Source organism: Artibeus jamaicensis, unplaced genomic scaffold, assembly GCF_021234435.1.
Source record: "Artibeus jamaicensis isolate MK-2021 breed Jamaican fruit bat unplaced genomic scaffold, CSHL_Jam_final contig_452, whole genome shotgun sequence".
Classification (NCBI taxonomy): domain Eukaryota; kingdom Metazoa; phylum Chordata; class Mammalia; order Chiroptera; family Phyllostomidae; genus Artibeus; species Artibeus jamaicensis.
The window spans coordinates 15,782,101-15,917,195 of NW_026521837.1; the positions used below are offsets into that span (position 1 = coordinate 15,782,101).

A 135,095-nucleotide genomic window follows, 5' to 3' on the forward strand; every position below is an offset into this window, starting at 1 on the left:
AGGAACTGCTTTGGACACTACAAGTTTTCTTCTGCCAACTCAACCCCTTTTTGCAGCCAGAAGTTATGGAGACTTTTCTTTCTGGCTTTGGAACCCTAGCTTGAGGGGACTGGTATGAGGCTGGGACTACTTGCTCCTAAGATATCCCTCCTGAATTTTTATCCACCACATGTGGATGTGGGACCAGCCCATTCCATGTCTCTGTCACTTTTACAGGTCTGGATGGATGTGGTTTCTTTAATTCTATAGTTAGACTTCCATGCCATTCGATTTCTGATAGTTCTGAGTAATGGTTATTCTATATTTTAGTTGTAATTTTGATGTGGTTGTGCAAGGAGGTGAGCCATGTTTACCTATGCCACCATCATTACCAAAAGTCTCTATCAACTAATATTTATGTGTCAGTTTTTAATATGGCTTTAAAGGGAAGTGTCATATTTTTAATATTTTAAAAGCCGATGTATTTATGTGTAAAATGGGTGTGCCAGGTTTTTCCTAATGATGATTCCACATGCATATTGGGAATTTGAGACCAATAGAAATTTTGTTATTCATACCTATAATTTAATCAAAGCCTTGAGGACATTAATGTGCATTTAGTGCTTTATAATTTAATAAGAACAATATATCACTGCTCAGAATTTTAAACAGCTTGTTATATAATCTGGTTATTTAAAAAATTAAAGTATATTGCAGAAAAGGCACTCTGGCAACATAGTAGAGGAAATATAACTTGTAGATAGGTTTTAGTAAGACATGCTAATTCCATTGCATTTCTGTAATAAAAATCATTATTAGAGATATAATTTACCATATCCATCATCTAATGAACACATGGATATTGTATATAAGTACAGGGTTATGTTTTATGTGGTTCGTGGCTGACATGAGCTCATTTGTGTGAGCCGACTGTTCTGTTCTATATATGTACATATATATACATACACACATATAAGCATACATAAGTATGTACTTTGTTTATATTAATGATAAAATCCACTTTCTAGTAGAATTAAAATACATACATTCTAAAATGAAAAAATTTGCATCAGTGTCAACCCCAGCCTCAAAACAGGTCAGGTAATTTTCAAAACATCGATACCTACCTGTAGATCAAGCAATAGCTCTGCCTATAAATTACCATATGATTTAAATTTTTTTTAAGTTTATTGTACTCTACATTAGTAAAATAAACCAGTATACATAAAATATTATTTTGTAAATTATCCTTCCCTAATTAATGAAATTCTTACTCAGTGCCAGCCCTCATTCTGGGCACTAGAGACAAAATAGCAAACGAACAAGAGAGACACAGTGCCTGCTCTCACAAGACACATTACAGAAGAAAGTTGGAGGGTGGTGACAATAAACAGTGATTATTTATCATACATTCATATGGTGCTTTACTAAGTGCTTTCAAAGGCACTAACTCATTCCATCTTCATAACAATCCCAACACTTCATAACAATGTTTTACCAATGAGGAAACAAAAGCTCAATGATTTTAAGTGCCTTGAACAAGACAGAGGTAGGAGTCAGACACATGGAGCGGTTTTCTGACTCCCAGCCTGTTTTTATACCATGATGTTTATCAAGTATGAGGATATGACAGACCAAGAAAAGTGCTAGTCCTTGTCAGAAAATTCCATTATTCGATTTTATTTTTAAAATAACAAATTAGGCAGAAGTATAAGAATCCTGTGGTAGCACTGATTGTAAAAGCAAAATACAGAAAACAAAGTAAATGCCTACCAGCATGGTAAACATATATTGTGGTATATTCAGAGAATAGAACACTATATGGTAGAGAACATAAACAAACCAGAGCTGGTAGTGTCAACAAGAATTAAGTCCACAGTCAAAATGAAGAATGATGAATGTAAGATGAATACTATCCATAATACAATGTCATTATAAAGTTTGAAGATATTCATAGGAATGATAAACACCAGCTTCAGGATAATGACTCTTCCACAGGACAGAAAGAAGGGGGACATGATCAGAGAAGAGTACACCAAGGACTTCAACTATATTGGTAATATTCCATTTCCTAAGATGTGTTGTAGGTATAGGATTCTGGACTATCTGAATTATATATATCTGGATTATTCTGAAAAGATGCTCAACATCACTAGTCGTCAGATAAATGCAAATTAACCCACAATGATATCATCTCGCACCTGTCAGAATGGCTATCATCAATAAAGCAACAAACAAGTTCTGGCAAGGATATGGAGAAAGCGGAATCCTTCTGCAGTGTTGATGAGAATGCAGATTGGTGCAGCCACTGTGGAAAGCAGTATGAGATACCTCAAAAAATTAAAAATGGATCTGCCTTTTGACCCCGTGATCCCACTTCTGGGAAAATATCTGGAGGACCCCAAAACACTAATTTGAAAGAACATCAGCACCCCTAATTTCATTGCAGCATATTTAGTATACCATTGCCAAGATATGGAAGTAGCCCAAGAGTCCATCAATAGATGAGTGGATAAAACAAATAGGGGACATTTATACAATGGAACAGTACATACCAATAAAAAAGAAGGAATACTTTTTAAAAATATTTTTTATTGATTATGCTATTACAGTTGTCCCATTCCTTCCTTCATTTCCCTCCACCCTAAACACCCCCTCCCACCCACATTCCCCACCTTTAGTTCATGTCCATGTGTCATAAGTTCTTTAGCTTCTACATTTCCCACACTACTCTTGCCCTCCCCTTCTCTATTTTCTCCCCACCATCTATGCTACTTATTCTCTGAACCTTTTCCCCCTCTCTCCTCCTCCCACTCCCCTTTTGATAACCCTCCATGTGATCTTCATTTCTATGGTTCTGCTCCTGATCTAGCTGTCCTCTTAGTTTGCTTTTGTTTTAGGTGTGGTTCTTAATAACTGTGAGCTTGCTGTCCTTTCACTGTTCATATTTTTTATCTTCTTTTTCTTAGATAAGTCCCTTTAACATTTCATATAGTAAGGGCTTGGTGATGATGAACTCCTTCAACTTGACCTTATCTGAGAAGCACTTTATCTGCCCTTCCATTCTAAATGAAAGCTTTGTTGGATAGAGCAATCTTGGATGTAGGTATTTGGATTTCATGACTTGAAATACTTCTTTCCAGCCCCTTCTTGCCTGCAAGGTCTCTTTTGAGAAATCAGCTGACAGTCTGATGGGAACTCCTTTGTAGGTGACTGTCCTCTTATCTCTTCCTGCTTCTAGGATTCTCTCCTTCATTTTAATGTTAGGTAATTTAATTATGATGTGCCTTGGTGTGTTCCTTCTTGGGTCCAACTTCTTTGGGACTCTCTGAGCTTCCTGGACTTCCTAGAAGTCTATTGCCTTTGCCAGATTGAGGAAGTTCTCCTTTATTATTTGTAAAATAAGTTTTCCACTTGTTGCTCTTCTTCTTCCCCTTGTGATACCCCTATAATTCAGATGTTGGAACGTTTAAAGATATCCTGGGGGTTCCTAAGCCTCTCCTAATTTTTTTTTGAATTCTTGTTTCTTCATTCTTTTCTGTTTGTTTCTTTCTTTCTTCTGGTGCACTCCATTGATTTGAGTCCCAGTTTTCTTCCTATCACTATTGGTTCCCTGTGCATTTTCCTTCATTTCACTTAGTGTATCTTTCATTTTTTCATCTAATTTGTGACCAAAATCAACCAGTTCTGTGAGCATCCTGATCACCAGGGCTTTGAACTGTGTATTTGATAGCTTGGCTATCTCTTGGTTGCTTAAAAGTATTGGCTCTGGGACTTTGATCTCTTCTTTGGTTTGAGCCATTTTTGGGGGAGGGGGTCTGGTTGTACCTGTTACTTAGTGAGGGGCAGAGCCTTGGGTGTTCACCAGGGTGGGGCAACCCAGTTGGTGGGTAGTGACACTATGTGGGGGTGGGGTCAGAGAGGGAACAATGGTGCTTGTTTTGCTCTCTCTGGGATTTCAGTCCCCTCTGCCACTTCCCACAAGCAAATTGGGCCCTTCTGGTGCTGGTTCCCGGGTGGTGGTCTTGTGTACATTTTAGGACCCTTTGGGTTGCTCCAATAAGCTCTCCTGAAGCTGGTAGGTGAGGCTGGGAGTCTGTCCTGACACCTTTTCAATTGGTGCTTTTAAGCTTTATTTCCTGTCGCTGGGGCATGGTCTGTCTCTTTGCCCGTTTTTGCCTAGTTTAACTGCTCCCGACTGTGTGACCACAGTCAGCCCTGCACTGCCTGCACTCCAGGGTCTGGCAGCCACCTCCTTTTCATGCCTCAACCCCTCTCCCTCTCCGCTGGCTGTGGACTCTGCCCCTCTTACCAGTCTTGTTGAATGGTTGTCGGACTTCTGTACAGTTCAATTTTCTGTGTGTTCTGGTTGTGTTTTTGTTTCTAAGTCCTTGCTTTCCTTAATTTTGTTTGTGCGAGGAGGCACAGTATTTCCACCTACACCTCCATCTTGGCTGGAAGTCCCTGTGAAAGAGTTATTCATCTTTTCTTACAATCCTTTGTATTTCTTTGATGTCAGTTGTTATTTCTCCTCTTTCATTTTTTATTTTAGTTATTGGGCCCTCACTCTTTTTTCTTGATGATTCTGGTTAAAATATTTTCAATTTTGTGTATTTTTTCCAAAGAACCAGTTCTTGGACTCATTGATTTTGTATCTTAGACTCTATTTCATTTATTTCTCCTCTGATCTTTATTATTTTCTTCCTTCTCCTTACATTAGGTTTTGTTTGTTGTTCTGTTTCAGTTAGATTGTTTATGTGAGGTTTTCTGTTTGTTTTGTGTGTGTGTGTGTGTGTGTGTGTGTGTGTGTGTGGTAGGCCTGTAAATCTATAAATTTCACTGTTAGGATTGCTTTCCCCATGTCCTACAGATTTACATTCTTGGGTCCTCATTTTCATTTTTCTCAAGGTATCTTTTAATTTCTCCCTGACCCATTCATTGTTTAATAATACGTTATTTAGCTTCCAAGTCTTTGTGTGTTTTTTAGTGTTATTATGATTCATTTCTAGTTTCATAGCATTGAGGTCAGAGAAGATTCTTGATATGATTTCAGTCTTTTAAAATTTATTGAGACTTGTTTTGTGTCCTAACATGTGGTCTATCCTAGAAGTCATTCCATGTGCACTTGAAAAGTATGTATATTCTGCTGCTTTGGGGTGAAATGCTCTGAAGATATCAGTTAAATTCATTTGACCCAGTGTGTCAAGGCCACTGTCTCCTTGTTGCTTTTTCTCTGGAAGATCTATCCTTGAAGTCAATGACATGTTAAAATCTCCAACTATGACTGTATTTCTAGCTCCCCCTTTATGTCCATCAAGATGTGCTTCACATATCTAGGTGCTCCTTGTTGGGTGCGTAGATATTTACTAGGGTTATATCCTCTTGTGGATTGTTCTCTTTATCATTATGTAGGGTCCTTTGTCTCTTATTGTAGCATTGGTTGTAAAGTCTATTTTGTCAGATATAAGTACTGTTACCCCAGCTTTTTTCCCCCTTTCTATTTGCATGAAATATCTTTTCCCATCCCTTTGAGTCTATGTGTAGCTTCCACTTACACCTCTGCCATCTTGGGTCTGTCTAATTTTCTTTCTTTGTTGTGTCTTTACCAGGTTTGAGAAAAAGGATAATACTGGTGTTGTAAAAAGAGTTTGGAAGTCTTTCTTTTTCTTGGATTTTTTGGAATAATTTGAGAAGGATATGTGTTAGTTCTTTTTTGAATGACTAGTAAAATTCTCCTGAGAAGCTATTTGGTCCAGGACTTTTGTTTGATGGTACTTTTTGATTACTGCTTCAATTTCACAAGTTGTTATCCATCTATTCACAGTTCCTGGTTCAGTTTTGGAAGATTGTATGTTTCTGGAAATTTATCCATTGCACTCATGTTGCCCACTTTCTTGGCAAATAGTTGTTCATTGTAATTTCTTACAATTCTTTGCATTTGTATGGTATCAGGTGTTACCTCTTCTCTTTCATTTCTGATTTTATTTATTTGGATCCTGTCACTTTTTTTCTTGATGAGTCTCATTAAAGATTCATTAATTTTGTTTATTTTTTCAATGAATCAGTTCCTGGTGTTACTGATTTTTTTATTTTATTTTTTAGTGTCTGTGTCATTTAATTCTGCTGTGATATTATTTATTTCCTTCCTTCCACTCATTTTTGGTTTTGTTATTTTACTAGTTCTTTTAGGTGTAGGGTTAGGTTGTTTATTTGAGATTTTTGTGCCTTCTTTAGGTAGGCCTGTAATGCTATGAACTTCCATCTCAGGACTTCTTTGCTATGTCCCATAGGTTTTGGGTTGTTGTGTGTTCATTTGCAATTGTTTCCAGGCACTTTTTGATTTCTTCCTTGATCTCATTGTTTTTTTAAATATTTATTTATTTTTAGAGAGAGGGGAAGGGCGGAGAAAGAGTAGGAGAGAAAGATCAATGTGTGGTTTCCTGCAACCCAGGCATGTGCCCTGACTGGGAGTCGAACCACGATTCTTTGATTCGCAGGCCTGTGCTCAATACACTGAGCCACACCAGCCAGGGCTTGATCTCATTGTTAACCCATTCATTATTTAATAACATGTTCTTTGCCTCCATACATTTCAATTCTTTTGAGGGTTCTTTTTTTCCCCCCTGGGGGTTGATTTTTATTTTCAAGCTATTGTGACCTGAGAAAATACTTGATATGACTTCAATTTTCTTGAATTTGTTAAGACTTATTTAGTCTTAACAAAATGTCCTACCATGTGGTCTATTTTTGAGAATGATCCATATGCCCTTGAGAAGAATGTGTATTCTGTTGTTTTGGGATGAACATTCTGCAAATGTTCATTAAATCCACTTAGTATGTCTTTATAGGTAGCTGTTTCCTTGTTGATTTTTTTGTGGAAGATCTATGCATTGGCAACAGTGTTAAAATCTGCTACAATGACTGTATTGCCATTGATTTCTTCCAATTAAATTTCTCTGAGATTTTCTTTATATGTGTAGGTACTCCTATATTGGGTGCATATATGTTTATGAGTACTATCCTCATTCGATTTATCCCTTAATACCATGTAGTGACCTTATTTGTCACTTTTTATGGCCCTTTTTGAAGTCTATTTTGTCAGATAGAAGTATTCCTACCCCAGCTTTTTTTTCTTCTCCACTTGTATGGACTATTTTTTCCTCAGCCCTTCACTTTCAGCCTGTGTAAGTCTTTTGTTCTGAGGTGGGTCTATTATAGACAACATATATACAGTTATGTGTTCTTATCCACTTACCTACTCTATGTCTTTTGATTGGAGTATTTAACCCATATACATTGAAGGTTATTATTGATAGGTTCTATTCTTTGCCATTTTTTCCTTTGTACCTGTGTTATTTTCTCTCTCTATTTATTCTTCTAAAGCATTCCCTTTAGCATCTCTTGCAGTGCTGGTTTCATGAAAATGTACTTCTTTAAACTTTTTTTATGGTATAGGAAGCTCTTTATTTCACTTTCCATTTTAAATGAAAGCCATATTGGATAGAGTAGTCTTATTTGCAGGTCCTCACTTTACATTGCTTGATACACTTTATACCAATCCCTTCTGGCCTATAGTGTTTCTGTTAAGAAATCTGCTGACAGCCTTATTGTAGTTCCCTTGTAGGTATATAACTGTTTCTGTCTTGCTGCCTTTAAGATTCTGTCTCTGTCTTTGAACTTTGCCATTTTAATTGTGATGTGTCTTGGTGTGGGTCTCTTTGAGTTCTTCTTGATTGTGACTCTCTGTGCCTCCTGAACTTATGTGACTTTTTCCTTTACTTGGTTAGGGAAGTTTTCTGTCCTCATTTCTTTGAACAGGTTTTCCATTCCTTTATCCCTTTCTTTTCCTTCTGGTATCCCTATGATGTAATATTGCTATGTTTCATGTTGTCCCAAAGCTCCCTTAAACTATCCTCATTCTTTTTCAGTCTCTTTTCATGTTGTTGCTCTGTGTTTTTTTCTTACCTTGACTTCTAAATCACTGATTTGATTTTCTGCTTCATCTAGTGTGCTTTTAATTCTTTCTATTTTATTATTCATTTCAGACATTGCATTCTTTATTTCCAGGTGGTTCTTATTCATATATCTATATACTTTTTCATGCTAATGTAGTTCTCCTTAAGTTCCTTGAGCATACTTATAACTATTACTTTGAACTCCATGTCTGATATTGCTTGTCTCAATTTCATTTAGCTCTTTTTCTGGGGATTCCTCCTTTCTTTTGTCTTCCCATTTTAGCTGACTCTTTTTGTTTCTTTCTATGTGTTAGATAGATTTGCTTTGACTCCTGTCTTTGTGGGTTGCCTTATGTGGTAGAGTCCTGTGGAACCTGCTGATGCAGTCTCCTGGATCTCCTGAGCTGGGTGCTCTAGGAATGTCCTTTGTGTCATTATGTGGGTTATCCGACTCTGTTATATTTGGGTCCTAATAGCTGTTGGCCTGTTTGTCTGTCAGTGGGATCTCTCCTCTAGCTGGTTGACTAAGAGGCTCAATCCCCCACCACATCTTTTGTGATGTTGTACAGGTGCTGACAGAACAAAGCAAAACAACACAAAAAGCAAACCAAGACAAGCAAAAAACCTCCCAACAGCAACAGCAAAATCAATGACCAAAGAAAAAGAATAGGACTTCCGCCAAGATGGAGAAGTAGGTGGAGGATCCACCTCACCTCTGTGCACAACCAAATCTAAGAACAACTATTTTTAACAGCAGTCACAACCAAGCCACACGGAAAATCGACAATACGGAGTCCAAAGGACAACTAGATACTCGGCTGGACCGGTACGAGGAGCGAGGCCAGCAGCGGAGCAGGTTAGCAAGAAAAAATTCCTGGGGCGGTGCGCGGTGCGTGCAGGCAACCGAGGGCGCTGATCGCCAGCGAGCTGGCTGCCGGAGCGCATAGGGAAGAGGCGCGGTGGGTCGGTCGGTCGCGCGCATTTACGTGCGGAGAAACCAGTGAGAAGGGAAACCCGTGCGGTGCAGCAGGCCCGCACAATTAGGATCGGATAAGCAAGCCCGAGGCGTGTGAGTGACTGGATGCGCTGGGCTACCGGAGAGGAACGCCATTGCTCCCTCTCTGACCCCGCCCCCACACACAGCGTCACAAACCAGCGACCTGGGTCGCCCCGTCCTGGTAAACAACTAAGGCTTCGCTCCGCTCACTTAACAGCACGAATAGACCAAAAATGGCTCTAGGACAACTCAGAGCCCCAGAACCGATAGACCTAAGCGATGAAGAAATAGCCAGTCTTTCAGATGTACAGTTCAAAACACTGGTTATAAAGATCCTTACAGAACTGGTGGATTTTAGTCACAAATTAGAGAAACATATGGAAGCTAAATTAATTGAAATGAATGCTGATACAAAAGATACCAATAGTAATGGAAAGAAAATTGGGACTCAAATCAAGGGAGAGGACCAGACAGAAGAAAAAAATGATCAAACAGAAAGGAATGAAGAAATAAGAATTCAGAAAAATGAGGAGAAGCTTAGGAACCTCCAGGACATCTTTCAACATTCCAACATCCGAATTATAGGGGTACCCGAAGGGGGAAAGGCACAACCACCAGTTAAAAAATTATTTGAACAAATAATAAAGGAGAATTTCCCCAAGATGGCAAAGGAAATAGACTTCCGAGAAATCCAGGAAGCTCAGAGAGTCCCAAAGAAGTTGGACCCAAGAAGGAACACACCAAGGCACATCATAATTACATTAGCCAAGATTAAAATGAAGGAGAGAATCCTTGAAGCAGCAAGAGCTAAGGGGACAGTCACCTACAAAGGAGTCCCCATCAGACTGTCAGCTGATTTCTCAAAAGACACCTTACAGGCAAGAAGGGGCTGGAAAGAGGTATTCCAAGTCATGAAAACCAAAGATCTACAACCAAGATTGCTCTACCCAGCAAAACTTTCATTTAGAATGGAAGGACAGATAAAGTGCTTCTCAGATAAGACCAAATTCAAGGAGTTCATCATCACCAAGCCCTTACTATATGAAATGTTAAAGGGACTTACCTAAGAAAAAGAAGATAAAAAAGATGAACAGTGAAAGGACAGCAAACTCACAGTTATTAAGAACCACACCTAAAACAAAAGCAAACTAAGAGGATAGCTAGATCAGGAGCAGAACCATAGAAATGAAGATCTCATGGAGGGTTACCAACAGGGGAGTGGGAGGAGGGGAAGGGGGGAGAAGGTACAGAAAATAAGTAGCATAGACAGTAGATAGAAAATAGATAGGGGGGAGGGTAAGAATAGTAGGGGAAATACAGAATCTAAAGAATTTGAGACACATGTTCATGAACTAAAGGGGGAAATGGTGGGGGAGGGGTATGCAGGGTGGAGGGGAAGGGAGGGGGGAATAGAGCAAATGTAATGGCATAATCAATAAAAATAAATTAAAAAAAAGAAAGCCAAAGGAAAAAAGTTATGAGAGAAGAAAAGAGAGAATTAATATGAGTAATGAATAGAAAGAGGAAAATGAGAAAAACAGACAAAGAAAGAGAAAAAATAACAAAAATAAGAAAAGGAAAGAAGAAGGGAACAATGAGTAATCAAAGATAAGAGTAAAATAAGGGATGTGAAAGGAAAAGTAGAGCATCAAAAATAAATTGATAAAAAGTCTGTGAAAAAGAAAAATAACAAAAAAATGAAAAAGAATGAAGTGGAATTCCTCTCAGCAGAGTTTAGTGTTTATCTTCTGAGTTTTCCCTTTGGATATGGCTTTGATGCTGTCTGAGGCTAGAGTAAGCCAATGTCAGGTGCTATCCACATGTAGCCCTCAGCAACCTGTTTGAAGCTACAAGTGATCCACAGTTTGTGGCTGATTCCTCTGGCCTTGGCTGCACCCAGGGTGGACCAAGCTGCTCTGCAAAGCTGGCTTTTATCTGCACTGTGTCCAGGGGTGGGTCAGCAAACATCCCAAGGCACTGCAGAATCCACCACTCCCTGTCTCTGGCTGCCGGCCTGCTGTCAGTCTTAGACTAGTTGCAGACCTGACTGTTCCTAAGAGGGATTCTGGTGGAACTGGGGAGATAGGACTCCTGGATCTCCAATGGGAAGTGCCCTTAAGACTTCAGAGAAGATGGTGGGTGTGCTCCCCTGCCCTCGAGCTACTAGTCTGAATCTGTCTTAGATTATTTCCCTGAATTTGACAGAGGAGGGCTCCCAGTAGACTAGTGGGTGGGGCCTCCAGGGCCTAGATTTAGGGTCTGTGGTAAACCAGAAGTGTTTCTTTGGCTTTCCCTTGAGGGAAGGCACCAGTATGGTTCCTGGGAAAGTGTATGGAATGATTACTAGTGCAGCCAGTCTCTGACCCCCCCTGTCTGTCTATATTGCTGTCTCTTCAGCAGGGTAAGTTAAGATGCAGGATGGGAGAACAGAAAGAAGAAAAAAAACCCAACAAACACAACAAACAAAGACAAAAACAATGTAGGGTGGGACAGGTGAGATTCCAGAGGTGGGGTGAGCAGTATCCCACAGGGTAAGGTAATTGCTTTTCCCCTGCGAGGGGTTTGCTCTTCTTAAGGAACATGGCTGCTGCAGTGTCCAGGTATCCCAGCTCTGGAATCCCTACAGCCACTCCTGTACATCTTGCCCCAAGGCCTCCCAATCCACACTCTCCTGTGCAACTCGAGTCCATGCTGCCTTCCCTTCTCTGGAGCCTAAGGTGAGTGGCTATAAACACAAGACCTGTGCTTTGGCCCCTTTAAGAAAACAAGAAAGTAAATAATGGCTTTCTCTCCAGAGGTTCGGTCTTTTTCCAGCAGACAAAAAACCCTGGGCCTTTCACTGATGGATTCAGTGTGGTCAGCTGATCCCAGAACTGGCCCTGTGTGCTTGAGAGTCCTGTCTGTGCGCCTGGCTTCTCTTCTGTCAAGGGTAAGCTCGCATAGCCGTGCTGCAGCCTCAGCCCACTGCCCATAGGAATGGGGCTGGCCCTTTTCTGATCCCTTCCTACCAGTCTCCCAGTGGTCTTTGCTCATCCTTGGCTAAAAGTCTCTTTTTCACATAGTCCTCAGTTTATTGTGGATGATTGTTCTCTTTAGTTTTATTTCCAGTTTTTTTATTACTTTAATTGTTGTTCAAGTACAGTTTTCTACCTTTTACCCCCATCCCAGTCCTCCCCAACCCTCCCCACCCTTGTCCTGTTTCCGCCCACCACCTTGTTATTTTCTATGTGTCCTTTATAATTGTTCCTGCAAACCCTTCCCCTTTTCCCCTGAAATTCCCTCTCCTCTCCCCTCTGGTCACTGTCTGCCTGGTCTCTATTTCAGTGTCTTTATTTATATTTTGCATATTTGCCTTGTTGATTAGGTTCCTGTTAAAGGTTAGATCACACGGTATTTGTCTTTCACTGTATGGCTTATTTCACTCAGCATAATGCTTTCCAGTTCCATCCAGGCTATTGCAAAGGGTAGGAGCTCATTCTTTCTTTCTGCTGCATAGAATTCCATTGTGTAAATGTACCATAATTTTTTGACCTATTCATTTACTGATGGGCAACTAGGTTGCTTCCAGCACTTGGCTATTGTAAATTGTGCTGCTATGAACATTGATGTGTATAGGTTCTGTTGGATTGGTATTTCAGGGTTCTTAGGATATAGTCCTAGCAGTGGAATTGCTGGGTCAAAAGGCAGATCCATTTTTAGTTTTCTAAGAAAACTCCCTACTGTTTTCCATAGTAGTTGTACCAGTCTGCAATCCCACCAACAGTGCACTAGGGTCCCCTTTTCTCCACAACCTCTCCAACACTTGTTGTTTGTTGCTTTGTTTATGATGGCCATTCTGATCAGTGAAGTGGTATTTCATTTTCAAGTCTCTGATAGCTAGCAGTACTGAGCATCTTTTCATGTGTCCCTAGATCCTCTGTATGACCTCCTTGGAGAAGTGTCTGTTCAAGGCCTTTGCCTATTTTTAATTGGGTTGCTTGTCTTAGAGTGAAGTCATGTGAGTTCTTTATATATTTTGGAGATTGAACCCTTGTCTGAGGTATCATTGGCAAATATATTTTCCTATACAGTTGGTTCTCTTTTTATTTTAATACTGTTTTCTTTAGCTGTACAGAAGCTTTTTATTTTGATGAGATCCCATTTGTTTATTCTTTCCTTTATTTCTCTTGCTGTAGGGGACATATTATTTCCAGTTTGATTCTGGGAAGAGGTACACAAAATATTCTCCTACTCTGCCACCAACTTGCAACTCTCATTCTACTGTGTCCTTTCTATGGTCTCCATCATTTTTGAGCTGTACCTTATGCTCTGGTACAGTGAAATTCTCCAGATGTATCTTGTACTTTTCCTTCTCTGGCAGTGAAATGAACTAATCCTCTAAAGAGCTCTGATTCCTTTTAGTAGAGAATGGTATTTAGAAACCAAGATCTGGAGATTAGGTGTGCTCACTGCCATTAGGCCCTCTTAGTAGTCAGAGCTTTACACGAGCACGCACACACACACACACACACACATGCACATCTATATTACCTATTTATCTATCTAAACCTTAAGTTTACATCAATACTTCAAATTCCAATACAATTCTACATAATTAATTCCAGCCTTCATCCTTTCCATACTTGTATATTCTTTCCCAGAAAGAGAAAAACTTGGTTTTCATTATCCTTAATATAGGTACTTACTTGTTCATTTGCCCTTTACCATGCCTGTGATCTTTTTAACTTTTTCTTTAGTTTTGACCCTGTATCTCACAGATCCTCTTAACCCTGACTAATAACTTAAGCCTGATTGCTTGTTTCCAAGTGCTTAGGCTCTGGCCACCTCTTTGTTCTTGGCTCCATCTTTGCAGGCCCTGCATTAGTGAAGGGTTTTAAGCAGGGAAAGGCATAATCAGATTTGTCTCTTAGAAAATCAGCTTGATGTCAGGGTAGATTCAGTGGATTAGAAGCAGTTAAGTGGCTATAGTAATAGTCCAAGCAAGGCTTAAAATGGCCTAAAGTAAAGCTGCAGCCATGTGAAAAGAGAGAACACATAAAAATATTTAGAAGATCAGATCTATAGGACCAATTAATTTTATGGGGGACAATAAGGAAGAGGTAGTAGACTAATTTTGAACTAGGGAAACAAGAGTAGACAGAAAGTATCACTAAGAAAGATAGGAAATTCAGGAGAAAAAGCAGATTTTAAAGAGCGTGGCAAAAGTGAGTGAATATAAGATAGTTGTTCCTTTTTGGTCATGTTGAATTTGAACTAGTCAATGGGTACTAGCAGTATAGTGGGTGGTTGGATAGATAGCTTTGGGTATGTGCTCACTATCTCCAAAGTGCTTTTCCCTATGTAAAAAGTCTTCCCAGGGAAACAAGTGTCTTCAGGTCAAAGGACTCTTTAGAAATTCCAAATTCTCATCTGAGACATTGAAGTCCATTCTTCCTCCTAGAAGTGGGTTGGCTGAACTTTGCCTACAGGAATGAAAATAGTGACTAGATGTCCAATGGGGACTTTGACTTAAAGTCTCAGGAGAATAAAATAGGGACTATTACATAATTTATAAAATCCCTTATGTTTTGTCACTTTTTTATACTTAAACAAAAAAAATGTGGATGATTTTCATAACAGTCAAAAAGGTGGTCTTAGGAAGTTTATCTTACTCATCAGTTTGTCATGTGGGAGTAAAGAGGACCCAAAGAAGGAGAAGCTGCTGGCAAGGCTAACTAATAATATTACTTACTGGGCTCTTAAGCACTACACAAATTCTATCCAATTTGAGTACAAGAAAACTCTATGAGGTAGGTACTCTAATCTGTATTTTTCAGATATGGAAAATGAGGTTAAACAATTTGCCCATGGAAACATGACTAAGGGAGCAGGATTGAAAGCAGAGAGGTTTACCTATTTTCATGCAGCATCTGTGCTCTTAACTGCCCCAGAGCACCACTTTCCTAAAGATGTGAGGAAGAGCAGCCCCAAGAGGCAGACTGCCAGGAGGGGCAAGACCATCTCCAGTCTCCTTGTGCCCAGCAGGGTCTTTTGGACCAGAGTTTTCAGAAATTCTTATTCCTCTATTTTATTAGCACAGTACTGAACAGAACTCATCAGGGGTCAACAAACTGTAATTCCTTCAGAGTAAGTGAAGATGAATTTCAAGGGATCTAAATGTGCTATATAACCCTGGCCGGTGTGGCTCAGTTGATTGAAATGTCATCCAGTACAACAAAAGGTCATGTATTTGATTCCCTGTTAGGGCACATGCCTAGATTGTGGGTTGGGTCTTTAGTCAGGGTGCATATGAGAGGCAATCAATATTTCTCTCACATTGATGTTTTTATTTCCTTTCTCTCTAAAAGTCAATAAAAATTTAAAAAATCATAAAACATGCTTTATGATGCACCATAAAGTATGACAGTTAATCTCAAATACATAAAGAGCTACCATATAGAAAAGGAATAGGATTTATTACTTCTAAATCTAAGAATAACCCATGGTATAATCTTATGTGAATATATACAATAAAAATTTAGATCAAGAAATGCAAAAATATAAACATTGAATATGCCTGTGGTCAAGAACTAAAGGTAACAAGGGTGAATGAAACATTGATGTATTCAGTTGATGGAACTGTAGCCAATTTGTCTTGGCTTTAAAAAAATTTTTAGTATTTCTCTGCAAAAAAAATTCAACAAATAAAAGCAAACCCATAAAAGAAGAAATATAGCATTTACCGGTGTGGCTCAATTGGTTGCATCACCGCCACATAACCAAATGGTTGTGGGTTCAATTCCCAGTCAAGGCACATACTTAGGTTGTATCTTGGTCAGGTGTGTATTAGAGGCTTCTCTCTCTCCCTTCCTCTCTAAGAGTAATGAAAAGAAAAGTCCTCAGTTAAGGATTAAAAAAAATACAAATGCTAATAATAAGAGAAAAATGCCATCTTGTTATAATTTAATAAAAAAAAACAAAACACCATTTTCATTAATCAGAATTACAAGCATTAAAAATAAATAGTAACTGGCAATAGTAGTCTCAGGAAATAAGAACTCTAGTGCAGTTCTGACCAGAGTGTAACTATGTATACACTTTATGAAGAAAACTTTGGCCCTGGCTAGTATGGCTCAATGGATTGAGCACTGGCCTGTAAACCAAAGTGTCTCTGGTTCAATTCCCAGTCAGGGCACATGCCTGGGTTGCGGGCCAGGTCCCTGGTTAGGGACGCATGAGAGGCAACCACACATTGATGTTTCTCTTCCTCCCTTTCTCTTCCTCTTCATGTCTACCTAAAAATAAATAAATAAATAAAACATTTTAAAATAAAAAATTAAAAAGAAAACTTTGACAACCTGTATAAGAAACAATAAACAGTGACAGCCCTTTGATGCATTAGTTTCACTCTTAAGAATATATCCTAAGTAAATCAGGATGTATGCAGCTCTCTTTGGTCTTGGCCACAGAAGCCAGATGACGGTGGAACATCTTTTGGCAAGTGCTGCAACATGATGTATGTGCTGAGCTGGACACACTGAGCTGTGATGCTGTTGCTCCAGGGCCTACCACCTTCAGAAGTCCACCTGCAGAAAGTGCAGCCGGCTACCTGGCCAAGCTCAATTGGAAGCGTAACTAGGGGAGACCCAAGGCTAAAGGACAAAACATCACCGGGATTGGTGTATACCGTGAGGCACCTAAAAGTTGTATACTGTGGATTCAGGCATGGATTCTGTGAAGGACCAATACCTAAACCCAAGAGGGCAGCTGTTGCAGCATCCAATTCATCTTAAGGATTTCAGTGGTTAATCAAGCAATAAATAGTCTGGTTTTAAAATAAATAAATACATAAATAAGGATGCATGCAGAGTTCTAGCTAATAGGGTATTCACTGAAGCTTTCTTTGTAATATATAACAATTAAAAATAACCTAAATGTCTATAGTGAGTTTGGTTCAGTAAATTATTATTGTAATAGAATGATATGCCCACAGCAAAATCATGTGGTGAAAGTATATTTAATGACAAGAAAAGAAGTTCACAATAATAGAAGAAAGTAGTTTACTAAACACTCTGCATGTTATGTTTTATGTACATATATTCACATATAAATTATATATATACATATATCTGGTGGTTGATGTCTTTTTGCTTATGTGTGTATAACATTCAAAATTTTATTACATTATTTGTACTGCTTACATTGCAGAACAGTTATTTAAAATAAAAGTGAGCTGTTAATATGAATTTTATTAACCAATAAATTTTAGTTCCTCTCTCTTCCCCAGTAACAAGAGGTATTCAAGCACAAGTCAGTAGTAAATGGCAGATGTGGGATATAGTTGAAAGGATTTAGGCAACAGATTTGCATCAGATGACCTCCAACCCTCCTTGCAACTCTATTTCATGATTAATACAATTCTCCCCTATTTATGTCTTCAAGTACCCAGGCTAATACAAAAACATTATATATAGAATATAACTAAATTTTGTACTTAATATTTAGTAGCTGCTATCTTAACTAGTACTAGCATTGTAGATTGCGAATGGAGGGAGTTAGGTTGGAAAAAATATCCACGCGAAGGAGGGCGGTTGCAAATCCCAGCCCACCTCTCATACACAACTGTCTGGCTCAAATTTATCCATCTATCTATCATCTATCTATCTATCTATCTATCTATCTATCTATCTATCTATCTATCTATCTATCTATCTATCTATCTATCTATCTATCATCTAATCTATCGTGAGTGAGCGGTGGTCTTTCGACCTCAGAGAAGTCAGTGAGAAATAGAACTTTAAGAAAGGGCATTCTTTTCCTTTTCTAAGGAGCTGCCAGATGGGCTATTGCATAGGAGTGGAGCGCACTTTCCAAACGCCTAGGAGCGTGGGGGACATTCAGGTCCTTGGGATTCAGTCAGTAAGGGACGACTTGGAATGTGTGTGGCCAAGGAGAGACCGCGAGGTACGTGGGCCTATTCTCGCGGGCCTCACCTGGCCTCCACCGCAAGGCGCTAGGCGGACGCGCTCCCAGAGGGCGGAGACGGAGGTTACCCGCCAGCCGGGGTAGCTCTCAGCCAGAGTCTTTCGAGTCTCCCACGTGCGCGCTGGCGGCCGAGGGGGCGGAGCGAAGGCATTGGGCCGGATGCCACCTACGCGCAGGGAAGGGGTGGGACGCGCCGCGTAGTGGGGGCCGACCGGGCCCTAGTCTTCCTTCCGTCTGAAGGCCTGGCGGGCCCAGCTCCGCCTCTGGCTCAGCCTCCCTCTCCTCTCCGGCCCTCCCCCCACCCAGCCGTTCCTCCCTCCTTCCTCCTCCTTTTCCTCGGTGAGGCGCTCTTCCAGCAGCCAGGCAGCATGGCGGCCGTGGAGACCCGGGTGTGTGAGACGGACGGCTGTAGCAGCGAGGCCAAGCTCCAGTGTCCCACCTGCATCAAGCTCGGCATCCAGGGCTCGTACTTCTGCTCGCAGGTAGATGCCCGCTCGAGCCTCCGTGGGGCCCCTGCCAGCGGCGGCGGACCTTCTCCCCTTTCCTCTTTGCCAGCCCTTGCGGCGGGTCAGGGCGCGCTCCTCCTCCTCCCCGGGCTGGCGCGCCTGCTGCTCTTCCTCCTCTCCCAGTTTCGCTGCGCCGCTCTTCCTCCCGCAGCCGGCGATCCTGGGCCTTGCCGGACTGGGGGCTCTTGCGGGGGTGGGGGCGCGGTCGGTCGAGGTCGGTCGCGGCCGTGTGGGGTGGAAGCGGAAGCGGACTTGCCCGGGGTCACCGGGCCGCCCTGGGGACCTGCATTTAGGGATCGGTTCTGCCACGCGTATTCTGCTGGGGCAGGGGCTCCCAGGTGTGCGGGCTATGGGACAGGTGGGGACGCCTCGAGAAGGGGTCGGCCCTAGCCCAGCGCGTTACCGCTGCCGCAGCTCCCGGCAGAGCTCCTGTGTTGGGTCGCCCGGGGCTTCGCGGCCGGTAGTCACTCTGGTCGCGGCGGGATTGGGGTCGGAATAGACCCTTTAGGCTTTGAGGAGTGGTTGCCTGAGGTTGGCGGCAGTCGCAGGGAGGAGGAATACTGGTTCCAGCTCCACATCCGTCCTCGTGTTTTAACTATCTGGCTTTGACACTTAAGCAACTTTGGGGGTGATGATGGAGAGAGGTCTGTGTAATTCACTATTTTCCTTTGTCATCCTAAGTTATTAATTTAGAAAGCCATAAGTTAACTGTATGAGTCACCTTTGCATTCATTGAACTTCCCACTGAAAAAGACAGTGTCCTTAAGGGTTATACTTTAAGGCTGTAGTGTATTTTAATAAGTTTTGTGCAGTGGAGCAAACCTAGAATTGAATGGGGTCCTGACTGAAATGTGTGCTCGTGAAAAGTAGTAGTGTTCCGGCTGCATTTCGACACTCGGGATTTTGGCAGAGCCGCAGTGGCGAGGCTTTGTTGAAGATAGACATATGAATATTCACGTATTAAATTGGTAGTGTCCTGGGGGGAGCAGAGCATGAACGGAGAGTCTGAAGACCAGGTCCTTGAAATTACTGTGTGATCTTGAACTAGTCAAGTTACCTAACCTTTCAGAGCTCCAATTTCACCATTGTACAGAGGGGAAAATATTTTACTTACATATTTGATAAGGTAGTTCTGAACACCAAATTATCCAGTGAATATGAAATGCTGGTAAAATCTAACACGTATTTTTAAAGGCTGCTAGTACGATATAATAGTGCCATATGTAAAAATATCAATGAATGGAATGAAAAATACTTAAGAGCAATAAATACAAATATATTTTAAATATATATACATAAAGATGCATACAAAATAAACATATAAATAAAATCCACAAGTCAAAACACTTGTTGATAAGCCATTGTAAGAGAGCCTAGCTGTCTGTGTTGTATAGGTCTTGTTTTTAGATAGGATATGATCCTTGGCTTTGTTAGAATCATTTAGAAAAAGTTGAGAAGTTTTGTTCACTCTAAAAATAGCAGTGGGACTACTCAACATACTAAACCTGGTATGAGTCCTTTTGTTTCTTTAAAATAATTTTCAAATTCTCAATGGTTGAGGCCTATACAGGACCTGGACTTAAAACAAGAAAACCCCAGTTTCCTCTTGGAAATTTTGAATAGAATAATGTGGTTTACGTTATGTTTCAGTAGAATAATGTGGTGGGAATTGTAATGCTATATGATATAATATGTACAGACACTTACATGTTGATTTTAAAATGATACTATGAAACCATATTCATCAAGCACAGGTAATACTCTCTTAGGCATGATAGTATTCAGTACAAAGAACACTGGCTCATGGCGGTTTGTTGAAAAATTCCAACTTGTTTGTGAAAACATGCAGGGTTTATTCAGTATTATAGGGTTGGAGTTATGTTGGGTTCTGCAGGTATATTTCTGATACCATTGCTACATCTGTAGTCAAACATATCCAAGTTGCTTTTACACTATCTCTCTTCTTTCTTACTGTTACCCTCCTAGGGTCAGTTTTTAAAATTTTTCACCAAGTCGGTTGTAGTGGTCTCTTAATGTGTTTCCCTACTCTAGTTCCCCACTGTGCAAACACACAACCACCAAACCAAACCTTTTCTATAACAGTTACTTTTCTCTAGCATATCACAGTCTGATTATGCTTACCATTCACCCATACAGATAGTTATGCCATTGTTTGCAGGGTGATAGTCCCATAATCAGGGCACCTGTTCTGAGTTCAGCTTTATTCTCTTGCTGGACTTACGGTCTTTCCTTCACCCCAAAGGCAGCCTGCCTTCTGAAATCATAGCTATTCTTTCGGTCCCAGCTTGAGACCTTGGTCAAGTCACTAACTTTTTCTAAGCCAGTTTCAGTGATGAAACTAGGGATTCTCCTTGCCACTGTTCTGATCATCTTCACTAGGAGTGGTCTGTTTTTCCTCTACTTCTTGATCCTCCTCTGGTCCCCAGCCAGGCTGCCTAGACGTCTTGTCTTTGGGAACAAACTGAAAACAAAACTGCAAACCAGCATCATGGAAGGAGGACCCTTCCCAGTTATTCTGTCACACCCCTTTTTCATTTCCTTTAGAATTTATACAGTCTAAATATCTTGTTTTCTTCTTTGTTTTTCAACTTCTGATTGAGGTGAGCTTCATGAATAAAGTTAACTTGTTCACTGCCCTATTGTCATTTTTCAACAGTGTTTTGTTAAAAACAGGTAGTCAGTAAATTTTTTTAGTGTGTGTTAATAGGTACATCTGTTGAAAACAACTGAAGGCTATGTATCAAAAACATTATCAATGTCACTATTTTGGCTTAGGAATTTAAATTCCAGCAAAATGAAGAAACTCTCAGAGATAAGCACAGACTCATTGCCATAAGACTGATGATATACCTTCTGTAGGGTGCCTGACAAGTTGACAGGTTGATCTTTTCATGATGTCAAGAAGTGACACAGTATAACTGAGTCTGGAAATGCGGCTGAAGGCCAGTTCATATTACCACTGACATGGGATCTTTCCTTAGTTTCTTTTCTTTTTCTTTAAAAAAACCCAGGATAGTGAAATTTATATTTTGGTAAAGTTTTTGAAAGCTGATTTTTCTTTAAATTAAAAATATTTTTATTAATATTTTTGGTATTTGCTTTACAGTAAACTGAGAGAAGGCTACAGAAATTTCTCATATTCCTTGCCCCCAAACATGGGTAACCTCTTCTATTATTAATATCACTCACCACATTGGTACACTTTTTACCAAGGATGAACCTACATTGACACATCATAATCACTCCAGATCTGTAGTGTGCCATAGGGTTCATTCCTTTTTTTAAAAATTTTTTTTTATTGACTTAAGTGAGAGACAGAGGAAGTGTGAGAGGAACATTGAATTGTTGCCCCACTTATTACATGTATTTGTTGGTTGATTCTTATATGTGCCCTGACTAGGGATTGAACCCACAACATTAGTGTGTGAGGACAATGTTCCAACCAACTGAGTCACCTGGCCAGGGTTAGGCTTCATTTTTTTTTTTAAATAGATATTTTATTTATTTATTTTTAGAAAGAAGGGAAGGGAGGGAGAGAGGGAGAGAAACGCCAATGTGTGGTTGCCTCTTATGCACCCTCTACCAGGGACCTGGCCCACAATCCACACATGTGTCCTTGACTGGGAGTCTAATTGGTGACCCTTTGGTTTGCAGGCCAGCACTCAGTCCACTGAGCCACACCAGCCAGGGCTAGTGTTCATTCTTAATGCTGTATAATATGAAGGCTTGGACACATGAATAATGATATATCCATCATAATGTCATGCATAGTATTTTCACTGCCCTAAAAATCCTCTGGGCTCTGCTGGTTCATTCTTTCACCCTCCCATCCCTACCAGCCCCTGGCAACCACTGATTTTTTTTAGAGTCTCCATAGTTTTGATTTTCCAGGATGTCTTATAGTTGGAATTACAGAGTATATAGCCTCCTTAGATTGCTTTCATTCACTTAGCAATATGCATTTAAGATTCCTCCCTGACTTTTCATGTCTTGATAGCTCATTTCTTTTAAGTGCTAAATAATATTCCACTGCGTGGGTATATCACAGTTTATTTATGCATTCACCTATTGTAGGACATCTTAGTTGTCTCCAAGTTTTGGAAATTATGATAAAGCTGCTATAAACATTTGTGTGCAGGTTTTTGTGTGACCATACAGTTTTCAACTCCTTTGGGTAAATACCAAGTAGCACGAATGCTGAATTATATTACAAGAGTGTATTTAGTTTTATAAGCAAACACACCGTAACATTTTGCATTCCCATGGCAACAAATGGGAGTATCAGTTGCTCCACATCCTTACCTGAATTTGGTCTTGTCGGTGTTCCAGATTTTGGCCATCGTTTCAGGTGTGTAGTGGTATCTCATTGTTTTAGTTTGCATTTCCCTGCTCAGGAATGACATGAGGCATCTTTTCTATGCTTATTTGCCATCCATATATCTTGTTTGGTGAGATCTTTATTAAGTTCCTTGACACATTTTTAAAAATTGAGAATAAGTGCTTGAATGAATGAATAACTATATCAAAACAGAGAAGTAGACTGCTGCATTTGAATCATGATGCCATCATTTAGTACCTTGTGGGCAAATAAATTAACCTCTCTGTTTTCTGTTACATACTTTTAAAATGGGGCCATTAATAGTATTACCTCAGGGTTTTCTTTGGTGAAGACTAAATACTAAGTGTATGTAAAACGTAGTATCAGTAAATTTAATCAATATAAGCTCTTTTTATTGTTACACTGTGTTTTATGTTTAAGAAGGTAGAAATATTTTTATCTAAGATGCTTAATCTTAATAAAAGTTTGGTCCTTTAAATGAGTAAAACGCACTTTATTTGAAATTTTAGCTTTTTAGGGGTTCCTGAATTTTTTATGATCTTTTTATGGAAGTGTTTATCCTTATTTAATAGTTTACCTTAAATAGTTTATCCTTAGTTTACTAGTTTTAGTAATAGTTTAGTAGTTTATTCCTAGTCTCTAGGAGTTTATAACAGTTTTTTGAGGATGGAGGCTGTGTTTCATTCATTTTTGTATTTCTTTAAGTGCCTTGCACACACTAGGCAAGGCACTTAGTTCGTGAAATGAAAGAAAAGAAGTCGATGGGCCCGAGAAGGAAATAATGGAGCATTAATACATGAAGAAACCTTCAGTTTACAGCCCACAGCAGATGCTACAGTGTCTTGAGTTAAAGGATCAGCTGGGAAGAACCTGAGTAATAAGGCATGAGAACGGAAAGGGTAGTAACATAGTGTAAGAAGGAGACCGGGTTAGGAGTCTGACCTGGGTTTCACTCTTTGCTTCTATGTCCATGGGTAGTTTGTGTCCTAATTTTGTGATAGAGGGCTAATGGTGCACTCTCTCCATGGGGTTGAGAGGAAGGTGAGAAAGAGCATGCAAAGTACCTAGCACAATGTTCAGTAAATGGTTTTTAATGCGTATAGCTTCATGTCTGATGCTGTCACAGTTACTTATAAGGAAGGGTTAAAAGTGCTTAAGAAGTATTATTTATTATGAACATTTTGAACAAATTCTTGCAATAGACTCTTTCAAAGAAGCAGTGGCATGGTAAGGTGATTAGGTGTGCAGGGAGAAAGCAAGTGGCTGGGCATCTTGTAGGAGGAATTGCCCTTGTAATATGTAGTATCTGCAATGCAACCCTACCCTGTGAAACTTTAAAAAAATTCTTATTTTTTTTAGCATTTATATTTAGAGAGAGGTAGAGAAACATTGATGTGAGAGAGAAACATTGATCAGTTGCCTTTTGTATGCACCCTGGCCAGGGACCGAACCTACAACCCAGGCTTGTGTCCTGACCGGAAATTGAACAGGTGACCTTTCAGTTTGTGGGGCACACTGGTTAGGGCTGAAACTCTTTTTTTCCTTCAGGAACAAAGTTTCTGACAATGTAGAGTGTTTCTGAAACTCATCTTTATCATCCTTGGAGATATTAACCATGTTATGCTTTTTTATTATGGGGACTTTCTTTAAATTTCTCATGTTACTCACCATCCTTAGATATTGCTGTAAGTTAAATGATTGGGTACAACTGTTGTAGCTTCTTTAAGCAAAAGGTAGAATGAAGGTATAAAGGTAATTTTTAAACAAAAATAACTAGTAATATGTTTATTATAGAAAAATTAGAAAATACAGGTGAAAAGTTACCCAGTGATAATTTCTGTGAAATTTTTGAAGTGTATTTCTGTCTTTATATATTTTACATACATTAATGTGCATATACTTGTATATATTTTAACAAAAGTGACACCATAATGTACATAATCCTAGGGTATTTAGTCACTCCTCTGTCTTAACCAATATATTAAGAATGTCTGTTATAGCTACATTTACATTATTCTTTGTAATCGCTGAATCGTAAACTGTGTTGTATATGTAGTTCTCTAATTACCTGTGGTTGAATTTAGTTTTTCACTTTTTTTTACCTGCTCTTTAACTGCTCTTCAATAAATGTGTAAAATTTAAAGCATTTTTATTTACTCAGAGACAGAATAAAGGTAGGACTGGTACCTAGGTTTGAATCATCCCTAGCTGCTAGTAGTTCTCACAGTGTAGTCATTGGATTTTTGTTGGTTTAAGGACGTCCGGTGGTCAATGGAGAGCTCTTTTTATTGACATGTACATAATGTAGATACTTATATTGGAGGTTTCTCAATGAAATATGCCTTCATTGCACTTGAACTTGTAAAAAGCAAGAAGCATCATTTGGTTGTCAGGTAATTAAAAGTTGAACAAGTCTTTAACTGAGTTACTTTTTTAGACATTGAAGGGCCATTGGAAGTAGTTATGATCTGATGTGGTTCATAAACTTTGTGGATGGAACTTTTAGCCCCCCCCCCCCTTTTTGTAAGCCCTTTTCAGGTTTGACATTTTTGCAGAAATTTCAGCTTGGTCTTGGTAAATTTGGTGGGGGTGACTCCTGTGACACAGGTAGGTGTTAGAAAGGAGAAGCAGTAGTGTGGGTAACTCCTGTGTTAATGAGGAATTGACTTTGGTATTAATAGCAAACCTATTTAGTAGATGTATAGAGGCTGGTACTTTACACAAGAACCATTGGTATTCTCTCCATTTAAAATTTTTAATGAAGTAGAAATATAATTATATTCTTTCTCCCTACCTCACAATTTTAACATGAAGCACTGACTTATTCCTGTTTGGGCAGGTAGTGCTTCCAGCTCAACAATTGTAAGTCTTTTTATTTTTATTTCTTTGATTGGTATCAGTTTAGTGTCTGGCTTTGAATAAAGAACAGTTCAATATAACACTGCCAGTTAGGCCTGCTTTACTCAACATGTGTGTTTGGCAGCTATAGTTGAACCCAGGAGAAGGACTTTGGGAAACTTTCCCCAAATTACACATAGTAAGTTCTCTCTTCACCCCACTGTACATAATAGCCAAGTTTTGGAAACAACCTAGTGCCTGTGGACAGATGAATGGATAAACCAAATGTGGAATAAAGTTACAATGGAATACCACTCAGCCTTTAAAAAGGAAATTCTGCGGTATGCCACAACATGGATGAAACTTTATGACATTATACTAGTGCAACAAGCTAGTCACAGAAAACAAATACTACATGATTCCGGTTACCTGAAGTATCTAAAATGGTCATATTTATAAACCAGAGAGGGGAATGGTGGTTGCCTGGTGCTGAGTAACGGGATCCGGGGAGTTACTGATCAACAACGTGAGGTTTTGGTCATGCAAGGTGAATAAGCTCTAGATGTCTGCTATTCAATATTGTACCAAGAATGATGGAAATTGTATTGACACTTAAATTTGTTAATAAGTTACGTCTTATGTTAAAGTCTTGTCTTATGTTAAAGTGTTCATTAAGAAAAGGTCTCAAGATGGAGGTGTAGGCAAATACAACTCACCTCCTTATATAACCACACCAAAATTAAAACTAAATGATGGAACAGCCATCACTCAGAACCATCGAAGATCAAGGTGAATGGAGGTCAGACAACTGCGGAATGAAATAAACCACATATCCATCCAGGCTGGCAGGAGGAGAGGAAACATGGAGACGCAGAACAGGCTGGTTCTACACCCATGTGTGGTGGATAAAAATTTGGGTGGGATATCTCAGGAGCGAGGAATACCAGGCAACCCAGCCTGGGGTTTCAGTGCCAGAAAGATAAATCCCCATAACTTCTGTCTGCAAAAAACAGCAGGGGTTGAGCCCTGGCTGCTGTAGCTCAGTGGACTGAGCGCAGGCCTGCGAACCAAAGGATTGAGGTTCGATTCCCAGTCAGGTCACATGCCTGGGTTGCAGGCCAGTTCCCAGCAGGGGACACACAAGAGGCAACCATACATTGATATTTCTCTGCCTCTCTCCTTCCCTTACCCTCTAAAGATAAGTAAATAAAATCTTTAAAAATTAAGATAAATAAATAAATAAATATACAAACAAACAAATACACAGCAGGGATTGAGTCAGTGGAATAAACTTCGGTAGTCCCAAGCAGTTCTTCTTAAAGATCTCGCACATGGACTTGCTCAGCCTCATGCCCTCTGAGCTCCAGCACTGGGGTAGCAGCCTGAAAGGCACCACTGGCATACAGGGAGGAACTGAAGTGTCTGGCATCAAGGCGAGAGCTGGGGCACCGATTTCTCCCAGACAGAAAGATGGACAGAGGCCATGGTTCCTTTTCTGAACCATCTCCCAACAGAGCCACAGAGCCAGCAGGTGGGTGCTGTATCTGAGACTTCACCAACCTGGCTAACACTGTTTCCCTACCCTGGAGATCCCCTGAGGCTCTACCCCACCCAGTTTTCCTGTTGGCTGTAACAGCTTGGCCCACTCAAGCTGTTGACAGTGGCTTTTCCATATGAAGGGCTGCTTGGTCTTGGCTCACGCTTCACAACTTCCTAAATCCTCTCAAACAGCAGGCCTCAGCCAGCCCTCAGCCCCCATACCTGTTGCTAAGTGGCCCAGGCCAGGCATTAGCAGCATCCAGCCCAGGTTCACAGCTTGGCTTCACCTGGGAACCTCCAAGCCCAGCACAGGTAGCAGCCATGCACAGATTGCTTTGTAGCTCAAGCAGGGTGGCCCTAGGCAGAACACAGATTGCAGCTAACATTGGCTTGCACAAACCAGAAAACCCCAGAGCTTGCACACTTAGTGGACAGCTACAGACCACATTGGAGCACTACCACCCCTGTCCCCCATAGCTAATCCGCCATGGAGAGTGGAGGTTGGTGGTCAGTGGTAGATGGGGGAATGTTGAAGAGGTGAGGGGATTAAGAAATACAAATAGGTAGTTACAGAATAGCAATGGGCACGTAAAGTACAGTACAGGAAATGAAGTAGCCAGAGAACTTAAATGCATAACCTATGGACATGAATGATGGTGGGGGGATTGCTGGAGGGAGCTGGGGTTGCTGGGTGGAGGTGGCAGTGGAAGAAAAATTGAGGCAACCGTAATAGCATAATCAATGAAATACAAGTTTTAAGAAAGTTCTCTCCCCTTTTTGTCTTCAGAAACTTACTCGTTTGTTGCCAGGCTCAGTAGGGACTTCTCCAAAACACACCAGACCTGTGCCACGCCTGTGGGATAGTATTCCTAAGAACCCTGTCAGCTGGGGTCTGCTAGTGTGTGGCATTTTCCTGGGTCATAAGCCCATGTCTTTGAAGAGTGGGTAGGGTATAAATGATAAGTGAAGTTACAACTTTAGCAATTTCCTTATCATCTAAAGTGGGAGGCAACAGAGATTTCTCCATATTGTGAAACTGAATTTAATAATTCTGTCTTGATAAAGGGGCAAAAGGGTACCCCTTTGCATCAGATTTTGAAGATTAAGCCTATCTTAATTCATCAAGTTATAAGCACAAAAAAAAAGTTATAAGCACAAATCACTCAGTAAAATAGATAAACATAAGGTTTTCAGCGTGGCAGAATGTTTTTTCCCCTTGAATATTGTGTGACTTTTTTTCCCAAATGGATTATTCCTGTTTATTTCACTAATTGATGTTAGCGATGGGTTTGACTGTTTCAGTACTGAATTGAGATTTTAAGTACCTTAAAGTCAGGATTTATACGTAATTTTTTAAATTAAATTATTTTTATTAAATATTGATTAAGAATAAAAAACTAATAACATATCATCCATAATGATACAGTAGATACATAATACAGTAAATGCCTGTACTTACCACTCAACTTATTAAAAATAATATGACTAATAAAACAGTAAAACAGAAGGCCTTATGTGTCCCACACCCTGGGGTACTTACTCCCTTATTGTGAATTTTGTGTTTATCATACATTTGTTTTTCCATAGGTTTAGTTTCCCAGATAGTTCATTGTTTAGTCTTGATGTTTTTGAAATATTTATAAATGAAGTCACTGGAAGTATTCTTCAGCAACTTCTTTTCTTTGTTTAACATTATGTTCTTGAGATTCATCCACATTGCCGAAAGCTCTAGTTCATTCATTTTTACTGCTGTGTGGTATTCCAATGAATTTATCCATCCCTTTGTTAATATAGATTTGGGTTCAGATTTTTTGCTATTATAAACAATGCTGTCCTGAACATTGTTTTGCCCAACTCCTGGTGTCTGCATGCGAGAGTTTCTCTCAGGTATACATACCTCTAGGAGAAAAATTTTAGGTCATAGGATATAGGTGTTCAGCTTTCTTTTGTTGATGCCAGATTGCTTTCCAGTGTGATCGTACTTATACTCCCATCATCAGAAACTTTTTACTGTTCCATATCCCACATTAGCAGAAATACTGATTTTTGCCAGCCTCGTCTTCTGTGTTACTTTTAAATAACATTCACTGGGCTATTTTCATATCTGTAAACTTATAAAAATGTAACTGTTCTTAAGGGGCTTATCGTTTCTTGTACTGACAGGAAGTATTTTAAAAAGATAAATGACAAGGAGGTGCTAAGTTAAAGTTACAGAAAAGGCATTTTTTTCCCTTTGATTATTTTACAACTTTATTGAGTTTCCCTAGATATTTATTGTGAAAAATTATAAACAGAAAAGTTTAAAGAAGATTATTACAACTAATCACAGTATACCTATCACCTAAGTTAACATTGCTCTGTTGGCTTTGTTTATGTGTACTTGTGTGTCTTGTATGTGCGTACGTGTTTATTGGAACATTTGAGAATAAGGCACAGTCACCACGATAACCACACCTCTTAAATATTCAACATGCACTTTTTAATGAAAAAGACATTCTTCTTAACCAATACCATGATTACATTTAAGAAAATTAATCTAATGGTCCTATTCAACTTTTTTTAATCATTTGCCAAGTATCTTTAATAGCTATATTATTGTTTGGAGGGTTTGGGGTTTGTTTGTTTGCTTGCTTGCTTGTTTGTTATTTTTTGGAGTCAAGATTCTACCACAGATCACAAGTAGTATTTGGTTGTTGTGTCTTCATCTCTCTTAAATCATCTTAGGCTCTCTTAAATTTTAACAGTCCTCTCATTTTTATTTTCATGATGCTCATGTTTTGAAGAGACTAGTCAGTCATCTTGTATAATGACACACATTTTCAATTATTATTTCCTCAGTTTCTCTTTAAAAAATATTTTATTTGTTTGTGTTTAGAGAGAGGGAAACGGAGGGAGAAAGAGAGGGAGGTTTACATCGCTGTGAGAGAAAACATCAATTGGTCCCCTGTTGCACACGCCCCGACTGGCAACGTAATTTGCAACCCAGGTGTGTTCCCTGACTAGGAACTGAACTGGTGATGATTTTATCTGTGCTGCAATGCCCAGCCGAGTCACACAGGTCAGGGCTCCTCATGATGTCTTTAAGTTGTTCTTTCATCCTCTGTATTTTCCGTAAGCCAGAAATTAGATCCAAAGACCTAACTAGATTTCAGTCAGGATTCACTCGATAAGAAGATTCCTATATGATGCCGAGTGTTCCATATTATATCACCTTAGGAGGCACAGAATGCCTGGGTGTCCAGTGGTACCAAACTTGACCACAGGAGGTGCTGCCAGATCACTTTTGTAAACATCTGTGTTTCATTTTACAATTACAGCGTAATCTGTGGGATGATACTTTGGCATTATGAGAATACGCATTTCCCCAAGAATCTTTCTCCTAGTGGTATCCATGGTGATCTTTGCTTGATAATTATTTCAGTGTAGGTTACCAAAGTTGTTTTCTCACTTTTCTGTTTAGGAACCTTTGCACGTTTTTCCTTCATTAAATATTAAAATCAGTTACAGTCCTATTCTTTTTGATGTTGTTTATCATTAACCATAGTGGGTTCTTCATAGTGGCTTCTGTATCCTTTTGACCCTCCTCTGTTACTCTCTCATTGCTTTCCGGCGCAAGACTAATTAGGTTTACCTTGCAATTTCTATATTTTAAATTTGGAATCAGTCCTGTTTCCAAGGAGCCCTGTTTCTGGTAGGAATGTCTTTACAAATCTAGATCTGGATGCTCAGTATGCTCCATGCGACTGGAGTGTCCTTGCTCTGGGAGAAGGGCAGTGACTTCTTCAAGGAACTTCGCCGATGTCTCTGGAGGACAGAATAAAACCACTAAAGCACAGCTTTTCAAAGCAGCATACAAAATTGGTGAAAATGGTGTAAAAGATAAAAAGGTCTGCATCAGGGTGAAGGGGAGGACAAGCTGTCCACAGAAAGGGTGTGTTCATGGCGATAGCAAGCCGAGGCATGTGTGTTACAGGAGTTAGGTTAGCTTTACTGTAGTGAAGAGTGCAAGTACAGGCACACCGTATAAGGAAATAAAATGGTTGTAGGGACAGAGACCCTGCTGTCCAACTGAGGTTTTTTTTCCAAAATGTAAATATTTTCTTTTGTTTTTCTTATAAAAAGTGGTGCATGGTCTTTATGTAAATGTAAGAAACAAGCATATAAAGTGAAAGCTCCATCATGATCATATCTTAAGAGAATGTTAGTAGTTTGGCTTATTATCTTTCCATACTTTTATGTACATATTATATCGAGGTTAAAAGCATACATACCATCTGAAGAAGGCCTGTATTTAAAACCTGGTATTGCTGTTAATTAGCTGTGTGTTTTGGAGGCATGCTAATTAATCTGTCTGAGGTCTTAGCTTTCTCATCTGTAAAGTGAGATAGTAATAATAGTACCTACCTCTTAAAGTAGTTGTGAGGAATAGCATTGTTAATACATAGCAAGTGCCTAAGTCATGTGTTTGGCGTGATAGTAGTACACAAGTAATAGTAGTGCATGCTTAAATGTTGGCTGTCGTTTTTATTTTTCAAAACAAAAATGGTATCATTGTGGTACATTTTATACAGTTCAGTTTTTTTAATATGTATGTCAATTTTATTTTTCAATTTCATGTTACATTCAGTATCATAATTGTGTTAGTTTCAGGTATAGCTATACAATTTGTAACTTACATTTTTATTTTATTTTTAATTTTTAAGTATTTTTCATTGATTATGCTATTACGGTTTTCCCAACTGTTCCCCCTTCATCCCCCTTTCACCCTGTCCCCCCAACCCTTCAGCACTCCCCCCTTAGTTCATGTCAGTGAGCTGTACTTATAAGTTCTTTGAGTCCTCCATTTCCCATACCATTTTCTATCTCTCCCCATCTACTTTATGACTATTAATTATGCTTCTTCTTCCTTGTACCTTCCCCCCATTCTTCCTTTCCTCCTCCCCACTGAAATCCCTCCATGTGATGTCCATTTCTCTGATTCTGTTCCTGTTCTAGTTGTTTGCTTAGTTTTTGTTTTCATTGTTTGTCTTTTCTTTTAGGTTCATTTGTTGATAGTTGTGAGTTTGTTGTCATTTTACTGTTTGTATTTTTTATCTCTTTCTTAGATAAGTCCCTTTAATATTCCATATAATAATGGCTTGGTGATGATGAACTCTTTTAACTTGACCTTATCTGGAAAACACTTTATCTGCCCTTCCATTTTAAATGAAAGCTTTGCTGGGTAGAGTAATCTTGAATACAGGTCCTTGCCTTTCATGACTTGGAATACTTCTTTCCAGCCCCTTCTTGCCTGGAAGGTTTCTTTTGAGAAATCAGCTGACTTATGGGAACTCCTTTGTGGGTAATTCTCTGCTTTTCTCTTGCTGCTTTTAAGATTCTCTCCTTCTCTTTAATCTTGGGTAATGTAATTATGATGTGCCTTGGTGTGTTCCTCTTTGGGTGCAACTTCCTTGGGACTCTCTGGGCTTCCTGGACTTCCTGGAAGTCTGTTTCCTTCACCAGATTGGGGAAGTTTTCTTTCATTATTTTTTCCAATAAGTTTCCAATTTCTTGCTCTTCCTTCTCTCCTCTGACACCCCTGTAGTTCAGATATTGGAATGTTTCAGGTTGGTCCAGAAGTATATAAGTCTCTCTTCACTTCTCTGAATTCTTGTTTTTTCATTCTGTTCCAATTGGATGTTTATTTTTTCCTTTTGTTCCAAATCATTGCTTTGAGTCCTGGTTTCCTTACTGTCACTGTTGCTTCTCTGAATATTTTGCTTCATTTCATTTCGGGTATCTTTCATTTGTTTTTTTTGTTTGTTTCATTTTTTGACCAAGCTCAATCAGATCTGTGAGCATTTTGATTACTAGGGCATTAAATTCTCCATCAGATAGGTTGGCTGTCTCTTAATCGCTTAGTTCTCTTTCTGAGGGTTTCCCTGTCCTTTCATTTGGGCCGTGTTTCTTTGTCCCTGACACGTTGTAAGGGGGCGGGGCATTAGATATTCTACACCCCCCCCCCCATGGCAACCCTCCTTGCTGGGTTATGGTGCTGCCTGTGGGGGAGGGGCCAGAGAGGGAACAGTACAGCTCACCTGCTCCTCTCTAGTGCACTTTCCAACAGACTCTTCTGTGAGGCTGGGAGATTCTCCCACCTGAGCAACTGCTGTAGTCCGCAGTCAGCTCTGAGTCTCAATTTCCCCTTATGCCAGCCCCGCCCGCGCAGCCCATCACCTGGTTGTACTCAGCCCGATATGCCTGGTCTGCAGTCTCACCAGTTTGGTTGTTCTCATTGATTTTTCTTTGATTCCTTGGTTGTCTGAGTTCCATGCACTTTGATTTTTCTGGTGCTTCTGGTTGCTTATTGATTTTAGATTGGTTGCTATCCTTTTGGTTGTGCAAGGAAGTAAAGGGTTTCTGCCTACACCTTGATCTTGGCCAGAACCCTGCAACTTACATTTTTTATTTTTTTGTGTTGTAAAAAATACACATGTAAACTTTACTGTGTTAACTGATTGTAAGTGTACACTTCAACAACGTCAAGTATACTTTGTTGTGGAATAGTTCTCTAGGACTTTTCCATCCTGCAGAACTGGAACTCTATACTCATTAAACAATGTTCCTTTGCTTCCTCTTGCCAGCCCTACAGACTATAGTCACTATTCCACTTTGTGTTATCTATGAATTCGACTATTTTAGATCTGTCACAAAAGTGGAATCACAGTAGTTATTCTTTTGTGACTGACTTATTTTACATAATGTCCTCATGGTTCATCCATGGTGTAGTGTTTGACAGGATTTCCTTCATATTTAAGGCTGAAGATTATTCCATAGTGTGTATATACAATTTTTCAGACTATAAGACATACCTCCCTAATTTGGGAGGAATAATAGTTGTTAATGCTGCTGTTGAGTTCTGTTTACATTTACATTGGTGAAATATTATGTTATTTATGTTATTAAATATTTTACCACATTTTTTGCTTCAAAAAGTTTTTCCTTATTTTCCTCTAAAACCTAGGTGCGTCTTATGGTCTGAAAAAATATGGGTATGCCACATATTGTTTATCTCTTCATCCTTCGGTTCACTGTTGGCTTGCTTCCACCTACTGGCTACTGTGAACAGTGCTGCTGTGAACATGGCTGTGCCACATCTCTTTGACATTGCTTTTACTTTTGGATAAATATACAGAAGTGGAGTTCCTGGGTCATTTAGTAGTTATATTTTTCGTTTTTTGAGGAACCATTATACTGTTTTTTGTAGCGTTGCTCCATCCCAGTACAGTTTACATGGTGGTTTACAATCCCACCAATCCCACCAACAATGCACAAGGGTTACAATTTCTCCAGATCCCCACGAGTACTTGTTGTTTCCAGAGTTGCTTTTTTTTATAGTAGATATCTTAGTGGGTATGATACAATATCTCATTATGGTTTTGATTTGTATTTCTCTGATGATCAGTGATGTTGAGGACCTTTCATATGCTTGTTGGCCGTTTGTGTATCATTTTTGGAGAAATGTCTGTTCAATTCCTTAGCTCATATTTAGTCAGGTTATTTGATTTTTTTTTTCTTACTCAGTTGTAGGAACCTTTGTATGTTCTGGATATTGACCCCTTTTCAGATACATGATTTGCAAAGTTTTTTTCATTCCACAGGTTGCCATTTCCCTGTTGATTGTGTCCTTTGATGAACAAAAGTCTTAAAGTTTAATGTGGTACCACCTACTTACTTCTGCATTTGTTCCCAGTTCTTTTTGTGTCATATACTAGAAATCATTGCCATATCCAATGTCATGAAACTTATCCCCTGTTTTCTTCCAGGAGTTTTATACTTTGGTGTATGGTATTTAGGTCTTAGTTCATTTAATTTTTTTGTAAGATAAGGGTCTAATGTTATTTTTTCACATGTGGATATCAGTTTTTGGAGCACTGCTTGGAGCACTTTCCTTATTGAGTGGTCTTGACACCCTTGTCAAAGATCATTTGAATATATGTGAGGGTTTATGTCTGGGCTCCATTCTGTTTCATTATTCTATATATGTCTTTATGGTAGCACCACACTGTTTTCATTATTGTTGCTTAGGATATGTTTTGAAATCAAGAAGTGTCAGTCTTCCAACTTTGTTATTTTCAAAATTGTTTTGGTGGTTTGAAGTCCATTAAGATTCCGTATGAATTTTAGGATAATTTTTTTTCGAAGTCTGCAAAAAAATGTCTTTAGGATTTTGATAAGGATTGTGTTGAATCTGTAGGTTGCTTTAAGTAGTATTGACTACTTCATAATATTTAGTCTGTCAATTGATAAACATGGGACAGCTTTCCATTTATTTGTGCCTTTTAATTTTTTTAAAGAATGTTTTGTAATTTTAAGTGTACAAGTCTCACCTCCTTTGTTAGATTTATTTCTAAGTGTTTTATTTTTCTTGGTGCTATTGTTATTAGAATTGTTTTCCTAATTTTCTTTTTCATTGTTTAGGTACAGAAGAAACAATCCATTTTTGTGTGTTCATTTTGTGTCCTGCAACTTCACTGATTTTGTTGATTCTAGCAGTTTTTTACTTTGGAATCTTTAGAAGTTTCCTACATATAAGATCATGTCATTTGTGAACAAGGAAAATTCTACTTTTCCTTTTAATTTTTTTTGCCTAATTGCTTCGGGTAAGACTTCCAATGACATGTTGAATAGAAGTGATGAGAGCAGGCATCCTTTCCTAGTTCCTGGTCTTAAAAGGAAAAGCTTTCACTCTTGTACAGTTGACTGTGGTGTTAGCTGTCAGCTTTCCATATATGGCTTTTATTATGCTGAGATAGTTTCTTCTATTGCTACTTTGCTTTATTATCACTAAAGAGTGCTAGTTTGAGATTTAGTTTATTCTTTTTCTATGACCTCAAGGTATAAAGTTAGGTTTTTGAAAGGTATTCTTAGACTCCGCCGAGGAAGAAATGCCAATCAGCCACAGAGTTAGGCAGTATAGAGCTTTATTGGGATTTGCACACCTAGGCAAGGTTCTCTGGTCTGCAGAGTGGGCCCAGGGAAGTCACGCCCAAGCAGGGAACACGGCAGGCTTTTTTATTTTATTTTGGTTGGCTCTCTTCGTGGGAGCTGGGGATTGGTCCCCAATTGAACAAAGTGGCAATATATCATTGGTGGCTCAGGTTGCTATGGATACCCATTTTCGAAAAGCCCGCCCTTTCGGCTCTCTGGTTCGATGTGAGTCGTCTTTTCCGAGTCTTAGTTCAGCCGTCATTTTGTCCTACCCTGCCCATCCTGACAGTTTTTAATTTGAGATCTTTTTTAATGTAGGTGTTTATAGCTATAAACTTTTCTCTAGCATTCTTTTTGCTGCATTCTGTAAATTTTGGTATTTGTGTAGTACGTTTCGTATTTTGTTTTCATTTGCCTCTATGTCTTTTCTAATTTCCATTGTATCTTTGTCTTTGACCCCATTGGTTATGTTTTAGAGTACATTGTTTGATTTCCATGTTATTTAGATTTTCCAGTTTTCCTCTTAATTTGCCTTTCTAAAATCTAAACCATTGAAGATTTTCTATATCCATATGTAAGGTTAATTCTATTACTTTTAATGGCTATAAAATTCACTTATGTGGTTGAATCATAATTTATCTAAGCCATTTGATGGATATTGATGGATATCTAAATTCTCTTTAATTTTTCACAATTCTAACTGCTGCAGTGAACATTAAATTTGCATACAGCTTTGCTCATTTGTCAGGTTATTTCTTTGGTTAAATTTCTGAAAGTGGAGTTACTGGGTCAAAGTCTGTTTTTGAGTGTGAGTATACAGGGTAGGGCAAGAGGTTTACAGTTACGAGTACACAAAACACAGTTTACTCTTGTATTATTATTAATTAATTATTGTATTATTTGTGAACAATTGCAAACCTACTTTTGCCGCACCCTGTATATGTTTTTATGGATTCCGTATTTACATGCATGCTGTATTTTGATGCCCTGTAGCCTTTTCAGTACCAGCCGACCATTCAGCATACTCATTAACATTGCGTGTTGTACCCATTTCCTCATACCCTCATCAACGTAAATTTATTTTAGGTTTGAGGTGATGGAAAAGGGAAAATAATAGATTCTTAAGGGGATAAGCGTGGGTAGGTGGTCATGTTATGAAAACCATTTAACATTAATTCTGGTAACTACTTATAGGATGGTTGGAATAGGAAAAGATTAGGGAGAGAAGAGGGTGGAGGTAAGGAAGTCAGTTGGGAAGTTGTGTTGATAGTTTGGCAAGTCATTGGGGCCTCAAATAGAGTGGGAAATGACTTGTTCTGGCGGTGAAATGAAAATACAGATCTCTCAACTCTGGTGGTACTTTTTCTTTTTTTTTTTTTTAAATTTATTTATTTTATTGATTATGCCATTACATTTGCTCTATTCCCGCCTCCCTTCCCCTCCACCCTGCATACCCTTCCCCCACCATTTCCCCCTTTAGTTCATGAACATGTGTCTCAAATTCTTTAGATTCTGTATTTCCCCTACTATTCTTACCCTCCCCCCTATGTATTTTCTATCTACTGTCTATGCTACTTATTTTCTGTACCTTCTCCCCCCTTCCCCTCCTCCCACTCCCCTGCTGCTAACCCTCCCTGAGATCTTCATTTCTCTGGTTCTGCTCCTGATCTAGCTATCCTCTTAGTTTGCTTTTGTTTTAGGTGTGGTTCTTAATAACTGTGAGTTTGCTGTCCTTTCACTGTTCATCTTTTTTATCTTCTTTTTCTTAGGTAAGTCCCTTTAACATTTCATATAATAAGGGCTTGGTGATGATGAACTCCTTGAATTTGGTCTTATCTGAGAAGCACTTTATCTGTCCTTCCATTCTAAATGAAAGTTTTGCTGGGTAGAGCAATCTTGGTTGTAGATCTTTGGTTTTCATGACTTGGAATACCTCTTTCCAGCCCCTTCTTGCCTGTAAGGTCTCTTTTGAGAAATCAGCTGACAGTCTGATGGGAACTCCTTTGTAGGTGACAGTCCCCTTAGCTCTTGCTGCTTCTAGGATTCTCTCCTTCATTTTAATCTTGGCTAATGTAATTATGATGTGCCTTGGTGTGTTCCTTCTTGAGTCCAACTTCTTTGGAACTCTCTGAGCTTCCTGGATTTCTCGGAAGTCTATTTCCTTTGCCATCTTGGGGAAATTCTCCTTTATTATTTGTTCAAATAATTTTTCAACTGGTGGTTGTGCCTTTCCCCCTTCTGGCACCCCTATAATTCGGATGTTGGAACGTTTAAAGATGTCCTGGAGGTTGCTAAGCTTCTCCTCATTTTTCTGAATTCTTATTTCTTCATTCCTTTCTATTTGATCCTTTTTTTCTTCCTTCTGGTTCTCTCCCTTGATTTGAGTCCCAATTTTCTTTCCATTACTATTGGAATCTTTTGTATCCCCATTCATTTCAATTAATTTAGCTTCCATATGTTTCTCTAATTTGTGACTAAAGTCAACCAGTTCTGTAAGGATCCTTATAACCAGTGTTTTGAACTGTGCATCTGAAAGACTGGCTATTTCTTCATCACTTAGGTCTATCGGTTCTGGGGCTCTGAGTTGTCCTAGAGCCATTTTTGGTCTATTCGTGCTGTTAAGTGAGCGGAGCGAAGCCTTAGTTGTTTACCAGGACGGGGCGACCCAGGTCGCTGGTTTGTGACGCTGTGTGTGGGGGCGTGGTCAGAGAGGGAGCAATGGCGGTCCTCTCCGCTAGCCCAGCGCTTCTAGTCACTCCGCACGCCTGGGGTTTATCCGATCGGAATTGCGCGAGCCTGCTGCCCCACGCCGGCTTCCCTTCTCACTGGCTTCTCCGCACGTAAAGCGCGACTGAGCGACCCACCGCACCCCTTCTTTGTGCGCTCCGCCAGCCAGCTCGCTCGCAATCACGCCCTCGGTTCCCTGCGCGCACCGCGCTCCGCCCCGGGAATTTTTTCTTGCTAACCTGCTCCGCTGCTGGCCTCGCTCCTCGTACCGGTCCAGCCGAGTATCTAGTTGTCCTTTGGACTCCGTATTGTCGATTTTCCCTGTGGCTTGGTTGTGACTGCTGTTAAAAATAGTTGTTCTTAGATTTGGTTGTGCACAGAGGCGAGGTGGATCCTCCATCTACATCTCCATCTTGGCGGAAGTCCTCTGGTGGTACTTTTTCACTCTCCAGTAATTCACAGTCCAGAGAATAAATAAGAATCACCTACATAGCTTAGCCTCAGAAATTTGGACTTAGTTTGAGGAAGGGATAGCATGTGTATTTTTAAAGAAAAGCTTCCCAGGTGATTTTAATATGTCACCAAGACTGAGAACCACACTGCTTCATAACTGCTCCTAAAATTGGTAGATGCCTGTTGTTGGTAAAGCGTGTTCTCTTGGGGTGAAAATGAAAGTTTTACCTACTATTTATAAAGAGTAATCGATAGGCTGTGCGTTGGACCTATTAAATAGGTGGAGAATAAGACAGGTAGACAAAGTGCTGTCAAGGAGTACCAAATAAATTAGTATGACCTGTTAGGCTTGGGGTCAGGTTGTGTGTGGTGTGAGCACTTTATGGAGAAGGCAGCATTTGAAATAGACCTGAAGGGGCAGGTAAAGCTTCCGAGGATACAGATGGAAAGCTGAGTGCGAGGAGCAGATAGACCAGATTGTGCAAAGGAAAGGAAAGTGTGGTGTTTGTCTGGGGAACTGTAACTCTAATTTAATTAGGTTGTTGGTACTTTGTTTTTTTCTCAGAGATAAGGAGGGAAAGATTGCCCAGTTAAGGAGTTGAAGTTTATTCTTCTTGGAATGGACAGTCACTCAGGGTTTTGAGTCATTCTAGTCTGATAGTGAATAGGTGAAGAAAAAGGGAGACCGGTTTAGGGAAGGAACAGTGTCGTCTTCAAGACTCACTAGATTTGGGAATCATCTTTATGTCGTCAGTGATTTTGAAGAGCTAGAACTGGTTGCTTCATGGCCTCAGCAAATAAGAGGAAAGTGGATATTCTTATGCAGGTGAGAGTTTTGGTTTACTCGTTTAATTGAATCCTCGTATATCTTGAAATATAAGCCGTTAGCTAATTAAGCCGTTTTGTGAGACAGTTCCCGGGTTGCTTTAATGAGAATAATCCTATTAATACTCTTATTAAAAAGCTGAGATTTGATGCAAGTTTCATGAATCAAGTATAAGCATCATGAAATCCCCTAAGGAAAACAAGGCTATTTGGATAGTTACTTCAGTGAATGTGTGGAATTTCAGAATGTTAGTTGATGGTGATGAAAATACAGTTGGGAGAAGAATTGATGTCAGACACAGTAATACCAAGTAGTCTGAAAAATGTAAAGTATATTATGCTTTTTCAGGACTATGCTCTTAATCATATTGAAAGTGTTCTTTGCTAAAGTAAAATCAAGACAAAGGATGACATTTTTAAGTTTGGTCATTGGTCCACAGCTTATGACTTATAAGAATAGATATGAAAATAATTTTCCATCACTGCTTAGGATATATTCTAAATGCTGGTCTTTACACATTATTCTGGGTTTTTACTCTGCCCACCAAGAAGTGAGGATGGAGAAGGCTTTTGAAATACAGTGCCTTTAAACAACTTATACTGCTTTTAGTTTGTTGAACATTTAACTGAGAAAATCAAATCAACAGTAGAGTTTACAGTGGAATAGATTATTAACTGAAGTGTAGAGGCAGTGATACTAAAGGGTCATTTTTCACTGGGGGGGGCAGGAGGTAACGGTATTTAAAATCAGTTATTGTCATCTTCCATACTCTTGAAGGAAGGTAAGATTCGAATGGAGAAGGACATCTGGTTATTTAAGTGTAATTGGTTTCAATTATGCATTTGGATGTGTACAAGTGACAATGGCACCAGCTTTCTGCTCCTGTCTCAGAACAGCTCTGTTTTTCTTTTTTAAATACTGCAGGTTGCTTTAGACTTTTTTTTAACAGGAGTACTGTGATCAAAAAGGGTAAAAAGAAAAATGTTTGGAACCTACTCTGATTTACTCCAGATGGCAAGCATTTGCAATGAGAAAAGTCTGTGTTTATTTAAAATTGAGAAACCTTTGATGATTGGGTTCTGTGGGCCCCGGCTGTTGCCATGCTGTAAATGACATTACCTTCTGAGTGGAGAAACTAGGAACAACCAACAATAATGGTGAATGTGTAGGCACACCCACTGTCAGGGGTGGGCCACTGAAGACAGCAGCATTGGGAGGGTAGTGAGACTGATCCTAAAGAAAGGAGTGGTCTGATTGTCTCTCTGCATGCCAGTCTGTCAAGGCTCATGTTGTCCAGGGAAGAGGTCGAAAGAGGTGGGCTATGTGTTTTGGCCACTGGGGGGATTACTCAATGAGCAGGAAACTCTAAACGGTACATTCATTGCCTTACTGTTGTATTAATTGGGCTGGTGATTGCTTCAAATGACAAGATGCCTTAAGTCAAGATAAGGAAACAATTTTTATTAAGATGGAATCTTCATGCAGCCAGAAAATGGCAGTAGGAAATGAACCTTAATATATATTTTCTGTACATTTTAGAGACTATACTAATTGTAATTTTTAAATACAGTTTTGTTTCTCGAAAAGACATGCATGTGACTTAAGTGTTGAATATTCTATAATCCTCACACCCCTATGCCAGGTAATTGCTTTTGACACTTGCCCCCCAGTTTTACTGAGAAATAATTGACATATAACATTGTATAAATTGAAGGTATACGGTATGCATAATGATTTGATATGGGAGTATGTATATATAGTGAAATGATTACCACAATAAGTTTAGTTAATATCCAACACCTCACATGGTTACATTTTTTTTCTTGTGATGAGAATTTTTTAAAGGTTTATTTTCTTAGCAATTTTTAAATATAAGACAGTATATTAACTGTAACCATCATTGGTGTACATTACATTTCTAGAGCTTATCTTTGTTTTAACACTTAACAGATTATTTTGGCATTTAATTCTGTATTTCTAAATAACATGATTACAATTGCCATGTCATGATAGTTTGGTTTTAGGACTTCTCTCTAGACTTCTTGAATGGAAAGGTGAGGATTCAGTTGTACTCAACTGCTATATGCCTGTCTTCTGACTTGTAAATGGCTTTGACAGAGAAGTCATGTAGTCTGCTTACCAGTAATAGCTAGCTGTGTGACCTTGGGCAAGTCATTTAACATCTGTTCATCTAAGTTTCTCATTTGTAAAATGGGTATATAAACAGTACTTCATAGGGTGAAGAATTAACATACATGAAGAATTAGAATAGTGACCAACACATGGTAGGCACTGTGTAAACATAAGTTTTATCTGTTAAGTACATTGTGGTTACTTTTCTTTTCCCGTGCAACTCCTTTACTTAGCTTTCTATGTCCTTTAATTTACCCCAACCCTTCCTTTGGTTTTGTAAATCTCTTCTTAGTATGTTTAAACATACTCAGCATTTGATTATTTTGTTTCATGTTCTTGAAGGCCTCTCTGGCCTCTCCTTCCTGGACTAGGTGAGCTCTGGCTCTTCTGTAGAAAGTTTTATTTTTTTGTGAGGTTAGGGGATCATCTCACATCGTTGGGGGTTTTCCTTTCCCTTTTCTTGTATAGTATCCCCTAATTCCTGCATTTTGCTAAATTATTTATGGAAAGTTTCTTTGGAAAATAGCATTTTAGGAAAGAATTTTCTCCCCAGGATTATAAAATTTTTGTTTCTAATTTGAAACCACATGTGGGTGGCAGTTTTGTACTTTATGCCCTTTAGAAATAATTTTGGCATTACTTTAGGTTACATATATCAATAATGGTAAAAGATATTAAATAGGAACTTTATATGGAATACTTTAGTTTGGACCCAAAATAGGTAATTTCAAGTGTAGTAAACTGTCATTCAGGAATACTTTGTACATATTAAGCACTCATTTAATATCGATTGCTTTTGGCAACTGTTAAGCCTTCAGTTGTCTGAAAACTTTAAAATAGAAACAACCAAGTCTTAGTTATGGAACCACACTAATTGTTGTTGTAGTATCTTTAGAGCTTAAAAAAATGGGCCTTTATCCTCTTAAAAGGACATTTTCTTGAATTTGTCACCCTATTCCTTCCTCTTGTGTGTAGCAGGTCTTCTAAAAAAGTAGTTTTAATAATTTTTTATTAAAAAGGTAATACATATTAGTTGTCAAGAATTTAAAGCAAGGGGTGCACTTGCCCCCCCCCCCCCCCCAATTTATCTCTTAATTTCTCAGGAGTGATCCCTTTGTAGCCCTAGGAGTTTCCAAGGTACAAGGTACATCTCTTAATCAGCATATTCAGCAGAATTTAATAAGAAACATTCTGTTCTCCTGAGTATGATAACATAGGTTACTATAGTATCTAATAAAGAAATAATTACTACTGTTACGAGAATTAACATACAATAATATAAACTCTGTGAATGAAAACGTTAATCTTTTTTATTGCCTTTGAAAGGGAAGAGATTTCAGAACGTCAATGAGATTCAGGAGAAAACATTAATCTTTTGTAGATTGTTTATTAAATGGTAAATATGATTCTGCTTGAGACCAGTTTTTTTTTTTTTTTAACCCTTTGACTTTGTTCTTTTTTGTTTGGTTTTAGAGAGAGAGAGAGAGAGAGAGAGAGAGAATGAGAGGGAGAGAGAAACATCAGTTTGTTGTTCTACTTATTGATGCATCGATTGGTTGCTTCTTGGCATATTGAGACCACATTCTAACCAACTGGGCTACTTGCCCAGGGCTCACTTTATTCTTTTTTCAGTTCTTAAGTGTTTATATATTTTTCATATTTATATTTTTAAAAATCTAAGTTAAAACTTTTATTTATTCTTTCTCTTTAATGTCTCATTTTGCTTTGCTCTCATTGGCTTTTTCCTCTCTCCCCTCTCTGCTGCTAGGTTGTTTTTGTTTTATTTATTTTTACTGGTTTATTATAAAGGCTACAACTCAGTGACAGCCAAACGAAAGTGATGCATAGGGCAAGGTATTGGGGGTGGGAGCAGTGCAGACCTGTGTCTTATCCTCTACTGAGCTGTTGCTTCTTCAGCGCACTTCCCAGTGAGCCTTGTAACTGTCTGGAAAGAGAGTGAGTTTTGGATCCAAAGAACCTCATGGTCCAGTTCTGCCACCTAACAGCTATGTGAGCTGTCAAATTATTTAACCCTTCCTTGCTTTAGTTTCCCTATTGGTAAAATGCGAGTATAATGAGTGTAATATCCAGTTCCTAGGATTAGCGTGAAGTGTGAATGACATCAAAAAGGCTCTCAGCCAGTGGTAGTTCCCACCAGCAGATGTTGAATGGAGGCACTGCAGGCTGTTATCTGTAACAGAAGGTGACAGTCCTGCTAACCCAGGCTGATGGGAATCTTTCTTTACAGATACTCACCACCTGGTGCTTTTAGTCATTAAGAAGATGACAGGACTATTTTTATTTTTGAAACAAGACTCTGACACGGAAGTAATGGCTTCTTTCCTATTTTGTATTGGGAGAGTTAGATAAGGGTTGGTAATAACACTTAATAATAAGGGTTGGTAGCAATAGTGAAATGGCAGGTAGAAGGAAAGGGAAGAAAGGTCAGCAAGAAAACTCTGATTTAAAATATCTAGCAATACATATTTAGACATAAAAAAACACAGCTTGGTAAAACACATATCACTGAGTTGCATTATGCAATATATATATATATATATATATATATATATATATATATATATATATATATGAATAATCAACCATGGGCAGCTAGTTTACTTCAGGGGAGTAGAAATCATTAAATAAGAGGAAAAACTATTAATACATCAGGTACAAAAAATGTAATTGCTTTTGTAGATGATTATAATGATTTGATAAGATTCAACACTAGTCCCTAGTAACATTATTTTAAGACTAGAAATAGAAAAAAATATCTCTTTAATATAAGAAAAAGTTAAAGATTCCTCCAATGTCATTTTTTCAAAATTGTGTTAGCTCATCTTGTTTGCCTTTTCATATAAATTTTAGACTCATTCTTTTCTAAATCTTAAAAAGTCCTCAAATTATTTTGATTGATTTACTTATAACTTACAAATGAATTTCGGGAGAATGGACTTTTTTTAATGTTAGTCTTCCATTGCATGAAGACAGGACATCTCTATTTATTTAGATTTATTTGGTTTTTTAAATCATCGCTTTTTAATTTTTAGCATACAGCTCCTGTACATGCTTTAAAAATTTATATTTATTTATTTAACAAATTTATTTAATTTTCTACAATTTATTTAATTTTGGGAGGAGTGATTGTAAATGACATTGTTATGTGTAATTGTTCAATTATACAGTGCCGGTTTAGAAAAATAAAGTATATTTTTGTGTGTTGATCATGTATTTGTGACCTTGCTAAACTGATATATTAGATCAGGAAGTTTTTATTTCCCTTGGTATTTTTATACAGATAATTCTGTCATCTTTGAATGGAGACAGTTTTATTTCTTCCCAGTCTGTGTCTTTTTAACTTATTTTCTTACCTGGTTGTGTTGTGAGATTTACAGTGTAATGTTGAAACAGGAATATTAAGAGTGGAAATCCTTGTTTGGTTCCTTAGGGAGAAAGCATGTTGTTTTTCACATTAAATGTGATTGTAACCTGTAGTTTTTGTAGCTTGTCTTTACCAAGTTTAGGAAATTCTCATCTAGTTCACAGAATTTGTATCATGAATTGATGTTGATTTTTGTTGCCAACAATATTCTATAGATTTTTTCTTTCCCCTTCTGCTTCTGTCACTTAAAAAAAAAGATTTTACTGGCTTATTTTTAGTGAGGAGAGAAACATTAATGTATGGTTGCCTGTTATGCGCCCCCTACTGGGCATCTGGCAAACAACCCAGGCATGTGCCCTAGACTGGGAATCCAACAGCGACCCTTTGATTTGTGAGCCACATCAGCCAGGGCTACACAGTTTTTAATTTTAGTTATTGTATTTTTCAATTAAAATTTTTTATTTGGTTTATCTTCTTTGCAAAGATTTTCTTTTTTTCCATTAGTTTTAAGAATATTCCTGATTGTTTATTAGACCATTTTAATAATAGCTGTTTTATAGTTTTTCAGCTAATGCCAACATTCTGAATGTCAGCATTGGTGTCTGTTGACTCACCTCCCTTGTAAGTTGAAATTTTCTTGGTTGTTTATATGGCGAATAATTTTAGACTGTATCCGGGATATTTTGAATATTATGAGATCTGGAGTCTTGTTTAAATCCTCTGCAGAATGTTGATATTTTTATTTTAGCAGGCTACTAATCTGGTTAGATTCAGGCTACAAGTTCTAACCTGCCTTCTTTGGGCTGTGGATTCAATGTCAATTCGGTTTTCAAAGCCTTTGCGCTGTAATTCAGATCTGTTCCAGTGCTTGGTTTGAGACCTGGATGATGATCTGCATCTATTAGTTCTGTTCTCACAAGTATCTGTATTTTGTGTTACAATAAACTTTATGGGGTTACTTCTGGAGCTTCTGTAGTAAGCTAAAGTATACGGTTAATTCTGGAGCTTCTTCCTTGACACTGTGTGGTTCGCTGGGAATCCTTTTCTTTGGTCCTCAGGCCAGAAAGCTGGGGTTTAGTTACTTGCTCCGCTGCACACTTTCATGACTGCCTGGGTCTGGGGCTCAATGACAGGAGGACACAGAGAAAGCAGCAGTGGGTTGGCCCCACCCTCTCTGGACCACAGCTTCCTTCACCCATTAAAGAGAAAAATGTCTCTTTTTGAGAATTTTGGCTCCTACAAGCTTGGGGTCTAGAGTGTGGATAGAAAAGAGAAAAGAATATGGATATATGTACTCTCTGAGCACTGGGAATTCCCTTTTTTGTTTCATGAGCCAGGGTTAGAGGGTTTCTCCTGGAGTGCTCTTGAGTTTGGGCCCTGGTAGTTGGTCACTTTTGTGTTAACCTTGGCAATTGGGTGGTGGAGGGTGGGAATACTGCATCAGATTTTTGGTCTTCCCTAGCCTGCCTGCTGTTGTTCATTTTTCAGAGTCCTCAAATAGCTGCTCCCTGCATTCTGTTCACATTTTATAGTTTATAGTTTTTATAGACCCAAATCTGTAAATCTGTGACTTTTGTGTCCTATGCAATGTGGCTACTGATGTCTGTGCTCGTTTTACATTTTATGTAATTTTTTTTTGTTTTTAAGAAAAACCCTGGCTTTCTACGGGTTACCTTTGTGTCTGCATAACTTATTATTCTGTCAAAGATTGGTCACAGGTTGTGCCGAAATACACCGTGACCCTCTTTTGTTGTTTGTGATGGTCTGTAATGTTGGCTGGGGAGCTCATTTGAACTTCAGGTTCTGTTGGGCTCTTGCATCTTCCTCCCCAGCGTGCAGCTTCTGTGGGCAGTGGTGCTAGTAAGATACAATGCCCACAGCAATCGCTAGCTGCCTCATTGTCTTAAGTTTTCATAAACCAGTAATTTGGGCTAGGATTTACACACATGTTAAAGATAAATATTTAGAATTCAAAATGCTTAAAGAAGTTGATGATAATTAGAATTGAGCAGTTTAATGTTAGCCACATGTATTACACAGTAATTTTTCTAATTACAGTTGAAGAAAGCAGAACTTAAGAGATAGTAAGATTTCCCCCCAGTGTCTTACAGTTCATATGGCCAAGCTGGCGTACAAGTCTGTCTGACCTCAAAGTCTGTGATTTTAGCCGCTGCCCTCAATTCAGTTCTGAAATGATATGTTTTAAAAATAGTGTGGGTTTTGAGTTGTTTCTACTTACAAATTCTTTATGAATAATGAGTTCTTAGTAATAAGTGAGCAATGCAGTTTTTGTAGTGTTACAATTAGATGCAAATACTCATTTTATAGCAATTAAAATTTTTAAAAATATTTTATTTATTTATATTTAGACAGAGGAGAAGGGAGGGAGAAGAGGGGGAGAGAAACATCAATGTGTGGTTGCCTCTCAGATGGCCCTCACCAGGGACCTGGCCTGCAACCCAGGCATGTGCCCTGACTGGGAATTGAACCAGCAACCCTTTGGTTTACAGGCCCATGCTCAATCCACTGAGCTACACCAGCCAGGGCTGTTTGTAACATTTTAAATGCTTCTGCTACCTCTCTTCTTCTCTGATGGTTCCTTCCCCCTTCCTTTCTTGATTTAAATTGATATGTAATCCTTCTCCTTCTTGATTTAAATCAGTGTGTAAACTTCTGTGTTCTTTAAATGAATCAGGGTATAGATGTTATTTTTTAAGGAAATAATGTGTCAGCTTTTGCGAGGGTAAAAAAAAAGATGCTGGGTGATGCAAAAGCAATATAATCTATTTAGAAAAGTTTTTTGTAAATGGGTTGTCAAGTTGCCAACTACATAAAGGCATATCTTATTTTGCAGTTTTGATATGCATGAATTTAGTTACCACAGTTCTGTTAACCAGTTTCTCAGCCACATAATTACATAAAGTACAAGCTTTATTAATAGCTCTTTTGTCCTTGCACCACTGCAAAAAGTCACAGGTGTGCATCTTGATTAGTGACCACATCATTCCACTTCTTTCAAAGCCTGTCAGTGATTGGTCACTGTGATCTGTCAGTCAGTTCTCATGCAGACAGGAAAAGCTGTACTTGTGTTACTTTCTTGCTACCCAGTGATAAACATATGGGACATTTTACAAAAGTTGATAAATGAAAGAAGGAAGTGGCCAACAAAGGTGACAGTGCAGCAAAGGAATGGTAACTGATAATGCTGAAAGTAAACGCTAAGTTGAACATAAATGGAATTATAGAAGAATTAGCTGACCATGGGAATATTGCCGTTGCTCACCGTGTGCATCTGGATGTGCAACCCAGGGGGACTCTGAGGCAAACTTTTGACACAAATGGGGAAAATGGTTGTGATGACAAGGATGACAGTGTATCAGGGGAGGTGACTACAACAAAAAACTTTACATTAAAGGAGTTCTCAGAGGTATTGAAAGTGTAAAGGATAAAATTTGGAAGTAGTTCCAAATTTAGCCAGGAGTATGACAATTTGCTAAGTATAAAAAAGATGCTCATTCAGTTTTCTGTTACACGGTGTGAAGAAGGCAAACATTGTTCAAACTAGTCTTAATAAGTTTTTAAAGAAATAAAACACTCTAATTCTAGATATTGTAATATTTTAAATTACAGTGTACTAAACAAATATTAGTTTTACTTTTTTTCCACTTCCCTCTATATTTGTAACTGACAGTAAAGGAGTTTTTAATGTTTTGATAAAAAAAATTTTTAAGGTCATGTACCAGTTATTGTTTTTTACATTTTATTTTTTAGTTACAGTTGTCATTCAATATTTTATATTGTAATTTTTATATTGATTGTGAAGATTGCTTTCTATGGTTATACCTTGATTGATCATTTTTATAGTTCTTGACTACTATGTAAAGCAAGGACAGCTTATATAAAAAACCAGTGTTATGAAGTTCTTTAAGACCATTCTGTGTATTAGAAAAAGGAGCTTTAATATAGTGGGTTGTGAATGGAGGGCAGGGATGCCATGAACTCAGGTCTTTATCAGGTTGTTCTTTGGTTTAAAATAATTAATGGCTTTCTGTTTTTCTTAGAACAGACCAGAATCATTAACATGATCTGACCCCGCCTATATTGGTAGCTCTTATCTTTACCCTCTCCTGGTAGCACTGTGTATTTTTTGTTTTTGGCCCATGTGACTTACAAACTGTGTTAATTGCATAATTAACCATGCGATATTTGTCTAGAATGAGTCTGTGTTGTTCACTGTGAATGCTCTGCACCTAGCACAGTGTACTGTGGTCATAATGTGTACTCTGTATTTGAATGAATAAACGAATAAATCGAATTGTAACAACATCTTTACTTGTAAATGTATTTTTTGGAAGGGAATTGTTTCTTTCCCAATTGTAAAAAGATTCAGTGATCTAATAAAGTTAAGTATCACACTACAGAAATTGATACAGTGAAATGGATACTCAACCTAGATGGTATCATTACACATTAAAGATGTTCACTTGCCAGTCTCAAATTGCATTTAAATATCTGGACATATATAGTATTACATATGGTCATGAGCAAGCTTTTAACATTCATATATTGTCTGTAGAATATAAAATTCATTTTAAAAATTATCATCTGTTATTAATATAGCATTTTAAAAATCTGTGTCGATTATTACATAACATATATGACAGCAGAATAGAGTTGCTGTTGAGCGGGAAATTGGCTACTTGGCAAATTTGATCTTATTTTGGGGGAATTTTTTATTTTTATTTTCTTACAGTTGTCCCAGTTTTTCCCCCTTTGCCCTCCTCTGGCTGTCAGCCCCCCACTCCCACAGCCAGTTCCCACACTGTTGTCCGTGTCCATGCCTCATTCATACGGTCTCTCTAACTTGTCCGTTCCCCTTCTTTCCACCATTACCCCTCCCCCCTTCCCTCTGGTCACTGTCAGTCTGTTCCATGTTTCCATGCCTGTGGTTCTGTTACGTTCATTAGTTTATTTTGTTCATTAGATTTCTCATAGGTGAGATCATGTGGTATTTGTCTTTTGCCAACTGGCTTATTGCACTTCGCATAACATTCTCCAGTTCTATCAGTACTATGGCAAAAGGTAGGAGTTCTGTCCTGTTCTTTTTTTCTTTTCTTTTCCTTTCTTTTTTGTCTTGTCCTCTCCCCTTCCCCTCCCCCCTCCTCTCATCTTTCTTTTCTCTTTTTTCTGCATAGTAGTGCATTATGTAAATTTACCAAAGTTTTTTTATCCACTCATTTACTGATGGACACTTAGGCTGTTTCCAGCACTTGACTATTGTAAATAGCACCGCTATAAATATAGGAGTGCATCAATTCCTTTGAATTGGTGATTTGGGATTCTTAGAGCATATCCCCAGTAATGGAATTGCTGGGTCAAAGGGCAGTTCTATTTTTAATGTTTTGAGGGGATTCCGTACTGATTACTGATGGCCCATTTCATTGGTGGGTTCTGCACTCCAGCTGGCTGAGAGTCACAGTTCCCGCCACATCGTGTATGCTGCTGCGCAGGTGCTGGTTAACGAAGCACTGCTACCCGGACAATGAGACCCACACCAGCGGAAATATCCCCCAGTAGCAATTTCAACAGCAAATGGGCAAAGATTTATAAAGGTGGAAAGAGATTAAGAATATTATAAGATAAGAAAAAAGAATATGGGATGACTAAAGGAAAGAAAAATGATTTTGAGAGGGAAGACGGAGAAATAACAAGAGTAGAGAGTAGAAATAAGGTGAAGAAGGGGAGAAAATAAAAGTTAAAATGTAAGTAAAAAAAGGAAGGGTAATGGTAGATGGAGTAAAAAGAGGGAAGAGTATAATACGAGGTTTGAAGTAAAATTAAAAAATAGTGAACGAACAGGAACAAAATTGAAGAAAAATCACCTGTGAACAAGGCCAATAACAATGATAGATGAGCAAAGATTAATAAAGGTGGGAAGAGAATATTATAAGAAAGAGAAAAGAGAATTTGAGATGTCTACAGTAAAGGAAAAGGGTTTTGAGAGGATAAAGGGAGGAGCCATAATAATAGGAAGAAATAGAATCCAGGGCAAGAAAGGGAAGAAATAAAATTTCAAACTCAAATAAGCAAGGGCTGGAGGAACACTAAATCGAATAAGACAAGGGAAGGGTACTTTGTAAGTAATATTTGAAATGAAAATATGTAAAAATATATAAAATCTAAATGAAAAATAAGACAAAAATAGTGGATTAGTTGGAATACACTTGAAGAAAACTAAGAAATGTTAAAGGGCTATACAAGACAAAAAATAACGCAAATTCTGAGGAAGAATGAGGTGCATTCTTAGCAGTTTGGTGTATACCCTTTGTCTGCTCCTTCTGCATTAGCATCTGGCTTTTTATCAGCTCATGGTCCAGAGGCGGGTCATCCAACTTCTAGCAGCACCGCATATATCACCTTCACCTACCACTAGAGGGGGTTTCTATTGCACCCCTGTCTGTGATCCCTGCGTCTCCCCTGGCACTGTTCAGTCTTCTGGGAAGATGGTAGGTTGTGTTGTCCTGCACTACCTGTGCGGTCTGTCCCAGCCTATTCCCAGTAAATGTATGGCTTCTGGTGAACTAGCTGTCTGTTGCAAAGGAGGGGCTAATCCATGTAAGAGGGTCAGCTCTTTCCTGCTTGGTGCTGTTGGCAGCTCTGTGAGAGAGCCAATGCTGGGTGGGGTCCTGATTACCCCTTGCTGCACCAGTGTTTGATCTTCCTGCCTTACTGACTTCAGTGGACTAGGACCCTAGGAACCAGCATATTTTGTCTCCCTGAGAGAAGTTCAAAATTACTTCTTTCGGAGATTCTCTGCCTGCTTTTCTCCTGTGGATATGCATTCTGCATGGGGTTCTTGAGCCTGTCCTGCCTGTCCTGCCAGTCCTTCAGCAGGTGGGGGCTGGGTAGTTTTTCCCTTCCCAGAAGTTTGATTTCTGGAGGAGAAAGGGGTTCTGCCTGGCTGTAAATAACCTCGGGTGCTCAACTCTTGTCCGTCTAATTCCCAGCCCACTGTCCTCATTTTAGGTACAGTTTTGAACTCTCCATTTTGTGTAGACCCCAGCTTGCTAGTCATGGTGGTCATGGACAGAAATCCCTTTGCTGTGCAATTTTCTGACCTCCCAGCCCAGCTGTATTCAGTGGGAGCAAACTGCACTTTCAGCCTCCTCCCTTTGTTGGCAAGACAGCTGCGCACAGGGTCCCTGCACAGCACACTCTAGCTCCCCTTTTAAAAGTCTCTCTGTGGCACACACACTGTAGCACCAAGTCCCTGTCTGGTTTTCTGCCCACACCACCTCTCCAGAAAGCCAGAAGTTTCTCATGGGTGCAGCTGGTCACAGCCTGCCTCCACCCGACTCAGGTACAGATAGATTCCCTCTCTCTGACAGTCTCCTGGTTGGCATTTGGCGCTTTAGCTATGGATGGTGAGCTGCTGCTCACAGTGTTCATGTTCGGGGTCTCCCTGACTTCACACATCCTCCCAAGTCACTCCTGGCCTGGGTCTGTGGACTCCCCGCTTGGGACTGGGGCCCCTCTGCCCTGGGAGGGGAGGGAGCCACAGAGCTGTGATTTCTTAGCGGTCTCCACATCTGTAGGCACCACCACGCATGGGGTATTTCCCCTTCATAATATAAAATCTTCTTAATGCCCATTGTGAGGTGTCTTCTCTATTCCTTGCCTCGTAACTTCATATCAGCTAAGATTCCATTAGTTGTTCAGGTTATTTGTCAGAAGATCATCTGAGAATCTGAGTTGGGGACTAGAGTAAGTGGACTCAGCTTCCACCTACATGGCCGCCATCTTTTCCCTCCCTGTATCATCTATAAAAATTTAAATTTCTTCTAGTTTTAAAATTCTGTGTTTTCCTTTTAATATTACTTAACTGATTTTTTTAGATGTTAATTCATACTATAAACTTTTAAAAAGGGGATTCTTTAGCAGTGGGCATACATGATGTAGACCCTGGCTCATGGGGTCTGCCACATTCTGGGTGAGGCATGAGAAATTCACGTGGACTACTGAGTCCTGTGGAGGAAAAGGGACAGCATGGCTTTTCTCTCAAGAGGAGAAAAATCCTTGGCCCTTACCATGACTGGCCTTTATTTCTCTGGCACATTACGTGATAGTCCTCATTTACTATGCACAGGTTCACTTCAGGTGGTTACCTTTTACAGAAAACAAGGAAGAGTATGATGCTAATCACATCACAGAAGAAGGGTATTTGCAAATGCACAGGGAAAAGTGGTTGAACCAGTTACACTCCAAACTGGGGAGTTTTAGCAAGGATTTTAGGAAGTTAGAGTCAGCACTTGCTGTCTCAATTCAGGGTTAGGGAGTTTTAGCAAAAGCAAGTCTCATACAGTCTAGGTACAATGCAGGCCTGATTCCCCACGAGAGAACCTATTTGTGGGCATGGGTCCAGTGCATCTTCAAGTGGGAGCTGGGCCATGCCACCCAGAATGGTCTCCTATACATACATACAAGGTCTGTAGAGAAAAGGTCCAGCCATTGTTAATATAACGAGAAAGGTTTGTGTGAAATCGATATAACCTGGCAGCCATGGAGAGTGGTCTGAAATGTGCATGTGTGAACAGCGACGACTTCACTGTACTAGTCAGTGGCGGGGAGCAGGGGTTAGGCAACATTGAGTGAGCATGTGTACTGTGTGGCCATTGCATTCAAAATGATGGAGTTAGTAGAGCAACAAATCTATATCACATTTTGTGTTATTTGTGAACAGTCCGCTGTGGTAACTGTCCAGATGATGCAGAACGCTGCAGCTATGGGCATCTGGTGATTAGCAGCTTCATCATGATAATGTACCCACTGAAGCATCACGTCTCCTGCAGAGGTTTTTGGTGAAACATCTAATCACCCAGTTGACTCAGCTCCCCTACAGCCCAGATTGGGCACCCTTTGACTTCTGCTTTTCCCCAAACTAAAATCACCTTTGAAAGGGAACAGATTTCAGACCATCAGTGAGATTCAGGAAAATACAGTGGGGCAGCTGATAGTGATTGAGAGAACTGTGTGAGGTCCCAAGGTGCCTACTTTGAAGGGGACTGAGGCATCATTGTCCTGTGTACAATGTTTCTTGTAACTTCTTTAATAAATGGCCTCCTTTTCATATCACATGGCTGGTCACTTTATGGTCAGATCTCATCTTTTAAAAAATATATTATGTCGAATCTTACTGTGCAGTACGGTAATTTAAATGCTTCTACGTTTACTGTCTGAATGTCATAGAGGCAGAATGTCCATAAGTAAAATGATTTTTGTGACTTGTTGATCAGATTATTTCACATACCTAGTTAAATGCTTCTAATTTATAAATTCCCTCCTTGCTTTCCTATTTCCCATTTTTTAACAGTTTTCTTTGGCCCCTTACTGATTCATCCCCAAACTCTTCCACAGATGTATGGAACTCCTCTCAGTACTTTAAAAACACATTTGACATTTAATCAGTTTTATCTTGGAAATGTATCTCTTAGAACCATCTGACCTCCTCCAGCCAGAACTTCTTGCTGCCTGGGCTTGCTGCGTAGTAATCATCGTTACATCTCTTCAAGCATCTCATCCTAGAGATACCCTTTACTTCTCTGTTGTCTTGTCTATATCATATCTTCCCCTTTTGGGGTTTCTTTTTTTTTTTAAGATTTTATTTATTTATTTTTAGGGAGAGGGGAAGGGAGGGAGAGAGGGAGAAAGAGAGGGAGAGAAACATCAATGTGTGGTTGCCTCTCACATGGCCCCCACTGAGAACCTGGCCTGCAACCCAGGCATGTGCCCTGCCTGGGAATTGGACCAGCGGCCCTTTGGTTCACAGCCTGTGCCCAATCCGTTGAGCTACACCAGCCAGGGCCCCTATCTGGGTTTATTCTTGTGTTTTATGTAGTACCTCCTCTAGTAGCTCCCTAAGAAAGATTGAATGGGAGATAAATTTTTGAGATTCTGTATATCTGAAAATGTCTTGCTATGCCCTGACACTTGAATTTCAGTTTGATTGCATATAGAATTCTAGTTTGCAAATGGTTTTCTCAGAGTTTTTATGTTATGAAAGTCTGATGCCACTGAGAATCACAATCTTTTGCATATTATTCCTTACCTTTTCTCTGTAAGCTTATTGTGTCTTCTCTTGTTCACGGTATTATGATATTTCATACTGTGTGCCTTGGACAAGTTGGTTTTCAGCCTTGGGTGGTCTTTTCCATCTAGAAACTCCTGTCTTTCAGTTATGGAAAACTTTTACGTTATCTCCTTAATCTCTCCATTTTCTTTCTGAAATGCGGTTATGCGGATGTTAGACTTGTTGGTTTAATCTTTTGTTTCAAAAATACCATCTCTTTATTTTTAACCTTATAATTTTGCTCACCATTTGGGGGAGATTTTCCTAACTTTATTTTGAGGTATTTATTCCTACTGTAATTTAGAAATTTCTAAGAACTTGTAATCTCTTCCATAGTTACTTATAAAATGGAATTATAGGCTTTGTAGAACTAAAAAGTGTCTAAAAGTTCATCTACATTAACCCTGCTCTGTCCAGACGTTACATCTGTATTCTTAACATGTTTTTCTTTATTATTCATTTTTTGAGCTCTTCTGCTTTTTTATGTTCTAATTTCAGTTACGGCAGGAAAAGGGATTGCCAGGCTAAGGGTACGAACTTTGCTAGTGTTTACCTAAGAATCGAAATGGTTTTTAGGATTTTGGGTAAGGGAGTGTATGTACTGGGCCAAGAAGTAGTCCTTAATTTTTCCAGGGAAGACTGACTGTTCATAGTGGTCTACGGTGTTAACCGTCAGAACCTAAGAGATGTGCACACCACTTAGCCTTGTGTAGTGTTATTGGGCAGACATTTATTTGGTTTGTTCTAAGCCGACATAATGAAAATTGATTGGAAATTGTACCAAGTGTAGTTAGTATGCTGATAGTTTGGTGTTAAGGAAACCCTGGAAGTGAAGGGGAGGGTGCACCTAACATTCTGCTTCGGTGGGATTTTGCCTCAGCCTGGCAGACTCTTAAACTGGGATTCTAGGACCTACCTGCTTTGAACTTTTCCTTTTACTTCTTTTCTTCCCCATCTCTGATCTTTCCGTTGCTGACAGACAGTCTTACTGCCATAAACATCTTTGCCACAGGCTAGCCTGGAAGAAGGAAAAAAGGGTGAAATACCAGTGTGCTGCAACCTTTTTGTCAATCATATCTGCTGAGGAATAGCTTGCAAAGGAGAGGAAGAGAAATTGAAATTGCTGGCTGAAGTTAGGTTTCTTTAAGTCATCCGTCTTTGCTTGCCCCATTTGTAAGTTACCATGAATAATTGGGAGTTGATTCCATAAATAAGTGCACGTAAGTGAGAAAAGCTTCAGAAAGACTGTAATTAGTCCTTCACCCTGGTTTAGTGTAGTCATTAATTGGATTCATTCTTCCAGTGTGCCCTGATATCTGGTTAGTTACTATATTGGTTTTCTCTGGCTGCTATAACAAATCACTGCGAAATGAGTGGCTTAACACAACAGACTTACACTCTCATAGTTCAGGAGGCTGGAAGTCCAAAGTCTGTTTCATTGAATGTAAATCAAGGTGGGGGCAGGGCTGTTCTCCCTCCAGAGGCTCTACTGCATCACTGCAGTCTCCTGCCAGAGTCATTAAGGACCCAGGCCTCTTGGGATGTGCTCGTTGCTTTGTCCAGCTGCATCTCCCTGTTTGAAGCCAGGGAAAGGACAATGAGTAGAAAATAGTGCCTGTTTTCTAAGTAGCTTTCCAGAAGCCCTACCCACAACTAGACTTACATTTTGTTGGCCCGACTAGATCACGTGGCCACTGGTGTAATTAAGGAGGCTGGGAATGTTTTTAACAGGGCGCATTACAACTCCACTGGCAGAATTCTGTTGCTGTTAAGGAAAAGGGAAGAGTGGCTGTGTATGGAGTAGGCAGTTTGCAGTCTGTTCCAGTAGGTAATGAACACAGTTCACGTTTCCACCGACAACTGGTAATCCTTTGTGTATGTGATCACATTAGTCCTCTTTCATTCTCCAACATATATTGAGGAAACCTGTTTAGTTCCAGACATAGTGATAAGCACTGGGATGCCAGGGGCTCCCATATTGATACTTGCTGTGCACTGGACACTTTGTCAACTACTTTCATGTAGGTTCTTTACACCATTTCTTGTAGTCTGCTACATCATCTTTTCCTGGAGATACCAACCCCACTTTATCAGTGAGGCAATTGAGGATCCATGAGAATGGTTAATAATAACCAATCTCTAGACTTAAAGATAATACTTCAGCGCATACAGTGGTATAGCTAATACATGGTAGAGCTTAATCACACCCATGTTTTCTGGTTCTAAGTTTAGTGCTAAATTGATGCTTTGAATTGTGTGCATGCACACACACACATACATCTATCTACTGTAAGCAATTAGAAAGCATCACTTCTAGTGCAGTAATGTGGGTTTTGCCAGGTATGGTTCTATTATGTGATTGTCAAGCTTGTCTCTGCTTAAGTGTTGTCATTTGTAAAACGGGGATAATGTCCTCTGCCTTGCAGAATTTTTGTGAGGATGAAATGCAATATTGGTGTATAGTGCACCTATTCAGTAAACAGTAGTTATTTTAGTTCTTGGGACTTTTCAATTAATCATAATTGAAAGCTCTCTCTCTTATGGCATAAATATTTGTTTTTCTCCCAATTCCCAATAATTCTTGGATGGAGAGAAATTAGTTGTGAGTGGTTTTGCAATTTGACAACAAATAGGGATAACTGTTTTCTTTCCTGTAGCTACCACAACAAATTGCCACACACTTGATGTCTTAAAGCAACAGCTTTATTATCTTACAGTTCTGGGTCTCAGAATCTGACAGGTCTTGGGGCTAAAATCAGGCATTGGCAGGTCAGCATTCCTTCCTGGAGGCCCTAAGGAGAATCTGTTATTTGCCCTTTTCAGTTCCAGAGGCTGCTTGTGTTCCTTGACGCGTGGTTCCCTTCCTCCATCTTCAAACCCAGTAATATCATTACCTCTCTGACCCAGCTTCCACCATTATATGTTTCTCTGACTCCTACCTCCCCCTTTTTAAAGTTCATTTTTAAAGATACTTGTGATTACCCCAGGCTCATTTAAATAAAACAATATAATCTCCCTATCTCAAGGTCAGCTGATGAGCAACTTTAATTCCCCGTCACTGTCCTGGTAACCTGACATAGCCACAGGTTTTTGAGGATCAGGACACGGACATCTTTGAGTCACTATTATTCTGCCCACCACCTTCACATCCTCCCCAAAAGAGGGAACTCAGTTATAGTTTCAGTCATGAAAAAAATCTAAGGATGTCTTTTTATACACTTGGATTCTATCGACGTTGTAGTAGGAGGGAATAAATATGACCTGGATTTTCTTGACTTAACTGCTGCAGGATATGAGGATACAAGGAGAATGAAAGTAAAGGGGGAGTAGTGGAGACCCGGGGCCTGGAGGGAAAGTTGACCTCTCAGAGGCCTGGGGCGGGGAGAGGGGCCTTAGCATCACCAGTGTAATGTGCTCTGACTACTAAATAGTTCTAGGGATGCTTTATTTTCTGTTTTCTCTTAGCTTTTATCCATGACTTACTCTTTCCTGTTTATAAAGTCAAAACATGTATAGGACTTTGTGAATTTTCTTAGTATTTGTAATGATTTATAGTAACCCCCCCTTACCAGCAGGGATATGTTCCAAGATCTCCAGTAGATGCCTAAAACTGCGGATAGTACAGAACACTATCTGAACTATGTTTTTTCCTGTACACACATACCCATCATAAAGTTTATGGCTTCCCTTTGGCATGTTGAAATTGCCAGCATCACCCTTGTGCTTTGGAGCCATTATTAAGTAAAATAAGGCTTACTTGACACAATTACTGTGATACTGTGATAGCCAGTATGATAACTGAGACAGCTACTAAGATAATAACAGGTGGGCAGTGTAGAAAGTGTGGATGTACTGGACAAAGGATGTGCACAAAAGCGATTCATATCCTGGGCAGGACTGTATGGGATTTCATGCTACTCACTCCGAAGCACAATTTAAAACTTACAAATTTTTTATTTCTGGGATTTTTCTTTTAATGTTTTTGGACTGCAGTTGCCCGTAGGTAACTAAAACTCCGGAAAGTGAAACTGTAATAAGGGGAACTACTGTACTTGAGTAATTTTAAATTCTTTGAAGGAGATACTCTAAAAATCAAAGCATAAATAATATTTATTGCTTGAGTTTATTTTAATTCAATTTATTACTTGAACTTTTCTAGTTTAGTACTTCTTGCTAGTGTCTGGAATATGTTACATGAACGTACTTTCTTAAATGAAAAGCTTAGCCTTTCTAGTCATTCATCCATTTGACTAATTCGCAAGTATTCACTGAGGCTTTACTGTGTGCCAGGCCCTCCGCCTGGCTCTGGGGCACGTTGGGACACTGAACAGGGTCACTTCCTTCATGGGGCACTGTCTGGTAGGGCTGTCAGCACATGGTAAGTGAAGTGGGTGTGGCTGAGAATCAGACTGCTACAGTAATGGAAGAAGCTGTACTGTTTTCCTTGTCTTTTTAAAAAAAACCAGTTGGTTCATGATTTTTAAAAAAACACTTTAAAATAGTTGGTGACATAAAATTGAAATGTTACCTGTGACTGCTATTTATAATACAAGCTAATGTTTCTTATTTATTTGAACTAATGTGAAGTTTAGGTTGGTTTTTGAAATGAATTTTTACGCGGGTGTCATTTCTTGAAGTTTCCTCAGCATTTAATGAAGTCAGAGATTTGTTTTTTGCAAATGAAATTCTTAATAACCATTTCTTATATACATCATTGCTTAAGATGTTCCTAATTAAGGAAGGTCTGACACTAATTTTCATGTTTGCTCTTTTAGGAATGTTTTAAAGGAAGTTGGGCTACTCACAAGTTACTACATAAGAAAGCAAGTAAGTGAAATCACACACCTCTATACCGTATGTCTTAGAAGTGGCTTTTGTGCAAAAGATAAGAATTCTTTAGTTCTGAAAGTATATGTTTGAATAATCAGAAAATGCATACTTTAATATTCTGAGAGTGTAATCCAAAAGCTAAAATTTGAACATATTTTTATTCTTTGTGGTGTGTAATCATGTAAACAAAATATGGCTGAGTAATATCTTTGCTGATCTTTTATGACATGTGACATGGAAACACAAAATTGTTGTTGGAATAGATGAATCTTGCTTGGGCAGTACCTAAAAAGTCTAATCTTTTGGTGCTCTCTTTCCTTTGCTAGAAATGCTCACACTTGTAGACTTCCTTTAGTCTGATCTTTTTGTTTTTGGTTAGTTTGAATTTCAATGACTTTTCAACTCAAAAGCATATTACTTTTGGTTTGAAGGGAGGTTTAGGTCATTTAATATTATTACTTGCAGTCTAATGTTTAATTTGTTCTTTTTTTTTTACTGAAAAAAAGATTTTATTTATTTTGAAAGAGAGGGAGAGAAACATTGGTGTGAGACAGAAACATTGATCGGTTGCCTCTCATACACACCACAGCTGGGGACCAAACTGCAGTCCAGGCCTGTGCCCTGACGCAGTATTGAACTGGTGACCTTTTGCTTTGTAGGATGACGCCCAACCAACTGAGCCACACCAGTCAGGGATAATTTGTTCTTTTGAAGTTACTTTGTGACACAATGCAAAGTGAAACTGCTGGCTGCTGCTTAGTAGCTATTGCTGTCACCCACGGAGATGTATCTTCAATTGAAATGGCCTTTCCTGTCCTGGCCATTCATCTTGTAAATTTATGTCATTATTGTGCCAGGCTTATGGCAGACAACCCATCACAGTTATCTGAAAATTGACAAGGAGGTCTCTTCTTTTGGCATTGCCATATGGGCCTTGGTATAAGAATTCTGTTTCAGCTTACTGATCTTGATTTTTTAAAATTACCTACTTGTGTGTGTGTGTGTGTGTGTGTGTGTATGTGTGTGTGTGTGTGTGTGTGTACACACACACACACATATACACACATTTATTTATCTATTTACAGATTTTATTTATTTTTAAATAAAAATAGTAAGGGGGAGGGAGGGAGAAAGAGAGGGAGAAAAATAGCAATGTGTGATTTGCTTCTCTTGTGTCCCCAACTGGGGACCTGGTCCACAGCCCAGGCATGTGCCTTGACTGGGCATTGAACTGGTGACCCCTTTGGTTTAAAGGCCAGTGCTCAATCTACTGAGCCACACCAACCAGGGCTACTTGTATTTTTTTTTAAAGGAATTTGCTGATTTAATAAACTTTGGTAGATTGTTTGATATTGACAGTTTAAAAAGATATTTTCTGTGGTGGTATAAGACAAAGTCTGCATTTAATAGAAATGTTAGGCTGTTGGAGGAAATGTGGTTAGAGATGAGGAAAAAGGAAATGATAGAATTTGTTATCTCAAATCAAATGTAAAGATTGGTGTAAGTAATGCCATTTAATTTTATTCACGCATACACTAAATACCGTATTTCTAATGTGTTTGGTATTTTTGGAGCTCTTTGAGCCAATTAACATTTTATAATTGGGCAGTTCTAAAGCACTAAGTGAGTGAAGGGTCGAAGTGAAGCAGTGTGTTCGGAAAAGGGCTTAGAATGGGTCTCTGTCCCAGGCATTTGCTAGCTCACTGAAGTGTGCCTGCTTCTCCAGTACCGATCTGTGTTCTGGCTCCTCATCCCTCTCTCCCCAAAACCCTGGCACCCACTGACCTTTTAGTGTCTCCATAGTTTTGCCTTGTTACCAAGTGTTGTATCGTTGGAATCATATAGTATGTAGCCTTTTCAAATTGGCTTCTTTTATTTAGTGATATGCACTGAAGGTTCCTATTCCCTCCCTTCATTCCCCTCCACCCTGTACACCCCTCCCCCACCATTCCCCCCCCTTTCATTTATGTCCATGTGTCACAAGTTCTTTAGATTCTATGTTTCCCCTACTATTCTTGCCCTCCCCGCTATCTATTTTCTACCTACTGTCTATGCTACTTATTCTCTGTACCTTCTCCCCCCTTCTCCTCCCACTCCCCTGTTGCTAACCCTCCATGTGATCTTCATTTCTATGGTTCCGCTCCTGATCTAGCTGTCCTCTTAATTTGCTTTTGTTTTAGGTGTGGTTGTTAATAACTGTGAGTTTGTTGTCCTTTCACTGTTCATCTTTTTTATCTTCTTTTTCTTAGGTAAGTCCCTTTAACATTTCATATAATAAGGGCTTGGTGATGATGAACTCCTTGACTTTGACCTTATCTGGGAAGTACTTTATCTGCCCTTCCATTCTAAATGAAAGCTTTGCTGGATAGAGCAATCTTGGATGTAGGTCTTTGGATTTCATGACTTGGAATACTTCTTTCCAGCCCTTGCTGGCCTGTAAGGTCTCTTTTGAGAAATCCTCTGACAGTCTGATGGGAACTCCTTTGTAGGTGACTGTCCCCTTATCTCTTGCTGCTTCTAGGATTCTCTCCTTCATTTTAATCTTGGCTAATGTAATTATGATGTGCCTTGGTGTGTTCCTTCTTGGGTCCAACTTCTTTTGGACTCTCTGAGCTTCCTGGACTTCCTGGAAGTCTGTTGCCTGTGCCAGATTGGGGAGGTTCTTTATTATTTGTTCAAATAAGTTTTCCACTGGTGGCTGTTCCTCTTCTCCTTCTGGTACCCCTATAATTCAGATGTTGGAACATTTAAAGATGTCCTGAAGGTTCCTAAGCCTCTCCTCATTTTTTTTGAATTCTTGTTTCTTCATATTTTTCTGTTTGGTCATTTTTTCTTCCTTCTGGTCCACTCCACTGATTTGAATCCCAGTTTCCTTTGCATCACTATTGGTTTCCTGTGCATTTTCCTTCACTTCAATTAGTTTAGCCTTCATATGTTCCTCTAATTTGTGACTAAAATCAACCAGTTCTGTGAGCATCCTGATCACCAGTGTTTTGAACTGTGCATCTGAAAGGTTGGCTATCTCTTGGTCGCTTAGAATTATTGATTCTGGGGCTTTGAGCTGTTCTTGAGCCATAACATTTTGGTCTGTTGGTACCTGTTATGTATGAGGGGCGGAGCCTTAGTTGTTCACCAGGGTTGGGCCACCCAGATTGCTGGGTTGTGATGCTTTATGTGGGGCGGGGTCAGAGAGGGGCTTTGGCGTATGTTCCACTCTCTTTCAGATTTTTGTCCCCTCTGCCATTTCCCACAAGCAAATTGGGCCCTTCTGGTGCTGGTTCCGGGTGTGTGGGCTTGTGTACCCTCCAAGACCCTGTGGGTCTCCCACAAACTCTCCCAGCACCTCAACCCCCAAAGTCTTCCCAGTTGGTGCTTTCAGGCTCTAATACTCGTCGCTGGGGCCCTAGCCTGAGCGGTCTGTCTCACTGTTCTCTTCTTCACTTGGTTTATCTGGGCTCGAATGCATGATCGTGGTCAGTCAGCTGCCCTGCGCCCTCACTGGGTCCGCCTATTGCCATCCCGTGCCTGGTGTCCGCCAACCGCCACTTGCGCTGCTGGGTCGATCCACTGATCTTTCCTGCCTGACCCTGCCCTGCCACTGAGTCCGCCCCTCTTACTGATCTGGCTGAATGGTTCCTTGTTGTCAGACTTTCATACAGTTCAATTTTCTGTGTTTTGGCTGCGTTTGTGTTACTAAAACTTTGTTGTCTTTAAACTTGGTTGTGCGAGGAGGCAGTGTTTCCACTTTCCATCTTGGCCGGAAGTCTTCTTTCATTTTTTTAAAAGATTTTATCCATTTATTTTAGAAAGAGAGGGAGAAGAGAGGTAGAGAAACATCAATGTGTGGTTGCCTCTTGCAGGCCCCCAACCATGGACCTGGCCCGCAACCCAGGCATGTGCCCTGACTGGGGATCGAAGCAGTGACCCTTTATTTGCAGACTGGCAGTCAGTCCACTGAGCCACACCAGCCAGGGCTCTTTTCATTATTTTTTAAGATAGGTTTCCAGTTTCTTGCTGTCCCTCTTCTTCTTCCAACACCCCCGTGATACAAATGTTGGTACACTTGGAGTTGTCCCAGAAGCTCCTTACACTATCCTCTTTTCTCCTGTATTATTTTTTCTTATTGCAGTTCTGATTAGTTGTTTTTTGCTTCGTTATATTCCAAATGCTGATTTGAATCTCAGCTTCATCCACTCTACTGTTGATCCTCTGTAAATGGTTCTTCATTTCAGTTAGTGTGTCCTTCATTTCTAACTGGTCCTTTTATATGTTGAAGTTCTCTCTGAGTTCATCTGATCTTGTTCTAAGTTCATTGAGCAGCCTTATAACCAGTGTTATGAACTTTGCAACTAGTAGCTTGCTTGTCTCCATTTTATTTTGTTTTTTCTTTAGAGTTTTGTTCTATCCTTTCATTTGCCAACGACTGTCTGGAGCAGGGCCTTGTTTCATGCGGGCCATGTTTCCTTGTCTCCTCATTTTGGCGGCCTCCCTGTGTTTGTTTCTGTGTATTTGGTAGAGCTGCTACATCCCCCAGGCTTGATAGAATGGCCTAATGTAGTACTTGTCTTACAGGGCCTAGTGGCACGGCCTCCCCTATTACCCAAGTTGGATACATGAGGTGTGCTCACTATGTGCATGTGTACACCCACCCCCTTTTATAGTTCCGCTTTGATTGCTCTTGGCACATCCAAGGTCAGCGACCGCCTGAGTTCTGTCCAGGGTCACACACAGCATAAGCTACAAAGCTGTCTACAAATGGCTGCTACTTACTCTGGGCGTGGAGGTACTAGGGCAGACCAATTTGTGAAACAAAGTCAGCTGCGGCTAGTGCTGGGCTTGGGGCAACTTAGCAAGAGATATGGGGCTCCCTGAAGCCAGATGCTGCTTGTTTGAAAGAATTTAGGAAAATCTGAAGCATGGGCCAAGACAAATCATTCATGTGGAAAAGCCTCCGGAAACAACTTGAATTAGTGTGCAACTTGGGTGATGCACGGCCTCAGGGAATGAGCAGGATGGGGTGAACAGTGTCATCCAGGTTGGTTGAGTCTCCGAAAAGAAGCCCACCTGCTGGCTCTGTTGCTCTGTGAGGGGAGGGCTTGGAAAAGGAGCAGTGACCTCTGCCAGCACTTCTGTCTGAGAGAAAGGCAACCTCTAGCTCTCAACCTGATGCTGGGCATTCATTTCCTCCCTGTGTGTCTCTAGTGTTTTTCACTTTGATGCCCCTGTGCTGGACATCAGAGCAAGTATATCTGAGTAAGTCTTCATGTGGGTCCTTTAAAAGGAACCTCCAAGGACTCCCTCAGTTTCTGTCATCCAAAGCCTCAATCCCCACTGGCTTTTGCAAGCAGAAGTTATTAAGATTTATCTTCCTGGGACTACAGTTCTGGGCCGGGGGACCGTTGTGGGGCTGGAACGCTGCACTCCAAAGTGTCCCTGGCTCCCCACACGTGGCTGTGGGACCAGCCTATCCTGCATCTCTGCCCCTCTCGCCACTCACGATGTAGTTTGTTCTTTAATTCATGGTTGTAAGACTTCCATTCAGCTCAACATCTCACAGTCTGAACGATGGTTGTTCTAGAACTTGGTTGTAATTTAGATGTGATTGTGTGAGGAGGTGGGCTGTGTTTTCCTGTGCTGCCATCTTTCAGCTGTTTTTGTTTCCAGGGGGGTGCAGATTTCTTATGCCATGTTTCCCGCCAGAGTGTACATAGTAGCACTTGCTTTTACTGTGATCTGTAAAAGTTGTAGCACTTTCATATCTTAATGCTCTGTTATTCTGCACTCTTGTCATATATACAGGGTCCAGTAGAAGTAATACCTGCTTGAATGTGGTTGGTAGGGTAATAATATGGGTATAATAATTGATAGTTTGATTTTGAACATTTCACCTAAAATGTCATATGGTGTGTTTGAGTGTGATATTATGTTACAGAAGTAGATGCTTGTGATTTTGTAATAAAAAGGGTGTTATTTGTTCCAGACCACGTGTGTGCGTTTGTGTGTGTGTGTAAAATAGTCTGTCCAGAAAAAAAAATCCAGCCATTGTTACTATAAGGAGAATGGTTTGTGCAACTTGATGGAGAATAGACTGACAGCCAAGGAGAGTGCACAGGTAATCCACATTCGTGAACAATGACACCACCACTGTACTAGGCATTGGGGATGGTAGGTGCCATTGAGTGTACTGTGTGGTCATCACTTTCAAAATGACTGAGCAAGTAGAGCAGCAAGTCTGCATCAGAGTTTTGCATTAAGCTTGAACATTCCTCTGGAAACTGTTCGGATGATTCAGAAGGCTGCAGCTCTGGGCAACTGGTGATTACCAGCTTTATCACAATGCACCTGCTCATAAATCGCATCTCATGCAGAGTTTTTTGACAAAACATCAAATCACCCAGGTGACTCAACCTCCCTACAGCCCAGACTTGGCATCCAGTGACTTCTGGCTTTTCCCACAACTAAAATCACCTTTTAAAGGAAAGAGATTTGAGACCATCGATGAGAATCAAGAAAATGTGACAGGGCAGCTGATGGCTCCTGGGGAAACTGTGAGGTCTGAAGGTGCCTACTTTGAAGGGGGGTAAGGTGTCATTGCCTTGTGTACAAGGTTTCTTATCTTCTTCAATAAATGTCTATTTTTCACATTACATGGATGGATACTTTCTAGACAGACCTCTTACAGTGTGTTTCTTTGTCTCCCATTTCCAAAATTAAAAGGTGGAAGCATTTGACAGATGTTTTTTGAGCAGCCAAACATATGCTGTAAAAACTTCTTGGAAAAAAAACTTCATCTTCACCAAGCCCTAATTATATGAAATGTTAAAGGGACTTATCTAAGAAAAAGAAGATAAAAAATATGAACAGTGAAAGGACAGCAGACTCACAGTTATTAACAACCACACCTAAAACAAAAGCAAACTAAGAGGACAGCTAGATCAGGAGCTGAGCCATAGAAATGGAGATCACATGTAGGGGTAGCAACAGGGGAGTGGGAGGAGGAGAAAGAGGGAGAAGGTACAGAGAATAAGTAGCATAGACGGGGAGAAAATAGACCGGGGGAGGGCAAGAGTAGTGTGGGAGATGTAGAAGCTAAAAACTTCTTGGAAAAAAACAACAACACGAAAACTAAATAATACTTCATTCCACTTCTCTACCCTCCAAACAAATGTTCTTGATTTTTGGATCGCATATAAGGTTTTATGTAATGTTTCAGATCTGTTTCCACCAAGCTTTGCAAGCAGGCATTGCTTTGAACTTGACCTCCAAACTGCAGAAATTTTAAGTCTTCTCTGAGAATTAAATGAACAAATCCATGGAAAGAGCTTAACCTATGTGCAGTTACAATAGGTGCTCCCATACTACTTACTAGTCATCTCTGGAAGAACTGACTGGAAGAATTGTCATCAGATGATCCAATTCTAGGCAAAACTTAATATATGCAGTTATTTTATGTCAGATGACTGGAAGAAGCATCCTCCACAGATTCTTTTAAAGACCAAAGCCTAGATGTGACGTACTTTGAGCCAGACTATGGACATGGCATGTAGTCTCTGACACTACCTCTAGCTTACCTGGCCCCATTTGATAGAAATGTTTGAGAGACAGATTGCAGGTTTTTATTTACACTGCCCTGTGTTTTCAGAGCTTTTTGAAAAAGATCATTGAATTTGGAATTTTGTTACCAACCCTCAGTCCAATTCAGATTAATTGCATGTCCATTATCTGTCTACCATTTAGGGCTCAGATCAAATTGATCCTAAAATGTAAATGAACTGACTTTTGACATGTTTATTCTAAAAGAACTTGCCATATTTCAGTCTCACCTAGGTAGCTTTTTGGTTATATATTTGTTGGAGGTCTTTCAATTCTCTTTTGAAAATAGATTGTGGAAGGCTTGGAATGCAGATCAGCAGGAAGGTTTGAAAAATTTTACTTTCTTCTCTTTGCTCCCTCCCTAGGAGTATGTTAAAGCAAAAAGCCTGCATCTTACTGTTACTCTTTTCTAGGTTTCAGGTGAAAATTATTCTTGAGGTTCATATTTCAGACCAAAGCACTTGATGCAGTGCATAACTGAAGCAGGCCTCAGTGAGCCTGCATTTCTAACTTTTCTGTAATGTTTGACCCTGCGGCAGTGAAGGCAGCTCATTTTTGTCCTGGGGTAGGAGACAGTCTTCCTATTGACAATATTCACAGTGGCTTTCCTGAACTCCAGAGGGGAGAAGGATATTTAAAATTTCAGTAGCACAGTAGAGCTTTTCTTTCATTTTTTCTATTCCTTTACCTTATATGTAATATTATATTTGTATTCTCTTCCAGAGTAATGTGAATGGGTTGGTTGCATTTTTGCATCCCCACATCTCTGCCCGGGTGACCCTCCTTAACTCAGTTTTGTTATCTGTAAAACGAGATATGACTAGATTGTCTTTGCTGTGTTTGTGGACTTCAGTCACCATGCTGTACAATACATCTTTGTGATAACATGGCAGTAATCAGGAAAAGATGAATGTGCTTGGGAGGTACATGGGCCGATACTTAGTCAAGGAGGCATTTTAACTCCTGCTGTTTAAGGTTCTATTTATTGGTTTTTATATTTTACATTGTACTTAGAGGTGCAGTCAGTTCGCTGATGTCAGATACCATAGAGAAGTCTGTTCTGTGTGAAAAGGGGCCTTAGGTGCATTTCAGTAAATACAGTATTATGTATTAATGACTAACCTGGTAATGGGGGTGGGGGTTGTGATTCTTAAAATGTTCTGCTGAGTTTTCAGTAACTTTCTACTGATTGTTCCATCCCCTTATTTTTTACCTTTTCCTGCCTCCTGTTACTCCCGTCCTAGAAAAAAAGGCAAATGATGCTCATAAAATTTTTAAAACAATTTGAAATATTCATCAACTAGGTGGGAAATTTTAATTTTTTCTTTTATTTTCAATTTGCTTTGGGGTTATTTAGAATCCATCCTTTTAGTAAGAGCACAGAATTCATTTGTGATACATGATTTTAGAAATTTTGCCTAGGCTCAGATTTTGTGTTTCAAAATGGGTTTCCTGTAAATTGCTATTGTAGAGGGAATACATTTAGCATTTACTTGAGAAAAGAGGTTCTACTATGAGTTATTCCTAGTTGATACTGTATAAAAACTTACAGTATGGTTAGCCTGGGCTTTTTCTCACAAGACTCTTAGAAATTTGAGGTATCATAGGGTTGTGAACATAGCAAGAAAGCAGTAGCTTTGGTGATAGAGGTTAAGATGACAGCTGGCTGAATTTTTGTGCCTGGGCTCTTTGGTGTGTAGCGTTAAGAGATAAAGTATGCTGCTGCTCAGTCATTAACTTGACCACTGACTGAGGCATTTGTTTTTCTCTCTCCTCTTCTCTCATCCATCCATCATGCAGAAGATGAAAAGGCAAAGCGAGAGGTGTCTTCCTGGACTCTAGAAGGTGATATTAACACTGACCCATGGGCAGGTTATCGATACACTGGTAAACTCCGACCACATTATCCACTGGTGAGTAAATAAGGTAATACAAATTTCACATTCTTTTAAACCAGTTTTCATTTTCCTAAAAACGATACCTCTGATTTGTAATCAAATTATGAATCGTATAATCACGATTGTTTGCATTTTAGCACTTTTTACGGTACATTATTTGGAAGTTAATAGGGATAATGGGCAATCATGAAAAGGGAGAAAAAATTTTAGATGAAAGGATGAAAACTTTTTTATCTCAAAAAAAAAGAAAGTGGTAGAATAGCTGTTGTCCTGGCTGGTGTGACAGTGCTGGTATATGTCACTACTTTTCTAAAAATTTTTAACATGGTGTATTTTGACCTTTCGATATGGTTTTCCTACCACTCCCACCCCTTTCTGTGTTTTTTGTTAGATGGTTTCAGAGGGTCAACAGAGGAATCCATTTAAGTTAAAATTTGTCATCCATAAATATTTCATTTTTTACTCATTTTCTTTTTAAAATAAATGCATCTTTAATTTGGAAATTTGAACAAATATCAACAATATAAGAATACTATTTAATCCTACCTCCCAGAGATAATGATCAGAGACATAATGATGTGTATTTACTTAGAGACATTATTTTCTTGTTGGTTTGCCAGTTTCTCGGGAACAACATGGGCACCTGGATATCTGCATGTGATGTTAAATCCTTAATGGCCTTGGCCACTCTCCCTCTTATGATACTTAAGTGGTGTTAGCACCAGGGAAATGAAGCTTAATCTTCGTGAAATAGGTATATTATGATAAATAAGATTTCATTTAAAACTTTTTTCACTTAAATGAAGTAACTTGTGTTTTTCTCCCACTTTTATTTCCTTTGTTAGTAAATTTTAATTATGAAAGGTGTTTCCATATTCACATTGGTTTTAACTAACATACATCTTTGATATTTTTAGATGCCAACAAGGCCAGTGCCAAGTTATATTCAAAGACCAGATTATGCTGATCACCCTTTAGGTAAATTCTTCTATGCTGATTCCTCAGTTTTCAATTTGTGAGCCTGATGACTACTGTAAAAGGAAGGAGTGCTTTTTCTTGGAGAAATTTTTCAATGCTTGATTTGTTTTTTGTTTTTGTTTTAGTGCTTGATTTCTAATAAATGTAAATATGGCTTTTACATTTGAGAAGATTAAAGATTCTTTTCTTCCAAGAAATCATTGTGAAAACATTGTTTAGATGTTAAAGACTACATGCAACATAATATTATGTGTTATATCAAATTCTAGGTTTAAAAAAATTTGATTTTAATATGTCCTGTTACTTCAATTAAATAAATAAACACAGATTGTGGAGGCCTAAAATGCCTAATTAAAGACCGGACTTTAGCAGTAATAGAACCGGCAGTAATGATAATAATTACAGTAGTAATAATGATGCTGATTCTGTAACTATTTTTTTTATAACTGTGTGTCAGGCACTGTCCTAAATTCTCACATAGTCACTCCTGGGGTGGGTTCTGTTGTCTTGTTCATTTTGTAGATGATGATAGTGAGGCAGGCAGAGAAGGTAGATAATTTGCAGTAGAAGTGGAGCAATCTCTGACCTTCGGGCCTGTAGACACAATTTAAGTTGGATTATGTGAAAGTACTGCTTTTGCCTGCCAAAAAGGGTTGAATATCAGTAATTTGTGTAGTTAAAGCTGTTAAACTAAGCTACTAGTGCTTTGTTCTGTAAGAAGCGTGGAACCAGTTACATTTTGCGAATAGAACTTTACTGTTTTAGATATTGGGTTAGCCAAAAAGTTCATTTGTTTTTTTCTATAAGATGGCTCTAATAGTGCTTAGCTGTCTTTAGCTTCACTTGAAACAATTTTGTTAGATCGTATTGTGACATTTGTCATATGTGCATTTTTAAGAAAATATTTTATTTATTTATTTTTAGAGAGAGGGGAAGGGAAGGAAAGGGAGAGAAACATCAATGTGTAGTTGCCTCTCACGTGGCCCCCCCTGGGGACCTGGCTCGCAACCTAGGCATGTACCCTGACTGGGAATCGAACTGGCGACCCTTTGCTTCACAGGCCCGTGCTCAATCCACTGCACTACACCAGCCAGGGCTCCATGTGCATTTAAAAAAAACATCAAAATTGGTGGATTTTTATGTAGCCATTTTAATATTGAAGATGGAAGAAAATATGCAACATTTCAACACATTATGTTGCCAAAATAATAAAATAATAATTTTATTATTTCATAAAGGTAAAAATGAAGCCGAAATGCAAAATAAAAAAAAGATTTGTGCAGTATATGGAAAAGGTGCTGTGACTGATCCAACATGTCAAAAGTGCTTTGCAAAGTGTCGTGCTGGAGATTTCTCACTGGACGATGCTCCACAGTTGGGTAGACCAGTTGAAGTTGATAGGGATCAAATTGAGACATTAATTAAGAACAGTCAACATTATATCACACATGAGATAGCTGACACACTCAAAATATCCAAGTCAATAAAATTATTGGTGAAAATAAAAAATGTGTCTTTTATTTTATAGAAAAAGCTAAACAGACTTTTTGGCCAATCCAATTCATTGAAGAAAAAGATAGTCTGAATGATTTCCTTATTTTGTATTTAATATTTTAAATAGAATTTTAAAAAATACACAGACCTGGTAAATTCTAATATGATAAAATATTACACAGGGAAAAGAAAGTCCTCTTCCCTAAAGGTATAAGAACTGTTAACAACAGTTGCAGAACTTTCCAGAGATATATTTTATGTGTGTGCACCTATCAGCCGCTCTCCCCAGTTAGACACAATAGGAACCTTTTCACCTTGTTATATTCTCTTAGTGCATCTTGTAAAGAGGTCCATAGGAACCCATAAAACTACATCTTTTCTTTTTAATGACAGCTGTTTCATTGTGTGGATATATCATAATTTATTAAACCAGACTCCCCCTACTGTGTGTTTAGATTATTTTCAGATTTTTTACTTCTTTGACTGCGGTCATCGTTCTTTCAAGTTATGTGTTTGGGGGCATATGAGATTAGTTCTGTAGGTTAATTGCCTAAAGAAAACTGGATCAAAGAATATATGTGTTTCATATTTTAAGAGAGAAAACAAATTTTAGAGATTTTGCCAGTTGTTATTTCCATTAAAAACATATAGGAGTCTCTTTTCCCTTATCTTCCCCAGCAGTAGTGTATTATCAGACTTTATGATCTGTGCTAACCTGAAAGTTGAAAGATGGTATTTTGCTGTTATTTTAATGTATAGTTTAAAATTATGAATAAAGTGGAACATCTTATATGCTAAAAACCATTTTCTTTTTTTTTGAACTATTCATCCTTAGCCTTTTGTTTTTCAATTATGTTACTAGTTTTTCCCTCCTGATTGATGAGCACTCTTTCTATACTAAGGAAAATAATCCTTTGATGTTATGTGCTATAACCGTTTTATCCCAAATGAACATTTACATTTTGTCTCTGTTTATAGCATTACATTTATGATACTGTTTCAGCATTTTTCTGTAATAAAATTCATCCATGTTATTTTTTAAGGTGTCTATAGCTTAATGACCTAGGAATTCATTTTGGTTCAGATATTATAAAAATATTTTTCTATTTTTTTCTTCCACTGTTTTTATGGTTTTAGTCTTTTTATGAGTGACAATTTTTATTTAGTATTAAGAATTAAATATGGCTGTAACTCCCCCACCCCCAAAGAATATCTGGTTTTCAGATTACTAGTTATTTAAAATGTCTGCCCTTTTCCTGTTGATTTAAAATTTTATACAATATAATTATATTAAATCCTCACAGGTCTGTGAGTCTGCTTTTGGACAGATTATATTCTGTTTCAATTAATCCATTTGTCTAATCATGTGCCATTGCCAAACTCTTAATTATAATACCCATGTAATGTTTTAACATTTGGTAGGCCTTGTTGCCCTCACCTTTCCTCTTTTTCAGAATTTTCCTGGCTATTCTTGCATGTTTGTTTTTCCATACGAAATTTGGAATCAGTATGTCTTGTTCCCCAAAATATCCTTTTGCCATTTTTTATTGGGATAGTATTAAATTTATAGACTAATTTTGGAAGAATTGACACCTTTACCATATTGAGGCTTCCTATCCAAGAACAGGGTATGCTTTTCTGTTTTAAGTCTCCTTTATGTCTTTCCAGTGGTATTAAATTTTTTTCTTCATTAGGTCTTTCATTAAGTTTATTCCTTGATACTTCATTTTTTTTAGTTATTCTTAAATACTATCTTCTATATCTTCTAGCTCATTTCATTTGTATATGGGAAAGCTACTGATTTTGACATAGTTATCCTAGAATCTGCCAACTTGCCAGGGGTCCTACTCTAGGGATATGTAATCATATCTGAAATTGGTAAAGGTTTTGTTATTTTCTTTCTAATTTGTGTGTCTTACTTCCTTCTCTTGTTTGAACAACTGCTGGTACTGTGGGGACAGCGTTAACTAGTGGTGGTGCAGGTAGTGGCGTTCCACGGTGTAGGTCCTTGGCTTGAGACCTATAGTTACTGTGTTGGCCATGTTATCAGAGTTAACTTTCTAGACGATCAGTGATTTATTTTTCCTTCCTTAATCAGTGATGAATTATTAGATGTTAAAATTTAACTATCTTTGCCTTTGCAAAATGAATCTCACTTCAGTCATGGTGTATTATATGTATCTTGGATTCTGTTTAATAATATTTTAATTAGGATTTTTATATCAGCATTTATAAAAACATTAGTATATTACGTTATTTTTGTCAGATTTTGAAGTGATTAGTGTACTGGCTCTAATATTTTTAAATATATGAATAAGAGGTAATTTTATTAATGAAGATTTTTAGGGCAATATTTTTCATTGTAACTCAGCAAGAAGTATATTTTATAATACAATCTGTGTATATGTGTATGCAAGTGTGTGTAAATCCACAAACATTTCACAATAGCACTTAACCCCTCTTAACCCCTACTCCGTGTTATGATATAATCTAATATTTTTTATTTTACTTATTTACTCTAAAAATATTAGTCATAGCACACACTAATAGGTTACCAACAGCAGCTTGAAAAACACTGACTTAGCTTCCTGTTTTAAAAAAATACATGTGTGTAATTGATTCTTCAGTTGCTGGTGCATAGTTTTATTATGAGGTGGTAATCATGAAAGCAATTTGTAAATTCAGTGCTACTGTTTAAATGGGAATCACTTACTAAACTTATTATTAGCACACTGTCTATCATATAACAAGTAATCCATATGGACTGAATTCTAATAGATGTGGAAATTTGTTATTTAGAATACTTCAGTTTACTTAGCAAATTTCCTTTTTATGTTGAAAATATTTTTTCAAAAAATCTGGCCACGACCCTCCAAAATACAAAATACCCTTGTGTGAAATAGTGAAACTTACTATATCATCGGGAAAATAATGATGCCTAATAACTACATCTTTTCTTCCATTCATTTGTTTTTCCTTACTGATTTTCCTTCCTAGGAATGTCTGAATCTGAACAGGCTCTTAAAGGTACCTCTCAAATTAAATTACTCTCATCTGAAGATATAGAAGGGATGCGACTCGTATGTAGGGTAAGCATTTTTTTCCTCCTGGTGTAGGACACTTTTAAGAAGTTGTTAGACATGAAGTCAGTGACTTGCTGATTTACAAAGGGCAGGCATGTTATGTTGTAAGGATATGACTAGCCATACTTACTGGGTTGACCAAAAAATCAGTTTACTTTTTTTCCATAAAATAAGGCACATTTTTTCATTTTCACCAGTAACTTTATTGATTTGGATATTTTGAGTATGTTGGCTATCTTCCACTATTAGCTTCTAGTGGGTAGAGGCCAGAGGTGCTGCTAAATATATTCCAATGCATAGGACAGCCCCCCAGCAAAGAATTGTTTGGCCAGAATGTCAGTACTACCAAGAAACTTCACAAAACACTTTTAATATGTTCAGTCAATCACAGCACCTTCTCCATACACTGAACAAATCTTTTTTTGCACTTCATTTGCATTTTTACCTTTCTTGAACTAATAAAGCATAACATGCTGAAAATGCTGCATATTTTCTTCTCTCTTCAATATTAAAATGGCTGCACAAAAATACACCAATTTTTATAAGTTTTTAAAAATGCACACATATGACAGCTGTCATAATACAGTCTAACAAAATTGTTTCAAATGAAGTTAAAACAACTAACTAAGCACTACTAGAACCATCATACAGGAAAAACTAAATGAACTATTTGGCCAACCCAATACTTTTTTAAAACTTGTCAGTATATAATTCTGTGCAACAGTTGTTTTATACTTAAGTGTCCTGTTTGAAAATCAGTATGGCAGAAAATATATATTTAGTCGAGAATTTATTTTTATTACCCCTTGTATTATTTTTTCGAAGAACCAGGTTTTTATGATGTCATTTTATTTCACAGGTCACTGGAACATAGGGCAGAGTTTAAGATTTATATAAAGTTAGGCTAAAACTCCTGTTAAGCTAAAACACCTGTACAGTGTGATATTAGTGGCTAAGTGAAGTCACATGTCCACATTTTTCTAAGGAAAAAATTGAAAAATTGATAGTGTTTATTTGGAAATGACCCTTAAAGTTTTTATTTAGTGCTTTAAAGTGATTTGATACAAACTTTCTTTGATAATCTGGAGAAATTTATATTTCTATCACTATGTATTATGATTCTTTGAGGAAAATCATTCATGTATTCTTTTATTTCCCTTCTTTTCCCCATTATAAGAAACATATGACAGGACTGAACCTCCACCACCTGGTCATTGTTTAAACTACTTATGTATGTTTTTCCACAGAAATCAATCAAATTTATTGAGCTATTTACTAGTTAGTCCACTTTTAGTTATATATTTACACGTTTATTGATGAGCATTAGAAATACAACTGGTTTTTATAATGGAGATTCAGGATTGTAATATTCAAAGTGAGATGCACTTTATGAATCTCTCAGAAAATCTGTTACAGTGCAGAGGGTACAAATTTCCACTTTCATTTTATTTCTTTATTAATGGGCTAAGTATTAAGGGTTTCTCTTTTACAGCTTGCTAGAGAAGTACTGGATATTGCTGCTGGGATGATTAAACCAGGTGTAACTACTGAAGAAATAGATCATGCTGTACACTTAGTAAGGATTTTACTTTTATGCTTTGAAATTTTTTTACATTATTAAATGTTTTAGAGCTGTAAAACTTAAACAAGTTCTTAAATAAACTTGTGTTACATGAAACTGTTTAAAAATTGTTAATCTGAAGACTTTATGGCAAAAAATTGCATATACTATGACTGCCACTTCATAAAAATTATCTTATAGTAAAATAGGACTTGTTATGGAAAACCAGACCATTTTCTTAGAGGTTCTTCTGTTGTTCCACATGGATGTAGTGAAATACTTTATCTTAATTATATTAGTATTCCTTTTTTTTAGTTGTAAGAATATTGGGTTTTTCTATAAGAAATTATAATTACTTTTAAAGTGCATTTTAATATTTGCTTTATCTTTTTTTATTTGAAATAATATATTTTCCTTAAGTAGTTAATTCTAAACTACAGTCTTCATATTTACATATATAATATGTAAATTTGCTTTTCCTTTACTATTATCAGTAAACTGGTTTGCCTACAGCCTGTGGACTGATAAAAATACGGCTGTTTCTAAAATTAAAATAATTGAGCAAATTCTTCATTAATAGCACCTGCACTGCAAAATTTTCAGTTTTTAAATTTTAAAATCGGGTTAATTGCACAAGATGAAATTTTTTTCTTTTATACATTCCAAATTATTTTCTTTGTATTTTAATGTATTGTAGGCATGCATTGCAAGAAACTGCTATCCTTCTCCCTTGAATTACTATAATTTCCCAAAGTCTTGTTGTACTTCAGTGAATGAAGTGATCTGTCATGGGATTCCAGACAGACGGCCCTTGCAAGAAGGTGATATTGTTAACGGTAAGAAATATGTCCAGGAGCAAAGAAACAATAAGGTCTAGGGAGTTCGATAGTGGCTTGATTTCCTTCACTTCCTGTCTTTAATATTTTTTTCCATATTTAAAATTTTAAATCTTAAATCTGCAGAATCCTTTTTTTGTGGTTTAAGATACTTCTAATATGATGCATTTGTTATAGCCTGTATTTCTTTAATGTACATTATCTCACATAATTAATAAATATGTCAGTGAAATGTGGGAGTAATGTTCAAGTGGGATTTTTTACCTTTTTTTTTTTTTTTTTTTTTAGTCCACTAATTATTTGGAATGAGTTCAGGGCAGGCTTTCTTGAAGAGAAAGAGAAATCTTGAGTAGTATATGAAGACTTTAAGGAAAAACTAAAAATCCTGCAGAAGTGCCTTCCTTCATGTAAGAAGTTAAGCTGTCTTGGAAAGCTGCAAATGTAGAGGAAGAAGCCGCCCAGATGTTTTCCTCTGTGATTTTTTTAAAAAACTGATGAAAAGGGCTTCCCTAGATGGTATTGAGTTGGCCAAAAAGTTGGTTTAGTTTTTTCTGTAAGATAAAAGACACATTCTTTATTTTTAGCAATAACTTTATTGATTTGCATATTTTGAGTATGTCGACTATCTCCCACATGGTGTAATGTTGACTGTTCTCAATTAATGTCTCACTTTGATCCCTATCAAGTTCAGTTGCTCTACCCAACGGTGGAGCATCGTCCAGCAAGAAATCTGCAGAAACTTTGCAAAGCACTTTCGATGTGTTCAATCAGTCACAGCACCTTCTCCATATACTGCACAAATCTTTTTTGTTTCAGTTGCAATGTTAACCTTTCTTAAAATAATAAAGCATAATATTCCCAAAATACTATGTATTTTCTTCCATCTTCAATATTAAAATTGCTATATAAAAATTCATCAATTTTGATTTTTTTAAGTGTATGTTGATATGACAGCTGTCACAATGCTATCTAACAAAATTGTTTCTAATGAAGTTGAGACAAGTGCTACTAGAGCCATCTTACAGAAAAAGCCAAAAGAACTTTTCGGCCAATGTAGTATTTTTAATGTTGATGATCTTAGTCTCTTTAGTAATCTGGCATCTTCAAGGACCCACATATCAAATGAGGAGGTGTGAACCCAAGTGTTAAAGGCTGCACACAATGCACTGACGGTGATGCTGGCTGTGAATGATAGTGGAGACACTGTTTTTATTTGGGTTGTTACTGCTTTAGTTAATGTATCTGTTTATGAACTTCCCTAGGTTTTGAGGGATTTGTCCAACCATGATTTTCATATAAGTCTTTTTATTTATGACATGCATGATATGTGAGGTTTTTAGGGATGTGTGTATTGTGCTAGAGCCAGCCCACCTGTACTCTGATGTTGTAGGTTGATTGAAAATTCATGGTTTAAAAATACTCATTTAGTGTGCTCTCTAGTGTACATTTAATGTGTTATCCTGTGTAGCAGTAACCTGTATTCTTAAACATGGGGACACAGAAGGATGAATACTTACAAAGAAGTGAAAGGCAAATGAGTTTTTGAAAAATAAGTAAAGAATAGTTTATGATTCCCTGGGAGGAGGGAAAAAATGGTTGCAGATAATAAATTAAAGCAGTATTTTCTGTTTAATGTCAAATGTTGCAGTTTTCCATTTAATGTCACTAATTCAAGTTACTGGTCTTGCATGACTGTATCCTGAATATATTTTTCTTCTGCCATAAATGATCTGATTACTACTTTATAAGAGTATATAAAAGCCCCCCATCTGACTCTGCGCTGCATGACCATGTCTCTGTCCTCCACAGTGAGCTTAGTTGCATTGTAGATAAATGTGCCTACCACATAGTGACTATATATCCATTGGGATCTAATTCGAGAATGCAGAAGTTATCTTTTTCATAAAGCTGCTTGATGCTGTCATGTTGGAGAAATGACTTCAGTTTTGAAATAAAAACAAATGTGGTCTTTATATTTGCACATTCTTTTGTAGTGGACATCACTGTTTACCGCAATGGTTATCACGGAGACCTGAATGAGACGTTTTTTGTTGGAGATGTGGATGAGGTAGCACGGAAGCTGGTTCAGACTACATATGAGTGCCTGATGCAAGCCATCGACGCAGGTCAGCCAATCTGGGCCCCGCTGGAACTGCCATGTGTTGATGGGTCTTTAATGACTCCTCACTGCACTGGGCATTCCTTTCCCTGCCAGGCTTTGCCTCCCACTCACCTGAGGAAGCTTTGGGTTTTCATAGTAATTGTGGAAAAAAGATTTGGGATCCCTCGATGAGGATGGACTGAATAATTACTATTGTTCTTTGTCTCATGTGATTTATCTTTCTTTGATAGATGAGGAGGAATGTATGGATAGTTCTTGAGAGTAAACTTTCTCCTATTTTTTTATTCTTTCATAAATATTATGTTCCCATGAAAACTAAAACACAAGGCTAGATTATGAAGGAAAAATGAATGTGTCTTTTTTATGCTTGCCCCTTTTCTTTCTTTTTTATATCTCTTTTCTCTGGAGTTACAAACTTTCAACACATTTTTTCCTCCTCTATGCATTAATACACACACACACACACGCATATATACCTCTGTGTATATGTTTAGTGAGGATAAGTGGAACTCTGATATTTGTAGTATTCTGTAATTGGGTACTTTTTAGCTAATAACGCCTAGGGATCTTTCTAAATTAGCATATGTATGTACATGCATTCTCTTATTTTTTTTAAAGATTTTATTTTTATTTTTAGAGAGGGAAAGGGAAGAGGAAAGAGGGGGAGAAACATCAATCTCTTGCTTCTTGCATGTTCCCATCTAGAGACCTGGCCTACAACCCAGGCGTGTGCCCTGGACCTGGAATCAAACTGGTGACCTTTTGGTTCTGAGGATGATTTCCCAACCCACTGAGCCACACTAGTCAGGGTGCATTCTTTTTAAAAATGTTTTTTCTTTTAATCTTCACCTGGGGATATGTTTATTGACTTGAGAGAAAAAGAAGCATCAGTTGGTTGCTTTCTGTATGTGCCCCGACTGGAGTTCAAACCCACAACCTTTTGGTGTGTGGGACAGTGTTCCAACTAAGAAACCACCTGGCCAAGGCTACCACATTCTTTTAATGGCTGTCTATTCCATAAAATAAAAATTTCTACAACTATTCTCTTATTGGATTTTTATGTTTTCTAGATGCCTTGCTATTATAAGGAATAATATCTTTGGGTAGATATGTATTTCTGTAGGATTTTTCTCAGTCTCTCTTTGTCCATACAGTTCATCCACGTTTTTTGTTTATGCTTTAGCTTGTGAAGAGAGAGAAGGAAAGTCTTATTGCAAATGTTAATCCTAATCCTACCAAATAGGATAGTTTGAGGGCAAACAATTTTCAGTTGAAATCCACAGCATTTCAGCTCTATTTTTCAGTGTTTTGTTTGCATATCCCTCCACAGCCACTCCACCACCCCCAAAAAATAAAATAACCATTATCTGTCATCAACAAAGTATTGGATAGGACAAGATTCTTGGCTTAAACATATAGTTATCTTTAGTAACAGATCCATTGTTTTTTAATAATATATTTTATTGATTGTGCCATTACAGTTGTCCAGTTTCACTCTTCATTCCCCTCTACCCTGCACACCCCCACCTACCCACATTCCCTCCATTTAGTTTATGTCCATGCGTCATAAATTCCTTAGTTTTTACATTTTCCACACTACTCTTGCCCTCCTCCTATTTTCTCCCTACCATCTATGCTGCTTATTTTCTGTACCTTCTCCCCCCTTCTTCTTCTCCCACTCCCCCGTTGCTAAACCTATATGTGATCTTCATTTCTATGGTTCTGCTCCTGATCTAGCTGTCTTCTTAGTTTGCTTTTGTTTTAGGTGTGGTTGTTAATAACTGTGAGTTTGCTGTCCTTTTACTGTTCATATTTTTTATCTTCTTTTTCTTAGATAAATCCCTTTAACATTTCATAAAATAAGGGCTTGGTGATGATGAACTCCTTGAATTTGATCTTATCTGAGAAGCACTTTATCTGCCCTTCCATTCTAAATGAAAGCTTTGCTGGATAGAGCAATCTTGGTTGTAGATCTTTGGATTTCATGACTTAGAATATTTCTTTCCAGTCTCTTCTTGCCTGTAAGGTCTCTTGAGAAATCAGCAGACAGTCTGATGGGAACTCCTTTGTAGGTGACTGTCTCCTTATCTCTTGCTACTTCTAGAATTCTCTCCTTCATTTTAATCTTGGCTAATGTAATTATGATGTGCCTTGGTATGTTCCTATTTGGATCCAACTTCTTTGGGACTCTCTGAGCTCCTGGACTTCCTGGAAATCTATTTCCTTTGCCAGATTGGGGAAGTTCTCCTTTATTATTTGTTCAAATAAGTTTTCCACTTGTTGCTCTTCTTCTTCCTCTTGTGATACCCCTATAATTCAGATGTTGGAACGTTTAAAGATGTCCTGGGGGTTCCTAAGCCTCTCCTTCTTTTTTTTGAATTCTTGTTACATCATTCTTTTCTGTTTGATTGTTTCTTTCTTCTTTCTGGTCCACTCCATTGATCTGAGTCTGTTTTCTTCCCATCACTATTGGTTCCCTGTGCATTTTTCTTCATTTCACTTAGTGTATCCTTCTTTTTTTTAAATCTAATTTGTGACCAAAATTAATCAGTTCTGTGAGTGTCCTGATTACCAATGTTTTGAACTGTGCATCTGATAGGTTGGCCATCTCTTGGTTGCTTAAAAGTATTGGCTCTGAGGCTTTGATTTGTTCTTTTGTTTGAGCCATAATTTTTGGTCAGATGGCTCATGTTACTTAGTGAGGGGCGGAGCCTTAGGTGTTCACCATGGGAGGGGCAACACATCACTGGGTTGTGACGCTGTATTTGGGGGCGGGATCAGAGAGGGAACAATGGTGCCTGTTCTGCTCTCTCTAGGATCCCAGTCTCCTCTGCCACTTCCCACAAGCAAAGTGGGCCCCTCTGGTGCTGGTTCCCTGGTGAGTGGGTGGGCCTGTGCACAACCTAGGACCCTGTGGGTCCCCCCCCAACGAACTCCCCATGAGGCTGGGAGTCTCCCCCAGCACCTTTCAATCAGTGCTTCTAGGCTTCATCTCCTGTAGCTGGGGTCCTGGGCTGTGTGGTCTGCCCTGCTGCCCCATGCTGCCCCCTGCTGCCTGTCTCTGTGTAGTTCATGTGTGTGAACTAGGCCAAAGTGTGATCTTGGTCAGCCAGCCGCCCTGTGCACTCTGTTTCCTCCCTGCCCTCGGGGTCTCCTAGCCCTGTGCCACCTGCACTCCGGGGTCTGGCAGCCACTGCCTTTTCCTGCCGTGACCCCTCTGGGACAGCCGCCAACTCTGCCCCTCTTGTCAGTCTGGTTGAATGGTTGTCAGACTTTCCGTACAGTTTAGTTTTCTGTCTGTGCTGGATGTGTTTTTGTTTCTAAATCTTTGCTGTCCTTACTTTTGGTTGTGCGAGGAGGCACGGTGTTTCCACCTGTGCCTCCATCTTGGCCAGAAGTCCAGATCCATTGTCTTTATTGTCTTTAGTGCATTTAACATGCATGGGAGATAATGAAATTTTTACTAATTTAATCAAGTTGGAGGATTGAAAAATGAAAGCATGTGATATTTCCGTGTATCATTTCTTTTTATATATTCACTGTTATTAAAATACTTTAATATTCCTGGTGATATTGTGAGGTGAGGACTTTGGTATTCAGTGTCTCATTTGTGGAAACTTTAGTTTTCAGTAATTGTTAGGGTTCGTACCAGATAATGTGTTCAAAGTTTATATTCTTTTTTGCCTTTCTCTGAGTTGATTGAAATAACCAGATAGTTGAAATATTTTAGAGACTTAGGGAAGAAACTTGCCAACAAACTACCAGAAACCAAAGTCATTATAACATAGCCAGAAAAGAACAAAAGTTGCTTAATCTCTGGAAGGCACCAAATACTTTTGTGTGAATCATTCCTGCCCTATTGTTCACTCATTTGGCTGCTCACCAAGGTGCAGAGCATTGGAGAGCTTGGCCAGGTGTTGGAATTAGCCTTCTGGAATGGGGTTTGTCAGCATGCACATTAATGGCATTTTTAATTTGATAATTCTTTGTTTTAGGGTTCTGAGCATTGGAGGTTCCCTGGTAGCATCCCTGGTCTGTACCTGCTCTGTGCCCTTTGCTCCGCCACTCCTAGTTGTAGCATCCAAAAACATCTCCAGATATTACTCTGCACCTTTGGGACCAGAACCGTCTCTACTTTGAGAGTTCGGGAGAAATATTCCCTTTCATTGTCCCTCATTATTGATGAAAAGGGATGTTCTTCATACTGTGTGCAACATGGGTTAAAATTTTGCTTTTCTTCCCATTGTCTGGGACTGATAGGAAGGCTTGAATTGGAGTGCAAGAAAATTTTACAAAAGTCAGCATGGTTCCTCAAAATCACTAACTTTCCTTCCACTCAAAAATGTCAACTTGGAACATCTGGTTAAGAGCAAGTAAATGTTAATTAAAATGAATTCTTGAGCTATTTGCCCAGAAATTTGATTGGCTGGAAAAGATAATGTACCTGAACCTCAGGTTGGAAATGAGGTCCATTCAGGTAGGGGGACTAGGGAGTCAGAGGACCCCCAGAACCATGGCTGCATTTCCCAGGGGTCTCAGTGCTAGGAGAGCTGCAGAAGCAACTAGAATCACCTTGGTTGTTTTGGTTATTATTGAAACAGAAGTAATTCATAAAAATTAATGAAGTAGGAAGTGTGTGCTAGTGAGAAGTACCTTTCTGTACCTTACCCCTAGAAGCAACTATGAGTAATTTGAAAACCACTCTTATGAGGAGAAGGAAGCCCCAAGGACGTAATTCTTTGAGGAGTTGATAAGAGACTGAAACTCGGGACAAGTCAAGTTACTTTATGGACATTCCTTTTTCTCCTGATGCTCTTTCCTCTCAATCTCTTCTGCTCACTTCAATAGAATAGCACACTTGACCTTAGGGAAGGAGAGGAAGAGAAGTGTTTTTTTTCCATTCTCTCATTTATTCAGAAAGCAACAGATGCCTCCCCCCATTTACTATATGCACGTGAGCCTTTTACACATCAAAAGAGGAAGTAGAGGTGGTAATGGTCTGAATTGCAGCTTTGCCATGTACTGCCAGAATAGCCTCTCTATGCCTGGGTTTCTACATCTGAAGGTTTCAGCACATAAGCCTCTAAAGCATTCAGAAGGGTTCCTGGCACATGGATAAGTAATTATATTGTACCTGTTAGTTATTGTTACTGTTTCATAAATCTTCTCTTTCCCTTTTAGTGAAACCTGGCGTTCGATACAGAGAATTGGGAAACATTATTCAGAAACATGCCCAAGCAAATGGCTTTTCAGTTGTTCGAAGCTACTGTGGTCATGGAATTCATAAACTTTTTCATACGGCCCCCAATGTACCTCACTATGCCAGTAAGTACTCTCCAAACATCTGGTATTTGCTAACAAATGTTTTTAAATATTCAGCCGGGCCTGTAGAGTTGCTCTCACACGGTAGGTATTCATACATTCGTGTTGTTCAGCAACAGTTCAAAGCATGTGTATTTGGTCACTGTGGGGCTAGGGCAGTTATTCTGTGACTTATGCTCTGTCATTTTCAACCTGTAGCTTTCAAGATCACTTTGAGAATTGCCCTCCTAATTTATAGGTATGGGTGGAAGAGGGGAAGCGTGGAGGGGTCTTGGGAGATTTTAGCGAGTCAGCCTTTAATTGCGATAATCACTTACATTTACTTTCTATTGGCAGGAATTTAGTCACATGGCTATATTAACTGCAAGGGCGGTTAGGAATGTTAGCTGAGTACTCTGGAAGAAAAGCAAACTAATTCTGGTGAATAGCCAACAGTCTGCTACATAGCTATTCTGATTCCTTAAGTGAAATGGGTTCATCTTGGTTTGACTTGAGTTTTTAGTGTACGTCAGATACATATTATTTGTTAGTATAAATAGAGCACAATACACAGAGTGTCTTTCCTCAAGTTGAGTGCTGTCTCATAGAGTGACAAAGGAAGTGTAGGACAATCAGTGTCTTCCAGAAGCCTTTTTTCTTGGAGATATAAGACATATAAGAATAAGTTGTTATTTAGCGCTGGAAATGAAAGCTGTTCACAGTAGGTGACCTGAGAAGGAATTTAACAATTACATTTATGAGCCACTGCTATAATAGACACTTTCATATATTTCCTTGTACTTAAGTTTTCTCATCTGTACAGTAGTAGTGGGGAATGGCTGGCACCTACCCTAGAATTGTTCATTAGGATTAAGTCAGATATTTTAACATAGAAAGCACTTAATAATAACTTAGAGAAAGAATAGTGATGGTAGTGATATATATTATCAGCGATTTTCAACTGGTGTGCTTCAAGAATTTTTAAAACATGCAAACCTGACTATTTAGTCAGAGGCACTGACCTCTTTTCCCTTAGATTGTCAAATAAAAAACTGTCAACAGTCAATACAATAGCTGTCTGGTGTGAATGCTCTGTTGTGAATCATAAATATGTAGGTCATATAATTGAGTTGCATCCTTAATTGATCATGTTGCATGATAAGGTTCTGTCTGATTGGTTAGTTCTTAGAACCAGAAAGCCTTACACACAGGTATAGTCACCCAATTTTTTAAAAAGTCTCTTTGGAGCAAAAAGGGTAGGTAGTTAACTATTTTTTTTCTTATAAATGAATCAAAATTATATCTACTTTTTGTGTGATCAGCAAAAAAATTTTTGTGTGTGACAGTTTTAGTAATGAGTTTGTGTGCCACGAGATGAAAAAGGTTGAGAATTTCTACCTTATCTTATTTGATCATCACAACTCTTTGCCTGACTTTTTAGCTCTGTTTTAAAAAGCATATTCTGTGCTTAGAGAAGTAATTTATTTACTCACTTCACATAAACTAATAAATACGTGTCAGAGCCAGGATTTGTACCTGGCTTTTGTCTGGCTTTCTTAGAGTCAGTCTTCTGTACTTTGCGCTGTCTCGGAAAGACTGAAGCATTTGGTGCTGGGTCCTTTGGGAGAAATAAAGAATGGCTGAGATTTGGTTTGACTGAGAAGATGAGCAAGAGCGATCCAGGTGGAGGGGAAGCATGTTGAGACTGAGCAGAGACAGTATGAGCTTGTCTCAGTATTCTGTGTGTTAGGAACTAGGAATAAACACTGCCAGCCAGACAGTATTTGACTTTATCTGTAGGGGTTTTCAGAAACATTTTTGGGCAGAGGAATGGCAAGGGGAAGATGCTGTTTTGGACAGACAAATCTGGCACTGGTATCTAGAATGTATTGGAGATGGGGACCTATGTCACTAGTCGGCCCATGCACAGTGCAGTGAATTGCTCGAGTCCTAGACATTGATAGTTTTGAAGAGGAAGGGAAATGAGTGAGAAACGACTTAACAGGAGGAGCTGAAGAAGTTGTTTAGATTGCAGCATTTGATATAGATCAGTAAGCATTTATTAGCAGACCTTGTAGTTCTTTGTTTGTTTCTTTTTATTAAAGCTGTGAATTGTGCTTGAAACAAGGCTAGTAGCAGAAAATTAATTGACTTCATTCCTTCCCGGTAAACCTTGTAAATCAGCTGATGTGCATTCCGTTAGAATGGAAGTAGATATTGTGATTATAGCATTCCTTGCCTGTGCATTGATAAAAAGAGTGTGTGCAGGGAGGTGGAGGGGGATGGAAAAAGTGCCCTTACTTGCAGAAGTGAGAGGCTCAGGTTTAGGTATGGATTATATAAAGAAAGACCGAAAAAGATAGAATTTGTGAGAGGAGGAGATGCGTCAGAGATGTTGGGGTCAGCAAAATAGGGTGCCACTGATGTACAAGAGATGTCACTTGTTGTTTTTTTTTAACCCTTTAATTCGAAATTTTTTTGAATTCTAAAAAAAAAGAATCCAAGGGTGAGTTAGGTTTGCTTCATTTCATTCATTTGGTATGTTTATGTAAAGTCACGTGGTTCATATAAATCAGAATATGTTGTGATCACTGTAGGGAAGTGTTAGAGGAAACTTCTGGGAGAGTCTTTGTGCAGCAGAGACCTTTTGAAAATGTAAATGATCTGTGCATTGGTTTGTGACTCCATATTCCTAATTAGCTGGGGGTGGAACCAGGAAATGGTCATCTAAACAACTCCACCCCATTCTATATCCCAGAAGTCCTTATTAGATGAGAGTTCGTTTGGTTCTTTAAGTTATAAATGTTTGGAAAGTCATGATGACAATACCCTACATTTAGGATGCATATTACAATAATTCTGTGAGGTAGATGATAGAGCAGGTATAAATTTTTTGAGAAGTACTTAGCACGGTGTCTGCAGTAGTGTAGTTACTCAGGTAACGTGTATTGGTTGAGTGAGATACGTGGAGAAACTGAGACCATGAGTCAAGGTGCGTGGGAGTTCTGACTCTCCTAGAGCAGTGAGCCTGTGGCGGAAATAGGGTGGGTCTCAGGTTCTCCGTGCCAGTGCTATCCAATAGAATTGATGAGGCATGTGTGTAATTTAGAACTTTCCAGTGCTAATATTCACAGAGTAAAAAGAAGTGGGTGAAAATAATAACGTATTTTCTTTCATCTATCCCATTCAAAATACTACCATTTCAACATTTTATGAATGTAAAAGTTATTGATACATATGATATGCTTTTTTGTGTTTGAGATTGGCATTAGTTTTACCACTTACAGCATGTCTCACTGACTGGTCACGTTTCAAGTGTCCAGCAGCTATGTGCAGCCAGTGCTGCTGTAGCTGACAGCTCAACTTTTTCCGTGACACCATACTGACATGCATGTTCTGTTTTTGATAGGCTCAAGGGATTACTACTAGTTATGTGTATGTTGTAATTAATTGCATGTCATTAGAAGAGAAAGTTGATAAGATTAGAAATGAAATGTCAAAATTATGTTGCTCCTCAGATTTTGGCAATACCTAAGGTAGTAGAAAGCGGCATAATAGCTATCACAAAGAAAGATGTGGGTGAGGCTGGACCACACTAGAACATGTGGTGTTTAGTAAATTTAGCCACAGTGGACACATGTTACTGATGACCAAACTCACCGTCATGAAGACCAACAACCAGACCAAAAAAACCATGAAAGCCATGCTTTGCCATCTGCTGGTCAGGACAAGTAAATGCAGGCATTCATTTATTGGGGCTGTTAACCTTTATTTTTTGTTCGTTTTACTTTTTAACTTTTAATTTTGTTGTCATGTGAAAACAGTGTTGTTTTCTGTCATTTTAATGTACTTTTAATTTATTTGTTAATATATTTTATTGATTGTGCTATTAAAGTTGTACCATTTTTTTTCCTCTTTCTTCCCCAGCACCCTGTACCCCCCACCCACCCATCATTTCCCCACCTGAGTTCATGTCCATGGGTCATACACATAAGTTCTTTGGCTTCTCCATTTCCTGTACTATGCTTAACCTCCCCCTGTCTATTTTCTACCTACCATTTATGCTGCTTATTCCCTGTACCTTTCCCCCCATTCTCCCCTCTCCCTACTGATATCCCCCCATATGATCTCTGTGTCTGTGAATTTCCTCTTGTTCTAGTTGTTTGCTTAGCTCATTTTTGTTTATGTTTATGTTTTTGTTTTTTAGGTTAGGTTTTTGATAGTTGTGAGTTTGTTGCCATTTTACTGTTTGTATTTTTATTTTCTTTTTCTTAGATAAATCCCTTTAACATTTCATATAATAAAATAAGGGCTTGGTGATGATGAATTCCTTGAACTTGACCTTATCTGGGAAGCACTTTACCTGCCCTTCCATTCTAAATGATAGCTTTGCTGGACAGAGTAATGTTGGGCATAGGTCCTTGTCTTTCAAGACTTCGAATACTTCTTTCCAGCCCCTTCTTGCCTGCAAGGTTTCTTTTAAGAAATCAGCTGACAGTCTATGGGAACTCCTGTGTAGGTAACTGCCTCCTTTTCTCTCACTGCTGTTAAGGTTCTCTCTTTATCTTTAATCTTGGGTAATGTAATTATATGTGCCTTTGTGTGTGCTTCCTTGGGTCCAACTTCTTTGGGACTCTCTGAGCTTCCAGGACTTCCTGGAAGTCTATTTTCTTTGCCAGACTGGGGAAGTTCTCCTGTATTATTTTTTCAAATAAGTTTTCAATTTCTTGCTCTTCTCCATCTGGCACCCCTATGAGTTGGGTGTTGAAACGTTTAAAGTTGTCCTGGAGGTTCCTAAGCCTCTCCTCATTTTTTTGAACTCTCATTTCTTCATTCTGTCCCAGTTGAATGATTATTTCTTCCTTCTACTCCAAACTGTTGATTTGAATTCTGGTTTCCTTCCCTTCACTATTGGTTCCTTTTATTTCATTTTTCATAGCCTTCACTTTTTCTTCCATTTTGTGACCATACTCAACCATTTCTGTGAGCATCCTGATTACCAGTGTTTTGAACTCTGCATTTGAGAGGTTGGCTATCTCTTAGTCACTTAGTTGTATTTTTTATGGAGCTTTGATCTGTTCTTTCATTTGGACCATATTTCTTTGTCCTAGCAGGCCTGTTATGTAGTAAGGGGTGGAGCCTTAGGTATTTGCCAGGGAGGGGCAGCCCACATGGATGTATTGTGGTGCTGTATTCAGGGGAGGGGTCTGAGAGGGAACTGTGCCACTTGTTCAGCTCTCAGCTAGCTTTCAATCACTTTCCCTTGCTACCCACAAGCAAATTGTGGCCTTCCGGTGCTGATTTCCGCGTGAGTGTGTTTGTGTCAGTTCTAGTACCCTGAAGGTCTCTCCAACAAACTTTCCTGTGAGGCTGGGAGTTTCTCCTGCTGCCTCAAGCCCTACTGATTTTTTTAGTCAGAAATTTTGAGTCTTTATTTCTCCATACCAGAACCCTGGGTTGCACAGTCTGTCCTGGTCCCCAGTTTTTCCTCCTGGTTTAACCTCATATAAATGTGGGACCATTTTGCCGGGAGTCCTCTGCATCCCAGCTGCCCACCTCCGCCCCTCCTACCAGTCTGGATGAATGTTTCTTCTTTAACTCCTTTGTTGTCAGACTTCTATACAGTTCGATTTTCTGGCAGTTATGATTATTTTTGTTTTTAAATTGGTTGTGAGAGGAGCCAAAGTGTATCTACCTATCCTTCCATCTTTGCCGGAAGTCCCTCAATTGTTTTTTAATTTGAAATTTAATTTAATTTGAAATAGGTTATTCCTTTTTGTCTGAGGTTATCTAAAAAGGCCTATCCATATTTTTAATTTTGGCCTTTTTTGGGGGGGGCAGGTGGCAGATCCGGACACTTTAATTCATAGTTGTATTTCTCATGATGGTCCTGAAAAATACTCTTATTAGTGAACTTGGACAAAGAGCTAAAACAGTATTTGGAGGGAAGAAATGGAATTTCCAATTTCAAATAAAAAGGAATAGTCATGTCACCATTAAAAATAGATAGGTTAGTATTCAGAGACTTTGTTCCCCTTTAAAGTTATAAGAAGTCAACCACAAAACTTGGAGAGAGCATGCAGTTGTTCCTGTGGGCTGTGCCCCAGCTCCCGCTGCGCATCCACACACGCCCTTCGGCATCACACCTCAGTGAGTGAGCAGGGGACTTCGGGTCTAGGACTGTGATTCTGCTCCTGCTGTAACATAAATTTGTGGAATTTTCCTTTTGTAAAAGCGATAATCACATCGAAAATTCAGACTACGGATATCTGTGTATTTTCCTAGAGAAAACATAAGCAGAATGAAGTGTACCTAGGACAGCATCTGTTCTAAAGCAGGTGTTTATCATTTGTTGAATGATTTACCTTATAAAAAGGTAGACCAGGAGAGAAGGTAATTAAGAAATGACTGAGGGGAATATAGTTATACTTTCCAGTGAGCTTTTTAAAACTACACTATGTTTTGAGATTTTTTTTTTATTTCTTTAATTTCAGAAAATAAAGCAGTTGGAGTGATGAAGGCGGGCCACATATTTACAATTGAGCCAATGATTTGTGAAGGTGAGAACAAAGGATGCTACGTGTTCTTTAATTGAATTTGTATTTATTTTTGGTTACCAGTGCACAAGTTAGTATTCTGTTCTATTTACTTTTTGCTTCACTTCCACTCCCTGTCCTGTCGCAACTGGATTTAGCACCATGTAGAGAACTAATCATTGTAAGGATTGACAGAGAAGTACTGTTCTCTCCTGTTGCCAGTAGATGCCAAAGTACTTAAATCTGGGTCCCTTTTCATAAAGATCCTAGCAAAGGGTGCATTGTCATAATTAATCTTTAATTTTTTAATTGATTGACTTGAGAGAGAGGGAAAGAAATATCAGTTTATTGTTCCACTTACCTGTGCACTCATGGCTTGCTCCTTGTGTGCACCCTGACCAGGAATCAAACTGGCTCCCTTAGCGTGTCAGGGCGACACACGAACCAACTGAGCTGCCCAGCCAGGACCTGCATTGTAATCGTTAGACACCTCCATCGAGCCTGTGTAGACATTCTTGCTTGACATGTGGGCTAGATTGGGGGGTGGAGAGGAGGAGAAAAGTAGACCCACTCACTTTGAGGCAGACAAAGTCAAATGCTTCAATTGCCCACAAGTTAGAAGGTAGATGCTGTCCCCATTTTACAGAGGAGCAAACTGATTTTTAAAGAGGTTACGAAACTTGCCTATAGTCATTTAGCAAGTTACGTGGCGGATTTTGTTGGACTCCAACGTCCTGAGCTGTGTTCTGCTTCTTCAGGGTCGACACTAGTCATCGGGTGGTGTCGTGCAGCTCTTGGGGAGAAAGCACAGTGCGTGCACACACTTAGCGCTGGCAGTTTTATGACCTCACTGTGGTTTTTCCTTGTGATAGGCATGTGGCACTGATGACAGACTCAGAGTTACAATTAGTGCTCCTCACTGAGGTGTCAGTGAGAACTTGGGTTTGCTTCACGAAGCCTTCACCTTTCTTTTCTCCCAGTTCTTTGTTGGGAGTAGGGGATGCAAAGTGAGGCAGTAGCAGTAGGTAGTGTGTCCAGGGCTGTGTAGGAAAGGATATACCTCTCTTTGGATCCTTCCAGTCTTTTTTTTATAACTTAATCTTGGGAGAAACATCCTGTTGCTTCTACCAGATTCTCTTCCTCAGAAGTGAGTCTCTAAGTCCAGCCCACACTCATGTGGCAGAAGGGAGCAGTGGAGATCATTTGAGAGGCTGCCTTTGTTTCTGTAAAATGGAAATTACAGTTTGTATCTTGCCAGCTCCCGAGGACTGCGGTAATAAGCATTAAGTGAGGTAATCTATATTAATGCTGGTTATAGTTTAGTAGGATGCCAGAGTTAGACCGGGAAAGAGCTGAATTCATTCATTCATTTTTTTTCTTGTATGTCCGTGATGAGTGGTGTTAATATACTTTCTAAAATCAAACCCCAACCCAGTGCCTTTATTTTGGAAATATTGTCTTGATTTGATATTTGGGAAGTATAAAACATGTCAAGTTAAAACACATCTGATGTAAATTTTAAGTATCATCAAAGGCTTTAGCTAAAACTTACTTGAAGTGTAAATAGAAATCTTAATAGTGAATTTTCTAATTGGCTTTCTGTGATATCTAGTGACATAGGATGCACAGATACACTTACCTAGAGCTTATTTAGAAAACTAGTACCTGCCTGGTGTAGCTCAGTGGATTGAGCGTGGGCCTTCGAACCAGAGTATCACAGTTTGATTCCCGGTCGGGGCACATGCCTGGGTTGCAGGCCGGTTCCCAGCAGGGGACACACGAAAGGCAACCATACATTGATATTTCTCTCCCTCTCTCCTTCCCTTCCCCTCTAAAGATAAATAAATAAAATCTTTAAAAAAAAAGAAAACTAAGTGATGGAATAAAGAAATTGTTTCTGTTTGTTTAAGGTGGATGGCAGGATGAAACCTGGCCAGACGGTTGGACCGCGGTGACGAGAGATGGGAAGCGGTCTGCTCAGTTTGAGCACACCCTGCTGGTCACGGACACTGGCTGTGAAATCCTGACCCGGAGGCTGGACAGCGAGCGGCCTCACTTCATGTCCCAGTTTTAATTTCTCCCAAGCCGGCACATCTCAGTAATACCTTCTGGCTTTTTATTGAAAGTACAGAATGGAAGAGGAAATTTTTTACGTGTTTTGTTTTGACTAGAGATAAGGAAGTACTATGGCATTTGACATGTGTCCTCAAGAACTTGTCTTGGGTCTGGAAAAGCCAAGAAGAATAAAGGAAGCATTTTTCAACTCCTTTCAGTGTTCCCTGTCCGCCTTCCCCAACTCTCTGCACCCTTGTGTTCTCATTTGCTTTTTGAGCACTTTTGCTTGAACCTGCTTCTAGTTGCTTTTATCACTGCCACAGCCAGGCCATCAGGAGCCGCTGCTTTCCAGATAGATGAATGTGGAAGGTGAGAATCCTTGAAACTTCAGCAACACACGTTGCCCGAGATTTTTTTTTACTATATAGGAAATATGTATCTGTACATTTTAAATTCATATATGTAATTACTGAACACTATATGACCTGGGGTTTGTGTCGATTCTGCTCCAATAGGGTCATAAGCTGTCATAAATGGACCCACAGTTTGCAGTGATTTAATTCTTAACTGGGAATTGGCCTCTCCCATGCTAATTATTTACCCATGTAGTTTTGTGGAAGGAAGCACTCAGACTCTGTGTCCGTGAATGGATGTGGCAAAATTCACTCTGGAAAAACGTTATTAGGTTTTTTGAAATCTAGTTTGTGGCAAAAATAGCCACGCGCCAAATGGTAGTGGCTGTTGCAGAGTGTGAAGATTTTGTAATATATTGCTATTTCAGACCTCTATTTGGTCAAAATGGGGGAACAAAGTTCCCTTTGTTCCACTGTCTATTTTATTTCAAGGGCACACCTTGGAGACATCAGAGGAGGGTGGAGGTTGCACTGTGGAGGCTGATCGGGAAAGCCAGTTCTGAAATTTCTCCAGCAGTGAGCAGAGTAAGTCAGGTGAGATGTTAGATTCTAACATTTAGTAAACCTGGTTGTGATGAGAAAGAAACTCTTTGAAGATCGGACTGTTTCCTTGCAGTAGGGATGCAGCTGTCCTTGGAGTGCTGAAAACACACTTCACCTTTACGTCGCTGGGAGCCTCATTAGAAATGACCTCAGCTGCCCAGTGTCTATGTTCCTTTTAGTAGTTCAGTCCAAATGCCACTGTATCCAGTGAAGGCATATCAGATCAAAGTCATTGTCCTTAGAGTGTACTTGATTACCAGGATTCAGGTGACTTTATTGTAAGATAACTTGATACCACTGACATGTTATACTTGTACGAAAACATCTTTCCCAGAGTGCCTCAGACCTTACTGCTTTAAAAGAATTACAATAATGTTTTCATTTTATTATTTTAATGTTTAGTCAAATGACCGAATCTGGTATAGATTTTCGGGGATATATGTGTGAAGTTTTTTATCAAACTGTAATATTTGTGAATGGAATGCCTTGCAATATGAATATTAATATAATGTGTAAAGGGAGATTAAAAAGTTTGAGTGACTATCCTGCCATGTGGTCATTAACTTTGCTGCATTTGTTTGGCATTTCAGAGGGAAATGGTGGGAATGGGGCGGCTGATTTCATAATGTAACACTCACGACTATTTGAATAAAGACACTTTTTCAATTTTATTGGCCATATAAAAATTCTAGCACTGTGTTTGGTTCAGCATAGCCTACCAGCAGCATTTGAGATGCAATCATATTCTTTTAAATTTTTTATTTTGTTTTAAGAGCTATTAAGACAGTGGCTGGTATAGCTCAATGGATTGAGTGCGGACTGCAAACCAAAAGGTTGCTAGTTCTGTTCCCAGTCAGGGCACACGCCTGGGTTGCAGGCCAGGTCCCCATGAGAGGTAGCCACACATTGATATTTCTCTCTCTTTATCCCTCCCTTCTTCTCTCTCTAAAAATAAATAGATAAAATCTTTTTTTTTTTAAAGCTATTAAGACAGAGAATGCCGCAATTTAGGGGAGGATTTTATGTGCTGATAGTGGAATTAAGTGTGGGCTGATTTTTTGTCTTTCATTACATGAGAAGCTCCAGGCCCTGGCTGGTGTAGCTCAGTGTATTGAGAGCTGGGCTGCGAACCAAAAGGTTGCTGGTTTGATTCCCAGTCCAGGGCACATGCCTGGGTTGTGGGCCAGGTCCCCACTTGGGGGTGTGCAAGAGACAACTGATCAGTGTACCTATAGCACATTGACATCTCCCTCTCTTTCTCCCTTCCTTCCCTTCTCTCTGAAATAAATAAATAAAATATTTTTTTTAAAAAGAAGCAGTGCCAGGAGAAAAGTCTTGGTGGGATAGGTTTTTTGCTGTTGTTGTTATTAAAACACCTTACTGGTGATGATGCTTTTCTCGGGTTGGGAGATTTAAAACAATATGGGATCTATTCTAATTGTCTATATATAACTGTAGATGTTTATTAGATTAAGTAAGAAAACATCTAGTTTCATCATTCTGACAAACTTCTCAAAATAAGCCAATGTGTTAACTTTTTATTATTGTATTAACTTTTAAAATATTCTTTTTCCTGCCAGTCCTCCATGCCCCTTTAGAAGGGAAACATTTTAGGCTTTTAATTCATTTTATGTTTTTGTGATAAAAAGGATTAAGGTTTGTTAGAGCCCATTTACCAACACCTTTATACCACTTGCCACCCACTTGTCTAAGTTAATAGGAAGAGGAGATTTAGGAATTTGTTTACCATCTTAATTTGATTCCTTAACTTGTTCTGTAATCACTTCTGGTTTTTCATTGGGTTTGGTTAAAATTGAGAGCAGGATGCTCCACTTCGCTAACGCCTGTACCCTCACGGTGTCACTAGGCTATTTTTTTCTTCCAATTTTTCATTTTGAACATTTTAAGTTTACAGAAAAGTTGAAAGTGTATTACCATGAAATAATCATATATTCTTATATTGATCAATTGTTGTTTTGCGGTAATCTCTCTCTGTAAGCACACTTTTCACTTAAAAGAAGTGGCATCATACTTTACCCACTGCTGTTACAACATGTCTTTCTTAAAACATAAGCACATGTCCTGCATAATTATAATAGTTATCACACCCAAGGAATTTAAAATTGATATGGAATTGTCTAAACAGTGATTTTTTTCAACCTTTTTCATCTTATAGCACACATGAACTAATTACTAAAATTCTGCGGAATTCCCAGAAAATATATTTTTTGCTGATCTGATTTTTAAAAAGTATGATTTTGTTTCATTTACACCAGACAGTTATTGTTGTGTTGGCTGTTGTCATTTTTTAAATTTGACAGTCTAAGGGAAAAGAAGACAGTGCCTATAACTACATACTCAAGCATTGCATGTTTAAAAACACTGCTTGAAAATAGCTGGTCTAAAGTATTTTATGTATTATGATCCACTATAATGTCACTTGATCTTTAAAAGCTTTTCTTTTTCTTTTTAAATCCAGGATCCAAAGCTATAGCATTGAGTTGCCATGTATCTGTAGTCTCCTTTACTTTAGAGCAGTTCTTCCACCTTTTAAAAAATTTTTATATGAAATTTACACTTGGAAAAGCAAGCCAGTTAAGCTTGTAGAATTCTGTTTCCTCTGACGGTGCCTCATGAGTGCCTTCGGATTAAAGATTTTGGCAGGAGACACCATAACGGCATGTGGTGTGACCCATTCATTGCTTCACATCTGATCAGGAGGCACATGTCACTGTCACATTATTGCCAGTATAAGTTTATTACTTGGTTTCTGTCAGATCTTTCTGTTTTCAGAAATAATCTGGGAGGAGATACTGGGAAACCATTTGGCCATCCTGTTCACTCAGTGGTTTTAGTGTTCATTGGTCAATCCTTGCCAGAGTCCATTATTTTATTACATTGGTTGCTGCAAATTGGTACTTTCTAAATCTAGCATTTCATCTAGACATTATTAGCGAGCAGTCTTTACAAAGAAGCACATTTATTCCTCCCTCTACCCATCAATGTGGGTTCATTGATTGTTTTTAAACGTTCTATTTAAATTACTGTAATTGTTCCAAATTTGGTCAGCAAGAACACCTTTCAGCTTATTCATGGGTTATTTTGACCCGTGCCTATCAGTCTTGGAGCATTTTCTTGCTTTTTGCTCTAGCAAGATACTCTACATTTATCATTCACTTTGCCTACCCCAGGCTGGTAAAATTGGTTATTTTCTTCAAGAAAAACACCTTTCTTTGGGGGGGGAATGGTATTTGGAAATCCAGAGCTGGGTGCTACTAGGGTGCCATTGTTTCTGGGCCGTTTCAGGTTCAGAACAGAGCCAGAAAATGCATTGTTTCCACATCATGAGATCCTTCAGGGACTTTCATTTCAAATCCAACACTCATCTGTCTTCCTCACTGTATGCCTGTTCCCTCTCTGTATCTTCCTTCTCTGATGGTGAGAACTTTGGTTTTGAACAACACCCATATTTAAAATGTGGTTGATTCTATAAGATGTAAAATTATTTCAGAATTACTACATGAAAGTCACTACCAACAATAAAGTTACTAAGTGCAAAATATGTGCTGCTTTATTTAATTTTTTATTCTTGGAATATACGTCACTGAGGGTGTGCAGAGCATTGGTTTAAGAATTATTTGAACTTCTGGTCAAGATGGTGGCATAGGCAGACAGGGTTCATCTCTCTGCACAACCACGTCAAAATTACAACTAAACTATAGAACAACCAATGCTCAGAACTGTCAGAAATTGAGTTAAATGGAAGTCAGACACTACGGAAATATTTACCCATCTAGACTGGTAGGAGGGGCACAGACACAGAACAGGCTGATCCCTCACCCACATGTGGATAAAAATTCAGGAGGGAGGGATATCTCGGGATCCAGGAGTTGCAGCCCCACACCAGGTCCCCCTGCCCAGGATTTCAGTGCCATGAAGAAGTCCCCACAACTGGCTGCAAAAACCAGCAGGGATTGAGTCAGTGGAAGAAACTTCTGGAGCTTCAAGTACTCCCTCTTACAGAGCCAACACAGAATCATGTGCTTGGACTCACTACGTCTGGACTCCAGCGCCAGGGTGGTGGCTTGAGGGGCATGAGTGGCATATGGGGAGAACCGGAGGTGGCTGGCATCAAGGCTAGCAAAGGCCATTGTCTCTTCTGGGCCCTACCCTCAGGGGGCCAACGGGCTGGTGCCCTACCTGAAAATCCATCAATTTGGCTAACACCGTTACACCCCTCTTGGAGATTACCAGAGACTGCCCCACCCAATTTATGGGCCCACTCAACAGAACAGCTTTTCAGTAAGAATGGCTAGTCTGGGTTGGCTCATGCTTCACAACTTCCTAAATCCTCTCAAACAAGCAATAGGTGGCCTCAGTGAGCCCCAGGCCTGGCAATAGCTGCAGCCAGGACTAGTGGAATCAGGAAACAGATAATTAAACAAGCAGTTTGCAGCCATCTACTAAATCCTATCTTCCCTAAACTAGAGGGTAAATAGCTTAAATCACCCTACTCTGGGAGATAGCAGAAATCCAATTAGTGCCATTTGCCAACCACACCCAAGGAGAGATGAGGGTAAGACTAGATCTCATTTTGGGACATCAGCTTAAAGCTGACACTTGACTGAGATCCTCCCTGAGACCTCTGCTGAACTCCCCAGCCTTTAAAAGCCTCAAGACAAAGGACCCAGCACAGGGCTTTTCCCAGGAGCATTCCAGCACCTTTTCCATTCCCTCTCTTCCCTCACAGGTGTGCATCTCCTAAACTCAGGGCCCCAGAGACTTGCACTCAGGGAGCAATGGGCAGCAGCACCTCGTCCCACCATAACCCCCTGACCCTGACCCAAGGCCCCCTTTTCTCCAACTTAGTGAACTGAAGCAGCCCCGTCAAGGCTCACTTATCTTGGCTCTAGAAAGCCAAGACAGCCCTGCTGAGGCTCTGCCTCTCCTGTTGCTTCCGGTATCCTAAGCCCTTCCTTGTTTCACTGTCCCCAGCTTTAGTAAATGTACTCTAAAAATCACCAGGACTTGGGTGCGAAATCTTTCCTGCACAAAGTCAAGAACCCACACACGACCAGCTGGCCCAAGGCAGATGCACTCAGGGCCAGGTCCCCTTTCCAGTAATGGGAGGGCAAGTCACCATACCTGATCTCCTTTGCGTGGGCGAAACCACAATTTAGCAAGCTTTTCTTCTATATATAGTGTGAGTATACAGCAGATTTGCTTTATTTTAGTAGTTGTATGAGAGGTCAACAGAAAATTCAGGCTAGAATTTTTGAAACCTTACCAGTAAATATGAGCTCTAGGTGATTCTGAGGAGACACAATAGCCAAGGATAGATAGATAGGATTAAAATGTTATTTTGAGAAAGAGATCAACAGATATTTTTAATCCAGATTTCCACTGTTTTACCTTAAGTTTATTATTTTTGGCATTTTAGTCCACGTCTAAACTGGAGGTAGTTCTATGGTGCACCAGCACTTCTTTCTCCAAAGGAACATATGTGTATTTACCTCATCTCAGCAAATTCTGTTGTGGCGTCCTGTCTGATAAATATCAATCTGCTTAAAATTCCCATCTCATCTGCTTTGTTCCCGAAAAGGAAAGTTCCACCAAAAGAAATGGGTATAGTGGAGGACTTTGCATATGCCTGTTCATTTCGTGGTGGTTTCTCTAAAGACGTAATATCCTTGGAATAGTTCTATGGATTTATTATCAAAATAACTTGAAATATACTTAATAAAATGTTTTCCAAATATGTTTGAGGTATACTTTTCTCTGAAAATATTTGCTGACAGGGAATCTGATCTTACATGTTAATTGAAACAAAACTGTCTGAGTCCAAAGTTGGTCTTTTTCCCAGGTCAACGAGATGACTGCAGGCCCAGTTACTTTTGGTCTTTGCAGATTGGCGGCCAAGCAGAGATTGTTCTGGAGCATTCTGTGCATGGAAAATATGTCCCCCTTCCCCAATTCATCAAAACATTTTGAGTTACATATAATTTGCATTCCAAATGGATACATGAAAGTAAGCATTATGTGTATGTTTTTATTTATTGAGTTTTACACACATTAATTGGCTCCTCATGACAGTTTTGGACATAATGTAGTTTTTTTCCTCACCTCCATTCCACAAAATATCATCATGCTGCACATTCTGCTTCAGAGATCAGAGGAGATCGGGTGCATTCAGGGTGGTATGGCCGCAGACTACTCATTCATTCTACTTTGTTGTTGATTTCCTGTGCATGTAATATAGAACTTGCTCCAAATCACACATGCCTGTATGTGGACAAATTGTCTCCAGTGAACATCAATAAGTGGGTTAAGTAGAAAGCAGAATAATTCAACATGCTGAAAGTGGAAATGCAGAAATTTGAAAAATGTTAGTTATGTGAAAATTTATCAAAAAATAAAAATGAAGCTGCTTAAAATTCTTAACATTGTAAAATTTTAGAGCCTTAACTTAAAAAAATACATTTTACTAGTTTTCATGAAATATACAGAAGTTATGTATGTGTTAAAATTATGTCTTTTGTCTAAGATAGCAATTTAAAGATATTTTCAAAAAATTTCCAACAATACTTCTAAGGTAGTAGAATCCTAATTTTGGATAACAAGGATTACACATGCATATAGAGAATGTTTTTTAATCCTATGATTTATATACACTTTTCTCCAAAAACTGGTTCAGCAATATACATAACATTCTAGATGTCACTAAAAATAATGTATTAAAAGGCTCTTAATAAAGGATACTTTATTCTATGTTCCCATGACCCATGAATCCTTATAGTATATAAAAAAAAAAAAAACAGGAAGAAAAACGTTTTAAAGGATTATTAGCTTTCACCAATACTACCCTACAAGCCCATTTTGTTACTGCATTTGTCCAAGGCAGTAACTCACCCTGTTCCTGGCAGGCTGGGCTAATCCAAACCAGATTAAAAGCACATTTCCTTTTGCTGGGGTAGAAGGTAATTTTAATTCCCCCTTTGTTTGAGCTCCCCAGGATCACAGTTCAGGGCCACTTGGGCCTGTACTGTGTCCCCAGGGCTTTAGGTTAAATAAGAGAAGGTAGCTTGCACTGCCTAGCCCTTGGATGCACCAGTGATTTACAAAGGAGAACCATGACCATGCTTCCACTTTTTCTCTTTCCAACCAACTTATTTTACTCTCTCAGAAACACACCCTTTTGAGAGCATTTAAGCCAGATCAATCAAAGTATTTTTAAAAAGTACCTGGTTTCAATATAACCAAAGGATGTCTGTATGGCCTATCTGATGCAGTGATACAAAAACAGTCTAACATACTCTATCAGGTGGACAAACAAGAGGGCACAGAATATACTGTTTTTCTGTGTAATTTTAAAGGATATGTAGAAATGCTATTACATGCATAGAAACTTCTGGAATTGTGCAGAATTAACAGTGGTCACCTGGTTTTGGGGGAGAAAAGACTGTAGTTTTTCTCATATGACCTCTAATATTTGATTTTTCTAACTCTTGGATATATTGCTTTCATGTGTTTATTTTTATGACATCGGATTACCTGGGTGGTAAGAATATGTCAGTCATTTTTGTTTGCTTCTTTATACTGCTCAAGATAAAATAATAACCTTAAGTGTTACTTAACAGAACCAGGAAAAGACTGATCATTATAATAACAAAAAAATATAAATAAAAAATATATTAAAATATAAAACTGACAAAAGATTGGCAACTAAAATAAAGAATTCCTACAAATTACAGTGATCCCTCACCTATTGCAGGAGTTACAGTCCAGAGACTCCCGTGATAGGTGGAAATCCACGAAGTAGCAGCATTATATTTTATTATTTATATATATATATATTTTAAAGCTTTATAACCCTTCCCACACTCCTATAAACATTTTCCACTCTCTTATTAACCTTTCCCACATTCTTATAAACACTTCATATGCTCTTAAAACACTTTATACACTCTTAAACCTATGTAATTTTAACAACATATAAAATTCTATATGGGTACCCACCCCTGATGAAGATCAGGAATTATGTAGCTGTGCAGTACTGATGGCGATGAAGGTGATGATGATGAGATGAATGTACTGCATGACCAAGAAGAGCATCACAACTCTTCTGAAGGTACCACTTCATCAGGCGCTTCATTAGATGGTGCAGTATCTTCGCCCTGGGCTACAACTTCTATTTCTGCTAAAGGCGTGGTCATAACTGATCTCTTCATCCAAGTGATGAACATAGTTATGGAGAGTTGCTGGCGCTGCCTTTTATCCGCAGAGGCAGCTTCTCCATGCAGAGAAATGCTCTTGAGTCCAGAGTGTTTCTGAATTTTGCCAAACCAGCCCTTGCTGACACTGAGTGGAGTTGCATGCTTCTCCGTGGGAGAAGCACTCCATGGTCCTGTTTCTGCGGCGTTGTCCTCATCTTCATCCTCGTCACTGTCGTGAATGTCTGTGCTTTCCCAAACTATCACAAAGTTTCTTGGCCTTCATCCAGATGGTGTTGGTATGCGGGGAGATATTCTTCTCCCTGCAGTCATTTATCCACAGGGCCAGTGCAGACTCCATCCTCACAATGGCCTTATTGCGGTAAGTGATCACCCTCTTTGCAGTCTTGTTAAAAGTCATTGTTGCTGTAGACCTAATGTCCTTCTCATCTTTCTTTACATAGCAAACAGTAGATTCATTAATCCCGTAATGGAGGCCTACAGCCACACAGCTTTTGACTTCCTTTAACATGTCAAGAAGTTCCACCTTTTCTTTGATGGTAAGCATATTCCTCTGGTGCTTGGGTTCACTGCTAGAAGCCTTAGAAAGCGCAGAACATTTGGGTGGCATCGTAGGGCCTGAAATAAATTCAAACTTTTACAAACATTTCACAAAAACACAACACCACAGAGCAACACTACGCACAGTGATCAGACATGGATGTGAAGTGGGCAAGGAGAGATGTTGAACATATGGGCACAGTGCGGAAGAGCAAACAGACCAATGCTACGGTCACTGAGCCAATCAGCACCCAGGATACAGTGCTGTGGTTGGTCGCCTTCCATTCCATCAGCCAACAGTGTGCTGTTTACAATGTCACAATTGCAAACTTGAGCAAGCGGTAGTGGCATACTGCATTTCCATTATGTACAGTATGGTATTCATCCGCTGATGAAATACATACTGTATTTTATCTCGATTTAATACTCTTTTAATATGTTTGAATTAACATTTTCACATTTTTATATTGTTTCAATTTTTCAGGGAAAATACTTAAAATCATAAATATTATACAAATACCTATATACTGCAAAATCCTGTGATATAGCAAAAACTCCATGATACAAAATGTATATATATATATATATATATATATATATATATATATAACCCACAATACAGTGGCACTGCAATAAAGTGAACCACTATATAGCAAGGGATGACTGTACTCAAATACAGACATAATCCAATAGAAAAATGGGCAAAGGATATGAACAGATACTTAACAGAAAATATAAATGGCCAATATAATGAATGCCTTTAGTAATTAAGAGAAATGTAAACCAAAGTCATGATGAAATATTGTCAATTTCTAGTAAATTTAAAATGCACTTATCTTAAGCACCTAACACAATGAGCATAATGTAGAGGAATGTCTCGCCACAGTGTTGTTAGTGATACAGACACAGTTGGAAACAACTTTATACCACCACCTGGAGAAGAGATGAATTCTCATGAAGCTGGATATTAGCTCATATAACTGAACACTGCTGTATGGTATTAAAATTAATGAATGAGAGTTTCAAATACAACACAGATTAAGCACAAAATAACACAGATTACACACACAGTGACTGAAAAAAGCTGCAGAATGGGACGGTATCAGTTTTAAATGATGCACAACACTGAAGACTAGAGGGCTTATGGATATGTCCAGGCATACCTCAGATATTATAGGTTCAGTTCCAGACCAATGCAATAAGCAAATCACACAAATTTATATACATATAAAAGTTTACATTACACTGTAATGTATTAAGTGCAATAGTATTATATCTGAAAAAAGAATGTACAAATCTTAAAAATATTGCGAAAAAGTGCTAACCATCCTCTGAGCCTTCAGTGAGTAGTAATCATTTTGTGGGTTGAGGGGCTTGCCTTCACGTAGATGGCCACTGCCGGATCAGGGTGGTGGTTGCGGAAAGGTGGGGCGGCTGTGGCAACCCCTTAACATAAGAAGACAACGAAGTTGCCACATCAGTTGTCTCTTCCTTTTATAACAATTTCTCTGTAGCACTTCATGCTGTTCGATAGCATTTTACCCACAGAACTTCTTTCAAAATTGAAGTCAATCCTCTCAAACTCTGCTGCTGTCCTATCAGCTAGGTTTAGGTGATACTCTGAATCTTTTGTGGACATTTCAACAATCTTCACAGCATCTTCACCAGTAGATTCCATCTCGAGACCACTTTCTTTGCTCATTCCTAAGAAGTAATACCTCTGTTAGTTTTCTCGTGGGATTGTAGCAATTCAGCCACAACTTCAGGCTCCTAATTCTAGTTCTCTTGCTGTTCCCACATCTGCACTTGCTTCCTCCACTGATGTCTTGAACCCCAGTCACCCATGAGAGCTGGAATCAACTACTTCCAAATTCCTGTTTGCTATTTTCACCTCTTCACAGGAGTCAGGAAAGTTCTTAGTGGCATCTAAATGGCAAATCCTTTCTAGGTTTTCAATTTACTTTGCCCAGGCCCATTAGAGAGTTGCTGTCTGAAATATTTCGAGAATTACCAAAATGTGACAGACACACAGTGAGCAAATGCTGTTGGAAAATGATGCTGATAAACATGCTCACAACTTGCTCAACACATGGTTGCCATAAACATTCAATTTGTGAAACAAAAAACAAAACAGAAACAACCCAGTATCTGGGACGCACAATAAAGTGAAGTGCAGTAAAAACAAGGTAAGCACACCCTTGAGTAACTTGGTTTTCTTTATTTTGTTCTAAGAAAAAAAAAATCCCCACTAGGGCCACTGTCTGTGTGAGGTTGGTACATTCTCTTTGTCTCTGTGTTTTCTCTGGGGATTCTGGTTTCCTCCCACATCCCGAAGATGTGCATGAGGTAAATGGCTTGTCTGTATTTTCCCAGGATGAGTAGAAGTGCTTGTGAATATGCACTTAGGGCTTCCTGTCCAGGGTGGGGTCCTGCCTTGTCTCCTGAGCTGCAGGGAAATGCTCTGGCCACCCATGACACTGAGCTGGAGTAAGTGGGTTGGAAAATTACCACCTGACTTCTTTTTACTCATCTTCCTTAAACGTATGTATGCCTCACATATATTTCAGTGTTTAATCATAGAAGTCTTAGAAGTCTTTAGTCTTAGAAGTTTGGTGATGTTTTTGTGACTAGAAATATGCTACAGGAACTTAGCTGTTGTTTTTATCAGTTCACATGTGGAAAAACTTGTTTTATTATGCATCCTCTTGCTTAAAGTTGCAGTTTTCAAGACTCCATTGATATGAAGTGAGGATTTACTGTATGATTGATTGTGTAGTAAAAGCATAACAGGCATGAGACTGATAAACACTAAATTCTAAATGGTGACCACCTCTGAAAAGGCAATGTGTCTGCACGTGGTAAAATGTTAAATTTTGCTGAGTGCTGGGAACTTGGAAATTCAGTACGTAAATAACTGTAATTTTTATAATCTTGAAATAGTGCATAGAGCTAAAAACACACGTACACTTATGTATAGAAGGTAGTTTCAACAATGAATGTTAGAGCTCACTGTGGGCTGGATACCATACTGGGAACTGGGGGTATGTAAGTTTGAACAAGTCCTAGTACCTGCCCTCAAGAAGATAATTTCACAGAAGCTGACTTGGGTTCTGAGTAACTTTGCCACGGATGACTTAAGGAAATCTATTCTTTAGTCAAGGGAAGTCAAAGTTCCAGAGGAAAGCAGAGGATGAGGTTCATAAACACTATTGTCCTGTTTCCTCCATCTTTCCTTTAAAGAATAAAGATAATGGGGAGAGAACTGTGAGAATAAATTCAGCAGGAGACAGAGATAAACACATATGCCTAAATTACTTTTATTATGTTAAAATATTCCTTAATAAGCTAGCAATTATTCATGTGAAGGAGAGTCTAGGAAATGGATGTATGATGGTATTAGCCTTATACCTGATTGGAGCTATATTAATTATACAGAAAACATTATTCCCCAGAGTGGGTTACTGAAAGTCCAGGACGCTGTGAACTTGGAAGAGCTTCTCCCTGCTTGTCTTGCTGCTCCAATAAGAAAATATGATTCACTTATAAGGATGGACATATTTTCTTCTTTTGAATTTAAAACTTTACAACGGTTCGGATGCTGTAAGAGAAAGAAATAATATAGACAGGTTTTGAACAGTATCTCTGAAGAACATTAAAAAATTACAGATATATTTTAAAGTTTTCATCTAAGGATGTGTTTATTGGTTTTAGAGAGAGGTAGGGGGAGAGAGGAACATCGGTGTGAGAGAGAAACACTGACTGGTTGCTCCCCATAAGTGTCCCAACTGGGGACAGAACCCGCAACCTCGATGTGTCAAAGCTGCAACCTTTTGTGCATGGGACAACTAAGCACCTGTCCAGGGCAAAATTGTATTTTTTTAAACCCTCTTCCTCCATACATCTCAAATCCTCCCTATATTCCATAATATTTAACTAAATAGGAAGCTTACCTCTTTCCTGCATGCAACAGTTCAAAGGCTTTGTTAATTTGGTCAAATGACAGATTGTGAGTCACGAATTCATCAACTTTTATTTTTTTGGACATATATTCAGACACCAACTTTGGGACACTTTCTACACTCTTCCATCCTAAAAGAAATCATAACATCTATTCATTAATTTCTTCAACAAGTCTCTACAGTATGCTCATTACTTTGTAGGATAAACAAAGACCTTGAGAATAAATTTTTTTCATTGAAGACAAATGAAAAACTTCAAAATTAGTATAGACATAAGACAGAATTTAATGCACATCATTAGTTAAGAAAAAAGTAAATGCCTTTTTAGTATTTCCTTTTTCAATACTTATTCATTAAAATCTCATTAAGTCTCAATCGAGACCTCCAGACTACCCAGGATGGAACTCCGTGAGTCTTAGAACAAGCTTATTTATTAGGTCCACAACAACAAAGATTTCTGTAATAATGAAATTCAAGGAAGAAAAATACTGATGTGACACATGACTATTTCTTTGGTTTTAAATTCAACAACAAATGGGGATAGCATCTCAGAATAGAAAAATAAAACTGAAAGCAAAGTAGAATATCGGGTCCTTCAATTTTTCACTTATTATTGAGGAAGCAATAAATCAACAAAACAGCCTTCCTACTTTTAATTTATATATATATATTTTAAAAGATTTTATTTACTTTTAGAGAGGGGAAGGGAGGGAGAAAGAGGGCGGGTAAACATCACTGTATAGTTGCCTCTCACACGCCCTCTACTGGGGACCTGGTCTGCTCAGGCATGTGCCCTAGACTGGGAATCAAACTGGCGACCCTTTGCTTCATAGGCCAGTGCTCAATCCACTGAGCCACCCCAGCCAGGGCACCTTCCTACTTGTTAAATCAGGGATGCTTTGAACCATATTTCAAAGCTCCTTTGAGCTTTTCCTGAATCTCCCTCCTTACATCTTTTACCAAGTTGCGGGCTTTTTCTTTCCCTTTTAAAACTCCTGTTAACTGAGACAACTACAACTCTAGACCAAAATGTCTATTTCCATCTGTGGGTCTTATTTTAACAACGCCCTGGGGCCCCAATGCTCCAGCTTATTTCCCAGTTAGGATGAGGCTTCGGCAAGAGGTTCCTACAACCCCCATGGCTCAGTCACCCAGGCTTAAAAGCCCTTCAAACCCAGCTGTGGATCCTGAGATGATGCCTCTGAGTGGCACATGTGGCTTTAGAAGTCTCTCCTGAGACACTCAAGTTCAGTATACACCCATGGACTTGGAAAGGAGGGCTTAATCGGCTGATACTGCTACAGCAAACTGTACAGTATAAAGAAGGAAAACTTTGGCCAAATTCATTTTAGTGTACTATTGTAATCTTTTCTTCTTTCAAAAACCTGGCATAATATAAGCGAGGGGATGTTAACAGATACTTGTTAAACACAGATCATTGAAAACTTATGCTATGTGATCTTTTTCTTAAGAGGATGTAAAAATGTATTTTTTGAAAAACCTATCAAAACGTAGGCAACCCCAAACAACCATGTACTTTTTAGGATCACACAAAGGAAAAATCATCAGTCTGGCAGCTTTTTAATTTTGGTGTAAGGTGTGGCTAACTTTAAGTTTTCAGTTTAAGATTTAGTATTGGATACTGCTGAAATCAGCACTATTTGGACAGAGGTGTTATTCTACCCAGTGAGCACTGTACTCTCCAGAAAAATGCGTGAAACATGCCCGTAACCTCCACAAAATGACACAGTACAGATGACACCATAGTTTGCTTACCCTGCAACCAACCTCTCAGCCTGACCTACCCCCAACTATAGCCTCGTGAAGATAATATTAATTTTTTTAAGTGTGTAAAGTGTTGCCTTGAGCCTTAGGAGAAGCTGAGCACCTCCTCAGCTCCAGGGGAAAATGTCCTATTAAAATAGCGTTGTATGCGACAACTCGAGATGAGAAAGTAACCCACAAAAATTATTGTTAAAACAAGAAAACTGGCCTGGAATGAAAACACTGCCAGTGGAAATCAGAGAGAAAATGTACTCATCCTGTCCAACAAACTACCTCCAAAGGCAGTGCCTTTCCACGTGCGGCCCGTTACCAGCTGGAATGGACGAGTGGCGATTTCTTCACCTGAGGCGGCCACGCCCACCACCACGCTGACGCCCCAGCCTTTGTGGCAGGCCTCCAGTGCTGCCCTCTGCAGGCACAAAGAGGACCAAACACAGAAGTCAGTGCATTTTGCCGAGAACATCGGCTTCCCCAGAAACTTCTGCGGGGAGAGGGTAGTTTCACAAAGCTTGCTAAAAAAATGGACTGTTTTTTTAAGCAAGCTTTGGATTGTTCAGCATATTAACAAGTATTTAAAAACTTATTAATTTAGCTAAACAGTAACACAAATTGAAGAAATTTAAAGCTTTTACTTGCTGTCCATTTTTAAAAGTAAATACTACCTCAAAATTCTAAAGACTTTAATAAAACAAGCAGGCACACAACACTAATATTTTTGCTGAATGTCTCCTTTGTGTCAAGTAGGTGCAGTTACTGTCCATATTTCACACATGAGGAAACTCAGGTTTAGGGAAGTCAGGTCGCTGCCCTCGACCACTGACTTCGTGTGTGGATGCCTATCTGATTTCAAAGCTCACGCTCTCCACAATGTCATCATTTTGCCCTTTGTTTAGGCAGACATCCTCTAAGGTTTGACATACACTGAAAAGCAAGGAAACATTTTCTTAATCCTTTCCTGAGTCATTCTTGTGTCATTTCCTACTTGTAGTTCAAATGATTATTTTTCCTTTCTTGTATTAGAATAATTCTTACAAGAGACTTTTCCTTTCCAAAAACAAAACAATGTTAAATCTCAATTAAGAAAATTCCATTAAAAAAGCAGTTACACACAAACACACACAGAAGAGAGAAAGAGAAAGGAATGAAACCAAGTGTACTCACCATGACCTTCACATTGCCGATACACTCAAAGGAATAGTCCACTCCCCCATCAGTCATCTCAATGATCACTTCCTGGATGGGTTTACTGAAGTCCTGAGGGCTGATACATTCAGATGCTCCAAACTCCTTGGCCCTTGCGAATTTATCTTTATTGATGTCCACACCGATGATCCGGGATGCGCCAGCCACCTTACAGCCCATGATAACCGCCAGTCCAACTCCTCCTAGGCCAAACACGGCACAAGTAGAGCCAGGCTCCACCTATTAGAAGACATTCTATGAGGTACTCCTTAAACAGAAGTCAAGAAAATCACTAGGTTTCTCTCCTTTTCTTTCCTTCCTTCCTCCCTTCCTTTGTCTTTAAGACTGTATTTAACTTTTAGAAAGAGGGGAAGGGAGGGAAAAAGAGAGGGAAAGAAACATCAATAAAGGTGAGACACATCGATGTGTGAGAGAAACACCTGTTGGTTGATCGGTTTGCCTCTAGCAATTCCCCGACTGGGAACCTGACTCACAACCCAGGCATGTGCTCTGACCAGGGATCAAATCGGCTACTGCTCTATTTGCAGAATGATGCCACACCAGTCAGGGCAAATCACTAGGTTTCCTACAGATTAGGATGATGTCATTACTCCAACAAAGTTGTTTTTTTTTTTTTTAATCAAATTAGAAGGCGAAGCTAAAAGCCAGGCCAATACTTACCTTGGCAGTGTTTACAGCAGCTCCATAACCAGTCGAAATGCCACAACCCAGGAGGCAGACTTTATCCAAAGGTGCCAAAGGATCAATTTTAGCAACAGAGATATCAGCCACAACTGTGTATTCAGAGAATGTGCTGGTTCCCATGTAATGTAAAATTGTCTTTCCTTTGCAAGTAAATCTGCTAGTGCCATCTGGCATTAATCCTTTTCCTTGAGTGACTCTAAAGAAAATAAGAAAGGAAAAAGGCAGGGTAGAATTAGGTTTCCTAAAACCCATAAGAAAAAGAAATCAGTTTTAAAAATAATGACTAATAAAGAGTATGCTAAGACCAAAAGTCCAACTTTTAATAAATGTATTAATAATTTAGTATCTTTCAGCAATGTCTTATTAGGGAAACTTAAGAGATTTAAACCTTACGTATCTTTTCCAACATTCAATATCCTTCTGGATCTTATTATCAGAGTATTAAAATAATTTTTAACGAGTACAACTTATGGATCAGATGTAATTATTTTAAAATTCTATCCTAAAACTCTGTGAGCAAATGTAACTTCACAAAGCATAAAGCCAAATCCAGCACCCACACACAGCGATCCATTCGGCTGAAGACAACAGATGGACCAACTGGGTAACTAAGATCTTTCGGGAGGACTTTTTCAAAAGTGTAACAGTCCTCAAGGATTCAAGCTGGTTTTTTCTCTTCACTTAGTTTTTTGCTCGTGTAGTTGGTTATAGCAAAGAGGATGAGGGTGGGAGAACAAATTCACAAAGGCAACCAATAGGACTTATGGTAACAAAAATTATTTTTGATATTCTAAATATATAGGTGATGTAATATCTTGCTTAGGAGAATGAGCCTTAAAGTCAGACACACTCGGGTTCAAGTCCTGCATGATCTTGGGCAAGTTAATGAGCCTCGGTGCCTCAGCTTCCTCACCAGAACTGCAGAGTTGCTAACAAATCAGATGAGATGTTACGTAAAGCGTTAACACTGTGCGTGGCACACGGTGCTGAACGAATATGTTATTTATAATGAAAATGAACAATAATTTGATTCACCCTTGTGGACAAATCCTTTGGAACATATATGAATCAACAAATACAGAGGAAGCAAAATGGATTGCCTCTGGATTCAAGAGGAAATATATGTCCTTTGAGAGAAAAACAAAAATATGACCAGAAATACAGAGCAAACAGGTGACAAAGGTGTACTATAAGTAACTGTTCTCTCTGTATATGACGACTTGTTTGTGTAGTCCTCCTTAGTAAGTAGTCACTTCTTCCTGGAGGAGATCACAAGCAAAGGTGACGTAGGGCACATTTTAAGCTGTGAAAAGACTTGTCCCTCTAAAGGTTACAAAGCCCATGAGACAGCCACATGAGGCAAAATTTTTCAGGCTATTTGATATTCTCTTTGAAAATAACTAGTTTTTGTTGTGATTTTAGTTCTGCTAAAAGTAATTGGATTTATGCTATAAACAAATGGAATCTTGTTTTCCAAAAATATAAACTAATTGTGTTGACGGCATTAGAAAACAAATGCAAGAACAAATGGATCCCCCACACACTGCTGGTGAGCGCGCGCCCTATGACTCAGCATGCCAATGCTGGGGCACTTGAATGGAGAACAGCAACTTGGACACATCTCCCAGACATTATGAATGAAAGAAACCAGACGAGAGCACACAATGCATAACTACTTATAAGAAGTTCTACAGTGAAAGAAATCACAACACTGGCAATCTTTGAGGAAGGCAGGTGTTTACTTAGAGGGCACATGAAGGACTCTGTGGGGTGTTGGAAGGACCCTCTCTTTTTTAAAATCCTCACCCAACAACTTTTTCTCACTGCTTTGGAGACAGAAGGGAGAGAGGAAGGAAGAGAAACATTGATGTGAGAGAAGCATTGACTGGCTGTCTCCCGTAGGTACCCAGACAGGGGATTGGATCCTCAATCTAGGTATGCGCGCTGACTAAGAGTCCAACCCATCACCCTCCCGACACAGGACACTCCAACCGACTGAGCCACACCGGCCAGGGCGAGGCTCTCTGTCTTGATCTAGGTGATAGTTATAACCATTAGGTATGTATATACAGAAAAATTCATTGAGCTGCACACTTAAGATTTGTATACTTTAAGTACTTTATTATATGTCTGTATGACTTCAATAAAAAAACAAACAAGGAAACATAAATAAGAAAATCATAAACTGCCTCAAAGTAGTTCTTTAACAGTTGTTTTAGCATACCTCAATAAAGTAACTACCTTTTCTGTGTTAAGAGGTTATGTTATCTCTTGTAGTCTTCCCAGTTATCTTATAAAATAAGTTTTATTATTTCGGTTTCATGGACAATAAAGTGGACATAAAAATGATTCCATCCAGTTTCATAAGCATGTCCCTCCTTATTACACACGTTGGCAAACTTAGCCTAGTGTTAAGGAAAGAGAATGAGTTCAGAAAATTCAGTTTTCTCTCTTACTAGCTGACAATACTTGGCAAACCACTTAATTTCTTAGTCTTACTTAACTTTCTCACCTCTGAAAACTGGAATATAATGATGATACTGAAGTTGTTATAAAGAGGGAATGAAGTAATTCATGCAGAATGTCCTGTATAAATAGCCATACACTTATCATTAAGATGACCTCGTTTAAAGAATAAAATAAAATGATACTAACCTTATCTTCTGGCAGAGGTTCGTTTTAGGATTCCGACAAAATTTGCACTCCCCACACTGCGGGATGTAAAGTGGGATGACAGTGTCACCTGGAAAACAGATGCAAAGGCTTTATCCTGGAGAGTTGGTGTCTGTGTCTAAATGAGTGTACCAGCCCCTGCAAATTCCCATTCCTGTCAACTCATTCGGCTTTGGAAGTTCAGCAACTTCAAACCTTAGAACTTCACCTACCCAACATCATTCAGATATTGCCTGACTCTGCAGAAAATGCAAGGCAGAATTTTTGTTAAAGGAAACTTTTAAAACAGGATCTGGAGAACAAAGGGTCATGTGCCTCAAAATACTGAGTCACCGATCCATTTTGAAAAATTTTTGCTTAATTGGGCAAAACTGGCTTTGGAAAGGTTTTTTACTGCTTCAGATGAACAGCAGTTGGCAAATCATAGGGAAAAAAAGCATCAAATACAGTGTGGGCAAAAGGAAGTTTACAGTTGTGAGTATGCGAAACAGTGCTTATATTCTTGTACTATTACTTGTGAATACTTAAGAGTTTACTCTGTATTATTATGTATTAATTATTGTATTATTTTCCACACAAAAGACTACCAATCTACTTCTGACCTCCCCTCTGTTTGTGCTTCCTGGGTGAGAAATAAAATGAGTCTTGACAACTTTCTTTTTTTAAAATTAATTTTATTTAGTTATTTTTCAAGTACAGTTTTTTGTCTATTTCTCCCATCCCAGCCTCCCCCACCCCATGTTCCCCACCTCCCTCCCATTTCCACCCCCCCTTAGTTCTCGTCCCTGTGTCCTTCCTATTTATTCCTCCAAATCCCTCCCCTTTTTTCCCCCTTAAATTCCCTTCCCTCTCCCCTCTGGTCACTGTCCCCTTGTTCTCTATTTCGGTGTTTTTGTTTTTATTCTGCTTGCTTGTTAGTTTTGTTGTTTAGCTTCCTATCAAAGGTGAGATCATATGGTATTTGTCTTTCAACCTCTGGCCTATTTCACTCAGCATAATGCTTTCCAGTTCCATCCATGTTGTTGCAAAGGGTAGTAGCTCCTTCTTTCTCTCTGCTGCATAGAATTCCATTGTGTATATGTACCACAATTTTTCGATCCATTCATTCACTGACGGGCACCTAGGTTGCTTGCAACCCTTGGCTATTGTAAATTGTGCTGCTATGAACATTGTGGTGCATAGGTTCTTTGAAAATGATGTTTTGGGATTCTTAGGATATAATCCTAGCAGTGGAATTGCTGGGTCAAAAGGCAGGTCAATTTTTATTTTTCTGAGAAAAGTCCATACTGTTTTCCATAATGGTTGTACCAGTCTGCAATCCTACCAACAGTGAACTAAGGTCCCCTTTTCCCCACACCCTCTCCAACATTTGTTGTTTGTTGCTTTGTTTATAATAGCCATCCTGACTGGTGTAAAGTGGTATCTCATTGTGGTTTTAATTTGCATCTCTCTGATAGCTAACGATATTGAGCATCTCTTCACGTGTCTCTGGATGTTCTGTATGTCCTCCTTGGAGAAGCTGACAACTTTCTTAGGTGATAACTTATTCATAAATAAACCATAAGTAGTTTATCAGAAACATTAGTTCCCTATAGAAATAAGCCAACATTGTAAAATAAGTGGCTCAAACACCCTCTTACCTGCTTTCAGCTTAGTAACTCCTTCGCCAACACTTTCCACAATTCCAGCACCTTCGTGTCCCAAGATCACTGGAAAACTCCCTTCCGGATCAGCCCCACTCAGGGTGTAGGCATCAGTGTGACACACCGCAGTGGCAATGATCTAGCAGGACAGTCAGACAGAGAGTGTGTAAGAGTGTGTGTGCAAGTAGCTCAGAGTGAGGCAGAGGTCAATGGAAAGGCACTTTTCCTTAAACACCGTATTTCATTGATTCTGAGATACATTTCTTTTCATCTTCTACCCTCCCTGACATCGGTATGTGCTTACAAGTAGACTGCGTCCTAACAACTAGCACTGGCAGCTTTGTAAAAAAGCAGTACCTAGGTGTACTAGTTTATTTACATGTGAGGAAGGACGGTGCACCCACTCTCCTTTTCAGTACATTTTAGCAAGACAAAGCAAGGAGACTGTATGGGCACTTGTGCCCGGGGGTGTGAAGAGGAACGGCACCGTGTGCAGGGACATCTCACTGCTGGCCTCTTCACGACAGCTGGGGAGTGTGATTTCTGGACAAAAAGGCCTGGACAATTTTTGAAATATGCCAGCCTGCTGGTGTGCGCCAAAACTCAAAGCTTTTAGTGGAACCAACTCCTTTTTAGCAGCCACACACACACACAAATTCTGCTTCCACAAGCCCGTTATACCTCTCTCTCTCTCACTTTCAAGAATCTGATATCTTTCCAAACCACTAAAAGAGCACAGAACGGAAAAGCCTTGGAGAGTATTTACACTTTCCTGCTTTTTACCTACAGACCCACTTAGAATATAACACTCTTTGCTATTTGTTAGTAGTTCCCTAGGGAAGACAGCTGAACTCACTGTGCTCCGTGCACTCCAGACAAACATTTTCTTTTTTGGTGGCAAAATCACAATCAAGTTAATTTCTGAATTTAGCTATTTTAAGATTTTGGATTCCTGGGTCTGGGCTGAAAAAGGCCTTAAAAAGTTATCCGACTCTGTGCTTCCTGACCTAAAACATGTTAGTTACCCTGGGAGCACAAGCCAGTTTGTGTACAGGTGCTGTGCATCTGGAGTTGGGGTGGTGGACGTTTACTCTAATTTACAGCAAAAAGAGCTGATTTTTCTAGAAAGTTAGTTTTATTCAATGATCACCAATTTAAAGCATTAACTTTATACGAAAACAAATACAGAGGAGAATGTTAAAAACATCCAAATGGTTGCCTTATGCAACATGCCTCCCTCCTGGGATACTTTCCTTCTCTGCCACAGCAGAGATCAAGAAGCACTAGAGTAATGAACACATCCCCTGAACTCTAGCCCTGTCTGCGAGTCAGTATTTAACGCTCTCTAATCATGCTGACCTCACTGATTGTTATTCTAGTTGATCAGGAGCTTCTAACCAAGTCTTATTTGAAGTCTCCTCAAACAAAACTGAAGACAATTTCTTCTTTTGTTTCTGATGTGCCACCATACATTTTGAAGGTATGGGATCAGAAGAAAGGGGAATATCCTACAAAGTCACTTGAAACCTAGGCCACATCAATAAAATGCAGTCATCCAGTGATACCCGGGGAAAGCTGTGCAGCCCAACACCAGAGCTAAAAGGTGGAGCGCAGTGTGCAAAGGTGACAGGGATAAAGTAAGAGGAGGATGCTGTGATTCTAAGGTTGGATGACTTTCCATACCTTGTTCTCCACACTCTCCTTTGGGATTTATCCTCTGAAGAATTCAGAGTATGCATCTATCCAGAGACCTAATTTTAAGCCTCTTTTTCCACTGTCTCAGATGTAAATTACCTTAATTCGAACTTCATGTGCCTCTGGCGGGGCCACTTCTACCTCCTCTATGGAGAGTGGCTTTCCGGCCTCCCAGGCGACCGCAGCCTTGCACCTGATCACCTGAAATGAGGGGGCGGGGGAGGAAAACAGCTGTTTATTCACCTGGACTAATAATGAACTGCTTATTAGTGAATTTAGATACTGATGAGTTTTAATCTTAGGAAGTGTATCAGATTCACAAAGAAACATGTATCTCTAAGCGATATGGAGAACTGTTTTTGCATGTTTTTAGATTTCATATAAATAATATTCATTAAAATATTTGATTTAGATGACTACATGGTCTAGATGTCAAACAAAAGGCCTCTTTTGTTTGACAGTTTTATTCACCTAATATTTCATGACCCTCTCCAATGCATAAGCAGCAACAGGTTGAGAATACAGGTTCCAAGAGAATCTGATTCAGTAGGTCTGGCATAGAGCCCACGGAATCTGAATGTTTGACATGTGCCCAACAAAATTATTTTGCTCAGGCACAATTGCAGGATTGGAAGGAGTGTAAGAAGGAGTATCAGAATGGGAGAACTTTAAAAAACTACACCCATCCTTTTAACTGTGCTCTCCACACAGTGTCCATTCGCCACCTGTGGCTACTGAGCACTTGAGAAATGGCCAGTCTGAACTGAGTTAAGCTGTAAGTGCAAAGTACACTCAAATTTTGAAGACAGTACAAAAAAAGCTAATATTTCAGTAGTATTTTAAAAATACCAATCACATGTTGAGATAGTATTTTGAATATATTAATTTTAATCCAATTTTAATGTCATTTTAATATGGCTAATGGAAACATTAAAATTGCATATGTGAGCCCTATTATATTTCTATAGTATAGTGTTGCCTTAGAGATTCTAGTCAGTCCACCCCCCTCCACTGCCAGAGAATCAAGTGTAATGAGGAAGGTTTTAAGCAGTTTACACAATGGTTACGAAACAAGTCGACAGAACAAAGGTTGAAAACCACTGGGTTTATAGGAGACTGGAAAGTTAGTAATCCAAAAAGTATGATTTAAAGGGAGAGAGGCACAAAGTGCTACAGAATGCAAAAAGTGGACAAAGAATGTGTCTTTGGTTGGTGAGTGTGAGAAAGCATCACTTTTTAACTGGGATTACAAAGGAGAAGGGAGAGTTACAAAGATGATAAAACACCTACAAACAAGGTGACTAAAGAGTGAGTGAAATATGAAGCTCCTAATACAGGCTTTGGCACAGGGCAGCTTTGCAAAAACAAATTAATAGTTATTAGCAGCAATAAAACAAAGAGTGAAGGAAGAGTTGAATTATATAGAGCAGTGATTTTCAATCTTTTCCATTTCATGACATATAAACTGATTACTAAAATTCTGCAACACACCAAAAATATGTATTTTTCAGCAATCTGACAAAAATACGTATATTTAAAAAATTGATATTAGAGAGTAAAGTGGGGTGTGTGAAGGAGGAAGAGGGAGGGAGAGAGAGAGAGAGAAACATCAATTTGATGTTCCACTTATTTATGCATTCATTGTTTGACTCTTCTGTGCGCCCTAACCGGGGATCAAACCTGAAACCTTAGCATGTTGGCTGGACACTCTAACCAAATGAACTACCAGACAGAGCAAAAACAGGTATAATTTTGATTCATTCACATCGGATGGCTATTGTATAGGTTGTCATCATTTTTTAACACGATTTAAAGGATAAGAGGTCGGTGCCCCTGACTCAGGGATTACATATTTTAATAGGTCTTACAGCACATCAGTGATATAGATGGACCAGTAGCTTGTGTAAATCGGTGAACCCAGAAATTTTGCTTTTAAAACTAAAATGTAGATGTTAAACTTGACAGCACAAAAAATTCAGACACTGAACTGGAATCCTTTTTCACCTTAATATACCATAAATTGCAAAAGTCAAATTCAGAATACTAACAATGAGGTCACATACACTAGAGATCTGAAGCAACAAGACTAAATAGTTCATCCATAATGTAAGTTTTACTCCCTCTTCCTGACTTTTAAAGAGTATTTGAAAGTTTTCAACTCTTCGTTTCAATGACAATTCTAACCCCCCAAAAAAGCTCCACTCTAAATCACAGGCAATTACCCTATTTCAGCACTTGAACTATAACAGGAATAATAATTTTTCACCTGCTCCAAACAAAGACACTTGGTAATACAGGAAAACAAGTGCCAGTCTGTTAAGTCTAAAAGACCTCTGGAGTTTACCATTTCTTTTCAACTCCAACATTTAAGGCCATAAATGTTTCTAGAAAATTTCTAAAGTCTGCAAAGCAACTTCAGCCTAATTATTCATGTTATTCGTATTTCCTATCTTTATCGTCTAATGTGTGTTTCACGAACTGGGATGGCCTGTTGCACTGGGACAGACATGGATTGGAATCTGGCCTCACTACTCTTGGTTGTGACCATGAAGCACTAACAACCAACCTCTAGGCCTCAGTTTTTGGTATGTAAACTGGGAACCATACCTCTGTGGATTAAAGGAGGATAAAAAGCTCTGGTGCCTAAATACTCAAAAACGTTACCCAAGGGGACCTAGGAGTCTTCCTAAAATACGTTCGTTCCTCGGTGGCATAATAATGGCTCGATTTTAAATTACTATCATGAAGCATAAGCAACCTAGAGGTTAGTAGCACTGGCTCTGGTCACAGGTTAGCCGCCCGCAAGTAGGACCCTGGGTAAGTGGCAGTAAGTCCTGGATAGGTTCTTCGACTTTATGCAAAATGAGGAGTAAGGAAACCAATTATCCCACAGGCTACTTAATATAAGCAAAAGTTACGTTCCTACGGCATCTCATCAACTTTATCCATGAAATAACCTTGAACAAAAGAACCTGCTGTATTCATCTTTGCGTAGGGAAATTGCGGCCCCTCCTGAGCGATTTCCACCAGAACAGCACCCACAGCACCGACCACTCTCCGACTCCCCACCCAGTTCCGGTCGCCCAGAAGCAGCAAAACCCTCCCCAAGTACGTGGATCAAACAAAGCCTCCTTCCTACTGAACCGTTGCTCCGAGTCTCCGTTTCAGCTCGGAGGTCCAGCTCTGAGGTCCAGCGATCTGCTTCCACCCTATGCTTTCTTTCCCTCCTAACCTCAGGCTCCTGCCCTCGATTTGGCCTGTGATACCTGGTTCGCCATGTCCTCCGGTTCTGCTCAGCGACCGGCGTGCATCCGGGGCGGGCCTCCGGGACGTGCAACGGGTCTAGGCCACTAGCCCTACGCAAGGAGAGTATCGTGTGCGCGTGGGTGGAGTCCCGCACGTGTGGCCTCCTCCCTCAGCGGGGACCCTGGCGTGGAGGCGGGGTTTTCGAGAGCTGGCAAGGGCTGCGCGCTCTAGCGGCAGCAGCTGGTCTCAGCCTCCGAGGCTGGAGCGGGTGTAGGCTGGGCTGGGTAGCGGCGGCTTGGTGGCAATCCTGACACCTGGTGCGAAAACCGTCTGTGTCTGAAACGGGTTTCCCCAAGTGACGTTAGCCGAGGCAGCCTAGATAAGACTTACAAACCAGAGGTGTGGAAGGTGTGGGACCAGGAATTTCGCTGGAAGCACGGGAGGAACTGTGAGGACTGCATAGTCTTCCTGCATGTGTACACTGTGTGCGCTCTGTCCTGAGGATGCAAGATGAGTAAGATACAGCCTTCAAGATACTCCATCGAGAGGGGAAACTGAGCCGTGAGCATGAAAAGGGACACAGAAAGAGGGACCCATTCAAGAAACCTCCAAGGCTCCTATTCCAGCTGCTCCTGAAAAGTGAGGGGGATTTTTGGTGGCCGATAGGACAGGGGAGTGGAGTTCGCAAGAGGAAGTAAGGAGTGAAAAGTTTCAGGAATGTGGATGCGTTTTAAGAGTGGACCGGAGTTCATAGAGAGAGAATGCAGTGTTGTCAGTTTACTCGTAAACTTTGGTTGTTGTGAATGCAGAATTGTATTAAAATAGCTCTACCAGACAGACCACTCTCTTCTCTGCTTCCCAGTCTTCTCCATGGCTTCTTTCCCTCAGTACTACCTTAAGTATTGGCTATTTCAAAATTCGTGTTCAAACTCCTTCCCTTCATTTCCCCCTTCTCATTCACACCGTAGTTTTTAACTTTTGTTTATGTAAGGACAGGCTCCAGAGTGTGAATCGGGATGGCTCCAGGTCAACATCTGTCTCCGTTAGGCTATCTCACAGTTATCTCAAACTGAGTGTCCAAAACCCATTTTGTCATCTTTCTCCTTAACGGTACTCTTCTTTGTCTGTGTGGTACCACCATCCACCTACTTTTCCAAGCCAGAAACCTGGGAATCACAACTCCAACACCTCTCTCCGCCCCTGCATTCAAACTGTCACTAAACCCTAAATACCACTCACAACTTGTGCCTCCTCTTTTTCCCCACAGCTGATGCATTAGTTCAGGCTCTCATAATTTCTCATAGGGTTTCTGCAAAAGCCTTTCATTTGGTTTTGTTGTTGCCAGGCCTCTGGAATTAATGCACTTCTAAACTAATGTCACCTTAGTGATCTTGCCAAAATATACATCAATCCATGCCATTTCCATTCATTTTTAATAATTTTTGAATGATGCGGGTTATAAGTCCTCAAGGGCTGGGAGAGGAATAGAATCCAAACTTTGTAGCTGGGCAAGCCAGGCCCTGCATATCCTGGTTCCTGCTTATATCTCCATCCTTATCTGCTGCTATTCTACCACACAAGTATTGCTTCAAACTTATGGATCACTTGTACTTTTTAAAAGAACTGTTCTCTTCCTTAATTCCAGGCCTTTGTATATGGTAGAACTTCTGCTTAGAATGCAGCAAGCATTTATCTAGTGTGTGTGTGTGGGGGGGGAAGCTTTTTAGCAGAGTTAATTTTCTTTTCCCTATTGCAGATATAATGTCTATGTTCTGGAAAGCAACGCTTGCATATTGTGGCTTACCACAATAACAGGACTTTTACTTTCTGGTCTGGCATGTAAGGAATTTGGAAGTTGTCTCCATTCTAAAGAGTAAAAAGATGAGCAAACTGAGAAATCAGAAACTCTCCTTGAATCTGTCAGAGAAGTGAGATAGGGTGAACTGCTGGCCTAGAATTGCAGAGACAGCTAGATACAGAGAATCACAACTTGTTGAGCAGAAACCACCATGGGGGGAAACCCGTATTGGCGCTGGAAAATATGAGGTGTAGTTGATGAACTGCTGGAGGCTTAGTGGGGGTAAGTCTGAGAGTTAAAAAGCCCAGAAGGACCGACTCTTGAGCTTGGGGGAGGAGGATGGTGGGTGGGAGGGGAAGCTTCACACTTCTGTGACTCTTACCTCTAGGAGCTCTACCAGTTTCTCATAGTAAAAATTAGAAAAGAATCCGCTTCTGCTTCTGGCAGGGGAAGGGGAAAGAAGCCATTTTTGAAATATGCCACAGCATTCTGTTCTTCTTAACAAGGCCTGCCCTCAGGAGAGACTGTTTTACCAGATCCTGAACTACTCAGGTGTTATTAGACTTTCACTGACAGCAAGGAGGGAGACACTCAACTCCAGTGCCCTCTGGAAATCCTGTACCATCTGAGGGAATGGGAAAAAAACTAGAAGAAATTGTGAAGTTCACAATCCAGGGGGCACAGAATCACTAAAAGCCTGAGATCTAATCACAGGACTATAGAAAACTTCCCCTTCTCCCACACTTACCATACATTACCACAGGCCTATTAACCACCTTTTTTAACCCAGTAAGTATATCTTGTCTGCCTTTCAACAAAAACTTACAAGGCATAGTAAAGGCAAAACACAGTTCGAAGAGACAAAGCAAGCATTAGAACCAGCCTAATATGACAGGGATGTTGGCCTTATTAAAAATTTAGCCATGACTGGTGTGGGTCAGTTGGTTGGAGTGGATTGTCCCATACACCAACAGGTTGAAGGTTCAATTCACTGTCAGGGCTCATACCTAGCTTGCAAGTTCCATCCCTGATTGGGGCACAAATGAGAGGCAACCAATCAGTGTCTCCCATGCACATCAATGTTTTTCTTTTTCCCTCTCTCCCTTTTTCTTTAAAATCAGTAAACATTTTTTTTTTAATTTGAGAATTTAAAACTACAATTAATATGCTAAGTAATCTAAAGGAAAAAATAACGTGGAAGAAAGATGGATAATGTGAGCAAAGACATTGACATTCTAAGAAAGAAACAAAAATAAATGCTATAGGTTAAAATCACTGTAATAGATGCACAGATGATGTGTTGTGCAATTGTGCACCTGAAACCTGTATAATTTTGTTAACCAGTGTCACCCCAATAAATTCAATAAAAAGGAAAGAAAGCACAAACTTCCAGTTTTAACTAAGCCAAGGGGATGTAGTATAAAGCATAAGGAATAAAGTTAATAATAATAATCATAATAACTAAATATGGTGACAGACGGTTACTAGACTTACTGTGGTGATCATTTTGTAAGGTATGTCAGTGTTGAATCACTATGTTGTACTCCTGAAACTAATATGATATTGTAGGTCAACTATAATGAAAAATAAATTAAAAAATGAAGATGAATGATAGCTTCAAGCTAAAATAAACAAGTAAAATCACTGTAATGGAAATGAAAAATGCCTTTGATGGTCTCATTAGTAGACTATACACAGCTGAGGAAAGAATCTATGAGCTTGATATATTAATTGAAACTTCCTAAACTGAAAAGCACAGGGAAAAAAAAACAAGTAAATGGAAAGAGTAACTAAGAACTGTGGGAAGATATAAGATACACATAGTGGGAATACCAGAAAAAGAAAAAGAAAGGAACAGAAGCTCTATTTGGGGAAATAATAACTGAGACTTTCCTCAAATTAATGTCAGAGACCAAACCACAGGTCCAAGAAGCTCACAGAATGTTAAGGAGGTTCAGTGCCAAACAAAACAAAACAAAACAAAACAAAACAAAACCCCTCCATCTAGGCATCACATATTCAAACTCCATCTGGGCATCACATATTCAAACTACACAACACCAAAGACAATGAAAAAAATTGAAAGAGACCAGAGGGAGAAACACCTTACCTACAGAGGAGCAAAGATAAGAATTACATTCAATTTCTCTACAGGAACCATCCAGACAAAAAGATAGTGGAGTAAAATATTTAGAATGTGATAAAACATCCCACTAATCTAGAATTTTGTATCCTGTGACTTTATCCTTCAAAAGTGAATTAGAAATGAACTTTCCTAGATAGAAAAAATTAAGGAAAATTGTTGCCAGTGGACATGCCTTATAAGAAATTTTAAAGGAATTCCACTAAAGATACAGGCATAGGTAAATACAGCTCATCTTGAACAAACACAGCAAAAAAATTGCAACTAGACTACAAAACAAATATCACCCAGAATCATCAGCAAATCAAGTTGTATGGAAGTTCAACAACCAAGGAATTAAAGAAGCCACATTCCTCCAGATGGGTAGGAGGGGCACAGATGGGGAGAGGTGTGGGGAGGCACAGAGAGGCATGGAGACATGGAGTGGGTGATCCCACACCCATGTATGGTAGATAAAAATCAGGACGGATACCTTGGGAGCAAGGGATCCTAGCCCCACCCCAGACCACCCAGCCTAGTGTTTTAGCAAAAGGAAGATACGTCCCCATAACTTCTGGCTATAAAAACCAGTGGGGGGTTGGGCGGTAGAAGAAACTATGGGATTCCCAGGAGTCTCCTCTTAAAAGGCCCATAATAGACTTAGGACTTACACAGACTCACTCTCTCTGGGCTTTAGCACTAGGACAATAGCTGGAAGAGCACCAATGTCATACAGGGAGAAATTGAAGTGACTGACATCAGAGTGAGTGCCAGGAGATACCTTCATCCTGGACAAAACTCCAGAGGCCAAGAAGTAGCATTGTCTTCTCTCTGGACCCTCCCCCACACAGAGGCACAGAGCAGGGAGCCAGGTTGCTCCACCCTGGGGCTCCACTCCATTCAACTTTTCCACAATAGGCCACACTACTAAGACAAGGAGTCAAAGCAGCTCTATCTAATACACAAAAATAAACACAGGAAGGCTGCTAAATGCGGTAACAAAGAAATATGGCCCAAATGAAAAACAGAACAAAACTCTAGATAAAGAACTACACAAAATGGAGATAAGCAAATATCAGATGCAGTGGTCAAAACACTGGTTATTATGATGCTCAAAGAACTCACTGGGTACTTTAACAGGATAAAAAAGACCCAGGCAGAAATGAAGGTTCCCCTAAGTGAAATAAAGAAAAACTTACAGGTAACCAACAGTGGAGTGGATGAAGCAGAAAATCAAATCAATAATTTGGAACAGAAGGAAGAAAAAATAATCAGAACAGCAAGAAGAAAAAAAGAATTAAAAAAAAACAAGTGAAGAATAGGCTTAGAAGCCTCTGGGACATCTTTAAAAGTACCAGCATTCTAATCATAAGGGTGCTAGAGGGGAAGAGAAAGAGCAAGAAATTCAAAACTTATTTGAAACAATAATGAAAGAAAACTTCCTTAATTTGGTGAAGGAGATAGACATACAAGTCCAGGAATCACAAAGAGTCCCAAACAAGATGGATGCAAAGACCACACCAAAACACAACATAATTAAAATGCCAAAGATTAAATATCAAGAGAGCATCCTAAAGACACCAAGAGAAAAGCAGATAGTTACCTACAGGGGAGTTCCCATAAAATCATCAACTGATTTCTCAAAAGAAACTTTGCAGGCTAGAAGGGATTGGCAAGAAATCTTCAAAGTCATGAAAAGCAGGGACCTACCCAGCAAAGATATCATTTTAAACCACAGGGCAGGGAAAGAGCTTTCCAGATAAGAAAAAAACTAAAGGAACCATTATTATATAAAACATTAAAGGGACTTATTTAAGAGAAAGAAGAGGATCAAAACTATGAACTGTAAATGGAAATTTACAACTACCAACAACTGAATTTAAAAAACAAACTAAGCAAATAAGAAGAAAAGAAACAGAACGATAGATGTGGAGATCATTTGGAGGGTTATCAGTTGGGACAGTGAAGGAGAATGGGGGGAAATGTGCAGGAACTAAGAAGCACAAATTGGTAGGTACAAAATAGGAGTATGTTAATAGAGATATAGGAAATGAAGAAGGCAAAGAACCTATGCACATGACCTATGAACATGGACAAAGAGGGTGATTACTGGAGGGAATTGGGGAGTGAGGGTGGAGGGTAGCAAAAAGGGAAATCTGGGACAAATATAATAGCATAGTCAATAAAACATATTAAAAAAGAAATCTTAAAGAAGTTCTTCAAAAAGAAGGAAAATGATATAGGTCAGAAACTCAGATCTATATAAAGAAAGGAAGAGCACTGAAAAATTAAAAAGTAAAATAAAAGCTTTTATTTTTGTTCTTAATTAAGCTAACAGAGAACATTTTATTTAAAATGATACCAACAATATATATAATGATTGGTAGTTATGAGTGAGTGAAATAAATGACAGCAATACTATAAAGGATGGAAGGTTAAAATTGGCATTATTTTATTATCGTAAGGTACAAGACCAACCATTGTAGTGCTATTTGAAAGTTAACTTGGATCAATTGCAAATATATTTTTGCAAACTCTAGGGCAACCACTAAAAACTTTTTTTAAGAACTATAGTGGTATGTTGCAATAGAGAAAATTGTATCGCCAGAGGAGGCAGAAAGAGAGAGGAAAAAATAATAACAAAGAACAAGCTAATAAATAGAAAACAAATAAATATGACAAGTAGTAATGCAACTATATTGATAATCACATTAAATACCAATAGTCTGAGTGCACCAAATAAAAGACAGAGATTGTCAGTGTGAATCAGAAAACAAAAACCCAAATATATGTTGTCTACAAAAAAAAATCCACTTTAAATATAAAGACACATATAGATTAAAAGTAAAGGTGAGAGGCCTTTGGCTTTTAGCTTAGAAGGGACCCAGGTGTAACTTGCTTCCATCATTCTGAATCTGCGTTCATTTGACACCAGCTGCCTCCACCATGACTCTGAAGTTTGACCCCTGTGAGATCATATCTGCCCTGGTTCCTAACATAAGCCCTCTCGGTCTGTCACTAAAAAAGGTTGATGATGATATTCTTAAAGCAACCAGTGATTGAAAAGGTCTGAGGGTTATAGTGAAACTGACCATTCATAACAGACAAGCCCAGGCTGAGGCAGTACCTTCTGCCTCTGCCCTGATCATCAAAGTGCTCAAAGAAGCCCTAAGAGGCAGAAAGGAACAAAACCAACAACAACAACAAAATAAAAAAACATTAAACACGGTCAGTGGAAATACCACTTTTGATGAGGTTGTCAACACTGCCTGACAGGTGTGACAGTGATCTTTAGCCAGATAACCCTCTGGAACCATTAAAGAGATCCTGTGGGCTGCTCATTCTATGGGCTGCAATGTTGGTGGCCACCACACTCATGAAATCTACAGTGATGCGGTGGGATGTCCAGCTAATTAAGAACTACAAAGGAAAATATTTCAATTAAAGATCATTTGAGAACCAATGGGAAAAAAGTGAAGGGAGGGGGAAAGACACAACATGCTAACATTAAGGAAAAGAAAGCTAGAGTGCTATATTAATTTCAGACAGAGCAGACTTCAAAGCAAAAAGTGTTATGAGGTATAAAGAGAGGCATTACATAATGATAAATGGGTAAATTTTCTAAGAAGACATAACAATCTTCAATGTGTAAGTGCCAAGAAACAGAGCTTCAAAATACATGAGGCAAAAACAGCACTGCAAGGAGAAATAGGTAAATCCATTATGACAATTGAAGACTTACACACCCCTCTATCAGACATGAACAGATCCTGTAGGAAGAAAATCAGTAAAGGCATAGTTGAAGCTCAGCACCACTATTCGCCTGGATATAATTAATATTTCTGGATTAATTTATCTCAAAATAACAGAATACATTTTCTTCTCAAGCTCACATGCAACATCCACCAAGACAGACCACCTTCTGGGCTACAAAACACTTTAACAAATGTAAAAGAATGAAAACTATTCAATGCATGCTGACCACAGTCAAATTAAACTAAATATCAGTAATAGAAAGATAGCTGGAAAATATGAAAATACTACATGAGATTAAATCACACACTTGTAAATAACACATAGGTTAAAAAAGGAAATCTCAAGAGAATCTAAAAATTTGAATCTAATAAAAATATAAAATTCGTAGGATGTAATGAAAGCAGTTCTTACAGGGAAGTTTACAGCATTGAAGGTGTATATTGGAAAAGAAGATCTAAAATCAATCACCTAACCTTCCACGCTGGGGAAAAAGAAACAGAAGAGCACATTAAACCCAAAGTAAACAGAACAAAAGAAATAATAAAATTTAAAATAAAAATCAATGAAATTGAAAACAGGAAATCAATTGAGAAAATTAACAAAACCAAAATCTGTATCTTTGAAAAGATCAATGACATTGATAGGCCTTTATTGAGACTAATTAGGAAAAAAAGAGGAACATATATTACTAACATCAGAAATGAAAAAGGAACATCACTGCAGATCCCATGGATATCCAAAGGATGATTAAGTAATACTATGAACAACTCTATGAACACAAATTTGATAGTCTAGATCAAACAGACAAAAAAACACAATCTGTCCAAAATTCACATAAGTAGAATTAGGACTATATATATTAAAGAAATAGAATTAATAATTAATAACCTTCCAAAACAAGAAGCACTTAGACTTAGTTGGGTTCACTGGTGAATTCTACCAACTAAGAAAAACATTATACTGGTTACGAATAGTGTTTTCCATAATATAAAAGCAGAAGAAGATAGATACTTAATATTTCATTCTATGAGTTTAGCATTACACTAACAGCAAAACAAGACAGAGCCATTACAAGATAACTACAGACCAATATCTCTCATGAACCTGCATGCAAAAATCCTCAACAAAGTATCATCAAATGGAATCCAACAATTTATTAAAACGTTATGTGGTATGACCAAGTGATATTTGTTCCAAGTATGCAAGGCTAGTTCAACATTTGAAAATTAACTAACATAATTCATCACATCAATGTAAAGAAGAAAAGTCACATGACCACATCAGTACATGCAGAAAAAGCATTTGACAAAAGTTCAACTCCTATCCATGGAAACAGAATAAAAGGGAACTTCCTCAATTTGATAAACAGCATCCTGAACTAACAACACACTTAGTGATGAGACACCAGAAGCTTTCCTGCTAAAATCAGGCGCAAGGCAAAAATGTCCTCTCTCACTACTCCTTTCCAATATGATACCAGAAGTCCTCACTAATGTAGTAAGACAAAAACAAAAACAAAACAAAAAACAAAAACTAAACGAAAGGTATTCTGATTGACAAAAGAACAATAGAAGCACCTTTGTTCACAGATGACATGACATTGTCTATATAGAAAATCTGAAAAAATCCACAGAAACCTCGACAACTAATAAATGATTATAGCAAGGTTGCAGGATACAAGGTAATAGACAAAAGTCAACTGCTTTCTTATATGAGGTGTGTTTGGAAAAAGTCCAGCCATTGTTATTACAATGAGAGAGGTTTGTGCAACACTGATGTAACCTGGCAGCCAAGCAGAGTGGACTGGAATGTGCATGCATGAACAATGATGACTTCACTGTACTAGTCAGTGGGGACAGTAGACACTGAGTGAGCATGAGTGAGCCCAGTCAACCCAATGGAAGTCATATGATTCTCCATGCCCAAAGACAGTGTGGCAAAGTGCAGCAAGATATAGACCATATTAAATGTGTGTTTTTTAATAAAGATTTTATTTATTTTATTTTATTTTTAGAGAGCGAAAGGGAGGGAAAAAGAGAGGGCGAGAAACATTAATGTATGGTTGCCTCTCATACGCTCCCTATGGGGAGCTGGTCTGCAACTCAGGCATGTGCCCTGTCTGGGAATCAAACTGGTGACCCTTTGGCTCACAGGATGACACTCAATCCACTGAGCCACACCAGCCAGAGCTAAATGTATTTTTTGATTGGGAATAGTCATCCACCCAGAATATACCCTTACACGCCAAACAATTAATAAGCAGTACTACCTTAATGTTCTTTATTGGTGGAGAGAGGGAATATGATGAAAATGGGTACAGCTATGGGCAAATGGTGATTGGCAGCTTCATCACAATAATGTGCCCATTCAAGCATCACTTTTCATGCAGAGGTTTTTTGTGAAACATCAAATCACCCAGGTGACTCAGGCCCTCCACAGCCCAGATTTGGCACCCTGCGACTTCTGGCTTTTCCAAAAAATAAAATCACTTTTTAAAAAAATTTTTAACGATTTTACAGATTTATCTTTAGAGGGGAAGGGAAGGAGAGAGGGAGAGAAACATCAATGTATGGTTGTCTCTCATGTGTCCTCTACTGGGGACTGGCCTGCAACCCAGGCATGTGCCCTGACTGGGAATCGAACCACAATCCTTTGGTTCACAGGCCCATGCTCAATCCTAAAATCACCTTTGAAAGGGAAGAGATTTCAGACTGTAGATGAGATTCCAGAAAATACGATGGAGCACCTGATGGTGACTCCAACAAAAGATTTTGCAGAGTGTTTTGAACAGTGGAAGAGATGCTGGGAGAACTATGTGAGGTCTGAACTTGTGTAATTTGAAGGGAACTCAGGCATCATTGTCTTATGTATAACATTTCTTGTATCTTGTATTTTCTTCAATAAATGTCTATTTTCCATAGCACATGGCTGGATACTTTCTGGACAAACCTTTGTATACCAGCAATGAACAAGTGAAATTTGAAATTAAAAACATATAGGTCTTCTCATCAGGATGGAGGTATAGGTAAATGTGGGTCACCTCCCTGCACAACCACATCAAACTTACAACTAAAATATAGAACAACCATCATTTGGAACTATCACTATTTGAGTTGAATGTAAGCCTGAAAACTACAGAGTTAAAGAAATCACATTCATTCAGACTGGTAGGAGGGGAAGAGATGTGGAATGGGCTGGTCCTATATCCATGTGTGGTGGATAAAAATTCAGGAGGGATATTTCAGGAGTGAGGAGTCCCAGCCCCACACCAATACCCTGAACCCAGGGTTCCAGTGCCAGGAAGATAAATCCCCATAACATTTGGCTGCAAAAATCAGCAGGGATTGAGTTGGTGGAAGAAACTTTCGGAGCCCTGAGCCATTTCCCTTAAAGAACCCATGCATGATCTTACTCAGACTCACTTCCTCTGAGCTCCAGCACCAGGATAATAACTTAAAGGCACCAGTGGCACACAGGGAGGAATTAAAGTGTTTGGCATCTAGATGGGAGCTGGAGGACAGTTTTCTCCCAGACAGAAATGTGGTCAGAGGCTATTGTTCCTTTTTTAAACCCTCCTCCCACAGAACCACAGAACCAGCAGACAGGTCCCATATCTGATACTCCATCAATCTGGCTAACACTGTTTGACCTCCTGGAGATCCACTGCAACTTTGCCTCGCCCAACTTATGGGCACAATGAAGTTAACAGTGACTTTTCCATATGAATGACTGGTGTTGGCTTAGGCTTCACAATGTTCTAAATTCTTTCATATAAGCAATAGCCATCCTCAGTGATCCTACTGCCCCATACTTCCTGTTAAGTGGCCTCAGTCTCAGCACTAGCATCAGCCAGCCTGGAGTCAGTTTAGCTTCACCTGGGAATCTCCAATCCCAGCACAAGTAGCAGCCATGTCAGTTTGCTTTATAGCTCATGCAGGGTGGCCTCAATCAAAGCACAGGTGGATGCTGACCTTGGCCTGCACTACCTGAAAAACCCTGGAGCCTGCACACTCAGTGGACAGCTACAGGCCACACTGGAGCACCACCATCCTGCCCCCACACAGCTGATCCTTTATGCAGGGGGGAGGTTGGTGTCAACAGTTATAGCCAGTCATTGCATCTGACTGGTCTGGGTAAATCCCTCCCCTTGATCTGCCAACAGCAACTAAAGTTCAACTACAAGAGGAGGGTGTATCCTCACAAAGGGCATGCCGAGAGTACTCAGCTTGGGTGATAGGGGAAGCTGTACCACTTGGCCCTTACAGGACACCTATTATATTAGGCCACACCTGTAAGACAGAGAGTCATAGCAGTTTCTAATACATAGAAACTCAAACAGGGAGGCTGCCAAAATGAGGAAACAAAGAAACATGGCACAAATGAAAGAACAGAGCAAAACTCCAGAAAGAACTAAGCAGAATGAAGATAAGCAATCTATCAGATGCAGAGTTCAACATACTATTTATAAAGTTGCTCAAGGAACTTAGTGAAGACCTCTACAGCATAAAAAAGATGAAGTCAGAAACAAAGGACACACTAATTGAAATAAAGAACAATTTACAGGGAAACAACAGTAGACTGGATGAAGCTGAGAATCAAATCAATGATTTGGAACACAAAGAAATAAAAAACAAGCAGTCAGAATAACAAGAAGAAAAAAGAATCCCCCCAGAAAAAGATAGTGTAAGCAGCCTCTGGAACAACTTCAAGCATTTCAATATTTGCATCATAGTGGTGCCAGAAGGAGAAGAGAAAGAACAAGAAATTGAAAACCTATTTGAAGAAATAGTGAAAGAAAACTTCCCTGCTTGGGTGAAGGAACTAGACATATAAGTCCAGGAAGCACAGAGAGTCCCAAACAAGATGGATACAAGGAAGACCACAACAAAACACACCATAATTAAATTGCCAAAGGTTAAACAAAGAATCTTAAATCAGCAGGAGAAAAACACTTAGAATAAATTTCTACTCTGGATCTAGAATTGCTTTCCCTATCTATCATGCTTCCATTTGTACTATCATTCATGGATTTATTAATATGAATGGAATACAGATTTAGATTCTCAGATTAAAAAATAAATATAGCAAAGGCATAGGCTTTTAATTATTCTGTTATTATAGAACAGTTAATGATTCCATATTGTGAATGTAGAGAAAAGGAAAGTGCTAATATTTCTCTTTTAATTTGTCAGAAAAATTAAAAGACTGCTTAGAAATACAGAGATGTTATTTACAATATTATTATGACATCAAAACCTCATCAGTAAGGCAACAGAACTGCAGATTCCTCTAGGATGTTATTTTCACAGGACAAGGCAACACTTCCTAAAGCCTTTGGCACCTCAAAGACCTTTTGGTTAAAAACAACAACAACAACATATTAACAGAGAATGGATTTCTTTTGAACAGTGGATTTCTTTTGAACACAACTGTTTCTACTAACCGTTGTGACTACTCACTTGTTTCCATATTGCTGAGGAGGACAAATGATATCCTTGGAATATTCTTAATTTAATATTTTATCAAATCAGATTTTTTAAAAAGTAGCTTATGGTATAGAATTTTATTTCTTTTTATAGCTCCAAGAAGGGACATGTCTATTCTCTCTTTCCCAGACTCTTTCAGTTAATTATAAAGACTTCCACTTTTAAGGTTAGATTCTACAATTTCATTATACAAATTATAAGCAGGCCTATAGAACAAAATTTTATTGGCAGAGAAAAGGTAAAAATGGTATTTAATAGCAATACAATAGGAGGATATAGTTTTTCTTTTATATTATTAACTGCTTTATTTTCAAAGACCTTGAAACTTCCCAGAAGACTAATAATGGTCTATCCTCGGGCAAAAGTGATAGAACAAGAGCATTGTGGCTTAAAGCATTCCAGAGAGGAAATTCTTAGGTATTTTATACAGCTCAATATTTGTCGACAATGAAGATGGCTGACTAAAGAATATACAAACAGAGCCTACATTTACTGGCATCTCATTTGATATATTATTCAGACTTCATATAAGATAATGAGTTTAAGCACACTTAGAATCATTTAACTGGGAATAAAGAAGAGGTCATGGGTCGAAGTGGGGGTGTGCCTGCTGTCCTCACCTGTCAGAGGGACAACTTTGTGGTGATTCAGAGAGCAGACGAGGGATGCAGACTTTAGCTTTAACCATAAGGGAAGAATTGACCTGTGAATATGTTTAACCTAAGGTTGACTGATTACCTGTTGTATTTTAAAAAGTGATTTATTTAATAAATTCGGGATTGGAAACCATCCATGTTTATTGACCTAAATTAGTTTTAAAAGTTTCAAAATTTCATAATTTGAAAATCAGGACAATAAACACTTCTATGTCCTTTACCAAATGTACCAATTAATATTTTTTTTGTCACATTTACTTTCTCTCTCTCTCTCTCACATGCACTTTTGATGAGCTATATAAAAGAAAATTTCAGATTCCATCAAATTCATTCTTCACTTCTTCAGCAAGTATCTGCTAAGAATGAGGACATTTCCTTTGTTCCCACCCATCTTTAAGATAATAATGTTAGCGTGAAGATCATATAATACCTTGATTCTGTGAATCATCAAGATTTTTCTGACTTGTTTATGAAAACAACCCACACTGTCTTGTGTTTTCCCTGAAACACAAGATTCATTCATTTACTGAGGTTGATAAATTTGGCCTCGCCTACCTCATTGGCAGGCCTGTAAGGCATTCAAAGAATATGAAAAATGGGGACTTCCACCAAGATGG

The 135,095-nt window shown here is 39.0% G+C and overlaps 2 protein-coding genes across 2 annotated transcripts; one reads left to right on the plus strand and one right to left on the minus strand.

Moving 5' to 3' along the window:
* Positions 1-18,097: 18,097 nt before the first annotated feature.
* METAP1 (methionyl aminopeptidase 1) lies at positions 18,098-98,563 on the plus strand. Its single transcript, XM_037141646.2, has 11 exons — positions 18,098-18,377; positions 60,534-60,585; positions 69,982-70,094; positions 70,997-71,057; positions 75,549-75,640; positions 77,127-77,210; positions 77,893-78,031; positions 80,026-80,157; positions 85,335-85,478; positions 91,949-92,014; positions 93,901-98,563. Exons 1-11 carry the CDS (start codon positions 18,264-18,266, stop codon positions 94,062-94,064), a joined length of 1,161 nt encoding a protein of 386 aa, XP_036997541.2. The 5' UTR covers positions 18,098-18,263; the 3' UTR covers positions 94,065-98,563.
* An 8,502-nt stretch (positions 98,564-107,065) lies between these two features.
* ADH5 (alcohol dehydrogenase 5 (class III), chi polypeptide) lies at positions 107,066-120,787 on the minus strand. Its single transcript, XM_037141647.2, has 9 exons — positions 120,681-120,787; positions 117,514-117,615; positions 115,717-115,858; positions 114,059-114,146; positions 111,380-111,599; positions 110,678-110,938; positions 109,790-109,925; positions 107,723-107,861; positions 107,066-107,370 (listed from the first exon to the last, which is right to left on the minus strand). Exons 1-9 carry the CDS (start codon positions 120,690-120,692, stop codon positions 107,346-107,348), a joined length of 1,125 nt encoding a protein of 374 aa, XP_036997542.2. The 5' UTR covers positions 120,693-120,787; the 3' UTR covers positions 107,066-107,345.
* Positions 120,788-135,095: the final 14,308 nt, after the last annotated feature.

Bases quoted from the DNA above. Each gene is read 5' to 3' on its own strand.
- METAP1 (XM_037141646.2), top strand. From the start codon at position 18,264: ATGGCGGCCGTGGAGACCCGGGTGTGTGAGACGGACGGCTGTAGCAGC. The intron at 70,095-70,996 runs GTGAGTAAATAA...TGATATTTTTAG, and splicing joins TCCGACCACATTATCCACTG to ATGCCAACAAGGCCAGTGCC. The intron at 75,641-77,126 runs GTAAGCATTTTT...TCTCTTTTACAG, and splicing joins GGATGCGACTCGTATGTAGG to CTTGCTAGAGAAGTACTGGA.
- ADH5 (XM_037141647.2), bottom strand. The intron at 114,147-115,716 runs GTAAGAGGGTGT...TCTGTTTTCCAG, and splicing joins AGTTACTAAGCTGAAAGCAG to GTGACACTGTCATCCCACTT. The intron at 110,939-111,379 runs GTAAGTATTGGC...GTCTTCTAATAG, and splicing joins CTGCTGTAAACACTGCCAAG to GTGGAGCCTGGCTCTACTTG.